At 45.0% G+C, this 139,942-nt stretch overlaps 4 protein-coding genes and 2 long non-coding RNA genes across 44 annotated transcripts in view; 3 read left to right on the forward strand and 3 right to left on the reverse strand.

Annotated features, from left to right (window-relative positions):
* The first annotated feature begins 1,023 nt into the window (after positions 1-1,023).
* MAPK8IP3 (mitogen-activated protein kinase 8 interacting protein 3) lies at positions 1,024-80,091 on the forward strand. 30 transcript variants are annotated; one of them, XM_030001339.2, is made up of 33 exons: positions 1,024-1,434; positions 26,392-26,512; positions 27,290-27,360; positions 28,110-28,201; positions 32,074-32,097; positions 35,702-35,846; positions 41,155-41,401; positions 44,112-44,214; positions 46,603-46,721; positions 50,941-50,952; positions 52,359-52,376; positions 54,751-54,808; positions 55,815-55,967; positions 57,534-57,615; positions 59,385-59,536; positions 60,156-60,212; positions 60,691-60,861; positions 62,514-62,640; positions 63,472-63,567; positions 65,100-65,261; positions 66,168-66,333; positions 66,797-66,982; positions 67,600-67,786; positions 68,584-68,706; positions 68,980-69,060; positions 69,607-69,674; positions 71,114-71,262; positions 72,114-72,285; positions 72,411-72,524; positions 73,950-73,988; positions 75,869-76,048; positions 76,364-76,507; positions 77,082-80,091. In XM_030001339.2, exons 1-33 carry the CDS (start codon positions 1,117-1,119, stop codon positions 77,201-77,203), a joined length of 4,059 nt encoding a protein of 1,352 aa, XP_029857199.1. In that variant the 5' UTR covers positions 1,024-1,116; the 3' UTR covers positions 77,204-80,091. The 30 variants fall into 30 exon arrangements, with proteins under 30 accessions (XP_029857199.1, XP_029857201.1, XP_029857205.1 ...); XM_030001341.2 differs by having other exon boundaries at positions 59,388-59,536; XM_030001345.2 differs by having other exon boundaries at positions 59,406-59,536.
* LOC121232622 lies at positions 4,736-6,756 on the reverse strand. Its single transcript, XR_005931453.1, has 3 exons — positions 6,747-6,756; positions 6,365-6,368; positions 4,736-4,854 (listed from the first exon to the last, which is right to left on the reverse strand). It is a non-coding gene; the product is annotated as an uncharacterized LOC121232622 (long non-coding RNA).
* Positions 80,092-82,692: 2,601 nt separating the features above from the next.
* On the reverse strand, positions 82,693-86,647 carry MRPS34 (mitochondrial ribosomal protein S34). 2 transcript variants are annotated; one of them, XM_041120268.1, is made up of 5 exons: positions 86,566-86,647; positions 84,949-85,508; positions 84,383-84,842; positions 84,240-84,282; positions 83,851-84,053 (listed from the first exon to the last, which is right to left on the reverse strand). In XM_041120268.1, exons 2-5 carry the CDS (start codon positions 85,476-85,478, stop codon positions 84,016-84,018), a joined length of 1,071 nt encoding a protein of 356 aa, XP_040976202.1. In that variant the 5' UTR covers positions 85,479-85,508; positions 86,566-86,647; the 3' UTR covers positions 83,851-84,015. The 2 variants fall into 2 exon arrangements, with proteins under 2 accessions (XP_029858152.1, XP_040976202.1); XM_030002292.2 differs by lacking the exons at positions 83,851-84,053; positions 84,949-85,508; positions 86,566-86,647 and adding an exon at positions 82,693-83,412.
* Positions 86,648-86,834: 187 nt separating this feature from the next.
* On the forward strand, positions 86,835-114,565 carry GLYR1 (glyoxylate reductase 1 homolog). Of its 7 annotated transcripts, XM_030001694.2 has the most exons (17): positions 86,865-86,948; positions 87,898-87,990; positions 89,140-89,176; positions 90,384-90,463; positions 98,095-98,233; positions 98,820-99,062; positions 102,068-102,154; positions 103,092-103,148; positions 104,239-104,289; positions 104,418-104,491; positions 106,346-106,445; positions 107,655-107,765; positions 108,070-108,171; positions 109,254-109,416; positions 109,841-110,020; positions 110,512-110,636; positions 110,995-114,565. In XM_030001694.2, exons 5-17 carry the CDS (start codon positions 98,147-98,149, stop codon positions 111,067-111,069), a joined length of 1,455 nt encoding a protein of 484 aa, XP_029857554.1. In that variant the 5' UTR covers positions 86,865-86,948; positions 87,898-87,990; positions 89,140-89,176; positions 90,384-90,463; positions 98,095-98,146; the 3' UTR covers positions 111,070-114,565. The 7 variants fall into 7 exon arrangements, with proteins under 7 accessions (XP_029857556.1, XP_029857553.1, XP_029857555.1 ...); XM_030001693.2 differs by lacking the exon at positions 87,898-87,990 and having other exon boundaries at positions 86,836-86,948; positions 107,673-107,765; positions 108,073-108,171; XM_030001689.2 differs by lacking the exon at positions 87,898-87,990 and having other exon boundaries at positions 86,837-86,948.
* A 1,164-nt stretch (positions 114,566-115,729) lies between these two features.
* Positions 115,730-129,205, forward strand: ROGDI (rogdi atypical leucine zipper). 3 transcript variants are annotated; one of them, XM_030001697.2, is made up of 11 exons: positions 115,733-115,850; positions 118,229-118,300; positions 119,676-119,758; positions 121,065-121,119; positions 121,628-121,708; positions 124,143-124,238; positions 125,539-125,637; positions 126,126-126,239; positions 126,991-127,040; positions 127,582-127,708; positions 128,270-129,205. In XM_030001697.2, the coding sequence occupies exons 1-11, from the start codon at positions 115,809-115,811 to the stop codon at positions 128,309-128,311; spliced, it is 861 nt and encodes a 286-aa protein (XP_029857557.1). In that variant the 5' UTR covers positions 115,733-115,808; the 3' UTR covers positions 128,312-129,205. The 3 variants fall into 3 exon arrangements, with proteins under 3 accessions (XP_040976134.1, XP_029857558.1, XP_029857557.1); XM_041120200.1 differs by lacking the exon at positions 124,143-124,238 and having other exon boundaries at positions 115,730-115,850; XM_030001698.2 differs by lacking the exon at positions 126,126-126,239 and having other exon boundaries at positions 115,731-115,850.
* A 6,644-nt stretch (positions 129,206-135,849) lies between these two features.
* LOC121232612 overlaps positions 135,850-139,942 on the reverse strand; it is a 19,266-nt gene continuing 15,173 nt past the window's right edge. Inside the window, exon 3 of the long non-coding RNA XR_005931433.1 lies at positions 135,850-136,042. This is a non-coding gene — a long non-coding RNA (uncharacterized LOC121232612). The remainder of the gene's footprint in view (positions 136,043-139,942) is intronic.

Below are 139,942 nucleotides of genomic sequence, written 5' to 3' on the forward strand. Positions count from 1 at the left end.
GGCCAGTTTTGACCTCTGGTTTTATCTGTCAGTTCATCCCTGCCTGAATAGGTCCTTGTCTCCTTCCACTGTAGTAACTACAGCTACCTTATCTTGGAAATATAATTGAGTAACTAAAGTGAAACAACTAACATGGACGGAGCAAAGGAGTGCCCTGATTTTTGCAGATACTAGAAAGAGACTTGCAAGTCTGAAGGTGTTTGGAAGTTTTGCATTAATAATTGGGTTGCAAAATTAGGTTCCAACGCTCTTCTGGCTGGAAGTTGTCCCCCTCCCTCAGAAAAGAGTCCTTCTGGATCAGGCCTCAGATGGAACAACATCCCATTTAGATAACGCTTCCTACGTTTTTGTTAGATGATGGAGAATTTGAGGGCGTGAATAGGAAAGAATCGACTCGTTTGTGACCTTCGGACCATTTACTTTGAAAGCCTCTCCATTTTGTAGCTTGTTAACATGCCCAGGCCTGGCACAACTTATTTTCCCTGAATCCTTTGGTTTTGGGGTCCAGATCAGGACGCGGAGGCTGGGGTTTGGCTTTCGGTCGGGACGAACCGAACGGACCAAAGTCTCTGCGGTGGGTCCCACAGAAGATGGCTTTCCAGCACGTAGCGCGACTCGCAGCTTGCGTCAAGGCGCTGGACTTTGCCCGTGCTCTCGGTGCCTCTGCTGCAGCGCTGGGGTGTCACGCGTGAAGACCTCCCGCGTTGCAGGGATCCCCTACGCGCAGCCGACGCCTTCACCGCCGTCCTTTCGTCCGGCCGTAGCTCGCGGGGGAAGAAACTGGCCGCGGGTGGGCTCGGCCTCAGAGCGGCCCCGCAGCCGGGCGGGGGATGGCCCGGACCGGCCGGTGCCGTTCGTGGAGGGGCCGGCGTCTCCCCGGCGGGAGGAGGGCTGACGTGAAGGGAGAGGAAGAAACGGAGGAGAAGGAGCTCAGACGCGCGGGGGGGGGGGGGAATCCGGGATAAAGGGGGGCGGCAGCCGCGCTCCGCCCCAGCCGGTCCGCGCGGCCCGTGACGCGGCGGGCGGGGCGGGGGCGGGGCAGAGCCCGGCGGCGGCGGCGGCCTCGGCGGCGGCGGAGCGGAGCGGAGCGGCACGGGTGGCTGTCGGGCCGGCAGGATGCTGGAGATCCAGCTGGACGATGGCGGCGTGGGGGGGTACCCGGGCGACGATTACTGCTCGGGGTCGGTGATGTCGGAGCGGGTCTCGGGCCTCGCCAACAGCATCTACCGCGAGTTCGAGCGGCTGATCCACTGCTACGACGAGGAGGTGGTGAAGGAGCTGATGCCGCTGGTGGTGACGGTGCTGGAGAACCTGGACTCGGTGCTCACCGACAACCAGGAGCACGAGGTGGAGCTGGAGCTGCTGCGGGAGGACAACGAGCAGCTCCTCACCCAGTACGAGCGGGAGAAGGCGCTGCGCAAGCAGGCCGAGGAGGTGAGCGACGCCGCCCCGCGACCATCTTGGCCGCCCGCCGGGCGGGGGCACCGCGCCGCGGCCCCGCTGCGGCTGACGGGCGGGCAGGGCCCGCGGGGTGTGTGGGGGGGGTGTGCGGCGGGGCCGGCGGGGCGAGGCCGCGGGGGCGGCTCGGGCCTGCGGCGGGACCGCCCACCCGCAGGCCTCGGCTCCGTCTCCTCGATCGGCCGCCGCCGGCGGGTCCCCTCCTCCCCGGGCCCTCGCGGCGGGCCCGGCCTGGCCCGGCGCCGGGCGGGGCGGCGGGGGAGCCCCGGGGCAGCGGCCGCCGGTACCTTCTAGAAGGGGCGGGCGGGCGGCGCGGGTGCGGGCCCGGGCCCTGCGGGACGTGTCCCCTCCTGCGGGGGGCGCGGGGCTGACACCCCCACACCCCCCCGGCCCGGCCCGGCCCCTCCCGCAGCAGCGGGCGGGCAGGTGCCTCTGCGGCTGATCCGCCCCTTGTGAAAGCTGGAAAGGAAAAAAACTAAAGACAAATAGCTGCAGCCCTGTGGATTTGCAGAATTCACTTTGGAATGCCAGCAACACACAGAGGACCTGGCATGTGTGCTAATTTGTGGCTTAAAAAATACTTTCTAAAACTGAGAATTTCTGTGCAGCCTTACAGCTTGCTTAATGTCGGCAGTAGGCTATTCGGTGGGAGCAAGAAATTACCTTTAGAGTGTAGCAGCTGATGTTTGAAACTTGTTTTTACCAAAACTACACCTTGAACCTCAATAAAATAGTTCCCCAAGTTAGCACCTGCCGTTTCCTGGAGTGTGGATTTGCTCCCATGAGAGCCATGTCAGAGCTGCTCAGCTGGGAGGGGGGATTTGAAAGTGGATCATGAGAAGAGCAAACCCCTCTGATGGAAAGGAAGGAAAATCCTTGGGTTACAAAGACTCAGATGTAGACAAAACAGGGAGGGGAGGTGACTTGCACTCTGTCTTCTCCCTGCATCTGCGCCTGTCCCTGCTGAGATCAAGAGCACCTCTTCAGCCATAAGTGAGGACTGTGAAACATCAGGTTTGCTGTTTAGTCTCTGGGAGTGGTAGTCTGTGAACTGGGATAAAGCATTGGTGGTGGAAAAAGTCCATCACCACCGCATCATCCTCGTTTCACTACACTTCTTAAAAGTGGCGTTTTTTCCATCTTTTAGACTAAGAAAGAGCAGAAGATTGAAGATTCAGTAGTCTTACTAGGAGTCAGGTTCTGAGTTGATAAAGGGTAATTAATGAAACAGCATTTGAACTGGAGAACAATGTAAAGCACCATGCAGTATTTTCACAGAGGTGTTCTTGTTGCTTAATAATCATGTGCAAGAATCTTGCTAACTTGATGAGGAGGACACGTGCAGTCCATTACTAATACTGAAGGCAAGAGCCAGTCAATTAAAGTTTTAGTCCTGAGTTTTAATTACGTATCAATGGACAAATAAATAATCTTTTAAAATTCTTTTGAATGCATGTAGGGATTGAAAAATGATTCTGAGTACATGAGACTTTACTTTTTAAACGTTTCATAGAGTTTTGCAGATTCTGAGAAATTAAATTTTTTAAAAGTGCACTACTTATGGGGGAAAAAATGAGACTACAAATGGGGAATGGAATGGTCCATTTGGAATGATCTTGCATCTTTGGACTCGGGTGGATTTCTGTTCTTGACTTGCTAGATACAGGATATGTTTTCTGGAAGCAAATGTAGTGACAACAGTTACATTCCCTGCAAGGAAACTCAGGAACCATAGCAGGATACTGTTTGCTGAGATTTAAAAAGCACCAATGATGATGATGCTCTGTCATCCTTACTCAGAGCTCAATGTAAGTGGGGAAAAAAAAGTGTCTGCAAGGAGACTTGTTACCAAAAAGGAATAGGTAATGTGCTTTTAATGAGAACACATGAGTATTCTGGCTCTACATAATCCCTGTTACAAGATCATATATGGAATATATGGCTGTTATTTCCCTCTGCATGTAGCAAAAAGTACATTATTTATCTGCATCTGTTTCCCATATGCCACTTACTATGCAGTAAATTACATGTTATGGAGATGAAAATCTATGTATTACAGAGAATTCTGCTGTCCACCAGATAATTGTAAACAATCAAAAAATAGAAGAATGTTTTTCCCACCAGAATGTGGGTTGCTGTTCTGTAGCAGTGCCCATAGTAACCAGGGAAGGTCCGTCCCACTTCTCGAGCACTTTTTCACTTTTAAGTGGGAGGATCCTCCTCTGGGAACAGGATTTGAACCCAGTCTTGATTCCTCTCTGCGTATGAGTGCCAATTACAACAATTAAAGTTGGGAGTTGGAGATGAAAAACTGATCTGTTCTTCTCTTGCAATACTGTGTCAAAAGACTCTGAGTTATAATTACTTTATATTGGTTTATTAATTTCAAAGTAACTGAAACCACAAGTGAGCATTGTTCTCTGGCATAAAAATGTGTGTTGTATTATCTTGTTACCAGTGCTGTGGAACCATCAAATCTTGCTGTTTCATCTTTATGCATAAATTGTGCACAAACAGACTCTATAGGTATGTTTTGATAAATTAGGGCTGTTTCTAACAACTTACATTTCACTTCTGCGAAATGCCGTAAAGGCAGGTTCTCCTTCTCAATACTCTTCTGTCTCTTTCTCTAAGATGATTCTATATATTATTTTTTAAGACGGTCTTTGCCAAAAGCAAATTATTGCTTTATTTTTCTGAACTCTTGGGCTGCAGAGTGACTCTGTATTTTCCACTTGTCCTAAAATAGGACAGCAGAAGCACCTAGGCAAGTGGATTGAAAATAGAAGTTCCTTGAAATGAGGCGGTGCTGTCAGTCTCTGTGATTACGGGGCTTAGTACACAACGTTTCAGTTTTCCGTGACCTCCAAGCTACTGAAGATGTGGGATTGCACCAGATTTTAGGTGGTTTTGTTTTCTGCCACCTGTTTCGTATTACATATAAACATAGGGTAATTATCTCTTGCACGGTATGGTGTTTCGCAGAATCACAGCATTGTTTAGTTTGGTGGTGACCTCCTGAGATCACCTAGTCCAACACCCCCTGCTCAAGCAGGGTCAGCAGGAGCAGGTTGTCCAGGACCATGTCTGGTCAGAGTTTGAGCATCTCCACAGGTGGAGACTCCACAACCTCTCTGGGCAACCTGTCCCAGTGTTTGACCGCCCTCACGGTAAAAAAGTGCGTCCTTGTGTTCAGATGGAATTCTGTGTCGTTTTATTTGTGCCCATTGCCTCTTGTCCAGAGAAGAGTCTGGCTCCCTTGTCCTCGCTCCCTCCCAGCAGGTACACACTGGTAAGATCCCCCTGAGTCATCTCTTCTCCAGGCTGAAGAGCCCCAGCTCTCTCAGCCTGTCCTCCTGTGAAAGATGCTCCAGTCCATTTCCCACCTTTGTGGCCCTAGTATCTGTGGTGGTGTACACTAACACACGGTATTTATTTATTTTTACTGGCTAAGTATTGTTTTTAGCTTGATTTCTTAAGGAAATGAAGCTTATGTGGTTGCTCTGTTAGGCGGTCACCCCCAATAACTTAGGAAGCTGGTGACTGCTTTCAGCCATATTTGTAAAAAAAGGGCTAGGGATTTTTGGGTCGGGGTTTTTTGGTTTTTTTTTTTTTTTTTTGGTGAAAAGTGAAAGAGAGAAAGGCCAAGTGAAGGTGCTGTCTAGAGGAGAGACAGGCAGAGCTTGCCAGCATGCAGGTCAGTAGCAGGCAGCAGGACAGTCGGCATGTGGGTCTGGGGCAGGTGGGTCCAGCGTGCAAACGCCATCTCTTCCTGGTGTCTGCTCAGAAGACACATGGGGGTAGAGTTGGGATGGGAAAAGGGCTAGGGGACACCAGCAGAAATCCCCAGGGAAAACAAGCTTTATTGAGTCCACTCTTAATGAGACATTTTGTTTTATGTAAGCTGTTTTTCTAATGTTCTGGATTTTTCTTCTCTTGAAGAAAACCACCACCGTGTGCCCTAAATGCTGGTTTCTGCAGAGATTGTTGGTCACGTTTGGGCACTAATTCCAAGATGAGCGTGCGTGTGTAAATGCATGTAAAAGCTTTCACAGACGGGAAGCACAGAAGCATGGAGATGGTTGGTGTATGTTAGCATTGCTTCTTGGAGGTCAGAAAATCTAGGTGGATCTCTGCCAGGCATAGAGGTGGCCTTCCAACCTCTTGTTGCGTGAAAACTGCTTCCAGTGAAATTTCATACATCGCAAGGGAATGGTGGTGGCTGTCCAAGGAAACAAAAAGTACATTAATAGCAAAGTAAGATCTTGGTCAATTGATTTGCAACATCAGTTAATGCTCATTAGAACTTTTAAAATGGATGCTCATTTAACATGCATATAGGTATGGTATAGAGATAAGTACCTAGTGCTGGTGAGGAGGTCTGCCCCCCTCGTGAAAGGCTTTTGTAGTTTTTACTGTGCTATGGCAGTCTAGCACTTGAAAGCTAGCTCTGTCTCACTCATTAAATGTGGCTGTTGTTTCTAAACGCCAGCTTTTCTGCTGGTGGTGGTAGGTGTGTTTCCAGGCTGCAGGCCTTGGAGAGCAGGTGATGCTGCCCGTATCAGCGTGGCTGGGCCTTTGCTCAGCTGTGGGAGCAAGGAGCTGGCATGCGACCGTGTGGCAGAGCCTTCCAGGCTGTGGTGCTCAAAGACTTCTTGTCTTGCTGTTGGGCCCAACCGAGAAGTGGGCAGTGCTGCTCCGAGCTGCCCGGTGATGTGACATGAGTTTTGGCAGCGCAGGGAGCCCCTGAAGCGGTGCGCGCTGCTGTGTGTGACGTTCCCAGTGGGCTGTCTTTTGAGATGTCATCTTCTGGGCTTCCCCATGGGTGTACCTGTGCTCTGGGTACTTTCACAGAATCACAGGCTGGTTGAGGTTGGAAGGGATCTCTGGAGGTCATTGGTCCAACCATCCTGCTCAAGCAGGGTCACCTGGAGCAGGTTGCCCAGGACTGGGTCCAAGCAGTATTTGAATATCTCCAAGGATAGAGACTCCACCACCTGCCTGGGCAACCTGTGCCAGTGCTTAGTCACCCTCACAGTGAAAAAGGGTTTCCTGATGTTCAGAGGGAGCCTCCTGTGTTCCTCTTTGTGCCCATTGCCTCTGGTCCTGTCACTGGGCACCACTGAAAAGAGCCTGGCTCCATCCTCTCTGCACCTTCCCTTCAGGTATTTATACGCATTGATGAGATGCCCCTGAGCCTTCTCTTCTCCAGGTGCTCCAGCCCTTTCATCATCCTTGTGGCCCTTCACTGGACTCTCTCTGTGGTACTGGAGAGCCCAGCACTGGACACGGCACCCCAGGGGTGGCCTCACCAGTGCTGAGTAAAGGGGAAGGATCACCTACTCGTCCTGCTGGTGGTAGCCGAGGACACCGTTCGCCTTCTTTGCTGCAAGGGCACACTGCTGGCTCATATTCAACTTGGTGTCCACTAGGACCCCCAGTTTTCTGCCAAGCTGCTTTCCAGATGGGTGGCCCCAGCATATACTGGTGCCTGGAGTTGTGCTTCTCCAGGTGCAGGACCCAAAAATGATGTGAACTGTAAAAGCCCTTTGCTGGCATTGCCATTGTGGAACTCATGTTTGAGAGACACCTGGATGTCATCTTTCCCACTTGCAAAAAAAATCAGCATCTCCATCTTCTGATGGCATGTTGCCGTGGCCATCGCTTCCTCATCATGGCTTGCTATTTGCGTTGTTATTTTAACACAATAAGCATGTTCACTTACAGGTATTTTATTTTTATGTAATAAGATGCCTCCTGTGTTTTGTTTGAAACTCAATGGGCACTGTTTTGGGAAGAGATGGTCCTTTGTGAGAGGCACGGACTGTAGTCACTGCAGGATTCTGTGTGGCTTGAGGTACTTAAAGAGCTCTCCGACTGGGTGCCAATATTGCAAGTTCACTAGCTCCTGTCTGCATCTCAAACAACAGAAAGGCTTTTGAAATCCCCCCAGCCCCCTTTTGTTAGGGGATACTTTAAATACTGTCCCTCCCTCGTACTCTAATTCTCTTTAAGAAGATGGTGAGGAAGGGCGATAAAAGTGATGCTCTGTGCTCCAGGCTCCGGTGTTCTCCACTGTGAGCACTTTTTCCCTTTCTGCCTCGTATTTTCTTTCTCTGTGAAATGAACCACAGCCTGGGAAGGCACTTTCTCTTTCCCCACCCTGAAACCTGACCTCACAAATAGCTGATTAATGGGAGTTTCTGCAGCTTGATGGTGACCTCATAGCATTGAAGGAGGAAAGCATTTGGGAATAGCAGTTACCAGATAAAGAAAGGCTTTGCTTATCACGTGAATCCTTTCCACTATATGCAGTTGAAAGGAACTGGCAAGCTTGAAATGCAGACTTACTGCACAGCCGTCTACGTACAAGATCTGTCTCTATATTCTTCAGACCCCTCTTCATCCATTCCTGGAGCCTGGGGGCACTGTCAGATTTCACTAACAGAATGAGCAGCAGAATCTCTGTTGTTATTAGAGGGTTCTTCCAATTTACCTTGAGTCCTCTTTTGCAATTGTCTTGATTTACAAAAGCTGTTGGTCCTGGAGAAACTAGGTTCTTCATTCTCATGAAAAGTACTGTGATATTTGTAATGATTTTTTTCTACTAAGCATGCAAATGTTAGATTTCATATTTATGATACTTTCCTCTTTGCTTGTTGTAAGGTTCCAAAATATATCCATTTAATTGTTCAGAAGTAAAAATAGAGGTGTGAGCATCTGTAAAGTGATCCCATGTCTTCTGGGTGAGACAAACCTTAAATCATGGGGATATTATGTCATCTTTTCTCATTTTTCTCCTATGTCTTTTGTCAGTGATAGCACTTGAACATGATTCAGAATTGATCACAATATTGCAGATTATGATTAAAACTCAGCAACTGAAGATAATAAAATTAACACCATATATTTAAAAAGTAAGCAACAGCAAAAATGTTTCTGGAGACCCCTATGTTTCAAATTCATATCTAAGTAGGCAGTGTTAGTTATAACGATTCTCATTTTCTCCTTTCCTTCTTAAATGGTAAAATAAACTTACTAGCCATCCTTACCAAGAGTGACAACATCGTTGTTGCTTTGGCCTATGATCAGCACGTCCACTGTGTGAAGGATGATAAACTTTAGATTCTAAGCATGCCTTTCCTTACAAAGAATTGTAGCAATAAAACTAAATAGGATTGTAAGCTGAAGATTTAACATCCCATTGCCTGTCTCCTGATGCAGGACTAGGATCGATGTTAATGCAAATAACAGTGAAAGTGATAATTTTTTCCTTCCCCTGAAGGTGAACTAGGGGCATTTGCTGGGAAATAATTGAATGATGCCTTCTCTTTACTCAGATGTGAGGGTCGAGAGCTGCCTCTGCAAGCGGAAGGAGGGTCTGTTGCAGTTCTAGGTTGGTTCCTGTCCTGCCCCTACCCCTGCCAATGTGACACCAGGGAAGAGACCGTCTGCAGAGGTTTAAGAGCAGCAGCCACTCTCTTCCCTCTCCACAGTATGATTTTAGTATTATGGCAGTCTGCCCTTTTTTATTTGCTTCTTTTTTTGTGCGTCACTCCATCAGGAGTAAGGCAAGTCGGCACGTGATAGGGTGCAGACTGGGGGTGACAGTGCGGATGAAAACCAGGCTGGCAGCAGTGCGGTGTCCTGAAAGATGCAGAATGTGCCAGTCTGTTCCCGGGACCTCGTCTCCCACAGGATCTATCTTGGTGGCGGAGTAGTCAGCGCTGGTTTTGAGATGCAGGAGAGAGATGTGTCCTTCTGCTGGTGAGAAGCCAAGCTGGTCTGAGGGAAGGGTACCAAATGCAGACTAAGAACTGAAATACAAGATGCAATGCTTTGGGGTTAGGCAGATGGAAAAATGCTCTTAGAAATGCAGAAGCAGCTTGTCCTTCTCTCTACTTTTTTGATCCATCTCCCCACAAAAAGTTTGTGTGCAGATGCTTTCTTTTAATGCGAAAACTATAGATTTTTTTAGCATATTATAGGTGGTGGTGTAGGACAAAGAGTTGTTGGAAAGCCACTTGCTAAAAACGCTTGATTGGTTATTCTAAATTTTTCTAATAAATGGTATGAAGTCTACACTGATTAGATGAAATGAGTTTGGAGACTCTTCAGTTTACAAGTTTTATTAATTTAAAGAAAGCTAACAAAATCGATTTATGACAGGCTATAGAAACTGACCATATGATAGGTGTTTCTAAATCACTTCTCTATGAGGAATCAGGCTTTCCAAATGTAATGCCCATCAGTCCTTGCCATCTGGTAACCTTACTTTATTCTCACTAATTTTGGAGGAAAAAAATGTATATCCAAACACAGATCCTTCATACAAATCCTTTTTATGTCACTCAAGCTTATGGCACTTATTAATATGCATAAATACCAGTGTGTGTTATTAAAGATTACCTTTAAAGTAAAATTAATCTAGGCGAGCACTATGAGCTGTTACTTTATTTAAAGAGCAATTCAGGATAATGTTCTGGATGTTGGTTGATGATGATGATCTAGGGTGAAGGCCAGGTTTCCCCTCAACAGGGTTACCCACATAAGTCAAATAGTAATCCTCAAGCAGGCTTTGATGTGAACCTTTTTTCTTTCTCTTGATGAAATGGAGCAGGCTTCTTCGTGGTCACTTTCTGTTCATGGCTCTGCAGGTGGATTTTTCAAGGATGTTGTTGGGACGTGCTAGGTATATGAAGGCAGAACTTAGTATTGGGGTTTCAGGGGGTAGAATTGTAAGAAAAAAGCCAAGAAGGTCTGGGAAGATTTGGACTTACTACCATTGCAGATGACTTCAAATAACTGTGATGGCTGAAGTTTCAAGAAAAATTCCTAGCCAGTCTTCACTTTTCTGAGAATGATGCAATCTTTCATCTAGCAGAGGCACCCTGGCACCTTTGTTCTTCCTCTTGCCTGCTGAGGAGGATGAAGGTGGCACACATCTCCATCATCATCGGTTGTCATGGTGCCTCTGACAAGTCGTAGCAGGCTAGATCCTTTCATGCTGCTGAGGAGGAAGCGTGGGGTGTCCCAGGTGGGAGGAGGTGCTCCATTCCTCTTCTTATCTCCTCCTGCATAGTCTTCCTGCACAGCTCACATGTGGAGTGCTGGCCAGGCGGTGGCTGCTCTGCATTGACTTCAGGTGGTGAAGTGATGTCTGAGCAGCTGGCTGGACCCTCTGCTGTCTTTTCTAGTGGGAACTTGCTTGGCATTTCCAGGAGACTGCATCATGGTACTCAAATACTTACATGACGTTGTGTGTGCGAGCCTCACAGGCTCAGCCTGTGTCACACTGCTGTGCAAGGACCAGCAGATGAGTGCAGGGCTGCCATTTCATCTGTCCGTTTCTCAATCAACAGCAATTTCAGTTTTAGTCCAGTCTTTCAAATAGATAGACCATCAGTCTGAGGTTGCACACTGATATCGGGAAGATTGACAGCTGATCTGCATGTCCAGGGATGCCACACATGGTCCATGTCAAACACTGCAATTCTTCTGTATTTTGTGGTAGAAAATCCCTTCTTTCTTCAAGGAGGTGTCAGCCTTCAAAATTGATGCATCAGGTGTGGTATTCTGTTTGTCCACAGTTCACTTCGCAGTCTGTTGGGCTGCAAGGTGTCCAGAATGATATCGTTGGAGCTGTGCCTTGCTTTGCAGGACAGATTGCTTTAGTTCAGGTATCAGTGGGAAGCATTGGACCTTTTGCTCCTGAGCTGCATGGTGATGTGGTCTCCACTGGTTGTGGACAGCTGGTAGTGTCTGCCTTCTCTCCCAGTGCCCTGATTTGAAGGGACCTGCTCAAGGCAGGATGCGATGCTCAACAGGGTCTGACAAAAACAGTTTCAGACTCATTTTTCTTCCCCATTCTACCTGGGGCTTGGCCATCCCAAGCTCAGCCACTCGGTTTTGTGGCATGAACGCTAGCTGCCTCTCAGTGCTAGAGCAGACCTGCTCATCCCCCTGGAGAGGGGAAGCAATGTAGCAGCATCAAAACAGACTTGCATGCCCTTCCATCTGCAGTGTTTTATGGAAAGGTTTTTCTGTCAGACACATGCCGAGTTTCTCCCAAAAGATAATCGTACATAGTAATTATAAATCCTGATTTAAGACAGGAAAATTATCTAATCTGTTAATGATTGGATATTTTCAAGGTGTATGGCCCAGAAGCACATTAGCTTTTTGCCCTCTTTTTCAGAGTCTGTCTGAAATTTTTAGTTCTGGGATTCTGTGCTTGCAAAAGGACCGAAAGGGCTCATTTGCAAGCTCCTTTGCAGCACATTTGTGAACAGCACATTCAGAAAAAGTATACAACATGATGTACAACACATTTAGAAGAACTCGGTTATGGAGAAGTACTTTCCCCTTCCCACTATGGAGAGAGATGTCATTTCAGGATATTTTACAGTTTTCTTTCACCAATTGATGACAGCTTTCGAAAATAGTCCAAATACATGTTTTTGTTGAGCTAAAACAGAATCCTCTTTTTCATTTAGCTGTTAATCATTGTAAAATACATTGTGTCTTGCAGAAAGTGGGACACTAGGACGTGTTTAAAGAGTGAGCAATCTAAATTCAGCGTGTCACAGCAAATGGAGATGGGGAGTAAGGCAAGAGGTGTGCGTTGTGTGCAGACGCACGTGTCTGCGTGTGCAGGACTAGAAGACAGTGAAAATTGCTGGTTACTCACGTGACACATCTCGTATACTGAATTCTGGGTGTCTGTCTGCTTTAGAGCTGCAGTTGAGAAGGCAGGTGTCTGTTTTCAGGAGAAACCTCCCTAGATTGAGGAGTGGGTAGGCAGAGTTGGTGGTATTCGTTGTAAAGCTGCCCGCGGTGGTAAAATTAAGGGGAATCTGGTGCTCTCAGGATTTAATTTAGTGTATATGTTCTCCTCCAGTGTTACGTAAGGAAACTGTATAGACTGTGTTTCAGAGTATCAGAGTGAGTGGTTTCAGAGCTAAGAGATTTTTCAAGTAACTGATATATTAAGTAGCATTTTTCTTACTAAATCATAAGGAGTTGTATATTTCATGGTGATGATGGCAGTAATTGACTGCCTCTGTCTGGGTCTGCCTTCCCATTTCACTACATACATTGTTGCTAAGTTTCAGTATTCTCCCCAGAAGCCCATGGAATGGATTTTTTTTTTCTTAGTGAAAGATCCACTGATTTATATTGGGTATAATGGAGCATTTCTGATGTCTTTCTCTACATGGTCTAAATTTGACCTTCCAAAATCTAGTTATAAAGCTCATCTGAAGCTCCACTAGAAAAGAAATTAGCCCTACCTCCAATAGGAGGGTTAAATTCCAACCCCAAACCCCTGCTGTGGAAGCAGAAATGTTCCATTATGTAAGACATTATAACAGACGTGGATACTATGTCTGCTGAGTATTTCAGAAAGGTATTGCTAGATTGGTGAAAGTTCTTTACGGCTTTGAGACACCTCGGGGTTTTTTCCTGTGAAGATCTAAGCAGCTATCAATACATTTATTTTTTTCTTTCAGATCGTGAAGGTGTGGTACCATACGGTATGACATATATCTGCTAGAAATATCCTTTCCTTTAAGATGAAAGGGAGGTTCATGGAATAAGAATGAAAAAAAAGTATTGAGAGAAATGCAGAAGGATGGCCATGGCAGCTGGCCTCTTCCCTTTTGCGTAACACTTAATAGGCTCTTCTTGCACAAGGAATTTGCCTTCTCCAGTGTTACAGCTACATGAAGAGTGTGTGGCTTGGTAGCTTTGCACACAAAAAGCTTTGGTTTTAGGGTGTGTTGGGTGTACTAGATTTGATTTAGTATCAGTTTTATCCTTAGCACACCAGAGTGAAAATAAGCTCCAGTAACTGATTTTAATTATTTATGTAGAGATTTTCCACTCTAAATGTCTATTTTGTTTTGTTTATCACTTTGTGCTTTTCTGTAGTCTTTGAAGGACAAGTTGTTTCTCACTGGTTCGATGCAATTCGGCTCTATGTATATATAAAATAAGGAGATACAGTATTTACATACATATGCTTAAGAAATTATATTAGTCATATTTCTTACTGCATTTTCATTTTATTAGAACATGGTGAAAGACTTTGTTAGAGAAATAATACTTCTTCATTTGTGATTTGAACATAGTAGTGTTCAACGAATAGTACCATACTTTCACATTCAATCTCTGGGCATTTATGTTAAGAGCACATTCAATTTAAACTAAAATGTTTTTTTTATCCATTGATTTGTATATACCTTGTACTAGGTGCCTTCTGCCTCCAGAAATCTCCTCTACTTACTAGCATAACTGGAGAAGTCTGCTTTGAAGGGGCTTCCCAGCGCGGTGCCTTGGCAGAGTCCTGCGGTGCCTCCGGCTCTGCGCGGGCGAGATAGAGCTTGTGGTGGGCCTGGCTGCGGGCGCCTGCCAACACTGCGCGGGGTCTCCCGTTTAACCAGTTGTCCTCTCTCTGGAGGTCCCAGTCCAGCAGAACACGTACCACGCGTTCAGCTTCAGGGATGTCACAGGCTGCATCGACTGCCACGCTGATCATGGCCACGGTGTTGAGGTTGTCCATCTGGCGATGGCTATCAGCTTCATTCCTTCCTTGGTGGCTGTGGCTCCAGCGGGGGCCGTACCCCTGTTCTAGGGCCCGGCAGGCAGAGACCTTTCCCTTCCCCCTAGCCTCCTACCCCGGTCTGCTGGAGTCTTGATGGCTGCTCTGCTGCTCACTTGCACAGTGGTCTTTGGCAAATCCTCTACTCACTTTCTTACAATTTTTCAAATCTGTAAAATAATGATTTAAGCACTTCTTAGGATAGTTATGTGGACTAACACATTTTTCATCACAGCCACCTTTTGTAGCAGCATTAAAAGCAATTGCAGCATCTTTGTAATTCCAGTTATTTGAAACACTGCCTACGTTTTACCAGCCCCACCTTAGTCTCACCTCCCTTTCCTTTTTGTTCCTTTAGCTGGCTGGTTTCTTTCCTTTTCATTCCTTTAGCTGGCTGGTTTTTGTAGTGTGTAGTCTGAGTTGGATCAAAATTGCTACATAATTTGCACGGTAATTCCAGATACAAAAATACATACAAATACATTTTAGTCCTCACAAAGGAAGAAAACTTTACAGTAGTAGCTTGCATAATTTTGATTTTTTTCCTTTAAAAAATGTTTGTTCCATTAGTGTTTGTTTCATTATCCATTGTTACTCATGCTCTATTTCTGTTCAACATTTAAAAACAGTGCATCAGTATCTTTTATCTCCCTGAATGGAGGCTCGTGCTAAGCTATGCAGGAAGCGGAAAACCGTGACTTCAATAATGCAATGTCATACATGAAAAAATCTAGAAGGAAAGAAAAAACAGGGAGGCAAGAGTTTGGGTAGTGGTTGGTGGGTGCTCTCCACTTGCTGCACTTGTGGTATGATGATCTCTCTGATTTGGGAGAAAATTAACATCTACGCTCTTGAAATAATGAAAGTTATCTTAAGCTAGTATTTACCATGTGATTTTAGTGAGAATGCCTCTGTGCAAGTGTCCAGCTTCATAGTACAGCTGGTTGTAGAAGCAGTGTGTGAAGCAGGAGGTCTGTGCATATCACAACATGGTGAGCATCCAGCATCCACTCAACCTACTGAGTGGGTAGCTATAGTATGTATATTTAGAGTGGTGGGGACTATCTTGGTTTAAGTTGAGTTACTCCAGACTTGATCCCTATGGACTTCTTACTGCATGGTAGTTTTTGCACCAAATCTGTAACTGTTTTGCCTCTAGCATTCTTAGAAAGACACCCACGCTTAATTAAAACTTAGGACGATAACACTGGAAGGGACTTCCTGAGTCAGCACGTCCAGTCCCTTGGTATTGCAGGCAATTGAGTTATATAATCCATTTCATAAATATATCAAGCTTTGTCTTAAAACCACTAGTTGAATCTCCTGTCTTTACTCTTACCTTCTTCTAAATTGCAGTGGAGTTGGTTTTGGTTTTTTTTTATTCATGGCTTGGTTTTACTGGTTTGTTCTTGTGCCAGCATTGACCTTCACTATTAGTAAGTTTTCGCTCTATCAAATATTTATGTCTTTGCTGGGCTAATGGAAACTGGTCCTGTCCTATCTTGGTCTCCATTTGCTAGGTGTTGGAGCCAAGCTCCCTGTTCCCTCACCAAAGAAGATGGGTGCGCTGGCCTGTGCTGTGCGTCCTGCTAGCATGGAGGTGCCCATGTGTCACCTGTCCAGGCTAGTCTTGTTTTACAGATTGCCTCACCCCGCTCTTCCTCGAGTAACACTTAGCCACATCTGGTGCTTGGGTTGATCCTCCCTGAGAGGTAGGAGGAATAACGGGTTGTTTTCCAGGCACATCTTACCAGTGCTTCATCCTGTGGCATGAACGCACTCCCAGGAGTGTCCCAGTGTCACATTGCCTTTTTCAGAGTCCTAGTAATAAGGTTTATCTGAGGGCTGTCACCTTTGTTAGCATGGTCCAGTGCAGTCTGCGTGACATGGAGTGGCAGGAAGCGGCAGCATGTCCTTCTCCTCTCTGCCCTCCTCACGCTGCAGTTGCACCTGGCCCAGAGCATGTCACTGTGGGGCCTGATGAACTAAACGTTCTGCTATCAGCTCCTTCCTCTCGACCCTCCTCATCACAGCAGAAGTGGCTGCCCCTGTGTGTGTGCCCTTGCACTCGTGTGCTGTTCAGTCCCAGTATCGCTCTGGTCTTCAGCATCATCCAGTTCTTCCCCTGTGACAGTTTGGTTCTCTTTAGTGCTGACGGCACCTCCTGGTCTTGTGTCGTCTGCAAGACTTCAGAGTCGTACCTCCTTTCTTGTTGGCCATGCTTACTGATGGAAATATGGGACAAGGCTGTTCTCAAGGCAGTTTTGAGAAGAACTCCACTAGCAGCCCATCCCTTCTTTGTGCACCCCTTTCCTCCGCTGCATCTTCTGTCCCAAGTAAGCACGTTGTTAGTCCCACCGGGAGATGTGGGCGGCAGGACGGGCGAACTCTGTGTCTGTGGCAGAGCTGGAGCAGAGTCGATGGTCTGGGAGGGTCCCCTCTGCCTCTCCTGGCTGTGCTGTAGGACCAGGCCTACTTCACAGGGAGCATCTTAAGAGAAAAGTGATCTTCCTTTGAAAAAAGACTCAGATCCCTTGGAATATAGGAGATGGTAATCTTTGCATTAGCCAACAAAAAAGACATTTATTTCACAGAAGGCATTCAAAGACCAATCTGTGACTATAGAGTATCTAGCAGATAAAAGATGTCTTTTTGACTTTTTGGAGTTAGCAACAGGAACAAAAATCTTTATCTCCAAGCTCTGCAGATGTAAAGGGAATGTTCACTAGAAGGTTGTATGCTTTTATGGAGATGGAAATGCTCCTTCAGGAGTGCATTTGTCTTTGAAGAGCACAGCAAAGATTCAGACACCGGGCATAGCTCAGAGCATCTTTCCATCATGAAACTGTGTACTATGTGTCCTTCTGGACTAATAAATTCTAAAAACTAAGTTAAAAATACAGTTAAAATGGCATTATAATGTGTCAGGAAAAAATAGGAAGGTGAAGGAAAGGGTTGTTATCTTTTACGATGTTTTGGCCATTCTACTAATAAATGGCCTTGTTCACTGTCAGCTTTATTTGAGACCTCAGCCAAGGAAGGCTGATACTTATTTTTCCATATTAAGTGCATATTTATGTGTAAGCATCTTCATGTGAATCAGTGTTATGTATCTTAAGTATTCAATGTAGAATTATTAATATAATCATGCATTTCTAATATAAAACACCTCCTGGTCCCAAGGCTGATGTGTAACACATGTTGTACTGTGAATATGGTTTGAACTTCAGGCCAAGCTCTGCAATGAAAATGTAAGAGATTTTATATCACGGCTATCACAACTGTGATAGCATAATTGCCGAATATACCAGAAATGGGGAACCCACACAGCGTAGAACAAGAGGCGTTGGAAAACACAGTTATAATTTGCTGAGTTTTGTGGTAAGTGCAGGACAAGATTTTGAACAAGCATGAAATCTGAGATGGTAAATTAATTGTCTGAGAGTTTTAAAAGTGTGGTGTAGTCAGGGGTTTTAAGTTGTTGATTGCTTCATTTCACAACTGCGGCTGAACTTTACAGCTCGTGGACTGTCTCCTGTTTGTCAGTGCTCTTGTGGGAGTGTTATAGTTCGGTCTTTTGAACTATGTCTCATAAAACTAACATTTGAGATAGCATCTTCTTGTTTGCGGTAACTAAGATCCCTTGGATGGAGAAGGTATGGGCTGTTATTAGATTTTACGCATACTGATTGCATATTTCCTTGTGGCACAGTTGCTGTTTGGGGTCTCTTTTAACAGATGTGTTGCAGTTTCACTGCATGTCGATACCACTGGGGAGCATCCAGGCTGCAGGGGGATCCAGGGTTCCGCTCTTCAGGTGCCGTGGCTGGGATTGACCTGGGTCACCTGGAGAAGGGTCTTCTGAAGGCAAGGGCCTTCCAGGAGAAAGGGTGAGCATTGCTTGGAGCACCCTCAAACCCATGGGTCTGTTACCTTGGGGCACTGAAGAGTGAGAGGAGTAGTTATCAGGTAAAATGCCAGGAGTCCTATATTGGCTTTGTGTGGCAATGTTTTAGTAGCGGGGGGGGGTTACAGGGGTGGCTTCTGTAAGAAGCTGCTGGAAGCTTCCCCTATGTCCAACAGAGCCAATACCAGCCGGCTCTAAGACGGACCCGCCGCTGGCCAAGGCCGAGCCCATCAGCGATAGTGGTAACGCCTCTGTGATAACATTTTTAAGAAGGGAAAAAAAGTTGGGACAGATGGAAAATGGCAGCCAGAGAGAGGAGTGAGACCATGTAAGAGAAACAACCCTGCAGACAGCAAGGTCAGTGAAGAAGGAGGGGGAGGAGATGCTCCAGGCGCCAGAGCAGAGATTCGCCTGCGGCCCGTGGTGAAGACCATGGTGAGGCAGGTTGTCCCCCTGCAGCCCATGGAGGTCCACGGTGGAGCAGATATCCACCTGCAGCCCATGGAGGACCCCACGTCGGAGCAGGTGGGTTCCCGAAGGAGGCTGTGACCCTGTGGGAAGCCCGCGCTGGAGCAGGCTCCTGGCAGGACCTGTGGATCTGTGGAGAGAGGAGCCCACGGAGCAGGTTTTCTGGCAGGACTTGTGACCCCGTGGGGGACCCACGCTGGAGCAGTGTGCTCCTGAAGGACTGCAGCCCGTGGAAGGGACCCATGCTGGAGCAGTTTGTGAAGAACTGCAGCCCGTGGGAAGGATTCACACTGGAGAAGTTCGTGGAGGACTGTCTCCCGTGGGCGGGACCCCACGCTGGAGCAGGGGAAGAGTGTGATGAGTTCTGCCCCTGAGGAGGATGAGGCAGCAGAAATAACATGTGGTGAACTGACCGTAAACCCTATTCCCCGTCCCCCTGTGCTGCTGTGGGGCGTTGGTAGAGAATCTGGGAGTGAAGTTGTGCCTGGGAAGAAGGGAGGGGTGAAGGGAAGGTGTTCTGAGATTTGGTTTTATTTCTCATTACCCTACTCTGGTTGATTGGTAATAAATTGAGTTAATTTTCCCTACGCTGAGTCGTTTTGCCCGTGACAGTAATTGGTGAGTGATCTCTCCTGTCCTTATTTCAACCCACAAGCCCTTCCTTATATTTTCTCTCCCCTGTCCAGCTGAGGAGGGGGAGTGATAGAACGGCTTTGGTGGGCACCTGGCATCCAGCCAGGGTCAACCCACCACAAGTCCCTTTTTATATATTAGTGAAACTGTGCTCTCGGCGACCCAAAACATTTCTAAAATTCATGTCATGTTAGATAAAAGACATTGGAAATTCAGGTATGCTTTTATCACTGTGTGTGGGCTGATGGCTATATTTTTCTATTTGTGTGAGGGTACATTTCAGCTGTTGAGACCAGCGAGGGAGAGCAGCTTTAAATATTTGCAAAACCTTTGTTTTCACAAGGGAAACACTAAATATGTCTGTACTTTTCTTGGTAGAAACTAGGAATGTTTTCATGCAGTGGAGTCAAGTTAACTTTGATGTAAGGTAGACAAGACTCAATTCCTTAATCTTCTACTTCAGCTTTGCTAAATGAATGACTTGACTTCATATAAAATGCCTGTAGGGATAAAAATCTGAATATCTATTCATAGTCTGAGATTTTTAACTATTTGTTGATTTTACACAGCGCTCTAATGCTCTTCTTAAAAGTAGCTGCATCAATGTAGGCTGGCTCATAAAGTGAGAAGCAGAATTCCCTTGATAGCAACTATTGAAATGCAAGTTATTTCCCGAGGGAGCGTTTGCTGATGACCACCGTAATTCTGAGAATTGGCTTAATTTAAGGATCCTTTTTCTGATTGTCCAAGTGAAAAGATTTAATACTCTGTTCCTGAAGCTCTGGCATTGTTGGTATCCGACTGTGGCCATTGCCTGTACAGGAGCTACAATAAGAAAGTGCGACTTGCTGATTTGAGTGTCAAATACGTTGTGGTAGACATCTGCTTCGTAATGAAGTCATCTCTCTTCCTGAAATTGCTGTTGAGTGAAACGGCTCCTGTTAAGAGAGCAGAACAAAGTCTTCACCTTGAGTAGCGTGTAAAACTCATCAGCACCAGGCCTGGTAATGGGACTGGAGACTTCGTTTTGAACAGGTCAGACTTAAATAGGCAGCAGTTGGCCTCTTCCTTTGTCGTGGCTTTCTAAGACAAAATACTGTCAACACAACTCCTGAAATTGCCAACCTAATTAGGTGCTGCCAAGAAGCTGTGAGGTGGACAACACAACCAGCGTTGCCTCCCTCGTTTGTGGGCTTCCTGCAGGTAAGGTGACCTCCCCCAGGAAGCTGTGCAAGCCCTTCACCAACAGACCCCAACAGTTTCCTAGCGGAGGTCTCTGCCACGTGCGTATTCTTCGTTTCTTCATGCAGCGCTGCTTTTGCACCCGCAGCACTGCCATCTCCTGCCAGCAAAGGGACGACAGGATGGGTCTGAGGCTGAACCCCCCCCCCCCGCGACGCTCCCTTTGGTGCGCAGTACCATTGCGCACACTACCAGCCACCACAGATTAAGGCCACGTAATGAGATTTCTGCATATATGTGCATCTCTGGCTCTGCTTGATTTCTGATGTGATGATTTCTGATTATATGCTACTATTTTTAGTCATTTTCTTCCTTTGCAAAAGGCAGTAAAGCAGGAAGCCAAGCGATCTGCATTGTACCACTGCTTTTCAGAAGAATACACATTCTTTCATCTTAAGATGATTTTATGCTAGATATTTTCCCTGTAAAGACTAGTGTGTGAGCCATTGTTGTTTGTCATAATCCTGGGTTATTAGAGACCAGTTATCCTGCTTGAAATCTGGGGATAGAGGCTAGCAGAAAAATATCCATGTGACTAATTTTTATATATAGTAGTTTCATACTCCCATTTTTTTAGATCACTGAGGTGATTAGCTGTTCATATTCAGAAATCATTCTTTGAAAGCAAGCATAGAGGCTCTGGAAAAAATAGTAAAAATATTAATGCTGTGGTCGGCCTTGCTATTGAGAAGTACTGGGAGTGTGGGCTGTTTCTTCTTCCAGTGCACCCATCTACTTTGTCGTAGTGAGATCCGCAAAAAAACCCCACCAAACCAAAAAGCAAACCAAAAGCTTTTTCTTAACCATTGGTGGAATTATCTGGTCCTTTTTATTTCTGTTTTCTAATTTCTTTACTGCATCTCCATAAAGATGGAGCTGGGAGCTGTGAAATCACCGGGGTGTGGGTCTGAACTGAGCTCTGTGTACTGAAACCATCAGAGAAAATCAGTTGCAGCACCTGGCTCTGCAAATGAGAAACCCCTTGAAATCAAGGGCAACTCACAGCAGCAAGTTAAGCCTGGGATTCTTCACCAGCACCATTTTTTGTTTTGGTTTGCTTTTTTGCCTCTTGGCAGCATTAAAGTGAAAGAATGCAGTCAGCAAATTTGCATTTCAGTTTTTAAACTTATTACCCTGGGCATTTTAATTCGTGGCAGAGTTTTTTGTAAATAATGTATCTCAGTTATTTTAAGATGTCTTTAAAAAGACTATAAGGCTATGCTGTTTAGTTTGGGGTTTGGTTTTTTTTGGCCCACTCTTATCCTGTTAAATATTTAAGTTTATAATGAAGCAAGAGTAATATCTGCAGTATTTGCTTTCAGTAAGTCATTGGAATTTGTACTATTTCTGAGGCCAGAAGTATGAATCTGATTAATGTGAATATTCTTTTCCTTTATGAAGGCTTGCTGATTTTAGTTAGCACCCACAGAGACATAGAGCCTCATCTTTGTGCATCGAACATTTGTGCAGCATTTAGATAGGATTGGCTGTGCACAAACTTAGATGAAAACACAAGAAACGAGTAAACCAGCAGGATTCTTTTTCTGTTATAACTGGTTTTGGTGCTTTTTGTAAATATTACAGACAGAAAATGTTCAGATGGGAAGGCGACTTTCAAGTTAGTGTCCCCTCTGCCTGTTTATTTTTAGGAGGTTTAAAAGGTTGGGGTGAAATCTGGGTCCTCTTCAAATTACTGAGAACATTCCCACAGCTTCAGTATGGCTAGTATTGTAGCCTGCCCCCACCTGCAAGAAATGCAAAATGTGAAATGCCTATGGATGTTTATTTACTGAGCTGCATTCACACAATAATATGTGCTTGGTTTTAAAGCATAACTGCCTCTGTGAGTTTGGTTAATAAAAAAAAAATTAAAATACTTTATTCGGTTTGTGTTCTCTGTTTCTCCTGCCCTGGTATGAGTTTCTAGCAACACGGGAAGGCAAGGGTTGTTGAAGAGAGCACCTTGTGGTAGAGGGATTTGCTGTGTGCTAGCGGATGTGCCTGGCAGGTTGAGTTAGGGCAGGAGAGAGACCGTAGCCAGCTCAGGCAGTGCTGCTTGCCTGGGCCATCTGCAGCTATCGAGCGTGGTCCACGAGCCGCAGCTTGAGGACCATGGCGCAGCATCATGCTGCAGATGAAGCGCTGCCTCTGCTGTCTCTGTCCCTGGATGCTGTTGTTCACAAGAGTAATACAAATGTACCTGAAGTGCCTGTTTTCCCCAAACTTCTGGCACTGCTTAGTTGTGCTTGTGGATGTGCTCATATTCCTGAGCAAGGTCATTTCAATCTCTGCTGCTTTTAGTGGCTAGTAAGGCTCTTCCCTGGATGCTATATGAAATGTCTGCTGCTGGCTTACTGAAAAAAAAAATAAAGCCTGCCTGAATACCCTGATGAGAGCTCACTTGTACCATGAAGGATGGGCAGCAGTGACTGTGTGCTAAGCCGTCTCCTCAATCAGGAGCGCGCTTTCCTCGGAGACGGCCCTGGCAGTGAAACCTCTCCTCCTCATCCCGCTGGTGTGGCCGTTCAGTCCTCTCTGGATTTGGGACTTTTCCTGCTGTTGGCCCTTCAGACCTTCTGATGCGCAGGGAGAACCTCAGGTGAGATGGCTTCTGATGCAGGAGCAGCTAAAAGGTGCTTCAGAGACAGGGAGAGTAAAGAGCCCTTGGGTCCCTGTCTCTTCAGCAGACAGGACTGGATATACTGCAATACATTTATCTGAAATGCTGTTCTGCCCTGAGGATACTGAGGGTAATATTAATTTTTAATATTGTTGTCTCCGTGTCTCTTTCTTCTCCAAACAGTTAATTGATTTCTAGTTTTCTGTTTCTTTCATTACTTTTAGCTTGCAAAATAGACAGGACTGACTAAGAAGACTGAGCCATATTTGTAGAAGACTTAATCTTTCAATCACTTTCCTCTGAATTAAACCAAAAACAGCAGTAGCAAATCCAGGAATCCTATTAAAGATGACCTACATAGTGGGAATAAAATTGGGCTTGTACCTTCTTCTGCTTCCTAATTTACTGCCGAGAAATTTGCGAATGTTTTCCTTAAAGTCCATTCATTTTTATTGCTGCTATAAACCTCATTCCTGCCTGGCCTGGGTGGCATGCTGTTGAATGGAGAACTAGGAGCAGGAGGGCATCTCCAGCCAAGGGGGTAGTGAAAGCTGAGCCAGTGCGATGTGATGGGGATTATCCCTTGGCTGTAATTAAAAGGGTTCATCAACAGAGCTTTAGTGCAGAGTGGTTCCAGCAAAACCGTGCGAGGAGATGGAGATTACACCAGGAAAATAGCTCTTTTGTTGGTGTAGCTTCGATCAGTCCTCCAAATGGAGCAAGTTAAACTGCTGCTTCTCTAGGTCTGTTGCTCGGTGTAGCTGTGTGGGTTAGGATTTTTTTTTTTTTTTAACTCATTCTGAAATTATATTGTTATTCTGGAAAATGTTTAAAGAATAAATCTGAAAATTTACAAAGCAGATTGCTTTTTAAATTTCTCAAAATCCATAAAACAGATGGCTGGATATTTGTAACTAAGGGATTTCAATGTTTAATTGACATCTCAGAGGAAAAAATGCTTACTTAAAAATCTAAAACCTTGTACAGTCTTAAAATTTAATTAAAAAGTAAATGTTTAGCCTCTGAGATGACTCCTTTATAATAGAAGAAAGGTATTGGCATTTCTGGTATTTCTAGAAAATACTGCTGGAAAACAACCATAAGAGGGGAAAAAACCCCCACCCTTATTGCAATAAATTTGGGCAGGAAGGAAAAGAAAGTTGAAAGCCCAGTTAAAGATTAAAGGCACTGCAGAACACCAAGTGCAGGAAAATGAGACATGGCTAAAATGCGTTTGATCGTTTCTATAAATACAGGTATGTAGGAATGAAAACTGACTCATTGTTCAGATGAATTTACTGAACAGATTTAAAAGTCTGCAAGAATAATAAATGATGTAGCCTTTCAGTCGTCCACAGAGAGAAGATCCAGTTCATGAACATAATGATGGCTCCAGTGTCACTGCTAATTATTCCAGTAAAAGTAACAGGAAATATGCACAAGGCTTATCCTGAGAATGCGGTCAAATACTGTGCATATTGTTTCATGTGCAGAATTTAACAAAATAATCTTACTGTGCATTTAAATGCATTCATTTCCCTGGGAATCTTATCCAAAAATTATTTTCAGCAGAGTCTCTCTCTTTTAGAGTTTGTTAAATTAAAATTACCATGCCCTCTTGAGTGGCATTATTGGGGGAGAGCAATACTTTCCCCTGTGCAGAGTACAGAGGAGGGTGAGAGAAGGCTTTTCTTGCCCAGTATTCATACTTTTAGAAAGAGGAGATTTCAGCCAGCCGATGTGCACGTGCTGGTGAATCTGTTAGAGCAAACAGACAGAGAGGAAGAGAGGCAGGGCCAGGAGCAGAGCACCCTTGTGAGCTCCTCATAGCCCCGAGTTACCTCCGGCGGACTCCTCTTGTTCTGTAAACTTTTTAAAGGTAGATTAAAGCCGTTTCCGCTTTATTTCCTGCTCTCTCTCTTCCTCTGCAGCTCTGCAGCCAGGGCTGTTCCCAGCCCCAGTTCTGCTCCTGCCGCTCAGCTGACATGTTGGTGCAGACAACTCCGTAGTTTTAGCTTCTATAGCTGTTTAGGACTAATGTAACAAGACTCAAATTTTTGGGTTTGTAAGGCCAGTGTAGGACTTGCTAGTGAGATAGCTTTAGTATCCTATGCCATTGTAAGCATGGTGGTAACCGTGCTTCAGATTTGGTTTGCTGTGGAGAGGATGTGTGTGGTTAATAGAGCAAATGTTTTCTGAGCCTTATGGATTTTTCCACAAGTTTGTGTCGGGGCTGTTACTAGAACCAGCTCAATTTCTGAGTCCAGAAGTATGGATTATGGGTCATTATTGTGTATGGGTGTGTATTAGTGTTTTGTGCAGAAAAACTCTCATTACCACATATAGCACAAGAACCAGGCTTGTTTAAATATACTCAGAGATTTGAAGGTGCTGTTCACTTTCCAGGGACCCTGTTTCATTTAAATATTTCATGAAAGCAACTGTGACTACAGCTCTTATCAAGACTAATGTGTAATATCAATTCACTACAGTGGAGCTAAATTGAATGTTTCACATGTTTTATTTGCTGTGCATGCTAGTATCCAATGCAGAGAATGACTAAAGCTCCCAGGTCAAAAGTGACATTTTACAGAAATAATAACCTGAAATTAGATATTTTTCTGTTGTGTTTTCATCGTGAAATGAGTATATCTGTAAAAAACTTTCCTTCAGCCCAATGTTCTGTGCAGGAGTCCACACTGCTATATGCACAGCTGCCACTTTGTTGTTGCTAATGAGACTTAGCAGCAATGTTCTCTTCCCTCCCTTCTTTGCCAAGAGCAGCTAGCCAACCTTTTTCTTCCTAGGTATAAATTTGTTAAATTCTGCTGTGACAATCTCCTCCACCTCTTTCCCTCCTCCTTTCCTCGGCTCCTGCATACCACTGAGCCCTTCTGGAGTTTGCTGCTGGGGCAGGTCACTATGTCTGGGTGCAGAGGTTGCTCTCAGCTGCCCAGAGCTGTGGATAAGTTTTCCAAAAGACTTGCACGTTTCTGCAAAACTTACCCACCATGTGAATTATAGGTGAAACTTTCTAAAACTGCACAAATAGAAGAATTGGTTTGAAGGTTTCTGACATACAGATTTGTAAATATATGACCATAGAAATAGAATTTGGCTTCTCTGACATCAAATTAACAGGAATCAAAATTTAGCCTGGCATGAGGAAGAACAATGTTGCTGAAGATGATAGAGTTGCACTGGTTTACATAACTCATGTTGGACCATAGTTTATATATTAATTATACATTAAAGATAGCTAATACTTTCTCATATAAAATAGTCTCTTCAGCTTGATTAAATGCTATTGTACTAATTACAGTACTTAAAAATTCTTATTTCCTATTTTGTAATTTATATTCTCTCAGGTTTTTTTGTGGGGAGAGGAAGAGTCATATAGGGCAAACACATTTTACATTTATTCCTCATCTGTGCTTCCTTCTCTGCTTCTTCCCTATTCAGAAGTTTATAGAGTTTGAAGATGCACTGGAACAGGAGAAGAAAGAACTACAAATCCAAGTGGAACACCTTGAATTTCAGACTCGACAGCTGGAGCTGAAGACCAAAAACTATGCAGATCAGAGTAAGCAAAGTTGTACACCAGACATGATTATACACTTTGCCTTCTACACAGATATACTGCCACTTTGAAAATATTTTTCATACTTTTTGTTTGTTTAATGTCGTTTATGCAAAGCCTGAAATGCCTGGGCATCCTTTACTTTGGTATAAAATTCTGATCCTTCTAAAGAATGGGATATATCCACACTAATTTAGTAGCAGCTTCACTGCTTCTCGTGTGGAGCATGCTCAGTCTCTCCAGATGCAAGATTTGGGCCACTGGTGAAGCTTTGGAACCTGGTTTACAGTTTCTCCTTGTCCCTGAATAGAACCTCCCATTTTTTTTCTCATAGAAACTATTACATTTATTTGTTTGTTAGTTTATTTTTACAATTTCTTCCTTAACATGTGCAGCCATGCTTTGTTGGCTGAGGTTTCCCTCAGAATTCATTGGTGTTTTGTCCGGTACTCCTGCTCCTCAAATAGCCAGAGGCGCCCATCCCAGAGGGTAATTTAAGTTGTTGTCAAACTAGAACGCTTACAGGGCACCAGGCTATTGCTGAAGAACTCTGCTTCTGTGATCTTACTGCACTATCTGGTCTGCTCGTTTTGGGAACATGCAGGTACCCGTGAATTGAGTTTGTAATGATGACCAGATCCCATAGTGTGCATTATTCTGTACCGGCTTGTTTTGTTCAGTAGGTACAAACTAATTTCTAACAAAATATGCTTTGCGACTTCTAGTTTCTTTTGAGAGCCTGATGTGTGTTAGCTGATGGTTGTAATCTTCTCTTGATAGTTTCACGACTGGAGGAACGTGAATCAGAAATGAAGAAAGAGTATAATGCTCTACATCAGCGTCACACAGAGGTAGGATGTCTTCTCATTATTTCTAAATAAATAAACTCTTAGCTTATATGTAAAGTCATGTCAAAGAATTCAGCTTTACAATACTAGTGATGACTAGAGTTTCTGAACTTTGGGAATATCAGAAATATCTGAATGGAGGGTGTAAAGAGGATGGAGCAAGGCTCTTTTCAGTGGTGCCCACTGACAAGACCGGAGGCAACTGGCACAAACTGGAACACAGAAGGCTCTCTCTGAACATAAGTAAAAACTTTACTGGGAAGATGATGAGCGCTGGCCCAAGTTGCCCAGAGACGTGGTGGAGTCTCCATCCTTGGAGCTATTCAGAAGCCATGTGGACATGGTCCTGGGCAACCTACTCTAGGTGGCTGTGTTTGAGCAGAGACGTCAGACCTGTTGGACCCCAGGAGGTTCCTTCCAACCTCACTGGTTCTGTGATTCTGTGAACAGTGCTGCACTACCTCACCTCCAGTGAGCCTCCAGGACACGTCTTACATTACTTCTGGGTATGCTCTGTCATGGCTCTTCCGTTATAAGATTAAGTTTAAGTCATTTCCGACACTATTTGCTGTCAGATCTTCTGTCAGATTAGTCCACTCACTTACATCATAAGCTTAGAAGACAAGAGTAAAGTCAAGGAGATGTGCAAAAAAAAAAAGGGAATTGGAAATGGGTGCTGGAGAATATCAAACAAAAGCAGAAAATGAGTCTTTTCTTCTCTGTTTGGCTCACGGATTTTTCTCTCCTCACAGATGATCCAGACCTATGTGGAACACATTGAGCGATCCAAGATGCAGCAAGTTGGGGGAAATAATCAAACTGAGGGCAGTCTACCTGGGAGAAGGTAGGACCATAACCTCTCCATGTAATGTATGCCATCCGGGAACTTACAAACAGTGCACGTATTTGAGAGAGAGAAACCAGAAGCAGGATCCTTCCCTGTGAGCATGGATTGTAGTTGAAGCTTTTTTGTAATGGGTTGTGGGTACGCTTGACGACAAAGAGCTTTATGTCTTCTTAGGCTTAGGCTTTGTCACGCTGCTATTGATGGGGGGCCTCTGGAAAAATACATTTGTGTTCTTAGGTAGCATGTAAAAGGTTTATCTCTAAAATGGATGGAGGTGTCAAGTAAAGTATTTGTGTGTGTGTGTGTGTGTGTGTGCACGCGTCTTTGTATGTGTGATAGCCAGCAAAACCATAGCAATTAAATGCGTTAGCCGTTATAGGATTTTTTTTTCCCTGTTCCTTCAAGGGAAGCTTTCTGTGAGTCAGTCACCCAATAGACCTATTTATGCCCAAGAAATTGATTCTTTCCTCCCTCCCAACCCTGTTTTCAGAGCACCAAACCGGTAAGAACCAGCCTTTCTTTAAAGAAGGTAGTGGTAGGAAAGGAGTTCAGTATATAGAAGAACTAGTCTTTTGTAGTCTTAGAACAAATTTAAAGCATAGAAGTCGCGGTTACATTGATTTCAGTACAGATACATCTGGTTTTAACTGATATGTGAGGGAACCAAATGATTTCTCTCTGCTGATACTGTATACCAGTAACATTGCCCACAGGGTGAGAAGTAGAAATGATGTTCCATAAATACTGGTTAGAGAAGCAATAGATCACATAACACATAATCTACTCAGATTAAGCATAATATGTTAAATCACTCAGCCATAAGAAAGATGTTTTCAGTGGAAATTTTTATACATCGCAGCTTACTATTTGTGTTAATCATCACATGCTAATAAGATGATTAACGCTATAGTGACACTGTCTAACCCAGGAAGTTTTAAACTAAAACAGTGTTTTCCAGGGAAACAATATTGATGAAGTGACATGCTGCAGGAGATTAAATCTTTTTGTTGTCTTTGCCTGTCTTTTTTTAACTTTTAAATTTCTTCTGGCCTTGAGGAATGTTAAAAGGTTTTGCACACATGCTGACCACAAGCCATGGGAGCTGTTGGTCTGAAAAATAGATAGAGACAGTACCAGCTGCACAGGAATACTTCGAAAAGAGTGCTTGCTAGGTGCATGCTCCCGCATCTCTTACAAAATATGTCTGACTGATCTTGGTTAATATCTGTGAACCTCAGCTGGTTAATATCACTGAACTTTACTCAAAAACCAAATCTTTGGGAAGCATTAGGCTAAGAAAAGGAGTGGGGATGGCATGTCAGGCTGTACACAAAGGGCAGCATGGGCAAAGGCATGGAGATTAAAGTACTGAGAAGACAGGTAAATGGAAAGCCATGAAGGTTTGTGAAGTATCATCTGGTATGGATGATGAAATGCAAAAGAAGAGCATTGAACAAAATTTGGAGATGAAGAAAGAGAAAAATTATTTGAAATTAAGAATAAAATATATTAAGAATAAAGGAAGAATACGTGAGGATATTTTAGTAACTTGTATTTAGGTCTGTAACACTTAAATACCAGAATGTCAGTTGGTTTTGGGGTAATGTGGAATGGAAATTTCAGGTCTTGGCATAGGACATGTAAATACCCTCTGTCTGCTATGGCTCCCTGTAGCTGGATTGGACTGCTCTGGAAAAGGTGGAATTCAAATTGCCAAAGTTTTGACTGTGTATTGTAAGAAAGAAGAAGGGAGAGAAAAAGAGATCCAACCCCACCTTGTCAATGAAAATGGCTTGAAGGATGGAAAGGGAGTAGTAAAAGACATGAATCTTCAGAAACTTTGGTAACTAGCCTGGGACTCCTGCCAGGTTCCCTGCAGCCTTGGAGTCACACAATATCCTGAGCTGGAAGGGACCCACAAGGATCATTGAGTCCAACTCCAGGCTCCACACAGGGCAACCTAAAGGTTAAGCCATGTATCTAAGAGCGTTGTCCAAACACTTCTTGAACACCGACAGGCTTGGAGGCATGACCGGTTCTCTGGGGAGCTTGTTCCAGTGCTTGACCTCCCTCTCAGTGAAGAATTTTTTTCAATGCTGTCTACTTGCTATTTCATTACCTCCCATAATAATTAAAGATACTTCTGTAGCCTTGGCTACAAGAATAGCTTGCAGCTGGAAGATACTGGCATCTCAAAGAAAGATCCTTTATTTATTCTGAATCAGTTGATAAGATTTCTGTACTCATTTATAAGGCTACCAAAGCCTTACATAAAGGAAGGAAAGACACAGTTATATGTGAATCAAGGGGGACTATTTACCCTTCCTCTTATGACAGTCGAATAGTCCTTTTGGAAAAGAATATCTTACAGTATTTCTTCTAGAGAGGAAGAACTAAAGGCTGTTGTAGTTGTTGAGTGGGCTGTATAGCGAGTTATCTCTGTGCTCTATTTTCCGCAAAACAGTAAATGAGTCTCGCAACAGAGAGTGGTTTAGGAGAGCAGAAATAATTGCAGAATACAGTGTTTGGCGTCTGGCTAAATTGTCTAAAATATAAAAATCTATTGGGGGAAAAAAATAATCAAAAGATAGATAGCAGCCTTCCTAGGCAAAAGAGACAGGCATGAGGGGTGTAGAAAGCAAGAGAAGACATGGTGGAAAAAGAATCAGTAGTTTGCAGGCGTTCTTCTGTTCATAAAATCTCCCTTATCAGACTTATTTTTCTTCCTTCTCCTCTCCCCCTTGCAGTCTGGAAGTCCACAGTGAGCTCCCAGAACATGGTCTGATCCTAGCGTTAGAGCTGAAATGGGATAAGTGTGGTAGGCTTGTTTCCCTTCCCACTTACCCTTCTGTAAATAAGAATGTATCTGTGGAAGTACTTACACAGTAAAATTATAAAAGTACCATAGGGAAAAGCATACTTAGGGCTTCTCTCTTTTAAAGGGTGGTTCATATACGCACCTGCCAAATTTGGGTTGGACTGCATCATAGAAATTGATTTTAATGAGATTTTCCTTCCCTAACTTTCAAATAAGCTAATATTAATTGTGGCTTTATGTTATCATTCCATGAAAGAGATGCACAGTGAAAAATGTTACTGGTTATATCTGGAAGACTCCTGTTCTCTGGGATGAAGGGCAAAATTTTCATCAAGAATTGCCTCTTCACATTAGAGAAATAGTCTTTCACCCTTTTAAGTGTGGCATATATTGCTAGTCTCCTTGGAGAGAAAAAAACGAGAAACACTGTATGCCTATGAAAGCCCCTGTGATCCGAGTTTGTAGGAACCACCAGTGGGAAATGGGACTTTTTCCTTCATTTCAAGCTTCGCACTGTTCGTGTGTGTGTGTGTGTGTGTGTGTGTGTAGCTCTGTGTTTGTATATGCTTGTGCACAAGCACTTGGGTCCGATGTGTTTTTGTGTCACTGCACAGCTGGGTGGGGGTGAATGCCAGCATTTGTCTATCTTGGTGCACTGATGCGCACTGCAGAGGACACGGGCACAATTTCTCATGGTCTGTAACACAAATTTGAGTGCATTTATTTATTTTCATCTGTGGATGTGCTTGGGTGTGTTAGACTGCATAGGGGTGCATATTTGCATAAGACCGTAAGTACACCGAGTATGTTTGCCTGTCACTTGGGAGAAGTTTGTGCAAGAACTGTTGGGGGGTATGTGTATCAACCGCCATCCAAGAGTGGTAATGAGTACAGTGCACACTTCCACATGGTGTGGATTACAGTGCATGCGTATCCCGTGTCTGTTGTAGGGCTGCATGTTTGCATGACCTTTGCTCTCTAATGGTTGTTTTTTTGTCTCGCTTTTTGTGCGATTGCTGCTCTGTTTTGGCTGTTATGTTTGTCACTGCAGTCATCGCCAGTCATGGAGGAAAAGGTAAATCCTATTGCTGCATCTTAACTTTGTTAATCCTAGTTTTGGAGGTTGCTGTTGAGTGGCAACAGTGTGATGCTGGGAATGTACTGTACCAGCACGTTTGCCCTCTTTGTCTACTGGCACCTGTGTTAGACTTGCTCATTCGGTTGAGGCAGAGGGAGCCATCGAGCTGCTGGGATAACACATCAGGAAGAAGCTTGTGTACTCAAATGCAGAAGACACAGAAGTTCGGTCCCAAAACAGGATCAGTCCTCTGTGGTTGGACATTTACACTTCACGTCCCAGAATGTTTTAAAAAGTCATCTTTTGTCCCTTATTTTACTGTAGAGTACAAGGCATGGATATTTTCTGAGTGGGGCAGAAAACGCGTGTCACGGTTAGTAGCTCTCTGAAGGCACTGCTGACTTTGGGCTGGGCAGTGAGTTCTATGCCCAGAGCCTGCAAAGAGAGCAGTTCTTGTCTTTAAATGCTGGCAAACAAACCATTGTTTTGTTATGTTTTATAAGCTTTAGGATGTTACTTGTAGAGCATCCTGATCCCAGGTTTTGGCTACTGCAAACCTTTATTGAGGAGTTTGCAGTTTACCTTGTAATGCCAGGTGGAACTAGCCAAGTGTTAAGAGTCACCCTGTACTGGAAAGAATTGGGTGTATGAAGGTTACTTCAGCACTCAAAAGACCAGCCCTGAGGATACTCTAAATTTCTTTGAAGACTGGCAGTCAACCCCACGACTGCAAAGCTGAAGTTAGCTCTTCTGTGGTGTTTGTTCTTTCCCCTTCCCTGGGAGGTTCAGAAGAGGCTGGAAGGTGTTTCCAAAGAAACTCAGCAAGGAAATTTCCTAACAATCTACGTTAAAATCCTTTCCTGAAGATCCTACAGCTTCTGATGCTATGGAGACTTTGTACCTCTGTTTCTGTTTAGCAGGGACTGTGAAGTTTATACGTTCCCTGTACATTCAGTGGGGTGCTGTATCTTCTTGCATGTTGAATGTACATGTGTTTGTATATGAACATAGAAATAAGCTACTGGTTCCCAGAAGAAATCTGACAGAGATTACCTAAAGAGGAAGTGTAATTTAGTGCTTCTTGTAGCACACATTTGGGATAGCTCATATTTCTCAGTGCTGTCAGTGAGTTACGTCAGGCCATCCCAGCATAGTCACAAAAGTGTTTATATTATAGCATGTTGTTAGATACTCTGACTGCACCATTTATTTTGCAAGGAATGTTTTGCAGTTAGAGGAAATTTTCTCCGGCTATGGACACCTGTGAAGCATGACTCTCTTAAGACCATCATTCTAACCTGGAGAAGAGGAAAGATATGAAACTAATGGTTAAAGCAGCTCAAAAGATGGCCTATTTTTTTTTCCCCTCCCTGAAAAGAATGATTCTTTTGAAGTAGACTCTTTGGGACCCTTGAGTTATTTCTTTAACTGTAAAACTAGGAATTTTCTGTCTTTGTGGCAATTTTCCAATTTCTAGTTTTGAATCTCTTAATAATCTCTTATACATAACTGACTGTACTTTTTGTGGCTTTTAGATCAGTAAAGTGCCAGGGGTGAAGATTTCATATTAGGGGAAAAATTTCCCTAGTATGTTATTTAGAAACTTAAAACGCAGCTGTTTGTTAGAGACTTTCAGGGTCTTGGAATGATAGCAGTAGGATAAAGAGAAGTAAATGCAGGCAGACAGACAGAAGTAAATGTACTTCGGCATCATGACCTATTAGGAGCAGGCATAGATGGCAGGGGATATGTCATAAATCAGTATTTAGGCAAACAGCAGTGAAATGTTTTCTATAAACCTTCAGCGATTTTTAATATTTAAAAGTAACAAGCACCAAGATGCATTTTGAGTGGAAAGGCTACAAGGAAACTGTTAATTCCTACCACATATGAATCTGGTTTTGAATCTGTTGAAAGATGACTGCATCTTCTCTATAAAAGAAAGTGAGGTTAATCAGGTTGTGTCAATGATCTGTGTTCTTCTAAAATCCAGTTATGTGCTGCCTTTGTAAGATGGTTTGTGTATGAAACTTCCATGTATGAGTCTTTAGGATCTTCAGGAGAGAATTTAATGTGGATTCTTAGGAAAAGCGCATTCCAAATCTCCTTGCTGGGCCACACTGGAAACACCTTTCTGCCCCTTCTGCCTGTCCAAGATAGGCCACAGCAAGCAATTATTCCTCAGCACAAGCAACACTGACACAGCGGTGCAGCACACTGTGTTGGCCGGGCAGTGCTAAGCATGGGAAGGTTTTCCTTCCCATGGGCATTTTGGTTTTCTCCACAAACATTGTCTCCTCTGCTAGACGCTCCACCTCCTTCCTTCATAAATGAGCTGGTTCATGCACCATCTCCTGTGTTAGTGTGTTTGCATACGTCCTGGGGGGCCTTAGGTCCTGCTGCGTTTGTTTCGCCCATGGTCATGGGTGAGGAGGTTGTGATGGTTGCCTAGCCTGGTCATCAGACCAGTGCTGATGATCATTAAAGAAAGGCACATGAAGGTCTACTGTTACTAATATTGGTGTACAGAAGGGCAGATTTAATCACCTTGCACCAATAAGCAGAAGCCCCATATAGGTGTAGGTGAAGTACCATCATTGAACCCCTTTGTGGGTGCATGTCACCCAGAGGATCAGCTTAGTTCACCTCTGCAGGGCCACTGGAGTCCAGCTAGTGGAGGCTGCTGGGGGTATCCCCTAAATGGATGTGTACTCTGTCCCTGCAGGCCTGCTTCTCTGGCACAAAACCAGTTGCCGGTTTCGGCATGCCTGCTGCAGCCTTTTCCACCTCCACTGCTTGCTCTAGATTTTCTCCCACTGGAACTTGGTCTTAAAACCTGTGCCAGCTTTTATATTCAGAATCAAACCCGCAGCTAGCTAGTCACCTGCAATTGCCAGAAAGAAGAGGATGAAGAAAATGTAATTACAGACATCTGGCAATGTGAATGATGCATTCATTTATACCTTCGTTTGATTTCTGAATTTTGAGTGCATGGAGAGGGGGTCAGAGAGTACAAATATTATTTTTCTTGCTTAATATTGGAAGTGGTCCAAAAACCTCTGATTTCTGCTGTTGGAGCTAACCAGATTTGGGGTGGAATGTACAGAAGTGCCATGCAGATGACACTTAGTTAAAAGCCTCCTTCCTGACCTGGTGATGACATCTCTAGGATCTATGGGAGTTTTGTTTTTTTTTTCTGTGAGAGTTGCTTGCTGTGGCTTCTTTTCCCACAGTACCTTTGTTTCTCAGAAGATACACTGACTTAAATTGGCTGATGGTTCCCTGCATTTTTGCATTCCCCCAAAATCTTTCGTACTGATGGAGAAGTCAGTCATGCCTGTTGTGGTCACTTGACGCCCTCCCTCTTAGAGTCTCCCCAGAAAAAGGTATAGCTCTAGCAGTGGACACTATAGGTCTTAGTAGACAACACCATGGAAGTATGGGAGTTGGGAGTTCATACAGCTGCTATGTGAGGGGAAGAAGTGCAATTCAATTTCTAGTGAATTAATATTTCACATAAGCTAGCGTGCTGTTTCTTTTCTATAGGAACCTTGTAAACGGCTAACAGATTGATTTCCCCTCTCTCTGTTTCTCTGTTTAGCAGGAAGGAACGTCCTAACTCTCTGAATGTCTTCCCCCTCGCGGATGGCATGGTACGTGGGCAGATAGGGGCCAAGATCGTCCCAACACTGGACCACTGGCACCTGAGTGACCTCGGCCAGCTGCAGTCCAACTCCAGCTACAAGGTTTTATAGACCATCACGGAGCAAGGGTTTCCCACTCTCCCACTGTCAATAGCATCCCACGTTTTCATTAAGATGGAGACCGATCTGTGTCCATAACCCTTTGCAGCCTCTCCCTGCTGTGCGTCTGCTCCCTTGGTAGCTGTGCTGTGGGAGGATATTCTTTTGCAGATCTGGCATATGGTGCGGGAGGGATTTGACACAGCTCCTCATGCTTCTTGTCTCAGTGATAATCTCCTTTACTTGGCTGGCCCCAAGTTGAGAGGAATCTGCGGGGAGGCAGTTAGAGATTTAGGGAAGATAAATCCTTCACTTTTTTATAGCTTATCTGGGAGAGGAAGTGGTGGAACCTGTCCCCTCTCTCCCCCTCGATAAGAGCAGTGCTTTTGCACCTCAGCTGGACTAGGCATTGGATTGCGCTTGCTTTCCAGTGTTTGTCCTTTCCGACTAATTGCTGTTCTGCCCTTCCTATCTTCATCAAAAGGTCTCCTAATCCTCTCTGGATGCCCAAGTCTTGCACTGTGCTTAGAAGTCTTAAGTTGCTCATATATCTTGTCATTGCTCTAGACTTGCATTGTCTACCTTCAATACACTTGTCACCTTCAATGCACTGCCTTCTGCACTGGGGCTTGCCAAAAAACTCACAGCACTGCAACTGCACTGAAGCAGCTGCATGGTTCTGCCTGTTGCCTGTGGTGCTCTGCTCTGCCATTTGGAGACTGCTCTGAGCACAAAGACCCAGATGTTGTACTCTTAGCTGACAGGTTACTGCAGTTGTTTACAGTTTAGACTGTACATGGTGACCCACATTTTCCATGAGCTGTACCTGTAGACTTCTCAAAGTCTTTGTGCTCAGGATCCCACCAAATTCCTCTCTTTGAATAATGTTCCACAAATGCCTGGTAACAGGCCTGAGAGCCAGTGGTGCATCTACCCAGCACAGCTTACAGTATGTCCATCACTATCTCACAGAACTTCTGGTCGGCTTTAAAAGTGTTTGATAAAATTTACTTTCTCTCTGCCTGGAATTTGTAGAACATCAGGTGTTTTATATGTCACATGTAAGGACTGGTGTCCTTTTGAGAAGTTGTAAATCACTAATCCTGTAAAATACATTGAGGTAGTAAAGGCAAAGAGGAGGAGAAAAAAAACGAAGAAAAAACGCAACTTGTTGTGCCCATTCTGCATGTCTCCAGATTACATTAATGGTACTTTGGCCTGAGGGACTCTGCGGGAGTGGCGTCCTTGATGCATAGCACAAGAAATTTAGACAAATTCAAAATTTATGCAGAAAACAAAGCAGCAACTTCCCTTTTTTTAACACTACCTTTGTAAAGTAGCCAGGCCTAGCACAACACAAACCTTTGTGCTTCGTCAGCTCTCTGCCATCATGGCAGTTGGAAATCCAAAAGCGAGATCTTTGGATAGGGTGGAGACTGTTCTTGGAACCCAACCCTTGCTGTAGTATTAGAGACACAGAAATTTGGGAAACGTAGCAACTTGCAGAATGCCAGTTGGGTCCTACAGTCATTTCTGGAGAGTTTTGCCTGGAATTAGGGAATAGCAATGCCACAGTGCAATAACATAATTAAGGATGGTAGAGATGAAGGTAAAGCGTGAATGTGTTTCTTCAGACTTACGCTGTGCCAACACAACACTGCTGCAAGGACACGGACAGCAATCAAAATGCACAGAGACCAACCTACTTCTGGTTCTGGAACCAGTTTATTCCTTGGGATCTCCAGGCAGTGCTGCACACTGTGGTGTGAACATGCCCTCGAGCTCTTCTAGTGATCAGGGATGTGTGGCAGGTGTTAGTTTTTAGAGAAGGGCTGGGAGGACACTGGGGCTAGATCCATCTTCCACAGACTTGCGAAGGCGTAATTCTTTAAGCAGTACCATTGCAGAACTTCTGAAAGAAGTTGAGTGGATCTTGCTGATAACCCAGCGTCTGCATTGCAGGAGAATGCAGCAGGAACCCAGATAAATTGGAATCTTTGATGTTCCAAGTTCAGGTAATGGAGAGGTACTGACTGGATCTCTTAGTCATTGGTGGTGGTGTCTGGCAAAAAAAAACCATTTCTGGTTACAAGAAAGCTTTGTGCAGAAGTAGTAGTGTGCTGGTCCAAAAGTATCTGACGGATAGTGCTGGGATTCGCGTTGGTGCTCATTAGGGAGACTCAGAAGTGGGATGGTGGGTTTAATGAGGCTAGCCGGTAGGGTAGAGTTAGAGAGCTTGGGCTGTGGAAGACTTGGATGGGGTAGTGTGTTACAGAGGATTTCCTAAGAGTATGGAGCAAACCTGTGAGTAATTAAAGGATGTGATTGACTGGCTGACTAGATTTGCAATTTGGAATGGAGATTTTCCTCCTGCAAGCTTTTTGCACACTCTCTGACTGGAATGCTATTTCTTAAATATTTTGCATGACTGAAATCTCACCAGTACTGCTCATGCACTCCTCGCCTCTTCTTCAGCAGCTCTGACATTTCGCTGACATCAACTGCACACACGTGACTCACCTTCCCAGTATGTAGATCCTGACTCTTCTGACTAGTTTTCCTTCTTCATGGGGCCATACTATAGTTATATTTTAAGTGTCCTTGTATACTTTTTATTACTATTTTCTGTTTTAGTTGCTGTCATTATTTTATTTTTAAATTCAGTTGTACATTTATTTTATACAATGTTTTGGAGATGAAAGTCCTTAACGTTTTTGTTTTTATGTACTATGCTTTCAGTGTTATAACCATACAATTGTGGCTTCTCATGGTGACATATGACTGCTATGAATGTTGGGCCTTTGCAATGCATTTTGGAGGTCACTACTACACATTTGATGTTTAGGAGGTTGACAGGTATGGCTGTAGGTAAGTGGCGGTTGTGGAGAGTATTCTTTGGGTGAGCTATGGGTTATGGAGAATGCCTCCTACGCTGTAGAGGAGAGCTGTACGCTTAGTGGACTATTTAGCATTAATGGAGCACTCAGGACAATAGAAGGAAGATACCAGCAAAGATTGATAGAGCTTCTGGACTGTGAAGAGAAGTGCCTTGGTAGTATTTACATTTGGGAGTAATTTCTCCAATGCAGGCTGGTAGGTTGATAAAGTACGTTTCCTAGGTAAATACAGGATGTATAACCAAAGAGTAAGTGAAAGACCAAGGTAATTACTGACTGGTGTGTTCTGGGTGAGGGGCAGATTATGTCAATAAGCAAGAAGTTACAGGATATCTCTCATACAAATATCACCCTATAGACACTGACGATACAGGGTTTCTGAATGACATCTAGTTCCTAAGAACAAGAAATGACATGTGAACCCACCTGGGTGTCTCTTTTACAGTGCTAAGATGCTCATGGACTTTGGTTATGCTTATAGACTTACAGTGAGTACAAGAACATCTCTGAATCCTTTCATCCAACAGAAGTTTTGTTTGGGGAAAGAGGTTTTATGGTTGCCCTTTACACATGATACTCTTCGTCCCTTTGTACATTAGAAAGCACAGCAGGCATACTGCAGTTGAAGTAGTACAAGGCTTACTGGATCGTATTTTTTCTCAAAAGCCTGGTTTGATTTTTTTTTTTCTTTACATATAAGGAAAGTAGCTCCTGAAAGACGAATATGAAGTAGAGGTGGAAAGTGTGGTTTTCACATGTAGCAGCCTAAGTGGAAAGTCCCTATCTCAGTCTTGATGCTAAAATCAGCAAATGTGCAGGGAGATGATTTGAATGTCCATGTGGGAATGTGGGTGCTGTTTGGACTGACAATGCAGAAGCTATATACTAAATGTGGATCACATTTAATGGTAATGCAGTTTTAAAAAATCTTAATTTCCAATATAAATGCACAGATGCAATATAAAACCTTTGACTTCCACAGTGCAGTGTACAGGAGGAATTTTAAGATAAGCATACAGAGGCCAGTCTAATTAAAGGAAGATCTTAATAAGATTCCAGATTTAAAAAAAAAATATGGCTGCAAAGGGTTAAGTCACCATTTTTTTTCAGTCTTGTCTCTCATCCCATTTTGAATTTTTTTTGTCATGTTGTGAAGTTATTATTAGAACAAGAGAACGAGACTTCCAAATTAGTGAAGTGAAACAGCGTCACAGCTCCAAGGTTGGGAGGCTCAGAGCAGCCTCTGAGCAGAATCATGATCTTTCTAGTACTTGCACAGGAGGGGAGAGGCAAGTAGTAAAGTTTGAAGCTGGGTCTGGATGTGCAGATGCTGAATGTCACTGCACCCAATTGCAACTCATTATCACATATAACTCAACATTAATTTTGTCATATCCCTGCAGGCAGTAATTAGAGTGGGCTGCCGTGAAGAATGGGGAAATCTCATTTGGGTCCGGGAGTGATCACAGCATTGGTCAGGACGTTAATTGGTTGACAGTGAAGCAGTGCTGCTTTAATTGACAAACAAGGGTCACAGTGTAAAATCCTGACAGAGCCTTTAAAGCCTCCCATGTTTTTCAAGAGGTGGTATTACAAGAAATGGGGCTGTAATGTCTGTAAAACTGAGAGCCATTTGTGTGCATTTCACACTGGGAATCCATCTCCTATTTTAATTTGTCAGCTTCTGATTTTTGAGTTCTTGAGTCTTGTCCTGTCATTTGGAAGTGGGGAGACCACACCTGTTTCTACTGTGTTGTCAAGCTAGACCAATGCCTGGCTAGCTTCTGCATAAGGTGATATGGGGACGTAGGTCTCCTGTGCTAGCAAAGTCAAACCATCCCAGCTTGGTATCCGCTTTGCTTCTGCAGTTTAGTGTCAAAACCACTTTGCTGTTCTCTCATCTAGGTTGTGTTGATGGCTTACAGTAATGACATCATCCAAGACCTCTTAAGAGGCCACTTCAGATCCTTCCCAAGCAGTAACCATGTTGCCTTCCAGTCTTGGGAAACACTGGCCTGGCTTACCGCAAGTGCCACAGCCCTTCAGCTTCCACTGAAGTGTGAGCTGCAGGTGCTTTTTACTTACGATAAGGCCACCTTTCCTGAGATGCGTGATGAAGAGATGACATACTGATGTGACTTGTGAAAAACAGTGTTTAGTAGTAAAGGAGGAAGGCTATCAGTCCTTTCACAGGTGGGACTTGCTTGCTGAGTTCAGCATGAGAACTTACTGCTTCATTGTGGTTGCAGTGCCTAGTGTCACCCTCAAGCGCTGGACATGTAACTGGTACAGCAAGCAAGACTCATTCTCCATAATGCTTTAAGGCAGCCATACACCAACAAATGGGAGATTAATGGAAATGTATAGCTGTGCTTTTCCCTTTTTGTTCTTCCCCCACCCTGGAATTGGTATAGTGCCCCCAAGATGAAATGTCTGAATCCGGGCAGTCCTCAGCAGCTGCCACACCGAGCACCACTGGAACCAAGTCCAACACTCCCACGTCATCTGTGCCGTCTGCTGCTGTCACACCGTTGAATGAGAGCATCCAGCCCATCAGCGAATACAATGGCACGACCAAGAGCAATAAGAGGGCACGAGAAAAGCGGAACAGCCGGAACATGGAAGTTCAAGTCACGCAGGAGATGAGGAATGTCAGCATAGGTATGGAAGCTGGAGCTTGGGTACTTGGTCATTAAAGTAATTGGCTTCCCAGTGCTTGTGTCCCTCTGTTACAGGAAGAGGCTGGGAGACTCTAGCGGTAATCAGCTTCATAAGTATAGAATTTGAAGTAGCCTTACTTAGAAAGATAGATGAGTGAGACAGGGCTGATTGGATATTAGGAGGTTTCTGGGTAGCAAGTTTTTAAAACGCTGGTAATATGAATAGTTTCACAAGTATACAGGATGGGAGTAGGTTATTGAGTTCAGTCCCCTGCAGTTGCATTCATCCGTGTCATAGAGCCTCTTTCATGAACAGTCAAGTCCCCCAAAACCTAACTGAACTTTTGGAAAGCTGTTTCTGGACCTTGTCAATATGATAGTTAAAAGCTTCCATTTAGTTTTCTCTCTGGATTTATTCATAAGTGTTTTATATCCAGTTGTTTATATGCCAAATTTGTCAGTCAGGTTAAATAATTTTCCCTTCTGTGTGTTTATCCCACACCCTGATGTGTTTAAAAATAGCAATTATATCCAGCTGTTTTTCTCAGCTAAATAAGCTGTTTTCTTTTAGTCTATTTCTTATATAAGAACCCCCCCAAATCTTTGGAAGTTAGAGTTGTTTTCTCTCCACTTCTGAAGTTGTTTAGTAATTTGAATTAATGATTTCTTGTCAGGAAAGCCATCACTTAAGCCTTTAGCACCAGGCTGTTTAAACAAAGAAAATGGTGTAATAACATGATAAAAGCCCCTTTCTGTTCTTTTTAATATAGCTGTGCCAATGTAGTGTCTGAGCAACTCCCAGCCTGTATTGTGTTTAGACTTGCAGCAGCCTTCAGAAATGAGAAGTGGTCTGTTTTACAAGTCATGAACTTATATACAAAAGGACTGTAAAACCAGCTGAAGATCGTAAGGAAAGTCTGTGCAGGAGCACAGGGGTGAGCATAGGTCTCCAAGGTTAGCATATGAATCAGATAATCATCTTTTTTCCTGAGTGATACAGATGATATTCCTCTGCTAACATTCACAAGCTGGTTCCTAACAAATTAAGACTATAAAGTAACATCTTTTGTTGTAGCATTTGAATGAGAATTGTCATGGCTGAGTCCCATTCTGTATTTTATTAGCTGCTGAGGAGGTCCCAGGGTCACAGAATTCAATCTGCCAGAAACTAATGTAGTTCTCCATAAAAGCGTATGGCTTCTGCATAGCCAGCTGTTAAATTGTGATCTGTTTGGTGAGCCTGGCCAAGGCAAGTCAGTATAAGCATTGGTATCAGAGAAATTGAGCACAGATATCAGTAGTTTGGATGCCCTATAAATACTTACCCTTATTTTTACATTTGCTGCTTTACAAGCTCGTTTACCATCAATAGCTTTCTTGGATCAAAGTCTGCTCTTTTCTATACGTGTGCAACTATGAAGTCACTGTGCATCTGAAAGCTTCTTTTTTCTTGGTGGAAGTATCATGTTGTGGAATCTGCTCAAGGCAGATAGTTCTGTCTTTCCTATGTGCTCTGCATATTCAGCCTTTCAGCTATTTCTCACACATAATGCCAAATCGGATCTCCATGCTGAGGAGAAACGGAGATACTTGAATTTTAATTGTGTATTTTACGCATCTATAATTAAAATGTCTGTCCATGATGTACATGCCTTAGAGCTGAACTACCAAAAAAAGGTGCTCGAAGGTATTTGCAGAAAAGCTTCCCAGCTTGAAAAAATAAAGAAAAGGAATCCTCTGTTTCTGTGAGCTTGAGAACCATTCGTGTATGGATGCCTACTTTGGCAACAGATACACATCACACTTTGTCTTCAAACATGGCATTTGTTGCCAGCTGGTGCACAATGCCAGCCTAAAAGAATAAAATCAACACTCAAGTTGTCATGGGCTTTGTATATTTGGCTACTGAGGCCGTTTGAAAAGGTCAAAAATTCCACATCTAACATTGTTGAGGGACTAACATAGTTTACAAATTAGGTCTTTAATCCTTCAAGAATTTTTTGTGTGAACAGACACTGTGTTTATATTGCTTGTTTAGAGTAGGTGCAGGTCTGAGCTTTTGAACAGTTTGGTATCCAATAAATGTGACTTGTCAAGAGGAGGAAATTCCTTATCCTTTAAATACTGGCTTCAGGCTGTAGATTATACAGAAACCAGAGCAGATTTCATGTATCGGTTTTTAAGTGAAATTTCACTGTAATGGGTATCTAAACCAGCTGTAGACTTGAGAATTTGTATTGAAAAATTATTTCTATTAAAACTAAATAGTGCCAATTCATAACTACAGTAACCTCTGTGAAGCTATACAGAAAATCACTTTGTTGTCTTCAGTCTCAGCTAAAGTTGTGTGGTGATTAGAGAGTTTTTACTGACAGATAAAATGTTTATTTGGAATTTATTTTAATGGATGAAGTATTTCTGGTTATCACATTTTAATGAGGATTCAGGCCAATGACCTTGTTGACACTCTGGTATGGTGGGGGGAAGGGGATGCTTAGGGTCTTCCTGCTCTGGAATTTTGACAGCATTTTCCCAGCACTGGTGCATTTGTGACTCTAGATGATCAGCCGCTTTCTGTTCCTATTTTAAGACTTTGAACATGACACCATGAAATTTTAAAACCTTGATATTCAAAGCTGCAAAAGTCCCTTCAAGGAACACCGTCCTGTGAAAGTCCTGATCCTATAGATCATATGTATTGTCTTACCTAGGAATGGGCAGCAGTGATGAGTGGTCTGATGTTCAGGACATCATAGACTCTACTCCAGAGCTGGATATGTGTCAAGACCCCCGCCTGGAACGGACTGGTAACAGGTATTGATCGTGACTTTTCACTGTGTGCTCTTTTGCTTGGTTTTAGGAGGAGTGAGAAATGGATGCTGTGGCTCACACTGAGTTCAAGGTGCAGCTGTTTGAGAAAGTCTATGTATTCTGCCTAGTGTGAATATGAGGGGTCCTGACCTTCTTTGAGTTCTCCAGAGAAGTCAAATGTCTGCTGGTAGTCTGCAGAAGGATCTGTCCAGCTGACCAACAACTGGGCTTGTTTGCCTTGCTGGTTCAGGGAGGACGGAGAGATGGAGCAACAGAAGGTTTAAGACAGGCAAAGAGGACGTGGGCTTAAGCTATCAGGAGGAGGGAGAAGATGCATTTGTCTAACAAGAGATCAGTTCTGAATTCAGTTTGTTAAAACCCAAGCTTTTTTCAGTGTTAATTTTTGAAGTGTTTGAAGGGCTCTTCCTAGGTGAGGCTGGTCAAAGCAGTTTTGACCCATCAGTGCACTCGGGACCTCGACAAGAGTTCTCTGAACTAGCAGACTTTACTGAACTACTCTGCTGCTCTGGTTCCTATCCATCACCCGTTTTGTGCTAAATAGGAGGCTCCCTAAAGGCTATTAATTTTGGCACTGTATTTCTGTGAGGCATGTATTAGTCTAGAATTATTAGTCTAGGTACCTTGATTCATTTTTACTAAGGTCAGGTGGTTAATTTTACAGGATTCATTAATTTTTACCCTCATCCAGTGGGTAATTTGGCACTACACCAGCAAAAATAACCCCCTAGCTCTTACAGGTATGCAGAAGATAGTACCCTGACAAAGTGAAGGCAAGATTTTCTCACAGTCCAAATCCGGACTGGATTTGCCCTGTTAAGCACTCTCATTGAGAAGGGTATGAGCAGCAATAACAGATGCATTTCTCAACTGTGAAACCACATACAGTTAGAGCTTCCCTCAGAATATGTAGGATGCATGGACAATTTTTAGGGTCAGATGCAGGAGGAATCTAGGTAGCTGAAACAGCTCTGTGTGGGGAAGGCAAAAGTGACGATGAGATCAGATCGAAAATTGGTCAAACCCAAGGAAAAGAAGGGAATGGAGAGGATTGCTGCACTGGGAGCTCTTCAGGCAGTGGTCTCTGATCCAGGTAGCGAGACTGAAAGCTACAGGAGACACAAGCTAACTCGAGCTGCTGAACAGTGTGCTTGCTGCTTTAAAAGCAGAATGCTTTTGAAATATATACAGCTTCTGAAAGTTGAGTGCTGAAGAGGTAGGTTCAAGCTGAATTAGGTCTTCAGGTCAGACACTGAGTGCTGGTTGCTTCTTGTCACTTGTGCTGCCCATTAGACTGCATGAACTGATTAATTCTGGTGCAGTCAGGGCACCCATTTGTAACTCCTCAGTGCTCTCAGATATCTGGGTACCTGTAATTTTTCTGTAATTGAAAAAACCACTATCTTTTTTTTTTTCTCTGCAATGTGCTGTAACTCTGCAATATCAGAGGCAGCTACCGCACCCCATTTGTAACCTCCTGGCTTTATCACTAAGACTTGATCTATCTAAGTATGAAGCCACGCAGCTTGAGATAATCTCCAGTGGTACTGACCTTTCTGGTAGACTGCTGGAAAAATTGCACAGCCTCTCTTCATGCTGGCTGATTCCCTTCATACAAGGCAGGGCACTTAAAAGTTTTTATACCCACATTAAGACCATTTTTTAGAGTAGGCAATGGCAATCCGAGAGGTTGCCTCACCCTCACCTCCTCTAACAGCTGTTTTCTGTTTGAGCCATGAGACTGTCAAGAAATGCAAGAAGATTCTTGGTGGTAGCAAAGTCACTAAGAGGCAGAAATGTGCTCCTGTGTGATATGATTAGAAAACATTAACTTTGATTTACCTTTAATGAAATACATTTTGCTGACATGTGAAGAAGCGTTTTGGTGCATAGACTCACCCAAAGAAGAAACTAACCCTTCAGGCTGATTTCACTTACTCATTGGCGAAGAAAAAAAGACCATTGCTGTTTTCAACATTTGAGTCCTTATCTGATCTTACTGCTATCTAAGGTTGCTATCTAAATTGATAGGAGTGTGGGAATCCTTGCAGTCTGAAAAGTCAGAGGTGAGAGCTTCTGTGAGTTGAAATTTTTCTATCAAATATTGAATAGTCATTAACTATTATGATTTAAAAGGAAGTCACCTGGGGTCGAGCTTTGAGGTTGTGCATGATGGGTACTTGGCCTTGATATGGGGAATAAAACGTGCTTTTTTCTTTACTCAATACGTTCCCTGAAACAGCCCATGGTGAACAGGTGGAATGTGCTCTCAGGGTTTTGATTGCTGGGACGCTCAGTATTTCAGAGAGAAATGTTCTAGCTTAAGTGTTGCCAAGTAACAAAAGTCCTTGGTTTTTTTTCTTCCAACAACAGCCCAACACAGGGGATTGTGAACAAAGCATTTGGCATCAACACAGACTCTCTGTATCATGAACTTTCCACAGCAGGGTCCGAGGTTATCGGAGATGTTGATGAAGGAGCAGATCTGCTAGGTAAAAACTTGTTTAGAACCATTCTGTTTTTTCTGGTACAATGACAACTATATCAAGCTTGTAGAAGAACTTAAATTCTCTTTGTATTTCAGAACTTGGATGTTTAGCTTTTAAAAAAATGGCATGGAAATTGAGACATTATGTGACTGAAATATGTACCTGCAGTACAGTAATGCTTACTTAGAAAATAACTTAAACTGTTGCGTAACTTTTATTTGGATTGTCTTTATGTGCATAAGTTATTTTTCTAGAGGATTCTCCCACACAAACAGTTTGAAGACAAAGTTTGCTCCTTCTGCTTCCTCCCCCAAATACCCCTTCCACCCACCCCCGTAATTTTACACACTAGCAATTTCACTTGGAATAAAGAGTTTGTTTGAAATTTGCAAGAAAGTAACTCCTTTAGTTAAGTTTTTGAAGTTTTAATTATATGGAAATATTATGGTCTGTATTGCAGTTTTTACCCTTTTATAGTCAGTCTGAGAGATGTAGCAATGTACTTTTTAGGCTGATTTTGAAGGAGCTTGTAGTACCTGAAGTCTGGTTGTATTCCATATTCCTGATTAGGACTTTGAAGCAGTCAGAGGAGCAGCTTTGCCTCAGGTAGCAGTCTGAGCCCCTGCCATAGTTTTTGGTGTTGGACTCTTGAGTATCTAGACCTAATTCATGACGGAATTTAAGTGTGTTCTTAAGTCCTGCTGACTGTTTTCCTGAATCAGGACAATATGAGAGGTCTTTGAATACTCAGACAACACAGGCAGCTGACAAAATTTATAACTGTGTAGCTCAGTTTCCATTTTACTGCTTGATATAAGGAGCCTTAGGAGACATGAGAACTCCAACAATATGCCTTTTATGCGTTTAGTAGCAAGAGATCTGATCTGAAAGTGTACATTTCCTTTCTGGTGATTACTGATGTAAGAGCTGCTCAAGGATAATCTTCTAAGTTTGGTTACATATATATGTCCAGAACAGGATGAGCTGAATGATGTCACAGATTTGCAGCAGTTTACCTTTCCAGAAACTAAATTAGGAAGGTACTTGCATCAACTTTGAATATGAGTCTTGTATCGGGACCCTCTAAAAGGGTATGTTTCTGCAGAGAGGATAGATTTTGCCCTATTCACCAAAGACTTAACCATGGAGATACGGACTGAAGACTAGAAAGAGGTTAATACAATGCTTCTTGCTTTATCCAAGACAAAATTATCTGTGAAGTTGTTACTATTATAGGCAATAGTGTGACTGGAATGTAAGAACAAGATCTAGACTATCATCAGAATGCTTGCAATACCTTTTTGATATGGATAGATTTGGGGTTTTTTTAGAAGCATGATGCTAGCCCTGCAACATGCAAAAGAGCTCTCGTGCGTGGATTGATGACCATTGCCTGAAGTGTTAAAACATTCATTGTTTCACCTCCAACTCAAGACTGCTGGAAGAAAAAAAATCTACAGAAGATTCAGGATGAATGCACAGGCTTTCTCTATCTGCAGTTGCAGCCAACGTGTGCAGATACTTAAAAAATTAAGAATTCAGAAGGAAAAGCAAGATTCCCAGGTTTGAGAATCAGCTGGATGTTAGCAGTCATTGCAGAAGGGCTGGGACTCCTGCTTAAAGTGAAGATGACAGTAGGAACTACTTGTGATGCTTAAAGCTTCATCTACCTGCTGTGGAATGAATTTTGGTTAGCCAGCCCCCATACGTTATTGGGAACTCTCTTACTAGCAGAATCAAAGCATTAAAAACACTGACAATCTTGCCATTGCCCATGTACTTTATCTTGGTCCTCAGGTGCTTCCTTATCTGGGAGAGCATGTGGTTGATTATATGGCTGTCTTTCACTAATCACTGTGCCAACTGCTGCTTTCCTTCTCTCCCCAAAATGGCTGGGGCATCAGGGATTGTCAGCTTCCGAGAGTTACTATTCAAGAAGATGATTTGCTTGGTGTATGAACTGCTTTGGACAACCTGTTTCCCACTGCTGGAAGCCTGCCTTCCAGGAATCCACTTCGCCTTTGGATTACCCTGTAGTCTGACCCAGTGATTAGTGAGAAATTCAGACTGTTGTTTTCAAAGGGCCAAAGATTTTAGTTGCCCAAACCTTGCAAGGTTGATCACCACAGTTTCAGTTAAAGTCAAAGGTGCTTCACCTCTTCCAGTAATAAGGCTGCGCAAAGACCAGTGATTGATTTTGGGTTGCAAGACTTCTGTTGTTTGGCAGTTACCACTTGTAATAAAAAAGTACAGAGACTTTGTTGAACAGTGCCCATGTAAGTGTGGCTTATGAAGACCACATAGTGTGGCTTATGAAGAGTACATTTCTGTGCTGGGACAATTTTCTTGTTTGAGCAGAGCAGCAAAACTCTTGCAGGTGATTGCACAACAGGCTAGCAGAATAGGAAGGCTTCTCCTGGTTCTTTTCAAACCTGGGAGTTAGGCTGTGATGAAATCAGGTAGTCCTGTGAGAAATGTTAATCTAATTAATCCTTTTCTTGAGTTCTGGCTACTGACTCTGTCAACATAAAAGTGTTCTTTTAAATGAACACGCATGTTGCCAGGATTGTACAAAGGGAGGAAGGCAGAGAGAGATGTTGGAGGTCATGTTTCTGACCAAGAAATGAGATTTGTACTTTTTTTTTTTTTTTTTTGGCTTTGTGCAATAGAAGGCACTAAGAAAGTCTGGTAAAGGTGGAAGCAAAAGGCTAGATCTTAGTACTGACAAATCTGTCAACATTATTCAAAATTTTGCCATTTTTGTGAGGTAAATTGTTCTCTCTTCCTGCTGTACCTTTGAGTCTGAAGAGCCACAGAGGAAATTGTGCTTTATGGACGTGATGTAAGAAATAAGATCCACAAGCCAAAAGAGCTCTTTCTCTTTCTGGGTCATATTTGGAGCTCACTTCTCTCTGTAAATCAAAAGAATTAATGAAGTTTACCCCACCTAAGTGAAATTTGAATACTTCCTCAAGTCTCTCTCAAAACTTGGCAATCAGTCTTCAAAGAATATTCTCTCGTTTTGGACTCAGTTTCTTAAAGAAAGAGAAATCTCATTAAAGAGGACTTTAAAATAGAAGGATCTTACAGAAATTACCCTTGAGCAGTAGCTGGCAGGCAAGTCTCTTTCTTGAACGGAAAAATCTCTCTCATTCCTTCTGGATATCTGCAAAGCGGACAACATCTCTTGGTACAAAATTGGCACTCTTCATTGCAATTTTTGAATATAAAATAGTAAATAAAATATGTGGGTCTCCCCCCCGCCTCTAATACTGCTTTACATACATGAGTTTGTATAGGAAGTATTCTGGAAACAAGTGTGGAGTGAGAACAATTATTTACTAGTGGTAATTGTAGACCAAATTCCCTTCTTTCTCACTACAGCCTTAGGAACACTAGTTGGCTGTTTTCCTGCATATTCACTTGTTAATCGCAGGTTCTTACCTCCCGACCCTGGGTAGGCTCCCCCTTCTCCCATTTCCCCCTTCCTGCTTTTCCCTATCCCAAGAGTTTCTGAACGTGAAGGAGCGCTAGCAGTTTGGTTGTGCGCCATGGCAGGTCCTTCCTTTCAGTTTTAGGATGCCCAACTGTGTTTGCTTTGGAGATTAAAACTTCCCTTCAAATAACAGGGGTTTTGTGGTGAAGACAGAAATTCAGCCATATTAGTGGTAAGTTTATGTATAGTTTTTTTGTACAGAAGTTGAAATGAGATTAGAAAAAAAAAGTTTTTAAATGCAACTAATTGTCTTTTGCAAGCTGAAGTATCACTGAAGAGCACGTTTATTATCAGACTATCTACTTGCTAAAATCACAAGGGGAGGGGAAATGAGAACATAGTGGGAGCTAGCTGTTCTCCATTTAGCAATACATGACTAAATAAAGAGAAGATAAACAGAAAACAAAGGTTTATCCAGTCCAGGAAGATGTGATTGCCTGAGATTCATGTCTGGAAATCTGGGGGTAGCTGAGGCATGTGGTTGCAGTTGTACCACAGGTTACCTTCCCTTAATTTTTTTTATGTCCTGTATGTAGAGTCATGCCATCTACAGTCATGGCAGGTCCTGTCCTTACTATTTCATGCCTTTTGACATTGAAATGGCTGAATCATTGTTAATTTTTTTTGAACAAAATTTTTATTTTGTTGGTTTCAGTCACTGATTGATCCTTTTTTCACTTCCTTTTTTCCCTTGTCTCTCTGTGCTTCGCTGGACATGGCCCATAGGGGAGTTCTCAGGTGTGTATCTCCTCTGCTCAGTTTCCTTTCTTGTTTCTTTTTTCCTTGTTGAGGTCGAACGACGTGGTATACACGTGTGATACTCCCCTGCTCTTGTCCAAACACGGTTGGCTTTGCAGACTTCTCCCACCTTCGCCTCGCTTGGTTGCCTTGCACCGGTGGGTCCCTGGGCAGCAGAACGTCCCCGCTCTGTGCTCACACACCTGCTGCATTTCAATAAGCTTTCTTGTGTGGCTTTCTGCAGGTTTGCTCCACTGTGTTACACTGGCCTGTCACTTAAGCTCTTGGGGCTCAAAGTGGTTTTTTTTCTGTCAGGACAGGTGCTGTGCTTGGAGCAGAGCTCGGGTGGGCACAGGACTGAGTTAGTGTCCCACCGTCCTCTCAGTGAACCGCGCTGTGAGGAATCCCTCCATGTGCATGATGGCTGCTGTGGGTTAGTTGATGCATACTGGCCCTCTTCTGGCATAGCTATAGTGACATTAAAGACACTTTCTCAATCGATTAGAGTGGCAAAGCCTCTCATTCGTGGAAGCTTTGCCTTTCTGGCAGGAGTTCAAGTGATAGGTCTCTCTTTTGTTTTGGTGAAGGAGACTCACTGCCTTAGGGCCATGCTCTGTCATCAGAAGGTTTGCACCTTTCTATAAAATGCACTTGGGCCCTGATGCAATTTCAGATGAAGTCAAGGGGATCTCTCTTGATTTCAGTGCAAATTGGATGAAGTTTTCCCTGTAGTAAAGGCAGGTGACTTAGGCAGACCTGATAGCGTAATGCTGTGTGGCGATGAGCTCTTTCACATTCCTTTGCTCAGCCACTCTTGGTGTTGGCTCTGTGAGGTTACAAAAGAAAGGGATGGCATCATCCTTTCCTTTGGTTCAAACTGTTTTTACTGTAAGCCACTTTTTCATGGTCCTTTGTCAGAAAACCTCCTGCTGAAGTTGAGTTGGAGTTCGTCACAGTGTGGAGGTGAATTTGGGCCTGTGCAAGAAGGCCATATGGGAGCTTTGATATCCACCCCCATACCCTTTTGTTTTTCCTCCTGCCCCTGTCCTTCCCTCACTCTGTTCATAATGTCTGTTGAACTACCTCTGTTGTGGGGATGAGAAACCCAAAGACGTGTAGTCCAGGGGAGATGGTGAAGGTGGAAGAAACAGACGAGCTCATCTCAAGCTCGTCCTGACATCTCAGGTGTAAATCCTGTTAGGCCGGGCTGCAGCAGAACAAGGTGTAGATTAGTTACTACTGAGCATCACATATACTGGCACCACACACAGATGTACACATGCTGATGAGCTGCTCTGTTTGCTATTTACAGACTGGTACTTAATGGCTGCTTTTTTTCTCTTCCTTTCTTCCCCTTTGTCCCCATCTCTTTCTGTTCCCTTTCTCGTATGGGATGGCTCTCATAGTACGGGATGATTTCTTTGGTAAGGCGAAGGCCTTTTTTATTTTTTTTTTGCTTTCTTTTTTTTTTTTTTTTAATGTGCATTTTTTTCTAAATTTCTTCCATTCACTCAACATCCCTCCATATGTCTTACATTACCTTGGTTTGGTTTTTTGTGATGGTGGTATCACCTCTCCAAGAAGCAGGACGCAGCTGGTCAGTAGCAGTGGTTTGGAGATTCTCCTCTGTTTCTTGTAGTTGATTATCCACTTTGATGCTTCACACTATTTGCCTGGCTATGGGAGATTGGACAGTGTAGGATGGGCTCTGTTAGACAGGGCTCTTTCCAGACCTCTCTTCCTTTTGCTCCATACTACAAAGGGGTGAAGACATCTCCTTTTAGTAACTCCACAGTGGTTTTTTTTCCTTTGAGCAGGGCTTTCCCATTACAGCCTGCATAAGGTTATCTCATAGTGTCCATTCTATGGCTCTGGGAGGCTTCATCCATTTCTTTATTGCAAGGCTAGCCCTTCAGACCTCTCACTGGCTGAAGCATTGGGCTGTCACTATGTCACACACAAATAAGGTAGAAGCTGTGGTGAGGATACTGATGGTTGGGACACTGCATGGCTTTTAGTTTTGGCATGATAGCTCACCCTCTTTACCAGAGTTCCTTTCTCTCCCCAAAACAGCCACAGAGAGGGATAGATGACTCAAGGATGGGAAAGAAAAGGATTTAGTCCAGAAAAACTGGGGATGAACTCTTTCCATTGATGTCCCTCAGCACCTGTAATGTCCTTGTGACATTTTCATGTCTTATGGGCTAAATATTTATTTGATAATTTGTAGAATCACTAAAAAGGAACAAGAAAATCATTTAATAAACAGGTGACTTCTTGGTCTTCCGATCAACATATGGCATGCCACAGAAGAAAGGGCTATAGGTCATTCACCTTACCACACCAAAAACACACTTCAGTTCACACTGCAGTTAGTGTCTCTCACTTTTTTGCTGTTTGCAATATTCTTTGACACAGGATCCAAAGAACACATTGCCTGAAACATCAAAGTGATTAATTATCTGTCTACTAATGTTTCAAAAGTTATTTGAAAATGCTGCTTCTTACTCATTCTTGCTGGGAATTTGCTTTTGCCATCATAAATTCATCCCATTTAACTGTGGGAAGAGGATCTGTATGTTGGAGTGTTGTGATGTGTTCTCACTTCTTGTACGCTACCATGTTTCTCTAACTTCCATTTACTTAAGTTTGTGTTGTTTTATTTTATCGCAAATATTAATTAATCAGCAAATAATGGATCATGAAAACTGTTGATGTCTTTGCTGCAAAGGAAGAGGTAGTTCAGAGGGCAGGACAAGGAGCACTTCAGCACAAACACTGATGGTTGTGAGACTTCTTCATGCTCTGGGACCTGTGGTGAGAAATGAGCTGCAACCCTCAGCACTGTCCCCCGACAGGGAGAGGCCTCTTTGCCTTTAGTTCTCAGGTGGCCTCTATTCCCACCTGTAAGACAGAAGCTCACCGTGGAAGCAAGCAAGTCCCTGGCAGCAGGAAACAATCCAGATGTGCTTTTGGTCCCTAAATTCCTTTCCGTTTGGTTTTATGAAATACTGAATTCGACCTTGACTCTTAGCCCCAGTTTTCAAAGTGCTTGCAACCCAGTCTGCATATTGCAGTCGTACGTTGATGCCCAAGTGCAAGTGCAGTGTGTCTGATGTAGATGTTTTCTTGACTATGGGTCTTAAGTGATGGGACTGAGGCTTCAGATTGTAAACATCTATGAGAAAACTGTTAAAGGCAGATAGCGCAATGGACAATCTAAAGTCCTATTAAAATTGCTCTAGTGGAAGGCTGATAATGGGAAGCCTTTCATGTGCATGAAACTGGTCGCAACCATTATCCCAAATCTGTACTGAGAAACAGAAAATTTGGCTTATACTAAGAAAGAAAGAAAATCACTGATGTGCAGATCTGGCTAGCAATTTGGACAGTGTTCTGCTGTCCTCTGTGGAAACCCCATGAACTTCCACCTTTTTTCTGTATGTGTGATGATAAAAAATGGTTGCAATAGCTCACGGCTGAACTGGGAGTTACTGACTTGACTTCCCCTAATTGGCATTAGTGAAGCTCTCCTTTCTGTCCCTCTCAAGGGAGTCTGTGAAAGTTGGGGTAAAAAGCTAGGTCTGCATTTGGGCTCTTTACAAAAGGACACATGGGTGTCTTTGCTTGTGCTGCATGATCTTTCAGCAAGAGGCACTCTACTCTCCACAGCAGGCACAGAAGCCTAGGGAAGCCTAACAAAAGTGATTTCTCTTCCTCAAGCATGAGTCAGGCAGTGCCACACAAGCTTCATATTTCTAGGAGAGCAGGTGAAAACTGCGTGGCCTTTCTTTTCAGGAATGGGCAAAGAAGTGGGGAATCTGCTGTTGGAGAACTCGCAGCTACTGGAGACCAAGTAAGGAACTGTTGTGTGCTCTGAACTGCCTGCCTAGTTATAAATGAGATGTCATCTTGAAAGTAGGTCTTGGCCAGAACTTCTGCCTCACAGGGGCTTGCTCGTTCATCTAACAGGTTCTCTTGAATACTTGTTGTTCCTTCAGTTGTAGAAGAGGAATTGCTTTTCTAAGCAACTTCCCTAACTGTTTTTCTGCAGGCACTTGGGTGAGGTCTCTGGGCACGTGCTTGTAGGGTCTGATCCCAACTGAAATCAATGGCAAGCTTTTCATTAACTTCAGTGGGAATCTAGATGTGGGTCTGAACCTCTGTGAGGATATTGCTGTTTATAAGTTTTTATTTGCAAGGTTTGCTATTTGAAAAGAAAATTTTCTTACTATTGAGAAGTTTTCAACAATTTAATAGTTGATAAAGGAGAAGCAGACAGTGTAATGGACTTACTTTTTGAGAAAGGCTGGCAAACCGGATACTAAAGCTAAGCAGCTAGGAAGAGGAAGGCAAAGTACTCCCAGGGGAGAGTTGGACAACTTACTGTGATAGGAAGCTGCTGATTTGAAAGATTTTAAGATATTTCAGAGCTGATTGGAAGCGCTTATTTATGTCACCATCATCCACAATTACCCACATCTGCAGATAACAGCAGTTCTGAAAGGTGTATTTCAGATCTTCATTCTGTTAAAAATAGATTTGAACCTTATGCGGGTGATAAGTTACCCTACACCTGCTTTCTGCAGTATTCTGCCATCTTCTTAAGGAGGTGTTGGTCTGTCAGTCAGGATACAGGACTGGACAAACTTCATCCTGACCAATTATGGTGATTTCTGTGTTTTTCTGCAGCTCCTTCTTGCCAAAACCTACTTTTCCATGAGTTAGAGCTGGACTGAATTGTTTTAAGTACACTCATTTCAGCTCTCCTTGTAGTGCCTGTGACTTTAGTTTCAGGTCTGTCTTACGGACAGCTGCTTGGTTTGGGCATTTTTGCTTATTGTCCCTTTCACACCTTTAAGAAATGCTTTGAACGTTGTGAAGAATGATTTGATTGCCAAGGTGGACCAGCTGTCTGGAGAGCAAGAAGTGCTGAAGGGAGAGCTTGAAGCAACAAAGCAGGCCAAAGCCAAAATGGAAACCAGAGTCAAGGAGCTGGAGGAGGAGCTGAAAAGGTGAGTGATTCACACCCTGCCCCAGGGAGCTGGGAGGACATGAGTGATAAACCCACCTCCTCTGTAGTTTTACTGTTTCCCTTATGGAGGTTAGCACTGGAATTCAAAGGTACCTTACAGAGCACTTCAAGGCTGATTGTAGGTGGCTGAGATACTGTTAGTGTTGTGTTATTTTTATTGGATTGAAATGGATTATTGAACCTTAGAAAACCCACAGAATTTTACTCCCCAGGCCTAGGGTTCTGCAGAAGCAACTGCAAATCCAGGCTCCCTGGAGTGAAGCGTTCAGAGTTTCAATTTGAAAAAAAAAAAAAAAAATTAAAAAATTTTAAAAAAGGAATGTTTTGAAGGAAACTGTCAAGAGCTTGATCCTTGCAGCAGCCAAGACAGCTCTGAGAAGAATGAATGCCCATTCACTTAATGAAAGAGCTAATACAGATTCCCAGAAACAATATTTAAATGCCAGTATTGTTAATTGTTTCATTGGTCAAGTTAAGAATGAGAAGAAGAGGCAGAAGAGATTTTAAAGTCTTATGCACAGTTGGAGAGATCCCATTTCTTATTTTTCACTCATACTAGAGAAACCGAAGGCTGAATGCCTAGCAAAGCCTGTGATGATTTCACATCCATAAAACTAAAGATGCCCTATGGGGCTCAAAGCAACATAATTACATTTTTGACTAGCTGTACATTGCACTGTGGTTTCTCAATTCAGACAACAGTGTTTATTTTGCAGCTGGAATCTGGGAGGTTGCCTCTCTAATCTGAGCACAGAATCACCAAGAATAACACAGACTGGTCTCTGTTGTTCAAAATGTCTGAAATGAAAGTAGTCTCACAAGCAGCGGAAATAGGTCTGATTTTTTAAAATGCCTTTTTGAGTCTCTCATGATATACATAATATATATAATACATTATGCAGTAGGGACATGGACTTTTAACTGGCAAGCATGCCTTTCTCGGAGTTGGAGACCATTTTTTTTCCGCAGTGTCTTTGCTGTTAATAAAAGTGCTTGTAATTCAAATGGAACTGCACAACTGCATCTTGGTATGGAGTTTAAAAAAATTAAAAGCACTCAGATAAATACTTTAAGTGTTTTATTAACACGGATTTGGTGTTCTCTTCTTTACCATTATGGCAAACTGTCCTTCATGTTAGAGGTTTTTTTCACTGCATTGAAGACAGAAGCAGCCCAGAAGAAGAACTTAAGCCAACATTTTCACTGCTGATAATGGCTCAGTTTTTCCGTGGTTAAGATCTCATCAAACATTTGAAATAGATCATGGCTGTGAAATAGAAATTGGCTGGTCCATTCCAGTGGTCAGTATTTTGGTGCTCACATAAAATATTCCAAAGAAATGGGGTGATCAGAGTAACATGCTGCAAGAGAGAAGAAAACATATCAGAGAAGCATCTCATAATTTGTACACTTAGCTTGCAGTTTGAAAACATTTCCTTGTGATGCATGCAAACAGACCTTCCCATAGATGGTTCTCTTTCCGAAACACCTCACGGCCAGCCATGGTATCACTTGCTGGTTTGATGCCTTTCTTCCTGTTTCCTAGAGTGAAATCTGAAGCGATTGTTGCCCGACGAGAACCCAAAGAGGAGGTGGAGGATGTAAGCAGCTATCTCTGTACAGAATTGGTATATTACATTACTAAAATGCCTGCGGGGAAAGGGGGTTTATATACTTACTCTATATTACTTCATTTGTATGAGTCCTGAGATGCAGATTGACCTGCCCTCATTAATGATGAGGGCAAAGCTGGTGAACTGCGGGTTGTTGGTGATGAGCATTGCTAATAGACAGGTGTCATGACATTACCTCTTCATATGACTTTCAAACCATAGTTTGACAAAGATGAGCAGCCAACACAGTGGCAATACTGTGTACAATGTGGCTTCTGCAGAGTGGTGCTAGAGCAGTGCCCTGCTCAGCACGTTTGCATTTTATCTGGTTCTCCCTAATTTTGAATTACAGTCTAGTGTACAGTGTGGTTTCTTTTGGGGTCTTGCGATAGTCAGGCTTCTCCAGAAGAGCTTTTCTCCCCATTGACAGTGAAGCTGTAAGCTGTGAGGACATTGTGCAGTGAAATCCAGGTTATGCAGACAGCTTTGCAGCAGTAACTGCCTTCTTTTATTAGTTCTGTAATCTAATCTTGCAGCATTGTTTTCCTCATTATTTCTTTTACATAAGCCAGTACTGCCTGTTACAGGATACAGGCAGAGAAGGCTCATGGACTGTTCTTCTATGACAGCTCTTCAGACTGTTTTGGCTGAGGTAGAGGCTTTTCAACAAAGACCAACTGTAGCCAAAAAAAAAGGCAAACCAAAGTGGTAACAGAGATTTTCCTTGCAAATGTCACTCTGCTAGAACAGGGAATTAGATACACTTCTTTTCAATACTACTGTGTTCTTACTTTGTAAAAGGTATTGGAGCAGGTTCAATTCTAGCTAATTCTCTTGGCTTAACTGAGGTGAACTTGGTCTGTTGAGAATTTAGGTAGTTGGGAACATTTTCAAGTTGTGCTTGTGAGATGCTGAAGAGGACTGGATTTCTTCTAAGCTGAACTGACAGGAGGTGTTTTTTTTAAATTAAAAAAAAAAGTTTGTGAAATTCCTTTTAATTTATACAGGTCTTGTTCTGACTGGTCATACAGGTTTATTCCAAGTCCAGGGAGGCTGGAGAGGGACTTGGTTAATTTGTGCTATTCCAGCTCTCAGCAGTACTCACCAGCCAGGCTGAGCTTGGGAATTGCCACAGTCTAGGCACAACGCAGTGCTGCTTCCTAGTAACGAGTTCCCAAAATCCTTACAAATTCTTTTTGGGCAAATAGTCCCCCCAACTTAGCCATGTTGCTCTCGTTTTCCACTCCTCAAAAGAGACAAACAGAATCTCATTCCTATTGCCACCTCACCCAAAGCTGCATGTGCCCTCCTTGGAAAGCCAAGTTGTGTCACCAAAGAGGAAAAGGCCTTTCTTTAGTTTCTAGTGCCCTGCACCTTTATCAGTGTGTACTAACAGAATGCCTCCTTCCTAGTCCTCTTGAGGGGATGGATGGCATTACATGGTGCTCCCTGCTGTTAGTGACTGAATTTACTAATGAACTAAAACTTTGGTTTCCAAACTTTCTGGACCAATGGACCACTGTCAACTCTCATAATTCCTTGCAGACTATCAAAGCACCTTGCTGGCAGTAGTCTCTGGGTGGGCTTTTCAGTTTCCACGGGTTTGCAGAACACCCCAGAGGTCCACGGGCCATAGTTTGGAGCTCACTCGTCTAGAATTAACGCCTCCTATGGGGAGATCAGGGGGTGATCAAACAGAACAGGAGAACTAACAAATGTGTCTTTCTGTCTCCTGACTTGCCCTGTACTAACATCAATCCCCCTCCATCTTTTGTTGGCTGAAGCAGTGCTCCTCCCCCCTGCAGGACAACATTCCCATAGCTCAGCGCCGCCGCTTCACCCGCGTGGAAATGGCCCGGGTTCTGATGGAGCGCAATCAATACAAAGAGAGGTTGATGGAGCTCCAGGAGGCTGTCCGGTGGACAGAGATGATCAGGTGAGACTGGGTGTTAGTGAACATTCCCATTTAGGACAGAACCTGGCCATGTTTGACTTTGTGGTCAATGGAACCCCTACTAAGATATGGGTCAAGAAGTGCTGAAAGTTTTCCAAATTGTAGATGCTTCTCTCCTAATACCTAATGCTTTCTCTCTTATTCCTGAACCTGGGCTGCAAATCTCGAGTTGCCATCCTTATTTGGAGACACTGGGCCGTTGTTTGTCTTGCTTGTTTCTTGTATGCTAATTAAGCTAGGATGAGCTGTAGGGAAGAGGGTTGCTTCTAATTAATGAATTCTAAAGGCTATGGCTTGAAGTGAATATAATGCTGGAGTTTGTAATTACCAGACTAGTCCTGTGACAATAATAATGCTGCAGGGAGTTGATAAAACTTCTAATTGAACACACTTGCACTTCATGTCAACATTGAAACATAAAATGGTTGGGTGTGCTTACCTTAAAGACTGGTGCATGTCACTTCCTCTGTTGTGTTTTGTAACATGTTAGAATGAATTCTGAATTTTGACATGGCTTCCTTGACGGAAATGACCTGCTGGTTGGCAGAAGCTTGGGTATGAGATGCTGAAATTAACTTGCTTCTGCTGTGTTTGTCCTTAGAGCTTCCCGTGAGCACCCGTCCGTCCAGGAGAAGAAGAAATCCACCATTTGGCAGTTGTAAGTTCTTTGGTGGTTTGTGTAAGATTAAGAAAAGGGGAAGCATTGCCATTTCTACTTTAGGCAGCAATGTAATAGACTCTGATGTTAATGAAATGTCAACTTAAGGTGTTGTTAGCTGAACCTTTTTGCCTTCAAGGGCTTCCTTTGTCCTTAGTGAAATTAAAATCAGATCTGAACATCCACATTGGTTTTGTTTTACAAGCTGAAAAAGATCTTGAGTACCCTGGAATGGAAACATACATAGACTCACAATCAGTTTTAATAAAGGGCTGTTTTCAGATGGTATCTGTTTCTGGAAGCTAAAAGCACCATATGTCAATCAAACTGCAGGCTTAGCTCTGTGTTTGAAGTAGGGCAGTTTTCATGAAGGGCTTACAGCCCCTGATTGCATACTTCTTGCTTCCCCTGTTGTGAATCCTATGGTGTGGTGTCTCCCCAGGCACCTTTTCTCATATTGGCCTTTTTCTGTCCCTAGCTTTAGCCGTCTGTTCAGCTCTTCCTCGAGTCCCCCACCAGCAAAGAGGACCTACCCATCTGTGAACATCCACTACAAGTCTCCAACAACAGCAGGGTTCAGCCAGCGTCGCAGTCACACCATGTGCCAGATCTCCTCTGGCAGCCGCACCCTAGAGTTCTTCCCTGAAGAGTGAGTTGCCTGCTGTGTGCCAAGCCAGGTCCCCCTGCAGCTCTCCCAAATAGCTGTTTTATTTTAATTTTAATTTTCTTAAAATAAGCTGTTTTCCGCTTTTAAAAAAGTCTGTGTGGTGTTAATATGTTTCTGTCTCTTGTGGTTTATCTCCCTGACCTTTCGCTCATCAGTTACCACATGGATGGGCTCAGCAAACTTTGTCCTCCCAAACATATCGCTGCCGTGGCTTTCTAGGCCATGGTGGTTCATCTCGGCAGGGACTACTGTAGGCTTGAGTTGGCCTTAACCCTTGTTCTGCACTTGTATTTGCAGACTGCGTTATAGAATGAAGTAAGCCTTTTGTAGTAGAGTGTGATGGCAGCATTGGGACAGCGGGATGGAGTGTCTTGCCCAACCCTGTTGACAAGGAATTTAGGTGAAGACAAAAGTTCTCTCAACAGCACATTAGGTTATATTTGGTTTTAATCTTAACTATGCTAAAAAAGAGCCTCTAAGTGTTGCTACTGCAGAGTCTTCTCCCTGCCTTTTATGTCTCTGACATGAAGGAATAAAACTCTGCTGTGCTTTACTTGACTTCAGAAGCCTGTGTTCTACCATTATGAGGCTGTAGTTTCATACATAGTATGTTTTTGTGGAAGGACTTTGGAGAATGCGATGGTAAAGTATTATAATTTCTGCAGTAAGAAGGATGTGTTGGAAAGGTGATGGATCAGGAGAAGAGAGATTGTCTTTAGAAGGGTAACTTTGTATAGATACCCACTGCCTTTATTCTATTCCTTTTATCTGATTACAATATCGTAGTCATTGTGTGGTGTCAGAGTGCTTGTCAGCAGTGCATTAAACGATGTGACTAAGCACTGTCAGAAGCTGTTTGTTCTCTCATCCTCTCCACAGGGGAGGAAGCATGTGCAGGGAAGTGTTCTGTTCTAGCAGGGGGTTGTTTTTGTTTTAAGTATATATGTCATTATGTGTGTGTGTGTGTGTGTAGGGGTTTTTGTTTTGGGTTGGATTTTTTTGCTGATGTTGTTCTTACCTTGGAATGATACTTAAAAACCTATTGAGAGCTGGAACTGATATTCAAACAGCCTTTGTTTATATTAAAACATATCTTAAGAGCTCACAGATGAATTTTTGTTTTAACCTTTGCCAGTGCAAAGCTGGAGTTGTTCTGTTGAAACCAGCAGTTTCAACAGCATTTAGTGCATATTTTCCTTGTCGTCAGAGAAAGCTTTAAAATGGACAGAAAAACAAACAGTTGACTATAATGAAGAAGGGAAGAACTCAAAATGCCTTCCTGATGCAGACATTAGATCAGTAAATTGTAACAGCTAAGCAAAAATTGGTGTAATTTCATGGATTCATAGGTCTTATGGAAGGTTGATTCCCTGTTTCTGAAGGGCTTTTGGGGCACTGAAGTTGGGATGACAATGATTTGGCCTGCCACATCACTCAGGTAACAGGGAGTTACAGATTAGGGATGCCTATGTCTGCTTCTTAACTTGGTTTTTCTCTCTCTGGTTTCCTGCATCTGTTTTCAAAGATGAATTTGATTTGCTTTGTGTTTCCCCTGCTTTGACAACACTCCCTTAACCTTCAGCTTCTGTTTTTAACTATAGATTGAGAAGTAACGCTGTTGCTTCTCTCCTCAGTGACTGTACGTCCTCAGCACGTCGTGAGCAGAAACGTGAGCAATACCGCCAGGTCCGGGAGCATGTGCGGAACGATGATGGGCGATTGCAGGCCTGTGGCTGGAGCCTCCCTGCCAAGTACAAGCAGGTAGGGACCACTCTGGACAGGCTGAGGGGACATCATTCGCCACAGTGAGACCAGTGAAGATCTAACTCTCCCACTGGCAACCTTAGCCTTAATCCTTAAATATTTAATTTAGAGGTGTCATATGCATATTTTATTTGTATGATAATTGTAGGCACAGATTAAATTAATCTTTTCTGTGTCTCCACCAAAGTCAGTGGAGGGGGCGTTCCTCTGCATGAACATGCTGAAAGAACCTACCCTAAACCGAAAGTAATCAATCTTCTTTGTCCAGAGCCCAGTACTTGTCTTTGTGATTGTAATTGGGCTTGAATATTAGATATTTCATTTATACTCTGAGAACTTTACTAATCATTTAGTATAAAAACCAAATGCAGTCCAGTTTGCTCCCACTTCTCCCCAGCAGTAACATAAAATCATGTCATCAGCCTCATTTATTGTCCTATGACTCATTTAACTGGTCAAAGACCACCTGAAAGGAAGGAGTCTAGCAGTGTGGCTTGAGAGTGGATGAGTTTCAGGCCATGGTGGAAGGGAATGCCAGTGTTCTGACTTCTTCGCAGGGAGCATCCGTTAACAACCCTTTCTCCATCAGCAGTGCAGCGTATAGCCTCTGTTGACCATAACTGGGGCCCTGTATCATGGTGAGAGGTGCAGTCTCTTGGGTAGGCTGCTCCCATCCCTGTAGGGACTCTGTTTCACACGAGATGTGAGATGAAGCCTCAGCAGCACCCACCTTGTGAGCTCGGTTCTGCCATATTGCTTACATCTCTCTTACTATATCCTGGTGTTTACAGCTTTGTACTGCCTTTTTCGTCTTCTCTTCCCCCACAGCTGAGTCCCAACGGTGGTCAAGAAGACACTCGCATGAAAAACGTCCCCGTGCCTGTATATTGTCGCCCACTAGTAGAGAAGGACCCAACCATGAAGGTACGTTGTCTCTGCATACCATTCCAGTCCAGAAAGGGGACATGGAATAAGCAAAGAATTTTGGTTGCTAAATGTACAATTTTTACAACAATCTGTATTTTTTTTACATTATATATTCCAAATTCTATGTTCCGCTTTCTTTTTTTGAATGGTAGTTTCTAGTGTATGTAGGGCAAAGTACCTCCCTCTGTAAGCACATAATTCTCAGCTGATTCAGGTTGCCAGGTCTCATGCTTCTGTCTTACATCTTATGCTTTTATGAGACAACTCTTACATAATATCGGCAACATTTTATGCTTCTAAGGCTTTTGTTAAGAATCCTTAGGGTATAATGCAAACCAATATAAAAATTAAAGAGAATGAGCAGGTGAAAGTGAAAATGCATTTCATCACTCTTTATTAGATTCCACTGTTGACCGGGATACACTGGTAACAGTCCAAAATTATCTAGAGCAGATTTTTGTGAAGCTGTGTCTGTCAATACTAGAATATTTTGAGTAGCATTGTGGTTGAGAATAGATGGTCATCTCTCTGCAGGCAGCACATTTATCTGCTATAACTAGTTGTTTTGGAATAGTCAGTTTGTCATTAACTTCGTTCAGAGCTGATTTTTAGATGTCATCCTGATGTTTAAGTTGTAAGAAAATTCTTATGCTGTTAGTTGTTTCTAGAAGGTTGGTGTGATCTTGGAATAATATTCTGTTCAGCATCTTTCCTTTATGATTTTGGATAAATCCGGTATTTGTTTCTGTAGTCCTGTTCCCAGCATTCTCCTATAAAACTACCTGGAAATAGCTCATAAGAGGTTATCTAGATTTGATTTCAGAAAACATGCAGTGTGCTTCTTTCACTCTGCATTTGTTACATAGGAGCTAAACCAGCAGATTCTGGGTCGTCTCCCCCTCTGCCTTTTTTTTTTTTTTTTGTGACTTCATTTTTTGCTGTCTTAGTTCTTAAAATAGCCCTATGTTGTGGTTTAACCCCAGCCAGCAATATATATTTAAGTGAGATCAGGCAAGCACTGATTTTTGGGCAAAGGAGTGTGTGAGGAAGCAGAAGAGCGCAAGGGGTGGGAGGGGGACTAAGGAACAGGAATGCACTGAATGTATATCCTGAGCCAAGGAGCCACTGTCAGTTTTGGCTGAGCAGTCATGCTTAGTGTACCCCAAGCTGGTAACATCTGCCATATCCCACTTGCTTTGCTACAATGACTTAGGAACCCCAGAGTCAGAAAAACCTGAGGACATTTCAGAAGCCCGTTTTCGGTTATGCAACTGATTTATTATCTTAATTTTCTTTAAATCTGTTAGTCACATCTGTTAAAAAAACAGTGATTTTCGCTAGGTTACAGAGAACCTTTATCTTACCTCCATCAAATCTGATTATGTCTTCTGGTAGACATCAACAATATCTGTTATTTCCAACTAAAGGTTTTAGGTATTTGACATGTGTCCACAGTTCTCTACAAAGGTGCCTGAATTTCAAGAGACCCTGGAGCCTCCAGAATTCTTAATTCTGTTTCTTTTACTTAGCTGTGGTGTGCAGCTGGAGTCAATCTCACGGGGTGGAGACCTTTGGAGCAGGAGTCTGGGAATGGGCAGAAACTGGATCCTGGACGTGATCCCCTCACCTGTGATAGGGAAGTGGAAGGCGAGAACAACAAAAGTAACCATACATCTCCTGAAAAGAAAAAGGTCAGAAAAGAAAATGGATTCCCCCCCCCCCCCCGGTGTTTTTTCTCATTCCATCCCTGACATGCCCCCTGTCTCAATGCCTTTGTACTATGCTATATTATGCACTAATTTGTACTTCTGAGGCATCATCTTGTGGGGCAGGGCTGTGGTGTTCTGGCTCTTCAGTAACTTTCTGTGTGATTTGGAATAAGTAATCCAGGATAAAATTTTCCAACTTCTGCTTTTGAAACACTTAATAATAAGTGCAATTAAGTGCTTGATGAGGTTGCTAGGAAGATTATGGAGTCTTCATCACTATAAATTAAAAAAATAATAAACTCAGGCAAAGCTTTGTTAAAAAGAACATAGACATAGCAGAGTCCATGAGTCCATTTGGTTCAGAAGTTGAAGCTCTTGAGATTTATTCCAGCTCTGTTTTTTAATAGTCTTAAGTGGTTTATTTTTTTTTTAAGAGCCAAGCTGTAATTTGGAGATAATAATGCAACGTTTTAGCGTTTCTGGTTTGTGGATTTTTTTCCCACAGCTGTCTTACACTGCTGCCCTATAGCCTTCTGAGATCAGTTTGCTTAAGCTGGTAGGTTGAGTGCATCCCATCTCCATGGTATTCTGTCTAAAGTGAATGTTCAGTGATACATTAGTCAGACATCTCAGAAGAGCAACTAGTGGCCAAACTCCTCTTGCCCTAAGGAGCCAGATAGGCTCTTTGTCCAGTGTTCCAGATACTAGCGCAGCAATGTAAATGAAATTTGCATAGCTCATATTGTTTATTTGCATCAGCTAGGAAGAGTCTTGGCTCTTTGAAGCCAGCATTGTGGTATTTGCATGTGTCAGTGTTGCCAAGCACTAATATGCTCAATCTGATCTCAGAGGAGCACTGATTCCACCCATGTGTTTGCTCTCCTGAAGGCAAAGGAGCTCCATGAAATGGATGCCACGTCCAGTCGTGTCTGGATCCTCACTAGTACCCTGTCAACAAGTAAAGTTGTAATTATTGATGCCAATCAGCCTGGCACAGTGGTGGACCAGTTCACTGTCTGCAATGCTCATGTGCTTTGCATCTCCAGCATCCCTGGTAAGTGGGGCCCAGGCACTGGCTGTGATCTGCACAGGGTCACCTGCTCCACTGAGGAGGGACAAATGTAGTGTCCTCATTTCAGAACTAACCCTTAGACCCTGCCGCATTCTGTAATTGTCCCTCAAAACCATAACTCAGATCTTGCCTTCTTGTAGGACCTTTCTGTGGAGATCCCTCACTGTTGAACATTTAGTAAGTCGTTCCTTTGGCACATAAGGATGGTTCTTGGGAGCAAGAGTGAGCCTTGCCCAGGTTTGGGAGGGCTCTGTAGCTGGCCTGGATGTTGATTCTAGGGATGAGGGGATTTGCCATGATGTTGACTGATGCTGTGGTGCCTCCCCAGGGTAGTGAACCCTGAGGGTCAGCGTCTTCCATCCATATGGTCACCTCAGGAGTACTGCTACATTTAAATTAGCAGTGACAGCTAGATTTATGGGAGAATCTGTTCTTTGCCCTTCAGCGGCCAGTGAGAGTGATTATCCTCCAGGCGAGATCTTTCTGGAGGGAGATGTAAATCCTGAAGAGTCGTCTGGAACAGATGGTGTCTTGGCAGGAATCACTCTGGTGGGCTGTGCGACCCGCTGCAATGTGCCACGAAGCAACTGTTCCTCGCGTGGTGACACACCTGTGCTGGACAAGGGACAGAGTGAGTTCTGGGACATGAACGTTAATGGCAGTCCAATTACAGCTAGTGCCATACAAGCTTATGGTCTTACAGCTGCATCCTCCTGTCCCTGAGTTAAGTACTTCAGAGGCCTCAAGAAGTTTCTTAATGTGGTACAGGAAAACAAAAGGCCCTTTTGGTACGTTTCTCTTTAGAGCCCTCCTTTTCTCTCTGAGTGATCCACATCCTGCAGCCTGGTTGCAGGGGTCATATAGCAGAGTATTTTGGACAGGTGATACATTTGTCCTGCTACAGTTGCTTCTGTTCTCATTGTTTTCTCCTCTGAACCATGTCTTCTTGTGAAGTCAGTTAAGCCCATATGAAAACTATAACGATGCCCTTGCTGACTCTGTGTGGCAGTAGGCAGCCCTAGAGAACTTCTGATGTTTTGCTAGTCACAGATTGTGCCTCACTGTAGAATAGCCTCTGTTCCCCATCTGAGCAGAAAACACTGGATGAGCTGCTGTCTGTGGTGCAGGCTCAGGGCTTGACTGAATTTGGCAAGGAGGGATAAATTAAAAAATTAACAGCCTGATTTCTATATAGCTAACTTACCAGCTCATTCTCCAGTATGTCTCACACTGTTCTTTGTCTTTTAGGTGAGGTGGCTGCTGTCTGCAATGGGAAGATCAACCAGTCCCAGTCTACTGAGGAGGCAACAGAAGCTACGGAGGTACCAGAGAACGGTACAAGCGAGGCAGATCCTGCTCAGGCTCGGCCTGGGCCCCTCACGGAGCATGTGTTTACAGATCCAGTCCCTGCACAGGCACCTCTTAGGCAGAACGGGTAGGCAGTCTGGGGCCAAAGTGCCAGCTTAGTTATTTATCAGCTCTGTTTTCATAAGCTTTTTGATATGAGAACCAGCCTGATCTTCTGATAAAGTGTCAAACTTTTGTCAGTTTTGTGCCCAAATAGTATTACAAATGGGATGATAGGGAGAGAAAGAAAGGAAAAGAAAATAAACATGGTTCAGCCTGCAGCAGACTGTCAGCTGTCTAAGTGCAAATATTTGATCTCTCAGTATGAATTTAGACCTGCTGTTAAGACAGATCTTCCAAAGTACGTGTACACTTAATGTTCTTACTGAAGGAACTTATTGATTCATGTGTAAAAATTATGATTGATGTATTCTAGTAGTACCTCTAACATGCTGTAAAGACAATGAAGAAAGCATATTCACCACCCAAAAATTTTTAAGATAAATGAGTCTGATGTGATGGCCTGAGGAGCAAGGTGGAAGTCTTGGATAGAAATTGTTCCTACATGACCAAGTTGTTCTAAGTTGTTTCTGTTAAAGTTGGAAGTGAACTGAGAAAATACTGTTTATGCAATAGTACTGCCAAACACTAAGTTAAGTTCTATAGATTTGAAGTACTTGCTATTTGTATTGGTGGGGAAAAAAGGAAGTTTTGCAAATTGCAGATTCGGGAGTCAAGCAATTAAAAAAACACTGAAGAGAAGGAAGCGATTTGTATATACAAGGGCCCTTGTCTGCTTGTGAATGCCAGATTGTGAGCGTAGATGGGTATTCTGTGTGCGTTGCTGCTACTAAAGCCTCTAACAGTGTTCTTTTGTCTCTTCAGGGAGAACGGACAGCTGAAGACAGAGTCAAGCACAACACTGCCAGATCAGGAGTTGAATGGGGATGCTGCTGGGACTTGCACCAGTGCTGCCCCCACCATGTGGCTGGGAGCACAGAACGGCTGGTAGGTTCCCTTTGGGCTGGCAGATCTCTGTCACCTCCATTGTCTGGGCTCCACTTTTCATGTCTGCACACCTTTAGTTCATGTCTTGATTCTGCAGTAGGTTTTCATTGCTCATTGTTGTTCTGAGCCCTCAGCTCATCATAGGCACAGGGATTTAACCTCGATTTCTTACCTAACCTCCACCTTTCCTACCAGCAGAAAAGACTCAAGCCTAGTCAGGCTGAAGGTGTGGGGCCTTGCTGCTAACCCTCCCTGATTTGTCCTTTCTCACAGGCTTTATGTGCACTCGGCTGTATCCAACTGGAAGAAGTGTCTGCACTCAATAAAGCTGAAGGACTCTGTACTGAGTCTAGTGTAAGTGTGCATGCCATGGGACACTGAAGGAGAAGGTTCAGTGCCTAAGCAATATTTTAGATGGGGGTAGCAGCTCTTTGTCAGTCATCTTTTTCTTTGCTCTTCTAAGTGCATGGGTTTGTGAGGAAAGTTTCCCAGGGTTTTTGTTACTGGAAAGCCTCATACTGAGCCATTTTCCTGCTCAACTGCAGACTTGACCCAGTTCAGTGAATAAGGTACTAAATGAGATTAGCAGTATCAGGAAGAAATAAGTGGGAAGGAGAAAGGCAAAACTTCACTGGGGTGTAAATTAGGTGGAATTTGTTGAAATTGATGGAGTTTGTAGTGCGAAGGAGAAGTTAACCTCAACAGGAAGTTTATGAATGATCTTACTACAATGAAGGTAAGAGGTATGACCCTCGGCCCTTGCATGATTTTCCTGCAAGTGCTAAACTGAATGGGAATTGTAGAAAGAACATAAAGATGGTGCGCATGGATGTCAAAAAGGATTTGTTAGTCCCTTACTTTTACAGGTTTTTGTAAGTATTTACTTTTCTGTGATTTCAGGCATGTGAAAGGGAGGGTTCTTGTTGCTCTGGCAGATGGAACACTAGCCATATTCCACCGGGGAGAAGGTAAGAATCAACGTAGTAAGAGAAAACCAAACTTGGCCGGAAGTATAGCAATGGATGAAATGCTGTTCTGAATCGAGAAGGAAAGGTGCTGGCTTGCCAGAGTACAAACATGATTAAAATGCATAGCTACTATACACATGTAATCCTTATCCTAAAACATCTAAGGCATACTTTAACACCATTTCCTGAGCTTTTCTAAACAAAACCATGCGTGTGTGTTCTGTATAGCACATGCAGGGTAAATGCAACACTTTTGGGAGTGCATATGCTGTGCAGTTATTTGAGGCATGCTTGGTAAGTTTAATGCATTTGGGCCATGTCGGTGTTACTCTGCCTTCACAAATCAACTGTAACAGGGCATGCACAGGGAGCTCCACACAGCTTAGGCTGTACCCGAGCAGATCATCTGTGCAGTTGCAAATAGGCCTGCTACTTCCCACAGACATTGGACTCTGTATAAGTAGTGGAATTGATCACTGCATACACAGGAGGCAGAGCTGGGATTCTCTGGAAGTCTGGAAATCCCAAATAAATGGAGTCTTTGCATTACACTTGGTCAGTTTTTTTGTGTTGCAAAAAAGAGATGTCTGAGTAATCTGACCTGCCTTAATCTTGTCACTTCAAGATATTTTTTGAATTCTATATTTCTTGTCCTCTTTACTGTTGTAGGCTTTGTTTCCCTATGGCTTGAGCAGTTCCTGAGCTGTGTTCATACCTGAAAACACAGAGGAATTTGCTAACTTTGACTACTGTTTGTATATTAAGAATTTAGTTATTCATTGAGTAGCAGTTTATCCATCAAGCTGAAATACAGAGATTTCTGGTTTTGTGCAATCTAAATTTTGATTCAGCCTTTGACATGAGTTCAAGCCTGACCATTGACACATAAAAATTGTTCCCATCAGAAACAGGATAAAGCTTCGTGACATAGAGGCCACCTGTCTGTGAAGGACACAGTATCTGCTAGGTTAGTTAGAAAATAAGCATGAGAGAAGGGAGATTGATTCCTTATCCTGGATTTGACACCTTGGCAAAATTATGTTGTCCGTCTGATATGAGGAAGCCTCACCACAAGGTCCATTTCCTTTTAATTTTCCTCATAGTCTTGTTAGGCTGTCTTTCTTCTTCCCCTGCTGTTTTTGTTGTACTTATTAGAGAAGCCTGTTCACTTCATTACAGTAAAAGGATGTTTAAAATAGCCTGATTTGGAGAGCTTTCAGCCCACCAAACTAAACTTTATTGTCATGTGTTTCCTAAGTATAAGGCTCTGCCCATATAGTATTACGGGTTCATAGGAAGTTCAGAGACATAAGCAAAATGAGCATTTGAGTACTAGCTAAGCTTGTATACTTAGTTATACATGGAAAGGTAGATGATTCTATTGTATGCTGACATGTCATGAAGGAGATGCGTCTTTCCGCACTTGTTTTTCACCTTAGACGGTCAGTGGGATCTCAGTAATTACCACCTAATGGACCTCGGTCACACTCACCATTCCATCCGCTGCATGGCTGTTGTGTATGATAGAGTCTGGTGTGGCTACAAGAACAAAATCCATGTTATCCAACCTAAGACAATGCAGATTGAGGTAAGAGAGCAAATGTGTGTGTATGCATGCACATGCTTGTGTTGTATTTATTCTTATAGCTGTTTTCTGCTGCAGTGCATGGAAATGCAGAACCTTTGTATTGTCATTGCTGACTGTAGAACCCAAACAGTCAATCTAGGTCAAGTTATGACCCAATCTGCCAGGGGAGTATTTATTCCTTCCTCCCTTTGCAGAGCTTAAATCCTTAGATAAGTCTAAACTGAGCACTTTCTCTGCCTTTACTAGTGAATCTATGAGGCCACGTACTGTACAGAAGTACATGCGTGCTTTACAGCTGCCCTTCATATATGATCTAAGACTTCTCCATCTGTGGGCATTGTGGCACAAAGGAAGAGTACAGTTAGCAAGCCCTAGTGATCCCACTTGCCTAAGAAAAAAATGATGTTTAGAGCCTTTTGTTTGAAATTCAATACAGTGGTGTTGGTACAAACATATTTGACAGTGCTTGGAATAATTCTAGTAACAGGAGAAGTGCTGAATCTGAAGTTCATGTCAGTGAGCCAAGGCAGTTTGATCTTTGGAATTTATACTGGAGTTGTGTGTTTTCCTTTTCTACCAAGCATATTGAAAACTCTTGGTTTCTAAATGTTCTAGCTCATGAGTTGGTTTGCAAAGACCATAATCTCTGCAGAGCTGTTATAAAAAATCATTTCAAGCGAGGGAATTTTTGTATACTGTAGTGAACTTCTGAGGTCAGCTGGCATTAACACATTTTCTCCAGGAGCTTTGAAACCCAAACAAGTGATCTCAGTTGAGGAAAATGGAGTATAAGTGTAGATAATTGCAGACCTTTTGTGAACTCACATTGGTCCACCTATTTGGCATTTCAGAAATCCTTTGATGCCCACCCTCGGCGGGAGAGTCAGGTGCGACAGCTGGCATGGATTGGAGATGGAGTATGGGTTTCTATCCGCCTGGACTCCACTCTGAGGCTTTACCATGCCCACAGCCATCAACATCTGCAAGATGTCGACATTGAGCCTTACGTCAGCAAGATGCTAGGTGAGGCAGTAGGGACTGTCAGTAAATGGTCTGCTGCTTACTGAGATCAGAGAAAAATCAGAATTCATTAGCAGACCTTGCCCAAAGTCGTAACTGACTCTTCAATTCTTATGCACGCTTACTAGGCACTGGAAAGCTGGGCTTCTCGTTCGTGCGGATTACAGCCCTGCTCATTGCTGGCAACCGCCTCTGGGTAGGGACAGGGAACGGTGTCGTCATCTCCATTCCATTGACTGAGAGTAAGTGACATTTATTGGAGATACTTCTGCATCCCCCCCTAAAAAAAGAAAGCTTTTGTGTGTTATTTGTGCAGCATGGTGGATGGCTTTGGCAGGCTAATGCTTTCTGGATATTTTTACTCTGAACCTGACACACCTTTGATCATAGCAGCGTTCAGAGAGAAGAGGCCTGAGTATGAACAACCCTGAACTTGGTTTAACTCTTCCTTATTAAGGAATTAAGTGTTCAGTTGAGTGGATTTAATCTGTTTAAAACCAAATAGGTATTTGTTACTGTCCCTTTCAGTTCAGTTGAAGGCATTTCCTTCTTGGAGGACCAATGACATCTCTACTATCTATACAGTCTTCTTTTTTGAGTGTGACCTTGACAGAGCAGGCTGATGGGAACTGATTCTGTAGCTACTGGAAACCAGGAGAAACAAAGCTTTGGGAATTGTAGTAAGTCTTCAAAAGGAGGCCATGGGTTGAGAAGTCACCAGGAAGAGCTCCCTGGAAATTTTGTTTTGGCACAGACATCTAAAAGTCTCCATAACAGTGTTTTCCAGAAACTGACCTTAGAAAAGCTTCATTTACTCAAATTAGGGCTCAGCTTTATCAGTCAAGTAGAAATCAGTATCCTACACCAAATCCAACCTGGTGAGCAGACCCAGCAGTAGTAGTTAATAGGTGCATCTCTGGAGCTGGAAGTTTAGTTGAAGCTCTTAGTAATCCTGTTCTGTACCTGCCAGTCAGCATCTAACTTTGCAGGTCTGTTCCAGATTATAATGAGGGAGTAGGATTTGAAGCTGATTGCAGTTGCTTTCAACAGAAGGCAGCCAAATTAACATTTTCTTACCACTGCTAGCAGGAAATCTGAGAAGCAGGAAATGGCTCTTGTATAAGAGCAGCAAACCTGTTGTAATCCTCCTGGAAGTCAGGGCTGAGATGGTCTCCTCTAAGGCTAGTGGAGCTGGATATGCCCAGGGCTGACACCAGGAAGCCAGTGACACAGTCGTCTTTGCGCATTGCAATCTTGGTCTCATTTCTGAATCCCTGTTTTAAAACCCATTCTTTCTTGGGGCTGATGTCCTAATTCCAAGTTAAGCTTGTTCCCTGCTGTAAACCAGTTGCATTATCTTTCAGTGTTTCTGTAAAAATGTGGTAAGCAGTAAGGCCTTACTAGAAACTTTAGCAATGGATCCTCGTGACCATGGTCCCTCTCCCACCTCAGATACTACATTTGTCCTTGTAAGATAAGAGCAAAGTGAGCAAGAACAGTGTTGGTATAAACTGATCAGAGCCTGTAGCTCCTGTTGCGGTTTCTCTAGGTTTTATACATTTTTGTTGTTCCCTGAATTTTCTCCCAGTAATCACCTTTTTCTTCTCTCCCGTCCTGCCTGTCTCTTCCCTTGCCCCTCTGTGTTCCCACTCCTTGCCTGTGCCTAGCTGTAGTCCTCCACCGAGGCCAACTCCTTGGGCTCCGGGGTAAGTCCATTGCCTCCTTCCTTCAGCTTTCACTCCTTTTGTGCCCATTCACCTTTGCAGTCACTTTCCCACCCTTCCATCCTGCCATTCAGCTCTCTCCATCCATTTTTCCTCATTAGGCTTTCATTTTAAGTTGCATCTGAGAAAAGTGACCAGAGACAGTAGTATAAATATCCTCATTTCCCATGGCTAAAAACATTTTCATCCATCTCATCAGCCATCCCTCTGGTTTTTTGTGTCAAGAGTACTTTATTCTTCATCAGTAGTTCCCTTATTGTGGTAGGCCAGGTTTGAGATAGGGACTGTAAAGGTTCATTCAGTCATAGAGTTCCAGGAAGCAAGAGTAGACTGTTCTTCCAAGGTCTTCCTTGGTCATCCTTGGTTTTCCAAGGATACTTCTGTCATCAGTTCCAGGCCAATGGCAGTAGGTGCTGTGGCACCTGCCAGCTGCAAGTAATCAATCAACACTTTTAACCAGAGGGGACTTTGGTAAACATTAAGAATTGTTTGAGTTTGTGCCAGTTAAGGCAGGGCCTGAGTTCAAATTTACGCTTACCTTAGCCCTTCCAGGGTCAGAAAGGAGTATTTTTTTTGTCATTGTAAGGCATTTCTGTGGCCATCCAGAAGCATTATCAACATATGTCTCCTCCTTTTAAAGCATCTGATACTGGTTGCAGTAAGAAGCCAGATACTGAGTGAGAAGAAGTGCTAGTACCAGCCCCATCTGTCGATCAGATGAGCTCAGCCAGTTGTAGCTGCTCACAGCAAACCAAAGCACAGAGGTGCAGAGAGCCTTCATCTTGAGGATCTTCCCCCTGCACACACTGATTCTCATTCTTCCATCAAAATATTTGTACTTGTCTCGCCATCCTGGCTTGAGTCTGATAGGTAAAAGTCTCCTTTGTCCAAGTCACTTAACTGAAATCCAGCCCAAGCCAAAATACAGAATTACAGATAATTAAGCAAGCAATTCAGTTCTCTCACAGTAAGTGAAAGCCTTCTGATTTTAGTACTGTTTCTGTTTTACTGATGTGGGTGCATATGGAAGGAAAGCATCTCCTATGCTGAGCTCTGAGCACTGGTCTCTGTTCCTTGGTGGGTGGAAGCATTCACATTCTCAGAGCCTGGACATGAAGGATGCTGGCCCCTGAGCCCACCCTGAAATCCTTGGAAGCTGTGGATGGTGGGCATCTTTCAGATGTTCATGGCTTGAGTAGCTGATCTTCTGGTGTCATGGCTAAATCAAGGACTAAGGAAGGACCTCACTCCACTGCTGTGACATTTACTGGGCTGAGAGGCCTTCACTATACCCAGAGACTGTTTTCAGCAGCCTGTGTGCTCACGGCTTGGCATGAGCAAAAGACTTAACTTGGAAACTGAGCAACTTCACCAATCCAGAAAATAGCAATAATTCTCCTCCAGGTGCCCTTAAGGTCTCATGGGTACAGTGGACACCTTTGGATACCCTGCCAGGTACAAAAGACCAAGGTTGATCCTAGGGCTGTAGGTCATTTCTGAAGGCTGGACAGGATTGCTACTGGTGAAGAGGCCTTCACTGGACACCGCAGAGATCTTGTCTAGCTTGCCCTAGGGTCACTCTTGCCTAGCACGTCCAGGGATGTGTGCCTCACTAGTAGCCAAATACTAGATTTGATGAGAAAATGTAGTTTGTTACCATGAGTGGATTGTTACCAGCCTAAGAGAGGGACAGTACAGTTTTGTGTGGTCTTCTCCATCACATCCTTTACACGAGACCTTTAAAGAGACCTGCACCCTTAAAGGTTTTCCTTCATGGCTCATGAGTTTTCTCTTTGATTGAGTCCCTTCTGTAAACGGGAGTCAAAGCCATTGCTGACAATATTCCTCCTCCATGTCCCCAGCCAACAAGACCTCACCAACCTCTGGAGAGGGCAGCCGCTCTGGTGGGGTCATCCATGTGTATGGTGATGACAACAGTGACAAATCTGCCAGCAGTTTCATTCCCTACTGCTCCATGGCTCAAGCACAGCTCTGTTTCCATGGGCACCGTGATGCTGTCAAGTTCTTCGTCTCTGTGCCTGGTAAGGATGAGCACAGCCTTTCCTTGTTGAGGATCTTGTCTCACTGTCCATTCTGTAGCAGGAGCTTCAGCTGGTCTGCAGCAGATGGCTGTCTGTGGCATTTCTAGTGCTTGCAGATCACTGTGGCTCAGACATCAATAGTTTAAACTGCAGTGACTTCCAGATTTCACAGCAGAAGGAATTGGCCTGCCCAATTGTGTGTGTGTGTCTCTGTGCATGTGTGTGTGTCTGTGTATGTGTGTGTTTGTGTGTGCGTGTGTGTTAACTGCATGGGGGCTGAGCAGAGGCACTGACAGCACCTCTGTCCTCTCCCAGGCAATGTCCTAGCAACCCTGAATGGGAGTGTGTTGGACAGCCCTTCGGAGAACCCCAGCACAGCGGCCACAGAGACTGAGGGGCAGAAGCTGAAGAATGTCCTGGTGCTGAGCGGAGGAGAAGGATACATCGATTTCCGGATCGGTGAGTGCCTGTGGTGGGAGGCATCTGGAACAGGAAGGGGTGCGGGGCTGTGGTCATGGAGAGAGGGATCACTGCTGTGGGAGTGAAATCTGAAAAGCACTACTCTCTGTTTCTCCTGCCTCTGGCTGTCAGGGCAGATAGCAAGCATTTTCCTTGCACAACACAAGACTGCCAAACCCTGCCCCTGCCTGTGCCTGCAGTGCCACGCAGTCTACATTAATGGCCCTGGAGAGAATAAAGTTATCTGTGCCACTGGCTCCAAACATTGCTGCCCTACTGTGGTCACCTGTGCTGCTCCAGGGCGCTCTGTGTTGTAAACATTGGCTTCCCCGAAAGGAAGGGTGGTTTTCCCTACTGCTGGAGGTGGTTTGTTCCATCCATACAGTCCTGCTTCAGAAAAGCTCCATGTGGCTATAAATGTTCTCCAGGCATAAAGGAAGGTCTCAGCTCATGCTCTCTGTTGTCAGACTGCCGAGACTGTAACAGGGGTATTAGCCTCTTTGGAAGTATTCCAGAGCAGTGCAATTTGGGATTTTCTTTCATGCCTTTTTTACTCTCTGTTTTCTCTCTTCAGGGGATGGAGAAGATGATGAGACAGAGGAGAATGCAGGAGATGCCACCCAGGTGAAGCCAGTACTTTCCAAGGCTGAAAGGAGCCACATTATTGTGTGGCAGGTATCATACATCCCTGAGTGAGAATTTCTCCTTTCCCACCAATGTAAGTGTCCCTCCTCCCGCCTGAATGCCAAGATGTACATACAGAACGCCTGCATTATACCTACTGCTGGAAACCGACCCCAGACAACTGCAACGGCTCCTGCCTTGGACTGTGACCCCCTTCTAACCTCTGAACTTGCAGCTTTTATCTTGGGCCCGTGCGCTTTCTGCGTGGTTGGATTATTGTTCTGCTCTGGAGCTGGCATCTACAAGGAGAGAAATGGCAGTGCATCGATGAAGTGAAGCTTGGAGCTAGAACTGTGCAAAGCCTTTGCCCAGCGCTCGGGAGCTGGCAGCTGGATGGGTGGTGGCTCAGGTTCTCTGGCAGGTTGCCTCACTCCTACCTGCATGAGAAAGAAGTATGTCCCCCTGGCGTCCCCTGCCAAAGCAGTGATGGTGAATCACAACTTCTACAGCACCCTAGCAGAAATCCTTTCTCGTTCACCAGTGGATTCTTCACCTTATCCACCCTTAAGCACAGAATAATGTGCTATGGACTGAGAGCAGCCAAGTCCAAGGAACCCTTAATAGAAAGGAGTGTCAGGGTTTGGGCAGCATTTCTGCTCTTTGGCTGGAGAAGGCAGCAGTGCCATTACTGTGGGGAATACATCCTCCATACTTGCAGATGGAAAGTCTCCCTCCTCTGCTGCTGTTGTTGTCTCAGCAGTCGTGTGCTGGGTGACTCTGTGTGTCTGGAGAGGATTGTTTGGTAGCCTCAGATGGGAGAAAGGTGTTTGATCATGAAGGCCACAGGGCCTTTGGGAACTGTGGTAGCAAAGGGGTACTGGAACCTTGCTATTTTAAGAGCAGAAAAGGCAGCAATACTTGTTAACTCCCCTTTCCAAAAATGCCAGGCAGAAAAGAACTCGAGTTCATTGTGAAAGGTTCAGGAGAAAGCTGTCTTTGCATAGCATTTGTTGGCTTTTAAAATACAGGCAAGGGCAGATGACATTGGTCTGCTTGGTCTGCTGTGAATTCTGCATTAACACATTGAGATTACCCTGACTCATAAGGCTGTGTCCCCATCCCAGGAACTGCTGGAAGGAGGTGTCTGTTTTCCTTTACACTTTGGCTGTTGGTTAGGAAAGACTGTAGGTGCAGTCAAGGTATAGAAAGGCTGTGTCTCATCTGAGGTCACACAGAAAAAGGAATTGAGGCCAGATCTCCTGACCTCTTACCCAACATTGCAAGCACTGACTTTGTTACTAAGTAGTTTGAAAAGCTGGAAGTTTCCGACTCCTGCAAAGAATTGACAACCCCTGAGAAAAATTGACAGCCGTCCTTGTCTAAGGAGCGCTGGGGGATTGCAAAGGTGCATCCTGCTTCAAGGGAAGCAGCAAAATTGGGGCCAGGGAGAGTGGTTTTGAGCTCCAGGTGCAGAACATGGCAGTTCCAGATGTAGAGGCAGTGGTTTGTCCTCCCTTTCTGACAGCGGAAACAGTCCTGTCTCCACAAGGACAAGTTCCATTTCCTTTGAACCTCCCTCCTGGATGTGCAGGACTAGAGCGAGTAGCAGTTGTTAGCGTTGAATTTGGAAGCTCCTGGTGGTCATCTTGTTTCTTCCCTGAGCTGTGCAGCACTCCGGGGCTCACAGGGATGTCCTTGTGCCAGTGTGGTGGTATGGAGACAGCTGTGGGAAGCCTCCATCTCCTGGGAAGCTCCCAGCTGTGTCCTGCGCTTCTCACCATGGACCACGCTGCCCCTAAGGCTTGTGGTCTAAAGCTATTTGTGTGCTGCAGGGATGCAGTATTCCCAGGGGAAGCTCCAACATGTGGCATCTGTCCTGATGCAGCAGCACTGAAATGATTTTTGGATCTGCAGTTCAGAAAAGGCTGGGGCATACCGTTCCCCTGCAAGGAGGCAAGAGGACATCCCTGGAGAACAGAGGCCTCAGCCACCAACGTACAGAGCCACAGTGGTGCCCACGCTGCCTGTGAGTGGTGCTGGTGACACGGGCACCCACACCACTCTTCACTGAGGTAGGAAGCCAGCTGGACGGTGTCCTCCAGCCATTGGCACACCAGGCTCTGCAGTTGGCTTTGCCTAAGGGATGCTTGGAGCCACCACCTGCATGCGGGGGGACCTTTCACCAGGGACATTTCACCAGGGCACTGCTGACCGTGCCAGGCTTCTTGTTCACTTTCCAAAAAACACTTTCTGCTAGGAAGAGCTCATTGGATCACAACACAGAATGCATTAAAATTAACAAGAACAACATTTAGACCACAGATTCCACAGACATGTAACAGTTCATCAGTTAAGGCCAGGTAAACTTTGTAATTTGGGCTAATTGAAGGGGGCGGGGGGGGGGAAGCCCTAGTAGGCCCAGTTCCTTAGCTCTATCGACTCTTCCATAGGAAAATACAGAATTGCAACGTTCTTACCTCTTACTGTTTGTTCTGTATCTGGTTTTAGCAGTCAAAGTGACAGTACTCAGTCTCCTGTCACCTACTGGGCCCTGGCAACATCAGGAAACAGTCTCGGGCCTCTACCAACAGGTTTCTTTCCAGCTCAGTGCATGTTTTCCTCCAAGAAAAGCACATGTCCAAGAGGGGCAGCTACAGCTAAGTAGAACCAGCCTCTTCTGTCAGCTCCTGTGAGCATTTGGTGGCTGCTGGGCAGCAAGGTGAGAACTGACTGGCTTCAACACACTTCCCTGTCATATCTCCACTGTGATGTATGTAAAGTATCTTGTATGTTAAAAAAGGATTTTAAAAAGTGTCTTAAGGCCTGTAAACTCCGCTATTTGGTCTGAAGATGGCATTCTGTAAAGAGACTGCTGTATGAATATGTTCCCATGCTTTGTCCCCTATGCTATCAAACAACGAACCATATCTGTTCTGTATGTAATAAATGTGTTAACATCACCAAGTGCAGGGCGTCTTGTTCCTATAAAGGCACTGGGATTTCTGCTCAGTCATTAATAGCAGCAAGACACTTAAAAGGGTGGGAATGGCAGCTTTAGTGGCAAGAAATGAGATGTGGATTGCTCACTGGGTCAGAGCAGAGGGGGCTGGCCCTGCAAGCCACAGTGCAATCTGTAGCTTCTCCCAGCATCAGAAATAGAAGGTGGAAAAGACAAGTGTTCAGCTGCCGGCTAGCTGCAGCTGTCCTTGTGGTGTCCCCTTCAGGTGAGCTGCCAGGGTTAACACATCAGGCTCAGCTTTCAACAAGCAATTTGCCAATGATGTCCCTGTCAATACAGGGTGGTACTTCACAAAGTCCCGTAGGAATCCATGACATTCAGCACTGCGGAAGCGAGTTCCTCTTAGTCCCAGCAGCGCTTGGACACAGTCGTATTTATTTTGTAGAACTGCATTAATCCAAGGGCTGTACATAGCAATAATAGACAAGAAAGTTCACCTCCTTACGCCAGGAGCAGCTCCAGCCCTGAGCAGGGGTCCCTAAGGTGACTCAACTTTATGACTAACCCCTGCACTGCAGTCCTGGGCAGGCCAGGGAGAAGTACAACCTCCTGGGTTAACAGAAGCACCTCAGCAATGAAGTTTGGAAAGAGGGCCTGGGATCCGTCCCGCACCCCTGGGGCTGCACCCTTCAGTACGGCCAGGAGCAGTCTGAGCAAGGTACGGAATGAAGTGCAGCCATGCCTGGCACCCACCTGGTTGGCTGAGGAAGGGGCTCGCTCCCGTCATCCTTCAGACCACCACCCCCATGCTGTTAAACGACCCAGGAGGTTAACGCACAGGTTTGAGAGTCCAGCAGAGGTCCCAGTGTGTTCTAGGCATTGAATCCAATATGGGGCAAACCGGGGCTGTGCAGCTTTCTGGAAGGGGACCTTCACAGTTGGACAAGGTGCTCAGGCTGCCCAGGGCTCTGTGTGAAGACACCCCCCCACCCAAGTGTTAAGGCCCTGAGATCACCAGCAGGCCACAAGCCTCATTTAAGCACCAGCTGGGGCCTTCAGTCTATGCCTGAGCTGTGCTGTAGCTGTGCTTTTCTCCAGCTGCTCCCAGGTGGACCCCTGGGACTTGGGGGTTTGGACTAGATGATCTTCAAAGGTCCCTTCCCACCCAAGCCATTGTTTGATTCTATGCCTTACAGTGTATTATCTCCATCTGCTTTTGCTCTTGGCTGGGCTTCCTGGATGGACCCTGATTATGGGTCATTTCTTGCCTTGTCTGGGGCTGCTGGTGGACCCTGTTGCCAGCACTTGGCTCTGCCTACTGTGGTCCAGACTCTGGGCCTCTGCCCTGTCAGGGAGGGCACTGCCTGTGCTGGGGGCTGTGTTCAGCTCCTGGCTGTGCAGGACGGAGGACTAGATTGTTCTGCTTGTCCCATCTAACTCGCATCTACACCTCCCTTCCCACCTCACCCATCCTCAGTTTGTGTGCTGGTTCAGTAGCACCTCAGTCACGGAAACCACAATGAGGCACCAGGTCAGCCCAGCACCTGGCAGCGGAGGCTATAGAAACTAGAGAAGCTGTTTTTCCATCAGCTGCAGTGGGAAGTCTCACAGCTCAAAGTGTTTGTGCCTTTAGCAACACTCCCAATGCTCCCTCCCCTGGACTCTCCCATTGCTGCTGAAGCCAGTGAACCAGCCCTGGCACGTGCCCCACAGTGCTCCTGCCACCACAGAGGAGGAACAAGAGCTCAGCTCTTCCCAGCCTTTGTGCCTTGTCATAGGACCAGCTTTTAACTCATGAGAAAAACCTTCCCTCTTATCCCATAGGAGCCTCTGGTGAGGAACCCCATGGAAGTCCAGGTAGCTGATGTTGATCTGTTTGCTCCTGCCTGATGACAGCCTTTTTCCTGGTGGCTGAGGCCACATGTTCCCTGTCTCATCCAGGCCTGCCAACACACTGGGCAGGGCAGAGCCCAGTTTTTGCTTTCCCTCAGTAAATCCCTTCAGGCTACTTGTGATTTCAGGATGCTGCAGCAAATGGAACAGCACCTCTTGACTACCTACTACAGCAGACAAAGAACTAAATAGCTGCTTCTGCAGGGAGCTGTCCTGTACATAGGGTACAGACCAGCACAGCTCTTGTGCCCCCTCCACCCGCACCCAGACTAGACCCTCCAGCAGTCCCCAACACAGCAGCAGAATCCACAGCCACCGCAAGAGAAAATGAAATGCCAAGAACTGCACTAAGGAGCTGCATTTCTGTAATGTTCACCGCACCGTGCTGCACTGAACAGGTGCTAATTTGCAATTGGCTTCAAATAGTAAGAGCCAATCCTCTATACTTTGCATCACCACAATTAAAATTATTTCTCCTGACAGCCGTCTCTGGGAATAAGAGATGGATAGGTTTGGATAAGCTTAGTATCCAAAGCCATGTTCCTCCTATGATGTTGTTCACTGCCATCCTATGTAAGTAACCCAAATGATTTTGCGGCGGTTAAGAGGAATCCAATGCTGTGCCTGTATTGGGTAAGCTAATGGCTCTGCATTTGGACCTCACGATGATCTCCACGCACTGAAAAACCAAGTTTCCTTAGAACACTGCTGCAGAAATAAGAAAACATTTATTTTTGTTAGTAGATACATTTGTACACAGCTCTGTGTAATAACGTGATATTCTCAGTAGTTTTTATGTGATTTACGTAGGATCCAAATTATCTGAAAAATGTTCTTAAAAACCTAATTTTCAGGCTGTAAAGGCAATTGTGCTCCAAGGAATTGTAGCTGGATGATGGGAGCTACGCGTTCAGAGACTATGCAGGGAACCAAGAAGGTTCCTCTGCTGACTGAGACCAAAGTTATGAAAAAAAATATGAACATATCTGCAGCTTTCCTTTCAGATGAGGTGACTGTACAGGGCTGGGGAGAAAGCTAGGAAACCTGGATACACCATACCACAGTGGACAAGGGGGTTTTCTGAATGATGACATGCTTCTAACACACAGGGAGAGCATGTGGGGAGCTCAGGACATAGAACAAGTCTTTCTTTATACTGGTGTCCCTGCAGCTTTTTTCTTTGCACCCCGAAGGGGAGAGGCCATGATCTTTGCCAGATCAATCATTGGCTCCTCGGTGATTGGCTTTCCCTCTTTCTGCCACTGTGCTAGGATCATGGCTCGGAGCAGAGGTGGGTACGGAAGGTACCGAATGGTCTCCTCTGGCACTGGGGTGAATTTCTTGAAGGCCTCCTCCTCATGCTTGGGCACCATACGCCAGTCATGGTACATGACTTTGTCAATCTCTCTCACTTCTTCTTCGGTTTTGCCTGAGAAAAGATGATGAACACCAGTGGACAATGCTATTGACAACAAACTCCCTCTGGGAAATGTAGCAAGTGTCAACTCTCCAGTATCAAAAGCGCTACATCAGGCAACAGTAAAGGAATAGTAAAGGTTTGGACAGTATCCTCCCTGCTATGCTATGGGATCCCACTTCTGTCCTTAAAAATCAAAACAGAAACAGGCTGAAAGGCCTACAGGCAAGTCGTTGATTTAAAATGTCACTTTGTGTCTCTCTGGTTCAGCCTCCATGGCTAAGGAACCTGAGTAATTTCTCTCTACACTGATGAAAGTTCCCTGGGAAATTTATTGTTAACAATACCCAACAACTTTATAACCTCTGAATGAGAAATGTTTCAGAAACTCGAGTAAGAGACAATTGTATGCCTAATACTAAGCAGCTTTAAAAAGGGAAAGTCACTCAACTCAAAGCGTTAATTTAAAATCCCAGTAATGTAAGTTTACATGCCATCGCTCCTGTTTTACTGACGATTTTACCTGGAACACTAGCATGGGTTCATTCTGTGTCTTGCTTTTGAACTCTCAAAACAGTCTGTTGCCTCACCTAACCTGCTGTTAGCTCCCCACGGTCAGCCTCCGCTGGCTCTCCCCCAGTGTTCTGTGAGGGCTAAATCCCAGCGTTTGAAAGTAAAAAAGGGAGAAGTTCCCTTCTGATTTAGCAAATCCGAGAAAAACCAATCTCCCAAGCAGGAAGGCTGCGGTTTTCCTGCAGCTCCCCCCACCCATTACTCTCCGGTCCTGCCTACAGACGCTCTCTCCCCACCTCGTGTGTGGGAAAACACGCCGGTTTTACCTCTGAAGGTCAGGTAGCCCCAAGCTCTTCCGTGATCCATGTTCTGCAAAGAAAACAAGACCCTGTTGAGGGCAGCAAGGGGTGAGGCGGCGGCAGGGAGCGGCTCCGGGGGCTCACGGAGGCGGGCGGGGGACGGCGGTTACCTCGGCCGTGTAGTCCGCCTTCACCTTGGTGATGACCCAGTAGCAGGGCTCGTCGTGCTCCCACAGCCAGGACTTGCGGGTGACGGTGCGGCCCACGCCGAAGCGCGGGAGGCGGCAGAGCAGCGCGAAGAGCCGGTTCTCGTTCCGCGCGTCCTCCCAGGCCCGCACCGGCAGCCGCTTCTGCGTCAGCGGCCGCCGCATCGTCTCGTAGTCCAGGGCGAAGCGCTGCGAGTCCCGCGGCCGGTTCTTCAGCGCCCGGTACTCGCGGATCTTCTTGGCCATGGCGGCGATGGGCCGGTGCAGCTTCTTGCGGGCCATGGCGGCTGCCGGCGGGGCCGAGCGCTGCGCCGGGAGCCCGCCGCGCCGCCCGCCGCTTCCCGTGCCGCCCGGAAGCCGCCCCGCTCCGGGGCCGGGGCCGCGGCGGAACGCTTGTGCCGCGGCGGAACGCTTGTGCCGCGGCGGAACGCTTGTGCCGCGGCGGAACGCTTGTGCCGCGGCGGAACGCTTGTGCCGGGGCCCAGCCGCCCGGCCACTCCCCCCGCCCCCCCCGCCGCGGGGAGCCGAAGCGGCTCCTCGCTCCGGCCCAGTCGCCCTCGGAACCGCTCCGACAGGCAGCAGCCCCAGGCGGCCCTGCACGTTGCTGCCGGCTCTGGCCCGCCCGGAGGTGCCGGCAGACCTCTCGGGGTCGGCTGTGGGCCTGAGCCACGGCTGGAGCCGCCGGGCTCTCGGCAGGCCAGGCCCGGCCCGGCGCTTCAAGGTGCCGGGCAGCCCCTCCGGGACAGCGCGCTTCGGTGGCTGAGGGGGATCTCAAGAACTGAAAGCCTGGGACAGGACAATCTCCTTGACCAGATTCACCCGTTTCAGGCGCTGGAGAAGGGAACTGGCAGCGGGAGAGGAGTTCACTCGTGCAGGTCTGCGGAAGGCAAAGGCACGCAGAGGGTCTGCCCGCGATCACAGTCGGAAGCTGAGCGGAGAGCAGAAGCCGGGTCTCGTAACTCCGTTCCCCAGAACCGGCCGCCCTCCTCCTGCACGAATGGCTCCGGCAGTGTGGGCAGGAACCGCTGCCTGCAGTGCAGATTGGAGTAGAAAACCGCATAGGTCTGGCTCTATTAGCCCTGGATTTGGGCTACAGAGTGGTAAATTAAATCCATCAGGAGAAAGGTTTTTTTTTTCTTTTTAAACCCGTATCTTATATTGAAGGAAACATGTCTATTCCAGTACCGCTGTAGAGTCTTTACTGAAGGCATTTGGGCATACAGAGACTGGTTGTTGTCAGCAGCCAAGATCAATGTGTGGAGGAAGTGTGGGGTGGGAGGGTGTGTTACACAACAAAACAAGCAAAACACCCATTTTTAAGGCTGTTAATGCTCTTAGAATAGGACATTTTGTCCTAATATGGTGCATCTCTCTTGAAAAAGGACAGGGGAGTTGTAACAAGGAGGACATACCTGATTAAGCTGACAAACACTGATTTAGAATAAGAAACTCGACCTCAATCCACCCATATTTGGGAGAAAAAGCAGAGCAATTAAACCACTTGTTACAGGGTACAGAGCAGATAGCTTGCATCTAGGGCTATGCAGCACAGGTATTAAGCTCGTGCCCTTTAAGGCAGCTACATGCAGGTTTCTGTGGGGGCACAGAGCAGAAGAAGACACAAGAATGCTTGAAAAATTGTGAAATTGGCTCAGTCGGACGCAGAGAAAGGAAGGACAACACCAAACACAGCAAGTCATCAGCAAAAACTGATGCTACTCCACGACAGTTGGCTAGAGACAGCACCTCCTGCTTGCTACGCAGGAGAGGGAGCACAAACCATGTTTTAAAACCCACCGCCTCCTAATTTGGCGTAACGGGGGTCACTGGGAGATACCAGTGCAGGTCACAAATGTCTGCCGGTACTCAGACACCCTCAAGAGCCGGCGTCCTGACAGCAGCTCGTCTTGGGTAGCAACGGGGTCCTTTGTTTCTTTTTCCTCACGGCGAAATCTCCTGTTAAAGAAAAGCCCTTCACCCTGGGGGTGCTGTAGGGACTTCGCCGCAGACGCTCGAAGAACAGCGACCTTGGCTACAGAGGGAAGCCCCCGGCACAAACACAGGCACTGCCGGCAGCGGGGCCGGCAGCCCCCACCGGCGCGGCCTGGCAGAGCAGCAGCGACCCACTGACCGCCACGACCACTTACCCCGATGTGCTCAGCACAAAGTTCTCCTGCTTGACAGCTCCTCCTGAGCTGCTGGTGGGCAGGGTGAACCGCTGAGAGGCCGAGGCCACGGCCGAGCCGCTCCGCTCCGCCGCCCCGGGCCGGCCCCCACCCCGCCCCGCGCGAGCCTAACGTCATCAAGATATCGGGCGTCCAATCGGCGCCGCAGCCGCAGTCACGCCTCGGGGGAGCGGTCGGTGACAGCCCGCCCACCCACGTGACGGGGGCTGCCCAATCCCCGTTGCCCCCCCCACAACCCCCCCGGCGGCGGGTGCCGTCCTGTCCCGGCAGGCCTTGCGCGGTGCGGCTGGTGGCTGTGTCGGTAAGATGGCGGCCGTGAGTCTGAGGCTCGGAGATCTGGTGTGGTGAGTGGCGGTGCAGGCCGGGCGGTGGCGAGGCAGAGCGGGGCGGCGGCGAGGCAGAGCGGGGCGGCGGCGGCGGCCGCCGCGCGGGTGGGTGGGCGGGCGGCGGGGCAGACACCTCTCGCGGAACGAGGCGGAGTCTCCGCCTGTGGCAGCGGAGGCGCAGGCGGGGCGGCGGCGGGGTTGTGCCCGGCCCGGGGGAGCGCGGCGCGGCGGGAGCCCAGACGGGCCGGGCCGAGCGCTGTCACCCCGTAGCCGCGGGGGATTCCAAGGTGCGGCTGCGGGTAGGGAGGGGCCCGGCGGGGCAAGCGGTGGCGGGGCCGCGGCCCGGGCGGCGGGTCTCGCCGGTGCCGTCCCTCGGGGGCGGTGTGAGGAGGGGCGGGGAGAGGCGATCTGGGGCCACGGGACTGGGCTGGAGCGGGCTGAGGGGAGGCAGGCTCGGCTCTTAGCCGGGCCGACACCGGAGGCTAGCGGGAGGCGGCGCAGAAAAGAACCTGTGTAAGATGGAGGGGGTGAGGGGAGCGGGACGGAGGGGCGATCCTTGCGAGGCTTGGTTGGAAATACGGTCTCCTCCTAAAGGAGGTGAGACGGGACGTAAATAAGTTAGTAGGTGTTTAGGGAGAGCAACGATACCATTTCTTGCCAGTGCTTTAATGAAGCAACACAACAGTCCGGGAAAAGAGCGTTTTTTTTGCAGGTTAGGATGTCCCTGTTGAAGCTCACAGAAGCCATTTCCCTTTGTCACTCCAGTTTTACCCACAAATAGTCAGAGAGCTGTGGTTTTTTATTTCCTCATCAGGAAGACTGAGGGGATTCCATCAAGCCCTGTCAGCGCTGATTTTTTAAGTGCATAGGCTCTACTGTACTTGACAGGCTAGGGTGTCCTGCTAGGGCTTGCAAGAAATAGCTAATCCCCAACACGCAAGTGCATGCATTTATATTTATATCCCAGATAAAAAGAAGCGTGTGCTCCAGGCTGTGACAACTGCAGTTTCTCATCCGAAAAATTGACAGTGCTGTGAAGTTGTCTAATTTATATAGCAAAGTAAGTAAAGATCGGTTCCTTTTAGCAAATTCTTTTTTTCAGACGAGGATTTGGGGAGTGCACTGCTCTCAGTGTTGGAATGCAGATTATCCTGCTTTAGTTTTGTACATGACAACCTAGACAGGTACTATCCCTAGAGCCGTTGCAGAAGAACCATAACAGTAAGACAGTGACATGGGAAAGGCTTTGATGAATGTCTTGTTCAGTACAAGAACGGAAGCATCAAATACAAGACATGGTCACGGTTACAGCTCTTGGCAGTGTTCCTGCCTGACCATTGCTACTGAGTTGTCTGTGTAGCATTGCCATCTCAGGAGAGGCTGCAGTGCCACTTGCTGAGAATTTTTGGTTGAGGAGCTGGTGGGCTCCACAGGTTCTTTGCCAGTCTCTTGCAAGACAATGACTGATAAGGTTTTGTGAGTGCTGCAGCCCGAGTAAGTGACAAGGGTAAGATAATGGTAAAGCCACCATGCTGAGAGCTAAGACTAATGTCTCTTCCTCCTCTGTGAAGAAGGGGTTTTGTGTAGTTTTTGTAATGGAAACATTTGCAAGTGTAGGAAATAAACTTTTCTGCCTTTCTTATGGCTCTTTTGTATCTTTAGCACGTCTTACTGTGGTGGCGAGCACCTGAAGAAAGTGATAATGGAACACCTGTTCAGGGGATCCTGCCATTAGTGCTTTCCTGTGAGAACTTCTAAGAATCTCAGCTCTCTGAGCTGGAAATCGGTGGCTGCTGTGCTCACTAGACTGTTCTGTCCAGATGGATATAAGTTACCAACCTGAACATTGGTTCGATTGCCTGCATCAATACTTTTTTCAGTTCCTTGTGAGGGAATATCCAGTCTTACAAGAGTAATAAGCACTATAGCACTGTATCTTCCAGGCAGAAGCTATGCTGCTGCTGTTCTGTTCACTTAAATTCTGATAGTCCAGCGAGTTCATGCAGACTCTTTAGAGGCTTAGTTTAGGTGAAGGTATCTAACAATATAATGCTTGTGTGTCAACTGCGGGTCTTCCCTTTCATGGTAGATTTTGACTTTAAGTTGTAACTGTCTTAATATGAAAAATATGACATAATGCAAAAAGTTAGTTGTGGGATAGTTGTTTTTTTCTCTGGTTCTAGTGCCTAATACTTTCTTTTTTCTGTAGGGGGAAGCTGGGCCGGTATCCTCCATGGCCAGGAAAGGTGAGGTTTGGTTTGGTTGTTTGATTTTCTTATTTATTGTTGCTTTCTTAGTTTTTGTTTGTGTTGGGGGGGGGTGGTGGTGGTTTGGTGGTTGGTTTTTTTTTTTTTCTTTTTCCTTCTGCACAGAGAAAGCTTTGCCTGAAAGCGTTTTGGTTGAAGATTAATATTGGGGGTTTTGTTTATTTTTTTTGTTTAAATACATAGCCCACAAATCTAAACTGTGAACCAGTTTTTAGGGCTTTGTTTGATCTAGAAGTTCAGCCTGTCACTAACAGCTGTTAGTTCAGATGGAATGAAAAGCAACAGAGAGCGGTTCATCCAGCTCTGGAACTGACTGTGTTTCCCAGTTTTAGCTATTTAATCCGTATCACTTTCTGCAAGACAGGTTTCTTTCCTCCCATAGTAAATACGTTAAATGCACTGTGTTAAAGAATAGAAATAGAGTCTGGCTTCTCAAGATGTTTTTTGAGTAATAATTCTGGGGGTAGGGAGTAGTTAAACTTTCTCTTCTGGTTTGGTTGGTTTTTTTCTGATGAAAGGCCAAAAAGATTAAAAAAAAACCAAAACAAAACTATATTGCCATTTTTATTATTTCTTCTTCTCTGAAGGAACTTTGCTTTTATTTCTGGTGTAGGTATGAGGACTAAGCATGCTGAGTTAACAGCATGCGGCAGGGAAAAGTGTTGTCAGTGTGGCTGACAGCCATAAATGTATGGTTATTGGATCAAGTTAAGTCCAGGCTCCCCTACAGCCTTTCACCTGTGTAACTGAAAGACAGCTTTTCTTTTTACTAATATTTTAAACTTTATAAGCAATCTATTCTGAGAGTAAAGACAAAGCTTTAAATGTAAATTTTAAAAGTTACCCAAGTGGAACAAACTTTTATTAATGCCATTTGGCTTTCTAAACTTTAAAAAAAGATTGCTAGCTTATCTATTGGAGATAGGGAGAAGAAAACCTCACTAAGAATGTAGTGATGTATCAGTGGAGTTTGGGTACTTTTTCACTCTGCTGCAGCCTACCATATCTAAGGAAAGACATGGATTAAATATTTATTTGAAAGACTTACAACAGGTTCAAGTTCTCTTCCTAGTCAGATATAAAAAAAAAAAATTAAATCTAAAATAACTTTAACACATGACAGTAAAATCACAGGGTATAAATTTTCATTATGTGCTTTTTAACTTTCACTTCTAATCGCCTTCAGATTGTTAATCCACCTAAAGATCTGAAGAAACCTCGTGGAAAAAAGTGCTTCTTTGTGAAGTTTTTTGGAACAGAAGATCAGTATGTACCTGCTTGTTTTCATCTGGTGAAAATACCGTGCCATAAAATATGGATCTTTCGTGGAAGAAATATTTACTAACACAGTGCAGTGTAGCTTTGCCAAGGATTGTCTTTGATCTATGTGCAAAAAAAATTCAACTATTATTGCATGCTATAGCCGCTCATGTGGGTGTATGAAGACTGTAAAGACTTACGTACTCAGTCACGTTAGGATTTTAGTTGCTGCTGTGAAGGGGAGTTTTTTGGTAGCTTGCCATTTTTAGGGGAGTAGGTGCGATGTGACTGGGTTAGATTTTAGCATGTAACCATGTATGAGAAAGGTACAGCTAAGAGTATGCATTTGTTTTTCTGCCAGAAGAATAAAACAGCTATATACCTGCCGTTTGTAAAAGAACATACTGTCATACCTGGTGACTGAAAACATTCTTGCTGTGCTTTGGGAAGACTTTACAGTATAGGAAAGCCAAAACTGTTGTAGACTACCTTTTTGCAAGGCAGAATTTATTGATTCCAAACATGCATACAAAATCATAGTTGTCTTAGATACCTACAAACAGGAAAAAAACCCAGAAACCTGAGAACTTGGGTTTTGTGAAACTGAAAATTATTTTGCTAATTTTTCAGTTTTTCCCTTTATTTTCTGCTATATTGCATTAAGTCATGCAGTAAGGGAGAAAGTTACAAATATTTGCGGAAGACTGGAAAACCCTTTAGGTTTTGGAAAAAAAGGTAACAATTGAGACAATTTAATGGGTGTTTCTTAAGGAAATTAGTTTTGACTGCTAAATTATTTTTACTCAGTATTTAAAAATCATTTTCCATTAAGAATTGAGGTCTAAACTTGATGGAGTAGAAGTGAATGCTGCATACCAATAGGAATGTTTGTTGGATCTCTAGTAATGTAAGGCAGGTGAAGTTTTATTTTAGGGCAGAGAGTGTTTTGTGGTGGTGATGTTGTTGAACATGGTTATTTGAGCTAATCAAGTTCTAAAAGTTGAGGAGATTGAGTCTTTCTATCCTGATTGTTCTCAATTCTTGTATTTCACATTATTGAATCAAATACAGAGATGTTTTATATCAAGACAAGTTTGGAAAAAGTGGTCATGTCTACGATACTGTAGCTGAGATTAGCGCATCATTGCAAATGAAGAGTTCAGCGCTGCAAAATAACTGGGATCTATTACATGATTCTAGAGCTCTGACTAGGGAAAATCCAGTCATCTGGCACAGTAAGGTAGTGTGGTCGTTGTCATGTCTCCCCTTCCCCCCCATCTCCATCTTGTGCAATTTAATCATTTCCTGCTAGATAATCGTGACTTAGAAATTTGCTCGCTTTGACTGGCTTACCCTGCCTGAAAATTAAATGGAAATAAATACTGCTCCCTTTGTTCTTCTTTTAAAATAATATTGATAGACAGAAGAGAAGCTTGTGTGCCTGTTTTGTCCTGACTTGGACCTTTAAAAGAGTGTGCTGGTTAGAACTGTGCTATTCTAACCAGTGTGCCGCTTGAGAAAATCCTTCTCTTTGAGCATAATCAACGAACCACATCAGGAAAAAATTAAATTATTTCACTTAAAATGTGAGCATGAAGAGAAAATTCCTTTACTTATTTTGTGCAAGTAAACTACTGTGTTTTGCAAATACTTTTTTCTAGGTGAGTATAAACAGTAAGTGGAAATACGTAACTGGCAAAATGTCGCTACTCTACATAATGAACAGCATGATGAATAGGAGGATGCAAAGCTCCATCACTGATTGTAGTCTGTGGTGTGATGAGTATACTTACTCATACTGATATTCTAGCACACGTTGCTTCTGTTTTCTAGCACTTTGCTCTTTCTGCCACTTTCACGTTTGTAAGGTGACATTACTATACCACTGATCCATTTTTACAGCTCTTCTATTATTGCCTTACCCTGTCAAGGTTTAACAGGCAAAGATCTGGGTATAAGCTATTTGCCTATTGTCCAGTGTGTGTGAGGTGAAGGTGATGCTAGTTGCTGGGTAGAATCCCTCTCACAAACTTCTGAGGGTGGTTACCTACCCATTGACAAACTGGCTGGCAATCTCAGACTTGATAGTCTTATTTTCTTGTGAGGATTCCCAGGTGACTGCCTTGGCCAGAAATGCCACAGTTTCAGGCTAGGTAAAAATTGTTTCCTCCTGACTTACGTGGCTCCAGTTTGCCATACCAAAGATTAAGGAGAAGGCTGCTTAGAAGTAAGAACTGGTGTGCATGCATCTGAGCTGAGTGGAGGGGTGAATAAAAACCTAATGATGAATTTGGAAGTGGTTTTGGTGTAGTGTATAGATAGGTTTTGGTTATTTGTGAAATCCTGAATAGCTTAGGATATAGCACAGAAGAAAATGCATTTTTCTTTACCTGTGAACTGAATACTAATACTTACTGGCCCAGTGTGATGCTGCAGTGACTAGGGAAATACGTTAACTGGAAGACTGTAAGTAGTTTTGGCCAAAGACGTAAACGTGAGAGCATGAGTGCATCCAGACTGTGCTCTAAGACCTGGCTTTTGATAAAGTTTCTGCTGAGCTCCATGCTCCTTATGTTTCTTGTGTTGGTGTAGTTAGTTGCTTCTGTCACTTTTGAAGTAATAGGTTTTCTGGAAGATAAGGATTCTGTACCCATGGAAGAAGAATTTGCTTATTTGTTTAAACTGTGAAGTACACCTATGCTTTACCACAGTGAAAGCCACCTTGATGTTTATAGTAGTAATATAATATCCATGTCCTATTCTAAGTGATTGCCTCAGTTGTGATGCGCATACTCATCTAATGTCTCTTATTAACTTGCTCTCCAAATTGATACAGAGATTCTTCTAGTCTGCCTAGGAGTTCTTTTTCTGAATGTCTTTTCTCAAAGTAAGTCACATTAAGAGGATTCTTCATTTAAAATCAGAAGAGATGGTGTTTCCTGCCCGTAGACCTGGCAAGCATGTAACAACATCCAATTATGGGAGTATAAACAACAATTTTAATTTAGTCTTTCTAAATGGAAGTGGAACTTTGACCCCCTATCTGTGTTTCTAGCTGTGCTTTTCAGATAGTTTTTAAGATCCCCTTTTATTTCCCAAGCTACAGTCTTGTCCTAGGAAATCTTCGTAGATCATTCCAGTAGTCAAGTACTGCAATGTAAGAACTACACATTGCTATATACGTGCATTTATTGCTTTTAGTAGTTAGAACTAATAGATTAGTAGGCCCATAGCCTACAAGTCTTTCTTGGTGTGCTTCATCCGGTTCAAAACATTCTTACATTTCATGGCCTGCTTGGGAATTCATTATGACATAGTCAAAAAATCATTGCTTTGAAGGTGTCATTCTACGATGTTTCGTAGAAATACTAGGGAGAATCCCGTAGTCGAGATGTGTGTACCCACACGTTCATGTCCCATGCCACCCTCTTCCCCCTTTAGATATTCTGTAATAGCCAAATCATCTTGCAAGTCATGTATATCGAAGTCTTAATAGGAAGCTGGAACAGTCCATTCTTACTCATAGCACCTTTTTGAAGCGTCAGTACAAAACTAATTAGTCTCATTAAATGTGGTGGGGTCAAGGGGCACTTCCTGACTTGATATATTGAGGAAAAATTGGAGGAAGCTTGCAGTCCAAGGTAAGTATAATAATCTGCAGCCTATTTCCATCAGGCACAGTGATTTTAGCACAGCACTCATTACCTTCCCATCCTCCATATCCTGTTGGGATGCAAACACCTACCCTCTTCTTCTGCCACTGTTCTTACTGGTTTTCAAGGAGATGGAAATTTCTGGATGTCGTCTTTCTAAAATGTTCTTTCAGGTCCTGACATCAGAAAACACTTGCTTAAAGTTTGCCAGCTGTTGGATGTGGTGCCCTTTGGCAATCTGAGGAGCCAGAGGGTATAGGCTAAGCTGACAGAGGGGGTTAGCTTACATTGCTGTTGTTTCTCAGTTAGGCAAATTATCCCATGCAGAGCTCTATGTTGCTGTAACCAGACTGCTGTGTAGCAGAGCCAGCTGGAATGTTGTTAGACATCTCTACAGGCAGAGTGCTGTAGCTGAAAACTACTATAGTCAAAACGTTTCCACCTCTTACTGTTATCTTTGGATGTGTAAGTACTCTGCAAATTTTTTTTTATTGCACAAATTTGAAAAATTTAATACTTAAGATTTCTTTCAGTATTGCCCTGCTGCTTGTTTTCTTTTGCTAAGTATCCCTTCCTTTTAGCTGCATGGACGTTTCTTCTAATTTAGTGTAGTCATTTTTGTATTTTTTTTTCCATTAAGAAGTTTACATATCAAATTCCAGAGTTCAGGCATTTGAGTTGTTTTACTGATGAAAACTGGGGCATTCCCTTTCAACAGCAGGAAACCTATCCTGATTTCTCTGTTGAGTGCTCACACACACTGGGCTTGTAAATAACTGAGCAATTTTCTTTTGACTTTCAAAATTGGTTGTGTTAGCATTTAGTGTGGGCATTTAAACTGCTGCAGTCTAAAACTTTATGAATTTTTCCCAGACTGTAGTAGGTAATAGAACTTTGGAGATACAGCGCCACCGTTTTCCATCTCTTAACTGTAAGGCTTGCAAAAAGTGAGTATTTGTGGATATTTCTCCACTTCCATTTCTCCAATTTATCATTAGGAATTGATATCTTTAGACTTTAAGAGAGTGGCTAGAACATTGGGGGTTTTAAGGTTGCCTTGCCTGTGCTAAGCTCATATCATGGATTTGAATCTGGTATCTCTGGTTGCATCTCTTCTGTACCATTGTTTTCCATGCAGCTCCAGGTCACATTTGTACTTGCCTCTGCTTTACAAGCATTCTAAGTTTTGATTATTGTTCATGAATATAACATGGATTTTACATGAGTAGTGATTTTATAAGAATGATGTTTTGGAGGGGATGAGGAAGGGTATGGAGAAATGAGCAGAGGAACCCATTACTAACAAGTATCTTTTTTACATCTTTTCACTTTCCATTTAGCCCATTCTTTACAGATACCAGATGACTGTGCAGTCATGAATACAATTTCAGCTTAAATATGACATCTTCAGTAATGCCACTAATGCTTTTCTACGGCATTAATTCATTGCTGAGTCAGGAGAGAAATAGTAGTTCCTTTTATATGTTGTATCATAGAGACCTGTAATCTAAATATTGGCCTTCATTGGCTTTGTGGCTATTGCTTAACAGAGAGAGATCCTGTGTATAAACATGAATTATTTTGTTTGGTGGAAAGTTCTTTTCAAGTGTTTGAAACATTGCATGCCAATGCTTTATGGATATCTGGTGTCAAAAGACATGTTCATATCTTATAGAAAGTTGTCCAGGTAAGTGACACACAAAGAATAAACTAGAAAGGAAAAGACCGGTTTAAAAAATTTATTTACTTACTTATTTATTTATTTTTAACCCTGAGGCAGCATTTAAGATTGTTTCTCACTTATTAGTTTGTCTCTGAGATCTCTAGCTCTTTGTCCTGGGGGATCACAAGTGCCACGATGCGCCTTCAAAGCCAGGAGCCAGAAAGCTTTGTGCTTCAGACTTTCTCCATACCAAAGGAAAAGTAATGAGAAAGGAAACTAATGAACTTGTGCAGTGAGGAGGGATAGGATGTGCAGAAACCTAAGAGAATGCCTTGATAGAAGAAAAGTTTGGTTGTTGGTTTTTTTTTTTTTTTTTATTTAGAAATTAAAATCTGGCAACAACATTTAACGTGCTTTATTATAATGTACTCCAACATTTTGTTTCCTTTGTATACATAATGGAAAGGCTTCTCATGAGCTGATGTTATCTAGTACCTAGGGATGCTTTGTCACTGAGTGCCACACAGAAGAGCTTTACAGTATAAGAGCATTTTAAGATATGTTTCGCTATTATGTCCAGGCAGCTGGGAGGGATTCTCTGAATAGCTGCTGGACAGCAGGCTCTAGTCTGAAAGTAATGATTTGACTTGTTATATTATGTTAAGTCAGTTATTATGAAGAAGATGTAAACTAAGCAAAAGGATTCAGCTTTGCATGCAAAAGAGTACAGAGTTCTGCTTCCAGGCTATGGTGGAATCATGGTGTAGGCTATACTGGCAATGTGGAAAGGATGCTAGCATTTTTTTGCAGTTGGTTCTAGCAGGAGGCCTCATCTCTCCAAATGTGACCCAGAAAGTTTCAGTCTACTTTAAGCAAGTTGATTCCTGACTACAAACAATGGCTAATGCCAGTGAGGAGAAAGATCTCCATGAAGTTTTAAAAGAGTTTACTGGGCTTTACTACTTCATGAAGAGAGGACAAGCAAGATCCAGCAAAGCATTATTATTATTATTATTATTATTATTATTATTATTATTATTACCTTTATGTTCAGTTTAGCTGTATGACATGATGCTTACAGTGTCTGAAAAGGCAGCTATTAAACCACTTCACCTGCTTGCAGAAGTCAGACCGCACTGGAGAATATTTAAAGCCTATAATCATGGCTAGTCAATGTTTGTACCTTAGAGATGCTTTGGGACCAGGGAAAATCAGTTTGACCGGTTTTTACTGTGTGCTGGGCTGCTGTATGTGAAGAAGCACTGTTGGCCATCCTAGCTCAGGAAAAGCTTTTCGGAAACTTATGCAGGTCTGTTTTCAGTAGGATGGAAATAGCTTTGTAACGGTGTGGCTGATAAGCCTGGGCTTGAATTTGGGGAGAGAGGAAAGTATTCTAATCTCTGCGAGAGCCACAAGGAATGTTGAAAGCAAAGGCATTCCCCTAAGCCACAGTGAAAGAGTGGTAGAAGAGCTTGTCAACCATAAGGAAAGTGGAGTTGTCACCCTGTACTTGACCACTTAACCATTTGGTAAATGTTAAGAAGTCCTACTTAGCAGCAGTGGAAACAGGGGAGTCATTTGAGTTTCCTCACAGGACTGCAGTCAGGTTAATACTCTGCTACTGTACCAGTTTATCTTAAAATATCAACAGTGAAGAAAATGGTTCTTTTTCCTCAAAAGCGAAAATGTTTTCATGCAGAATATCAAGGTACATCAGAAATATGTTCATCAATGAGCTGGCGTTTGCACTCACTTAATTTGTGGTGGGCTCTATTGTAAGATACATAATTTGGGTTTTTTCTCCAGTTATTGCAGACACTTGTGTGTGCACAGTATGTTTGAACAAGGGATTGATGGCTTAGAATTGTTATGCGGCCTCTGCTTTCAACAACCTCTTGAGCAGATTCATATTATTGGCTACCTTATGTGGAGGCATGTGATTGTGGGTGTTCCTTCTGGTGATACAAGAGCAGTCACTGGACTGCCTTTGTTCTAAACAAGTATCTAAGATCCCATCCAAAAGCTGTCTTGCTGATAGAGAATATGAATAACACTTAGAGCAGAGCACTGCTAGCATGAGGGGATATAAAACTTGAGAGAGAAACCAAGTAAAAGTGTCAGAATAAAGTTCTTGGTGAATGCAGAAATCACAGCCCTTCAGGTTGTAGAAAGCAAGTTTGGGCTGCTATCATCTGTTTCTCTGGAGAAAAAAAGTATATCTGTGTGTTTCTAAAAGTGGGATGGTTGAGAAAGTTGCTGTTTGGAGAATATAATTTAATTTTTTGTTGTTGTTGTTTGGTTGGTTTTTTTGTTGTTTCTAGTGCTTGGATCAAAGTGGAGCAGCTGAAGCCTTATCACCCTCACAAAGAGGAAATGATAAAGATTAACAAGGGTAAGCGCTTCCAGCAAGCTGTGGATGCTGTAGAGGAGTTTCTTAGAAAAACCAAAGGCAAGGACCAGGTGAGTGAGTTCTTTTTTACTGTGTGCATCAAAGCAAGTCTTGGCATGAATGATGGTCAGATGCATTTTTATGTGAAAGAAGTTTGTTGCCTCTGGCAAGTTGAGGAGGGATTCGTTTACATTCCTTTGTTTTTTGCTTTTTTTCCCCTATTCTCTCTTCTTCCCTATTCAGTCTTGTTTGGTGGGAAAAAAGTGTTGTTAAACTGATGGAGAAACTGAAGAGGCTAATTGATCTGCTTATGATGATTTGATAAATCAGTCTTAAGTCTTGGGCTAGAATTTGATATCTACTAATCTTGTCTTTAGTGTATTGGAAGTGCACATATGTGCACACACTCCCAGCAAGTCTTCAAGTGGCCTGTTCTGTTACTCGCTTACTTAAACTGATGTGTTTTTGCAGGAGAACTAACCAGGAACTTCACTCACCGACTTCAAAGGGCTAACAAATAGCTAGTTTTCAAGTTACTGCGCTGTTGTTTTGCTTGGTAGTAATCAGCACAGGGTCCCTCACATCCTTGGTTTTGCATGAAAATCATTCCAGCTCTTCTCTTCTTTCCTTACCATCTTCTGTTCTGTAATCTCTCAGGCGTCTTCCCATAACTCCAATGAAGAGAAGAATCGGCGTAATTCCAGTGAAGAAAGAAGCAAGCAATCTGCTGGTGAAGAGAAACGCAAGGCCAGTTTGTCTGAAGGAAAGTTGAAGAAGGGCACAGGGGAAGGAAAAAAGAGGGTCTCTTCTGTATCGTCAGAGAGAGGATCAAAATCACCTTTGAAAAGAGCCCAGGATCAGAGCCCCCGAAAGCGGGGGCGTCCACCCAAGGATGAGAAGGTTTGTGTTGTGCATGTCCGCCAGTGCCCTGTGGACTTTGCAGATGGACTCTAGGGTTGACTGGCACCTTGACTAACAGGCCAGCAGGAAGAGTCAGTTCAGTATCAGGTTTTTTTAAGCTGTTCCATGTTGCTACTTCTAGACCATTTGGCTGCCTGATACCTTTGGCAAGCATATTGTTGGTTCTTCCTGTAATTTTTACCAGTTAGTTATTTTGAGTAGCTTTATTCGTATCTTTGAGAGGGCTTTGAGAGCTGTGTCATGAGACTCCACCTTTCATCTTGCCATCCCTCAAGTTCAGTTTGTGTGGGAAGGATTAGTGAAGAGGTACGGGTCTTCATCTGATTCCTGACTTCTCCCATCTCATCTACTTTGTATGATTAAGTGATCAGCAGTCACTCAACTTCACCCTCAGTACTTACAGAGGGTGGGGTATTCTTAAGGGCTAGGGCTTAAAGAAGAAACTCTTGTAGCCTGGGGAATCCACCAGAAGAATTGCTTGTATTCATTCAGCTTCTCTGCTCTAGGATATATTTCCATCCTCCATTATAAAGGTCCAACCTTGGAGCATTATTATTTTATCCCCATTACTTCCCTGTTATTTCTGGATGTTGTGGCAGCCACAATAGCCACCAGTACTTTGTCTACCCTCATCTAGAGTTCCAGCCTTTTTATTTATTGTGGAACTCACTGTTGTGGTCCAGATCTTCCTTTTCCAATTGGATAATTATTTCAGTGGATTATTACAATGCACATGCTCCATCGGAGACTACACCTGGAGACCATTGGGAGACTTCAGCTGATACACCATGTGGCAGCCTGCTTGCTCACCTGTGCTTCAAATGGATCACGTTATGCTGTGCTTCACAATCTTTGCTTTCAGTGCACTTCAGGACACAAGCCAAGATGCTAGTCTTTGATCTCCAAAGTTGTGAATGGATTGGCCTTCACTGGTTGAACAGCAAACTCTTTCTTGATATAGTAAAATGAAGCTGATCACCTCAGATATTAGCTATGAAGGAAATACTGGCTTTTTTTTTTAGAGCCAGCTTCTGTTAAATCAGGCTGTACGACAGAGCCCATCAGTTTCTCCTTTTGGGGGGAGTTGGAAGAGGGGAGGAATGATGCATATTTGTGAATCCTTACTAATCATTACAGAACTTGTGACTTGACTGATGCAGGAAAACGCTTAACCGGCAACATACTTTCACCTGTCAAAAGTGTCTTGCTATAAGTGTGTTGTATCTTCACATATTTCAGTTACAATAAGCCATGGGGCCTTTTTTTCCACTTGCAAAATGTTTTTGTGTCTTTAAGCTAGATTCATTCCAAAATTGATCAAAACTAATAGCTGGGAGAGTTCTGATTGTGCTGACGTGTTGCATGCTCAGGTTCTACTGTGTTAGCTACCTCAGGGCATCAGAGCACTTTGAGTGAGTTAATTGTAGTGGTAGAAATTATTTTACTTGCAAATTGCTGGCGAAGTCATTTTGAACAGCTTATCACAAAGAGGTGGCCAGCTATGTGATAAATGTCTGGCTGCAGACCATGAAAATAAGCAGGCTGATGTAGGAAAGTAGCCTTATAGCTTCTGGAAAGTGATGTACTGACAATTAAAGAAATTGCCATGAAAATATAACAGTACTGCCTTAACACTATTTTTCAGCGTGGGAAAGAATTTTAAAATCTTGTCGTCTTCTTGCCTGGTTCTCATAATTTCCCCAAATTCTTAGCCTTAGGGTAGAAAACATTTGTTGCTGTCCTGAATTACTGCAGTGTTGGGATTTGGGGATTTTTGCCCCGTCACAGTCCAAATTTTGGCTTTCCAAGTAATAAGGATGCACAAAATTCAAGAATCCAGTTGTTGTCAAGGTGTGCTCTATCTAGAAATGCTCTGTAGGCATTGATGATCATTCAAATATTCTTGTTTTTAAGTTTATATGAATATTTTCAAAGGACCAACGTGACTTGATAGGTATCAGAGCAGGTTTCATCCACGCTTTACGAGTTGAAACAGCAGTGTGGTCTCTAAGGAGAGAATTTTAGTGTGCAAGGCTCTCCCTAGACACTTTAAGGTTGGAGACTGATGTCTAAATTGTCCCTGCTGACAGATGAAACAGTTGCATCAATCTGGGTTACCTTCAGGAGTCTTGCTCTTACCTTTTTTGCAAACAGTGCTCTTCTGTTCTGGTTCTGCGTGGACACTAAGGTATATTGTGCATTTTCAGGAAGTAATTTTGGAGGGGAGATAATGTGATTCCATTTCTGAACCTTCATTTCAGGAAGATAATACATACTGTGCAGAAGTCCTGCACATTTTCTTCATATAGCATATGTCTATGACCTATAGCATAAAGACCTATTTTAACCTATGTATCTCGGGGAAATAAGAAAGATAAACTTTAATCTGCTCAACAGTAAAAACCCTGATGCGTTAAGTGTTATTGTGACATGACAAATCAGGGCCTGTTGAGTGAATGGGGCAGTCCAAGTACCAGTTTCTGTTTCATGGATTCTGCAAACTTGAGCAGATATGACTATCAGCCTCACACTTCGAAGGTTCTCCTGTTAACAGGTGGGCTACTTTTTTATGACGGGAGGATTAGAAGAGTTCAGACCTCTGACTGTGGTCATGTTCTTCACCCATTTGTCTAGCTTTTTGCATCCACCAGAGGAAAATGCTGGATCAAGTGTGCTCGTTTGCTTCTCTGCTTATTGCATGATTACACAAGTGCAGTGATTCCTCTTACATATGAAGAATGGATTCTCCAGAAGCCACAACTGTGTGGTTGAATTCCTTTGTTGGCAGTTCATGTTTTCTTCACCTCACCTGTGTTGATAATACACTCTGTTAAAATATGAACACTTCATGGAAAGGCATGTGAGACGGAAGGCATTTGTAGTGCTTTTCAGAACTCTGTATGTGTGCTCATATGATCAACGTGCTGTGGTCAGCCACTGAGCCAGGTTGTAAACTCTTTCTGATCCACCTTCTGTCTCCTCAGGACCTCACAATTCCAGAGTCAAGTACAGTGAAGAGAGTGATGACTGGAACAGTGGCTGGATTTAAATGGCCACCAAGCGTCAGTGAGGTGAGAAACTTTACAACATATGTGATCTAGGAACTGAGTTTGTGGAAGCAAATCTAGAATCTTTTGTCTGGGCTGTAATATAGTGAGATTTTTCTCTGCCTCCTGTTGGAACAAAGTAAGACACTCTCATTCTGTCATTCTGTAGTGTAACAAAGCTAAACAAGATCTTGGGCAATTAAGAAGTATGCTGGGAAGTGAGATTTCAGTCTTTGTGGAACCATTTGCAGATTCACACTTGCTCTACTCATTTTTGCACTTCTTGTTTTAAAAGTATTACTGAGACTGGCTTCCCAGAACTGGAGGAGGTGATGTGGATAGTCTCTCCCTGTCTGGATACTATTGTATGGGGTGGTTTAATTTGATTTCCCTCATAAGAAGCTTTTGGAAACCTTTCATTTTTGTGCATAAATAAATAAGTGATCAGTAAAGCAGAATAAGAGCAGTGTGACCTTAGGCTAGTGCATATGATGCTCATTGGGGAGGTGAGATACCTGGGCCTACAGTCCTTGTTGCTGTTAATATGGGTTTGCCTGGCATGTGACAATGCTAGGTGTAATCTCTAGCCTATTCCCAGAATGCTGTTTTAAGGAGTTCCTTGGAAGCTGGAAAATAAGCGTTTTCATTCCCTTGGGAAGAAGCAGCAGCAGGATATGAGATCTCTTCCTCCCATGTTAATCTTGCTCATAACCTTTGTTGGTTTTCCTACATATGTCCAAAAATGAGGAATTAGGAATTAGACTTGAATGGCTTTGGTTTTGAGAATGAAACAAATGTAAACAGCTTAATTGAAACAGGCTGCTTGATAAAGTTGATACATTTTATATTTTCCAGCTTAAGCTATTGTTCTCATGCAGCTTGGGAGAAAAAGGGAATTGTGCTGTGGTTGCTCAGTGACTCTCTGGGAATGTTTCTGAGCCTGTACTTTCTTTCTTTGTAGCCTGTGAAGGACAGTGATCCACACTTTCATCACTTCCTGCTGAGCCAGACAGAGAAGGTGAGGATTTGGCAGGCAGGATCATTCTGCTGGTCTGTCTGGCTTGGCATCCTGCCCTTTGCTGGGTCTAAGTACAAGGAGTATGTGTAAAGAGCTCTGAAATTCTCTTCTTTGGGGTCTAGTGGCAATTAGATTCTCACGTACAATCTTGCAGTTCAGTTACTTCCTAACCTTAAGGTTAGAGTGATTTAGCATTGAGTACAGTGAATAGTTTAAGTAATTAAAGATTATCTAGCACCAGGATTTGACAGATCAGTTGTAATAAATTCTTTAGATTGAACATTGAGGGGTAGGAAAAGCTGTTTTTCTGTTTAAAAACCCTGTTTGATTGTCTTTAGTTGTCCTACCAGTTGCTTCATCTGGATGAGCTTGTCTATTAACTGAATATGGCAGGAGAATTTCCAGGGCCAGAAAATCTCCATGTGAAATATAGCCAGTTTATCTCCTGGCAGTCAGAAGCCTTGCAGGATTTTATCTTCAGCAGTGAAGATCAGGACAAAAAGGAGAGATCAAATTAAATGAAAAAGGATTTATATCTAGCTGAGGATCTGGGCAGAGCCAGAAGGATTAAGAGTAGCTAACACCTTTAATCTAGACAAGCTCACAATAAGCAGCATGGGAAGGACCAGCCTTCGCCTTAATGTTAGTTGGAAGCCACGTGCCTTCTCATATTAACAAGAAGGTTTTTCTTGCACAGCTGCATTGACATACTGAGCATAGATATGAGGCAAGGCACTTCATGGCAGGCTTTAGACATCTCTGTTTCCTTTGGGCCAAATGCAAGAGTAGGGATGCCCTGGATCCTTGCCTCTAGAGGAGCCTGTCATATGAACTACAGGAAGGAGTTTGCAGTACCTGTATCGGAAGACAGGCTGAATTGCTGGGGCAGGGTGGGAAGGAAGAGCTTAGTATGTCGCAACAGGTTTTTGTTTTTATTTTCTCCCATTGAGGGAAGCCTGGGATGGCAGGCTTTGCAGATGGTGGTGGGTGGGTGAGCTGCCTGTTTCTATCTAACAAGGATATGGTACGTTTGCTCAGCAGAGCAAATCAGCACTGTCCTTCCCCTGAATGCTTTGTCTTCTCCATACAGCCAGCTGTCTGCTATCAAGCCATCACAAAGAAGCTGAAGGTTTGTGAAGAGGTAAGGCAAATATTGGTTTTGATAGATTTTCCTTATTGTCCTGAGAACTTGCAGTTCCTCCAGAGCTGTGCATTCTATTTTTTTTTTTTTTTTTTTTTTTTTCCCCCGCCCTCTTCCCACCTCCCCAGGAAACAGGATCCACCTCCATCCAGGCAGCAGACAGCACAGCAGTCAATGGCAGTATCACACCTACAGACAAAAAGTAAGATCTCCAACGCGCTTCAACCATTTCCCTTACTTTTTCTCCTTCCCAGCTCATACATGCAGCCATTATCCAGCTTGTCACTGAGAATAAATAAACCTAACGTTTCCCTCTAACTACAGATCTCCTCTGTCCTTGTGTGAAACTCTGATTTGGGGGGGAAGGGGGAGGGAGGCAGCTGAAAAACAAACAGGGGCTGTACAGTAGAAGAATTCAGAATAGGATTTGGCCTGGATACATTTGCAATTCAGGGCTTTTCTGCAGTTGCCCTTTTCCTGTAGGGCATATTGCAGAACATTAAGCAGCAGTACTTCTGAATTCTGTATGAGGCAGAAAGATAAAAGGGTATCTTTCTCCAGTAGTGCCTGGCAGTTGACTGGGGTTATTTAATCGCTCTTCTGAGCATGTAGAAGACAAGAGGAAGAGGGAGGCGTGCTCTCTCAGCACAAGAGCTTTGCTGTGTAGCACGTGAGCTTTCTGGTGTCTTCTAACGTCCCCCTTCTCCTTTCTAGAGTGAGAGAAGCCTAATTTGAGCTTCCTGTTTCACTCTGTAACTTCCGCTCTGTTCAAATTGAGTTCAGGCCACAACTTGCTGTTTGCCGTTGGGGTCGTTCTCATGGGATGTCAGTTCTCAACTGTACTCCAGGGGAACCAAAATAACAATGAAGCTGTTCAGGTAAAACAGTCTCTCAGGAAAGTGTGGCTCAGAGGTGGGTTGGGAGAGAAAGTATATCTCCTCTGTTTTAGAGGCTTGAAAATAGGTGGACCTTGTTTGGGCTGTTTAAGGAGCCTATAGTGACTTGCTCTGACCTGTCTAAATTAGTTTGCTCTAAAAAAAGGCAGCATGGCTAGCTGGGAGAGTGCAGCTGGCTTGCGAAAGCCACAGCGCATCTGTAGTGTGGCTAATTCTGAAGATAGCTGGGGAATTGCCAGGCAGATTTCATCTCAAAGTTACATCAGACCTGTAACTGAACACTTCAAAATTTCCTACTAGAATTGTGGTTTTGGTATGAAGCTAGCTGCATGATGTATGGAAGGATCTTTGCAGCAATGACTGCAAAGGAATTCCTGTTGTGCAGGTAACTGTAGGGATGGAAATTGTTTTAGCGCATTGTCGTCGTCTTGAAGGGGGGGAACAAAACTCTTGCCAGCTTTGTGGGGGGAGGCATGGGGGAAAGCAGCTGGTATCTGGGACTATTGTATTGTTGCTCATAGTGACCTGTACTGACCTATTACTTCCTTTCTAGGTCTGTCCAAAATCGCAGCTGTAGAGCAGGGACTAGGTCTATGGTCTGTGCATGATGCCCAGTAGTCTTTGCTGGGCTTCATTAAAATAAAGGTTGTAATGTATCATTCAAAGTATAAGCAAGTCATTGTACATGTTACTTAGTTTAAAAATCAGAAGATTAATTAGAGAAGCACTTGCTGATCTCTAAATGTTCTTTTCATCTTCAGTAAGGCAATGGCTGGCAACAGAAAGCACAAGAGCAGCAATTTTAATAAAACAAACCAAACAAAAAAACCTACGAACTAACCCCCCCCCCAAACAAACAAACAAACAAACAAAAAACCCCAGACCACCAAAACCTTTAAGTAGTCTTCTGAAGCAGACTAAAGACTTTCTTCAGGAAATTGTTAGGGTTGCTTGGTAAGCAAAATAAATACCAGTTTGCTTTTAAAGCTCAGTATCTGCCCATTCTAGCTGTGGCCACAGTGGAACAGGTTTGGTTTTGTTGTGGTTTTGGGAGTTTTTTGCTGGTGATGCTCCAGGGTTTGGTCTTCATCATTCCCAAGACCATGAGAGGCTGACACCAATTGCTTTCTGTTGCATTAATGTTTATCTCTTCCCCTCAGGATAGGATTTCTGGGACTTGGCCTGATGGGAAGTGGCATTGTCTCCAACTTACTGAAGATGGGTCACACTGTCACTGTCTGGAACCGGACTGCTGAGAAGGTAGGCATGTGCTTAAGATACAGATGATACTGAACCTTTTCTAAACATGTAGTTACCACCTCTAGCTCAGGGAGGCCTGGAGTCACCAATCAGTGGTGCCTAGGAGAGGATGCCAAAGAAACACAAGTATATGCTTGCCACCTTTTTCTATTATTATTTCCTAGGTGCTTGTTGGTGGCCACTTTTGACTAGAAGCTGTAGTCTGTCCTAGTATGGTCACTCTTATGTGAACAGTCTCCATCCCATTCCCATTTTGTATGAGATGGGAGAGTTGCCAGAAAAATTACAACCTTGTATATGTGTTGAGGGATGCAGTGTAAAGTGCCTCTGGAAATACTCCTGATGTAAATAGCCAAGTCATTGTGTCATGGAGCTGGACAAAAAGACCAAGTGCTGGGGAATTGGTTCTAGGAGTGGTGTCGTAAGATGCACTGTTTGACCACAGCTTCGTCTACACATCCATTGTGCTGTTCATGTTGCGGTAACAAAGGTTCTGTTGAAAACCTGCTGTGTCATAAGACCAGGATGAGAAGGGTTTAGAGGTGTATTCAAAGTGAAAATGAAGCTTATATTACACTTATATTCTGGCCAGTGTTATGCTTTGTAGTGGAGGAGGAAAAGTAGGTAACTGGGGGAGATGTGGTACTGCAATGATATTGTGAAATATCAAAGGCAAGAAGGGCACTGTGGTTACTTTGTTACTTTGTTCAAAGGGATTAAAAGTTGTTTGTTTTTTTTTTTTTTTTTAACTGCAAAACATGGATGGTATGAGGGGATAGGGTAAGAAGGAGCTGAGATTTTGAAGCAGCAGCCCACTAAAACACATTAGTCTCAGCTGTGCATATTCCTGTTTACTATGCAGTAACACCTTTTGCTCTCTCTGTCTACCAATTTTTTTTCCCCTCATCTCTCCTCCAAAACCCACAACATTCAATCTCTTGTCATTTCACCTAAGTGTTCTCTTTTCCTGTGTCTTTCTTTTGAAGTTCTTCACTTGGAGTTTCAGAAAAGCTGCAAAAGAGCCCCTTGTGGGCGGGGGGGGCGGGGGCGGACGACAAACCAACAGAAGACAACCCAGTCGCCATGTAATTAATATGCCTGACTGCTTTTGAGTTGGGTCCAGCAGCAGAGTTTGTTTCGGCAAAATGCTAGAGAACCCATTTGCTCTATACTTAATTTTTCTTACGTTTGGATTTGTGACTTTTGCAGTGTGATTTGTTCATCCAGGAGGGGGCACGGCTGGGAAGAACCCCCGCTGAAGTTGTCTCCACCTGTGACATCACCTTTGCCTGTGTATCAGATCCAAAAGCAGCAAAGGATGTAAGGATTAGCTCTTATTTTTCCTCCACCAGCTAGATTACAAGATACAGTCACTGAATGCCACTCCTTATTCCTACTAACCATGGTAGCCTGGGTCACTAGATGCTGGGCAGTGCAGCTATGTAAAAATAAATGTCCCCCCCCAAAAAATCACACTTTTAAAAAAATCATCCCTGGGGGTACTTTTTGATATCCCTTTAGGAGTCTATCAGTGCAGTGCCAGGCTCGCTTGAATTGCTGTTCTGCAGGATTGGAGTTTCTCTGCAGACACCCTATTGCTTTACCGCTCTTCTGTTCCCCACAGCTGGTACTTGGTCCGAGTGGAGTGTTGCAGGGGATTCGTCCAGGGAAGTGTTATGTGGATATGTCCACTGTGGATGCAGATACAGTCACAGAGTTGGCCCAGGTAATCACACTGAACTGAACTGCTAACATCTGTGATTCAGCAGCAGTACTGCAGTTCTTGTTGCTTCAGGTGGTAAGCTGTTGATAATAAAGATGCTTCTGAAGATTTTGGGGCTTCTTTTAGGAGACACTCAAGTCCCAGGCAAATAAGACAAAATAAACTGTCAAATCTTGACCAGCAAAGAAAGTTGGATGAGATGTTCCCTGGTGATAACAGCAAAGCCTGTAGATTTGGCAGGACTGTTAGCTGGCACCAATGCAAACAGCCAGCCAGATTCTGATCCCTTAAGAAGTATTTATAGCCAGATTGGTATTCTGTAGCAAACTGGAAGAGAAAGCACTGTCTGGATTAATAACTGTCCTTAAATAATAAAATGCATAATCTGCTTATTTTAAATGTTCTGGTTGGGGAAAAAAAAATGCCTTCATGTTTCATTCTCTAGAAATACTATTATAGAAAGGATTTCTGTAGAAGTGTTCTGATTATTTCTGATGTGGCATCTTTGATTTCCTCTTTGGCTTCTGGATTGTTATCCTCTGCCTTAAAGGTAGTGTGTGGTGTTGCACGAGGAAGGGGAGTTAATTTCGGTAAAGTTTTAAGCAGACATATTGATGACACAGTAGTGTGTAACATGAATTTGGAGAATGAAGGGTCATACATATTAATAAACCTCTGGCTGAAGAGATCTGTCAAAGGCCTTTCCTCTTTGGGCAAAAGGGGGAAAATATCGTAACAGTCAATCTTCTGAGATTCCTACACCCACATGTACAACTTCAGCACTCGTTCCTTTGGCCGTTACAGGGTGCCATGGCAAAAGCACATAAGTTCAGCTGCTTAAAACATGCACAGTAGTGATGGGTGCAAGAAAGTGCTGCTGGAGTGTCAGGGCAACTTTTGGTCTCAAGTACCCTTTGCAGCGTATCACTTTCCTCTTCTGTTTATAAGTCTGAGCTATTTGTTCTGCTTTAAAATTCTGTTCTCAGGGACAGGAATGCCCTAAACAATGTTCTTGCTGTGCTGCCTACTCAGCATCAATGTGTGCTGTTCATGCACAGCTAACCAGAGATGCTCTTTTTTTCTAGGTGATAGTGTCCCGGGGTGGTCGCTTTTTGGAAGCACCGGTCTCAGGAAATCAGCAGCTATCTAACGATGGGATGCTAGTGATCCTGGCAGCTGGTGACAGGGGTTTATATGAGGACTGCAGTAGCTGTTTCCAAGCGATGGGGAAGACCTCTTTTTTTCTAGGTAATTGAAACGCGAAGGGCCTGATAGCAGTTTCTTACTCAGTGCAAGGACTGGGAAATCCAGCAAAGAGTCTTAGAGGCGTATGTGTCATCTGTTTCTTGTCTCCTTGGGCAGTATGGGAAACTGCCCTGCTCTTTGGGAACTTGGCCAATTTCAGAGCGTCTAGCCCAAGTTTTCTTTTTTGAATACTGGCTCATTTTGGAGGATCCATGATGCTTTTATTTTAAATCATACTTTGTTATGATTTCTCCCTTCCTTTGAGTGCTTGGAAAATGGATAAGGTTTCTTAAGTCTTTCAGGGGAGGGGAGAGCTGCCAAGTGCTTGGATGTGAATAGTCTGGTAGTGTTAATACTGTGTGGGATGGGGGAGCAAGGCTGCTGTATCTCTTCTGGAGGAATGCCCAATGGTATGTCTCGCTCCCAGGTGAAGTAGGCAATGCTGCCAAGATGATGCTGATTGTGAACATGGTCCAAGGCAGCTTCATGGCAACGATAGCAGAAGGACTGACTTTGGCTCAAGTGACTGGCCAGTCCCAACAGACCCTTCTGGATATCCTCAATCAGGGACAACTTGCCAGCATCTTCCTGGACCAGAAGTGCCAAAGTAAAGTTCTCTTATATTGTTTTATTATAGGACATTTGCCACAACCTAGCAGCATTTCAGATAATGGCAGAAGGGAGAAAATAACCATCCCATCTTCATCAGCCTGGGATTCTGGGTATTTTAAGCATTCTGGAAATGAAGAGCTGAGTTCCATTCCTTCCCCTTCATAGCCAGGGCTTCTGAGAATCCACCCCAAGCTCTGCATTGTCTACAGCCTGCTTAGAACTTGAGTTCACAGTGAGGATTTCATTGGGGCAGGGTAATAAGTGAAATGGAGGGCAAGCTTAGAAATCTGAGCTCACTTTGTCAGTGAGCAATAGTGACGTTATCTGCTGTGGTCAGATGGAGAGCAGAGAAACAGAAGAGCTAAAAGCAGTGTTCCTGCTGATCAGCATGGGAAAGGGAAGTTTGTTGTTGAATTACATGCCCTTGCAGCGTGGGCTTGATTTACTTTTGTCGTGCTTATTTTTTGCACCCATTCCTCTCGACAGATATTTTGCAAGGAAACTTTAAACCTGATTTCTACCTGAAATACATACAGAAGGATCTTAGATTAGCTATTGCACTGGGCGATTCTGTCAACCACCCAACTCCCATGGCAGCTGCTGCCAACGAGGTAAGAGTTGTTCAGTGTTCAGATATGTGTTATTCAGCATTTCTTCAATAGAGCCCTTTGTCAACAAGAGTCAAAAATCTAGGAATTATGTCATCTCTAAGACAAGGGAACAGCGATTGAAATATATTTTGACTAGGATGGAATTGGATTTGTTTTGATTGTAGAAGCCCTTAAAATATCACATCAGTAAACACAGATGGCCTCAACAAGACCTGGTGTGTTCTGATCTGCGCTGCTCTAATTACTTGACATACTATGCAGTTCTCTGGTTTGCAATGGTCAGCAAAGCAATTTTTCTGCTGAGGAAAGGCTTCGCACAAGAGCAGGCACTGATCCTTTTCTAATTTCTCTTCTCTAGGTCTATAAACGAGCAAAAGCATTGGACCAATCAGACAACGACATGTCTGCAGTGTACAGGGCCTACATCCACTAGGCTGCACCGTTCTTACTGTTAATACTATGATTATTGATTAATATTATTATGATACTGGGTTTTAACTCTGGACCAGTCCATCTCTGTCTCTCCATTTCCTTTTATACACAGACTTTGAGATCTGCCACGGAGGCAGCTGCTGCAGTGAGCCTTCCCCTGGTGGCAGAAAGGGGGGAGGAGGGGGCTCGGATTGTTGCAGTCTAATTAGAAAAATCCATGCCATGCACTGACAGTCATGGAACAGAACAGTGGCGGCTTGTTCAGAAGCTCTGAGGCAACTCTGCCAGAAATCTGCTGCTTGGCTGCTTTTATTTTCCAATTTGTATGCTTGTCCAAGATGCTGTTTCTAACGATCCCTTTTCTCCTTTGCTGTGAAATAATGCGTGTGTTGGACTCTCTGCATCAAGGGGACAGGTGACACACATCCCATCTACCTGTGAATATCGCTAAAGTCCTTGGTCCCAAGTAAGGTGAGGAGCATTTCCTGTTAATCGGCCACTGTTAGAGAACAAAGCACCTCCCATGGAGGAGAATGGCAGTTCCAGAAGGTAATGGGGTTGCATGCAACACTGTCTTGATTCTGCTTCTTTTTAAACTTCCACCTCCCCAGCACCTTGATGGAGGAATTCCTTGTACTGTTAAGAAAAACAGATTGCATCCATGTCTTCCCCTGTACAGACAACTGTAGCTTAGGGAACACAAACCTTACTGAAAATTAGAGAATGCCAGTGTAAACAAGCCTCCTAAAAGGCTAATCACAGCTGCCCATCTCACAAACAGCATTGGAGATCAACACCTTTGCATAGAAAACTGCAAGAGAAACATACAGCCTAAAACTGGGCCAGAGATATTTTATTTGGGGAAGGAACAAACCTTAGGGTTGCTCCTGGCCTTAGCTTATGTTGCTTTACTACTTGCTTTTTTTTTTTTTTTTTTTTTTAAAACCCTTGTAGTCAATAATTACAAAGGTGTCTTGAATTGTAGCAGTGTCACAAGCAGAGTGATGAGTCTGAAAGAGGCAAGAAGAATGATCGTAGAGCCAAGAGACTGAGAATCCTGAGCTCCTTTCCACGCTCTCTCTCTGGCCTTTGTATGGTCATTATATCTCTTAGCCTGTTTGCCCATCTTTAAAGGTGGGTGATGATTACCTACCTCACAGGGATATTTTTGTGTACTGATTAGTGATCTTTATACATGTCAGATTTTCCATACATGTTCTTAGTCTTACTACTCTGGGTACACTAGCACAGCATGAGACTTTTCCCTGTACCTGTGACTCTGCTTATAGCCAGATACCAACTTCTAGAAAGACTAGTAAATAAAATGGGAGGCTAAGACCACTGCTGAGCTTTAGTCTAAGAATGTGGGACTTAAACTGCAGATGCCAAGGCTAGAGAGTAGAGATGCTCTCAGTGTTGATAGCAGAGCAACCCAGAGTCCAAAGGATGCCTGTCTCTCTAAAAATGCACAGAGCATGTTTTTGGGTGTGGTTTGTTTTTGTTTTTTTTTTTTAATTGTTCTCAGTATTAGCCTTTTAGGAGGGTTCTTGCATTTTGGATTTGAGAGTTAGTAAAATGCCAGTAAGAAACTTTATTGGCCAAAATCGCTTTTCAGTGGCACAATCTCCTCCCTTGGTTTGGGATTCTGAAAGGAAAGAAAGCAAATTCAAATTAGACCATGTTCCTTTAAATCCATGAGGTCTGCCCCTCCCGCCATCTTATTTTTCTAGGAACTTAATGGCTGTGTCAGGAAATTTTCCTGTGGGTTAGGATTTCCGACCAATCCTGCTGTGTGCAGCATGTGCATATGGTTCAGGGGCACCTTATTAAGAAACAGAGAAAGTATCAGATACTCATTACGAATCATGACATCTAACGCCTAATGCTGTAAATGTTACTTTGTTGAATATTTCACCTCCTGTGATCACTTATTATTTGTGGGCTAATATTGTGTTAATGCATTATGTCCTGTGGTGAACATCTCCTAGTAATAGATCTGTTAGGTATCACTTTGCCCGTTTGTCAGTGGTATATGTGAACAATACTAGTTACACATACATGTTTCTTTGGCAGTGCAACTGTCATCCTGCATGTAGATATTCATATTAAAGGCACATATAACTACCCAGGATAACCAGCCATTAGCCTGCTTTTGACACACTTGTGCTTCCCCCATCCAGAAGAACTCCGCTATTAGCATCAGAAGTCCTTGGTTAAACATGCCGCAGTTACGAAATCATTTACATGAACGGTGTATTGAGGGCATCTGGGGGAAATTGTGTTTTGGGGGCAGGAGATAAGACCACAGGTTTTATAGTGTAAGAAATCTTTTGGGAGGAAGAGGGAGGTACTGTCTCGGGTCCAGTTGAGAGTGAACTGTGCTGAGCCAGTGCAGCAGTGTCCCCAGCCTGTCCCTGCGGAGATCTCTTGGGCCAGGGTAAAAGTGAATGGGTCTGAGCAAAGGTAATGGAGGATCTCCCTCTTTTCTACTTTGTGGTGCCTCTGGATAGAGTGAGAATACAAAAGGAGCTCTCAAGTCCTGTGATGTGTGTTTCATAGTGAATTCAAAGAACCATATTTGTGAGAGAGGAGAACCACTCCCATGGCAACTCACTGCTGCAGGTTTTGTTTTCCAGAAATACTGTAGTTCTCGAAATGGAGATTGTTATTTATGAGGGAGTGGCAGGTGCAGACTAGTTAAACACTGTAATTTATCCTGGGAAAGTCTGACTGCAGCTTTCTGGGGAGGTAGGTGGATGTAGAGTGGCTGGAAGGTGCGGTGCTGACCAGCCAGTTGTACAATCACAGATATGCCAGGGAGGAGCAGGAGACCGAGAGCTCTGAAGTGTGGGTGTGAAGTGAGGAGGAGGGATGGAAATGGTGAAAACTGGACTGTTTCAGATGCCATTTCAGATTGACTTGTGTCAGTCTCACTCAGATTCTTGTATTTATGTCTGTAGCCTCTGAACATGGATCTTAATCTGTTCCTAGGCCTGAGATTTGGGGGAGGGAAGGGGGGGAAGCTGTGGATTGAGAGATGCTCTAATAAAACTGGCTAGTCAATGTTGTCTTAATATTGTTGACAATTCTGTAAAGTTCCTTTTTATGAGGATTTCTGTTTTAGAAATTTGCTTTTTTTGACTCCCTCCTTTTTAAAGAGAAAATGTGACACTTGTGAAAAAGCTTGTAAGAAAAGCAGTTTCTTTCTTCCTCAATGATAGATCCTATAGTTAATTAAGGTTGTGAATTTTTATTTTTTTGCCTTGTTTTTAATTAACGTTTGTCATTCAGAATAGGATGTGTGAAAATGTTTAAATGGCAAAACAAAAAGATTTTTTTTGTGCAATTAACAAAGCTACTGGCAAAAAGAATAAAACCCTTCTTGGTAACATGATGTTCTTGTGGCATTTTCTAAAGCCTATCAAACCTGTATTGTGGCATTAAAGAAATATGTACGTTTCTCAAAACATTAAAAAAATCAGAGTTGCTGAAAAACAGCAGTATGCCTGAGAGCATTTTGGTCATTGCAGAAGCCTGATCTTGTCAGTGTGGCACTACAGTGGATGAACCTGGATAAATTCCAGCCTCTGCATGCAGAGGGCTGTGTGCATCCAGACTGAGAGGAGGATGAAGGCTTAATTTTAAAGCGAAGAATGCTGAGAGATGGAGGTGCAGGAACTTTCTGGTGTCAATGACTACTTGTGTTGTCTAAGTGTTGGAGCCTGGTAGCCCAACTGCTCTGTCTGGAGCATCCTTCCTTCTAGCGTCTGGGGTTTTTTGAGCACTAACTCAACAGTGAGTGGGGTTTTCCAAGATGAGATCCCTTAACGGAAATGTTTGCAAACTCCAGAATATTGCCTTTTGATGATCTAGGCAGTGTTTGCTGTCAAATAGCAGTAGATGTTTATGTACTGAGGCATAAGGGGCTAGTACTGATTAATGGTGGGCTTCAGTTAAGATGAATTACAGGTGCTAAAGTAAGGAAAAACTCAGTTTTAGCACTGATTAAAAGCAATGCAGAAAGTGATGGAGCAAGGCCACCCAGTCAGAGTTGTGCTCCCAGCAAAAACTGGCAGTTATCGGAAGCTTTACCTGCTCTGTGCATGAATAATGCACCTTGCTGACATGGTGAAGAAAATGATGCTGTTTGCTCCCACCCGCAGTACATCCAGTGTGAAAAGGAACCCACCACCTTCACTGCAAAGACTTCACTACCACGATGCGTTGATTTCGATTCCAAAATTTTGAGAAGAAACTGATGAGACTTCCACCTCTTTTCCCATTCTTGAGGATTCTTACCTGTTGCTTGGTTTTATCTGAACGGGTATGCGGTCAGCTATGGCTGTGAATCAAAACGGCAGATCAAAAGAAATCGATATTGCAGTACTACCGTGAGCACCTCCGCTGCACACGTGAGCCAGCGCCGTCAGCAGCGGCCGTGCGACGCGGGGTGTTTGAACGAGGCCCGGGCAGTGCTCGAGCCCCCGGCCGCCACCGAGCGCTCTCCCCGCGCCGCCCGCTCCCGCCCGCCGCCAGCTCCCGCCCTTCCGGCGCCGCCCTCGCCACGCCTCGATCGCGAAGGGAGGGCGGTGCTGCCCAATCGGACGCTGTCTCGGCCGCGTTGCCGGGCAGAGGCCGTGCCGGCGCGGGGCGGTGGCGGCGGGCTGAAGGAGGCGCCGGTAAGCCAATTGCGGCGGCCGAGGCAGCCGCGAAGGGGCGGCGCCGGCGGCGGGTGGCGGGATGGCGGCGGCGATGGCGAGCGCGGCGGAGCGGGCGGTGCTGGTGAGTCGGGAGAGGGCGAGTCGGGCGGAGGGCCCGCCGTTGCCGTGGGCTAGTCCGGCGAGCGGCGGCGGCGGCCCGGCCGGGCCCCCCCCGCGGGCCCTGTTCCGGCCGGGCCCGGGCGGGGAGCCGCACCCCCCCCCCCCCCGAGGCTGGCACCTGGGCGGCGGCGCAGGCCGTTCCCTGCCGCCGGCTCCCCGCGCCCGGGCTGAGGCGCCCAGCGAGGGGCCGCCCGGTCACCGCTGCGTGGGCCGTGGGGCAGCTGCTGCGGCGGGCCCCGCGGGGCGGCGCCCGGCCGTGCGGCCGGGACAGCCTTCGGGGCGGGCCCCGGGCTCCGTTGCCGTGCTGCCCGCGGGCCCGCGGCCGCCCAGCAGGCCGAGGTGTCCCCCAGCCTCCCCCTTGGGCTGCTTCGACGGCCTCCGCTTCGGCGTTCCTCCCCTGGGCAGCACGAGGGCTGGCTGCCATGGACGCCGCTCCTCGCGCTGTCGCCGGTGAGGCCGGAGGCAGGTCAGTGCCGGCGGCGGTCCTGCTTACGGTAAACAGTGAAATGTGTTAGGTGACCTTGAGTTTTTCATAGTCAGTCCGACACGCTGCTTGATGGAAGAGCAGACCTAGCAAATGGCAGGCGGGCACGGCAAAGCAGCCTTGTTGACTTGATAAAGGTGGGAAGGACGTAGACCAGCTGACACTGCAGACATCTCCGGGCACACGAGCTGCAGGAGGTAGTGAAAACTTCCTATCCAGGGAGGGAATTTTAGAGATGCATCCAGGCTGGGTGGAGAGCCACATGTGGAAACCAGATTTTTCTAAAGGTCATGCGATTTGGAGTGATATGACTAGCATTCCTCAAAAATACAGATGCGTAGTGCGCAGACATGGTGAACGCACTTGTCTTAGTGTGAAATTAATACAGGGTGGGGGGAGATCTTTTGCTGTCGCTAGGGGGATGAAAGACACCAGTGATGATTTGAAGTAGAAACATCTGCGTGGCAACAGTGGGGTGGTGGAGGCACTAAAGGCATCTGCTGTACCTACGTGATTTCTGTTCCTTTGGGAACCTGGAGGGGAGCGAGTGTTACAGAGAACAAAAGAGCAAGGAATCCAGTACGTCAGTATGATGCCCAGAAACCCAAAACAGAATTAAATGGTGAAAGTCAGTGGTCCTGTACCCACATTGGTACAGATAACAGACTCCTACCTAGGTTTGCTGTGTGTACCTGCTTTGCGTGAACGTTTGTTGAAACAAAACTGTCCTTGTCCTACTCTTTGTTGAGATAACTCTTGCATAAGGCGATGACACATCAGTGAGTAGTTATTTTGTGTTTCTCGCAGTGATCAAGAACTGTCTAGCAGAGAAACCACAGGCATAAATTTCTGAGTTGACCACACCTTTCCAATTTTTCTGTGGGTAACCTGCTCAATTCATTCCCTTCCAGTACTTTCCACATGGAAAATTTCTCCTTTCTTACAAGGTAGCAAGTGTCAATCTCTTCTTTGTCCCTTGCTTGCTTCTGTCCCCACTTCTCTGATGATCCTCTGCTTGGGGTCTTGTGATTTGACAGAAATGCTTGGCTGTAGTTTGAGGATCTGCTTTGTACAGGCTTCTCTGTAGCAGACAACTGATTGAGGCCTGAGGCAGTGTGTCATCAGATCTGAACTTGCTTGTTACTGAATTTGCCCAAGTGACTGGGGGTCCTCAGCCTTTCTTTCCCCGCACCCACTTCTCAGTTTAGCTTTGTTTTTAGGCTGCTGTTGCTTGGTAAAATGCCACTGGGGGGGGAGGAGGAGGATTTTAGGTTTTGTCTTTGTTTCTCACCATCTAATTGGCAACAAATTTGTCCACAAGTTGAGTCTGTTTTGCCCCTGATGGTAAATGGTAAGGGATCTCCCTGTGTTTATCTCCACCCACGAGCTTTTCATCTTATTTCCTCCCCCGATCCTGTTGAGGAGGGGTAGTGGGAGAGGCTGGGTGGGTGTCTGGCAGCCAGCCAGCCAGCCAAGGTCAGCCCACCCCAGCAGCTTAAAAAGATGCCCCAGAATTTGAAGCAGCAGGATCTGTACTTTGCTCCAAAATTCACATCCCGTGCTGCCTGTTCTTTCCTAATTCTCTGATTATTGATACAGTGACTTGTATGAATGCTGCTTTGTTAAACAAAGTCAAAACAAGTATGAGGAAATTCATTTGGCTGGGGCGGAGAAGTGGAGAGTAAGGCCTTTCAACAAATCAGGAAGAAATCTTTTTCTTCTCCTACTAGCATGTGATTTAAACAGAATGGACATAGCAGTATACTTAGAACTTAAATAATTTTCATATGTGCCTGACAGATTTATTTCTAGTGTTTGACTTCTAATGATTCCACTGCTATCTTTCCACAACGTAGGAAGAAGAATTTAAATGGCTTTTACAAGAAGAGGTCCATGCTGTTTTGAAACAGCTGCAGGATATTTTGAAGGTAAGGTTAATTTGCTTCATCTGTTTTTTGTGCTGTGGGTTTGTTTGCTTTCCCACATGAGGAATGGCGGTAGATTTCCCCTGGAGGAAAAAATTCTTGGTAGAGGTTGCACAGAAAGGTCCATCATGCATGTCCAGTGCTGTCCCAAGTGTTTGCTCTGGTCTCGAGGACTCACAGTAAAGCTGATTTCCCCTAGATTGCTCTGTTCTTGACCCTCTTTGCTGAGAGAGCTGCTTTGAAATGGCACATGGAGGCAGCCACACCTGTCTGCCAGGGATTTGCCCGAGATGTGAATATTTTCTGGAACAGAGAATCTGTATCTGCCTGTAACTCTGTCATGTGATGGTGGAAACGAGCACCATAGCCTTTAGCTGACAAGCTGCTACTTACGCAGTAATTAGTAGCATGCACTCTCCTCATTCAAAAGCATCCTTCCCTCGATATACCCACTTCTCTGCTGGTACCTGCCCTTCTCAGAGGCATGAAGTGTTCAGCTGAAGCAGGCCTGCAGAACCTTTCGCCAGCCTGAGTGTGGGCTGCCGGGTTCAGCTCTTTCCAGGCAGCCAGGTGGTGAACTGGCCAAAGGGGACTGTGTGCATGAGAGTTGACTGCTCTCCTGCTAGGTTAGTTTTCAACAGGCCCAGCCCCTTAACGCTCTGAGGTTTCGGTGGGGGTTAGTGGGTGATGCAAGAGCAGGGGCAAAAATGTGGAGGTGAGGGGTGGGTGCCAGAGGAGGTAGGAGTGCCGTAGTGCTGACCCAGGACGTGACTCAGAAGCAGGTGACAATAACCTGCAGTATCTGTATAAATAGTATCTGTTTTGAGGAATTTGTTATAGTTTTAAGGGTGAAGTGTGATTAAAGGACAGTCTCCAGCCAGTGTAACCAGTCAGGAGGGCTGATTTTTCACTCCAGACTTCCCACATGGGTAAGGGACCAGTGGCACTTGCGCTGTGCAGCCCGGGGCAGTAAGAGCATGCTGAGAAAGGGGCAGTGCCAGGGCACCCAAGGGTATGCAGGGCTGGGCTGCACAGAGTGTCGCTCCTGCTGCAGATGCCTTGGCGACCCTGGCCAGCTGGGCACTGGCCGCCTTGCCTGGCTCTGGGGCACGGAGCTGGAGTGCGGGATTTCCAACGCCTTTTGCCATGAGCTGCACACACTGAGCCTTCTCCTGGGCTGTGTCTGTCCTGCAGGAGGGTGAAGGAAAATCCATGTCCTCTGCTAGGCGGGTTGTGGGAGGCTTGCAAACGTGACCGCTCCACATTCAGCCACTTGCTGGAGTCTGCGTTTCTGCTCTTGCCTTGTCTTTGTTCCTGGCTTGCGATGGGCTGGGCCCAGGTGGACGCTCCAGCACTCACTATGTCCTCTCTTGGGCAGGAGGCCTCTCAGCGGTTCACCCTGCCCACCAGCAGCTCAGGAGGAGCTGTCAAGCAGGAGAACTTTGTGCTGAGCACATCGGGGTAAGTGGTCGTGGCGGTCAGTGGGTCGCTGCTGCTCTGCCAGGCCGCGCCGGTGGGGGCTGCCGGCCCCGCTGCCGGCAGTGCCTGTGTTTGTGCCGGGGGCTTCCCTCTGTAGCCAAGGTCGCTGTTCCTCGAGCGTCTGCGGCGAAGTCCCTACAGCACCCCCAGGGTGAAGGGCTTTTCTTTAACAGGAGATTTCGCCGTGAGGAAAACAAACAGACAAACTCTCACGGCAGGTTAACATAACGGTCTGTAGCCATGTTCCAGGGGCTGCCTTAGCCAGACTTGTGCTGTTCCCTACTGATACCGATAATATAGTCATTGATTCCCAACCACATGCTGGTGTGTTGCATCAGTGTGCTGCTGTCAGCAGTTTTGCCAAGGGGCATTTTTCTAATTCTGGGTGCAGGGAGTTGCAGTTACAAGTCCTGAATTCTGCTCTTGGCTCAGTTTCTAGAGCAAACTGAGACCTGTGCAGAAGGTGCTATTGAAGTGCAGTTCTGAAATAGCTGTCCGTTTTTTGATCTTCAACATAGGCCTTGGTCTGAATAGCTGCGCTCTGGCGGAGATCACAAGCTTGTTGCAAAGTAGTAGACCTTAGTAACAGCATGGTGAGCATTGTATAGAATGGTGCGATGATTCAGTATTGGGTTTGAAGGTTGCATTGATTCTGGTTTTCATTCATTGTTGTTGCAAGGTGGGTCTTAAAAAGTGTTGATCTAAAGAGTCTCTGCCTAGTGTATTAAAATGTAAGGTATGGCTAAACTGAGTTCTTGAAGGCCTAGGTGCTTCAGTCTTCCCCCACTGTTGGTGTGAGCCATCTTGCAGGACCTTTTAAAGGGTTTGGGGGGGGGGGTTTTTTGTTTATTTAGGGTTTTTTTCTTGAGCGGGGGGGACAGGATGGGGGGGGGGCGTAGCTTTCAACTCCCATATAAACCACCTAGCATTCCAATGTCAGTAATTAATCTAGTATCTTGCGTTTGTGCCTGCTAGAGCTGTTTGTAACAGCAACCAAATTGTTGATAAGTAATACGTGAAATAAGCATGGGATCAGAAATGAAAGTAACGTTTTAGTCAGGGCAGTTAGGGTGAGGTGGCTCATGAAGAATATGACAGCAGCTGGCTGCAGGCCAGGAGCTGAGGACTTGAAAGTATGTGTTCATCTGCATCCCCCAGCTGACCCCTGGAAGGAAGGAAACTTGGTTAGCTTCATGGGCCAGGGAGGGGTGGTGTTGGGTTAGCAGTTTCAGTAGGTGTCTCTTGCCTCCTGTGACTTGTGTTGCCCAGCTCTTTCTTCTCATTCCAGCACAGACCAGGTGAAAGGTGTGTTGACGCTGCAGGGAGATGCCCTGTGTCAAGCTGTGAGTACTTGCCGTGCTGCTGCTTCTTGCTTTGTACTACCATCAAGGGGTGGGAGTCATCCTTATTACACTTTGATGACCTCAAGGGAGAGGTCATCCTTATTATGCTTTATCAGTCTTCCTTAGTAGGCCTTAAATCCTTAATGTTTCAGCAACTGTTGAAATTTGTCAACATCCAGCATCTAACACCCGCCCCCCCCCCACTCTCTGTGGTGAGTGGTGGAGTCGATTTTCATGGGGATTCCTTGCCTTTAATGCCTTTGTTGTGCAAGATCAAATTTCCTTGGGGGCCTTCTGAGATGAGGTCATGTGTCCTGCCTGGATCTCAACTCACTAAATGCCTTTCAATTTATCCTTTGTATTAACACTTTCCTTTAGGAGGACTGAAGTTCTCGCCACGCCAGGACTGCTGAAAGCAGCTTGCCAAGATGGTCTGGGAGACAGAATGGAGTGGGACTGGCAGTCTCCATGTTCTGCTTGCTCTCATGTGTTTGTTTCTTTCTTCAAGGACGTTAATCTGAAAATGCCCAGAAATAATCAGCTCCTGCACTTCGCATTTCGGGAAGACAAGCAGTGGAAATTGCAGCAGGTACTTTAGATGCCTGCCCCTCTGTAGCATCTGCGCCCTCCAAGCAGTAGCTGTAGCCGCTCGCTTTCTGAGAGAGAAGGTTATGTCCATCCCACATTAGCTCCACTGGTAAAAGCTAAGGGAGGAAACAGATGCAGTTAAATTCAGTTATGGTGTTAGGAGAGAGAGGTGGGTTCTGCTTGTTCCTGAAACACCAGCGAGCTGAAGGCTGTCTGCATAGCAGTCATAATCCTTTAAAAGGAGTGCCTAGGGTGCCTGTGCAGTACTGGCCTTGTGTCTGCTTGTAAAACCCAGGCTAGCAGGGCAAAGAGCAACTTCAGAGGCTTTGAGTAGCTTGCTTTCATTCTCTTATGGAAGCATTTCTTTATGTTGAGAACAAATCCCACCACATTGTGCTCTTGTAGCATAGCCAAGTTCCCTCAGTTAAGGAGTTAAAGGGATGTGGCTGTCCAGAACGTTCAATCTCTTTCCCAACATTTTGCTCTGAGATACCTAGTTTCAGGACCTGATCTAGTGCCTCATCTTGAAGACACAGTTTCTCACAGTTACTTTGTTATAGCTGAGTAGGTTGGAGAAAGATGTATTCCATGTGCTTCACTATGCCATGGCTCAGCTTTTTCTAGGTGATCAGTGCATTTGGTATTGAGTGCAGTTTCCAACGGCTGCTTTGGCAGCGGAGTGAAAGCTCTCCCCAGTAACTTTGTAGAAATCTAGAAAATTGTGTACTTGAGATGTTAACCCCAAACTTGACTGAGTTTGTTTATGCCTCGCAACAAGGCAAGGAAGTTTTTGTGTTAACACTCAGCAGTGCATCCTATTTTGTGGCTGTTTTCTACTGCTGCCTGGTTGATAGGCTTTTACCAGCTTTTATGGAAAACACCTTTATTTACTTGTGAGAGATTTGTGTTCTAATGTTGTTCAGATGTGGAATGTGAGTGCCTAAAGGACCCTGTGCAGAAGCATTTACAGTGATTATGTGGAGATCTTTGTCCTGTCTGAATTAAAAATTAGTATCTCGAAGTATTGTGAGTTTCTTCCCTTAGTGAGTGGTGCCAGCTGGAGTTTTGTTTCTCTATGCAAAGTCAAGTCATCGGTAAGAAATTGTACTATAGGCACGTTTTTGAGGAACACAAGTGCAGGCACACAAGTTTCAAGGAACTTGATTAGAAAACAGAGCAAAATCAAGGGGGAATAGGAATGAAGCAAGTCCTTATAATAACAGGATTGGCATTGTGGGACTGGGTAACACTGCCAGGGTAACTTAGCTTGCTTGAAAGCATCTGGGAGATGTAAAGGCTGGAAGTGGTGACGTTTGGAGATGCCATAGCCCAAGTACCTGCAGAATCTCTCTGCAGTCTGACAATGGACTTTATCATATCTCTCTTCTCTCTGTAGCCTCCAGTGCCTTGTGTTTTCTAAGAGCAGGGCTATTCTGTGATCCCTGAGCTCTGGATGAGAAGGAACCAGTGTCCAGATCTATGCCAGGGAGGCCTCTACAAGGCTGAGCTGGGATTTGAGACTGCTGGGGAGCAGTGTAGATGTATTGGAACTACAAATATCCCAAGCTGTGTTATCCATCTCCCAGCAGCCACCTCTCATACAGGCTTCCCTGCTTACCTTTTCCGTTTATTGCACCTTCTGATTTACCCCTTTGCTTTTTTACAATTTTCCTGCTGCTGCCTGGAACTGAACACAAGTCAGTTTCTCCAAGGGCCATTTTCTTCTTCCTCTGCTTTGTCCTTGCTACCATGAAAACACTGGGATACACCTATTGACCTTGCTTTGATAGTTGTCTCCTGGCTGCAAGCGGTCTTGCTTGAGAGGGACTTGAGCCAGCTGTGTCCTGAGTCTGGTCAAGTTCCACACAAGCAGCACAATGGCAGCTTCTTGGTGATGGAGATAACTGTCAACCCCAACAATTATAGTTTAGAAGGACTCTGGAATATTGCCAGAGACACTATATTAGAAATCAATGTTTGCTGCTCACTGCTGCTATTGATGTAATTTATGTCATTGGTTTTAGCTCTAATAGTTCCTAAGGAAGAAATCATTATTCATGTTGCTAGACCTGACTGCCGTATACCATCAACAGTGAGGATTCCTACCTGAACAGTCATGATCAGCGCCCTCCCAGCATGAGAGTGCCTGATGTCACTCTTCCTTCACGGCAGCAGCAATATTTTTATTGACAATCCAGGTTGTAGCTATCAGACTGTTCTGCATCTCCAGTCCTTGAGTGAAGAACCCAATAACGCATCTGGGCAGCAGTGGTAGATTTGTGTTAGCGAGTGTCTGGTACTCAGAGAGAAATGGCCTTAACATTTGAGAAGTCACCATTTTCTTAGGGCCAATGAGATAATCAGGGAAACCTCTACTTCCTAGTATGTATTATAGAGAGTGTTTCTTTAATAGGGCTGCATTTGTACCTTTGCAGATCCAGGATGCTAGAAACCATGTTAACCAAGCCATTTACCTGCTTATGAACAGAGACGTAAACTACCAGTTCAAAACAGGCTCGGAAGTTCTCAAGGTGAGGAGAAAGCCCTCTCTATTTAGGTAGGAAAATGCATTTTTCTTCCCTCCATTTGTTGTTTTGAACACAGTTAATGCACATTACAGCCTTGAGTGTCTTACTGGAAATGGATTCTCCAGTTGTACCCGTATATACCTCTGTCAAGGAGTATCCATGTGACCTCATATTTGATATGAATCTATACCAGTTTAGCATCAGTAACAGGGTTGTACGTCATGGTGAATGGTAATCTGAGCAGTCAGTGCCCTGTTGCACAGCAGTGATTTTCTGGGAGCATCTCCCTTGATCTTTTTTGGTTGATGTGGTTACTCAGCTCATGCTCTTCCCTGTCAGTGCTTTTGGCAAGAGAAGAAATGAGGCAGTCATCAGCAAACAAAAGATTACAGTTAGTAGTCATGATTTACTGACGATTTGAAAGTGACTTCTCACTTGCTAGCAGTAGTTGATGCAGTCTGATACAGACCAGCTGCTGCGTGACAATAACGCCCAGCCCTCTGCTTGGAAACGCTCTCTGAAGCTACTGTTGTTTCAACTTACTCATTAGAATCCATCACAATATCAAACATGAGAAAGCTAAACCTTTTAAGTCTCCACATTGGCAAGGGCTGCTAATAGGAAGAAGCTAGGTAATAAAACTATTTCCTTTTTACTTTCAGGTGGAAGTAGGGGGGAGAAATTAGTCATAATAGAAAATGCCTTCACATTAGCAGTCATGGGCTCTATAACAGACATATGTTGCTTCCCAGTTTTTTTCTGGAAAAGGAAGTCTGCCCAAATAGAGCCTCTGAACTGTGGTTTCTGGCAGGATTGGACTCAATGAGCTAGTTCTTTTCTCTAGTGCCCTAGCTCATAGATGGTTATGAACAGGGGGTCTCATTCACCAGTTGTTGTACCTGTGATGTGGGAATGGGGAGAACTAGAAAACAGCTTGTTGTTTTTCCTTAATGCCTGCTCTTCAGCAGAGCTGATGATGAGTTTGTCGATACTTCTGGGGCATCAGTAATTGATCTCATGTTCTCTTCTTATTCCTCTAATGAATAGCTGTTCTCTCTTCAGTCCCTGGTATTAAAAACTCCTGGCCTGTCTCACGAGTGTCTATGATGGTGGTAACAGTTAAACTGCATTTATGTGGGAGCCACCCCTTCCCAATAAGTCCCTGAATCCCTGGAAGGGCAAGGGAGGGGTGGTGGGGGTTGGAGTGTTGTAACACTTGCAAAAGGCTGTAGGATGCTGCAGCACACTATCCAGAGCTCTCCAGGGATTGCCACTCAGCAGTGTACTGTATGTTATCTTGTAGCTTATGGATGCTGTGATGTTACAGCTCTCAAGAGCCCGAAATCGGCTTACCACTCCAGCCACTCTGACTCTACCAGAGATTGCCTCCAGTGGTCTCACTGTAAGTATGTGGTAGTCTAGATCTCCATACAGTCTGGCAGCATGCAACAGTTAGGATATTGTGCTACATCCTGGTGGAAGTGGATTTCTGAAGTGTCTCCCGAGGCCGAAAGAGACAGCTGAAGTAGGTACAAACCCTGAGCATTTTGGGGTGCTCTGTATCTTCCTGTGGGAAAGCAGATGACTTGGGCATGAAGACTCTGGTTCTCAGAGGGTAAGTTCTGTTCTCTGCCCAGGAATCTTGTCCAGGGATGATTTGCCCTTGTGAACACTGCTCCATCCTCTTTTGTCACCATCGTGCGTGCACCATTTGATCAAGTGCAGCAAGAGGAACAACCATTGCCTGCAAGCTGCTCAGTCTTTGTTTCTTTTCTAATGTCCCTCTCGCTATGGGGTAACTGCAGTATGGCTTAGAAAAATGTAGTGATTTGCCAGCATTAGAAATAATGGTTCTTTCACTGACAAAGAAACTGCTTATTTTCTCACCAGAAAATGTTCACCCCTGCTCTGCCTCCAGACATCCTTGTGAATTTCTATATTAACCTGAATAAGCTGTGCCTGACTGTCTACCAGCTCCATGTGCTGCAGCCCAGCACAACCAAGGTGACACCTACTATCTCTTGAGCCTTGTTTATTTACCTCTCCCTGCCTCGCACTGTGAGGAGGAGATCACGCTGCTATGTAGTGCAATGTTATATGCATAAGATAATGCAGAAATGACTGTAGCTGGTGTTAAGTGTCTGTGTTTAGTCTGCTGCAGATGGAACACGGGCTCTAACTCTAGTTTGGGGCATGGCCACATAGCACAGAAGAAAATACCAGTGCTCTCGAGAAAGCCATTAACTATTTTTTGCCAAGTAATGCTTTATCATACATATAGTTTGATAATTTTGGAAGGGCATAATTGTATTAATCCAGTTTACATCGAAGTAGCTATCTTGGGTTTTCTGGTTGGAGTTTTGATGGATATGTTTCTGCTTCACCTGTTGCATTTGGGTCAGCTTGATATCCTTTAAAAACAGAATTAAACTCTTACACTTTATGAAATGCAGTCCTTCCACAAGGATATTTTTCCTAAAATCTATTTTTTGTTTTTCTTCTGGATCTTCTCATCTTATTTTTGTGGTGCTAAAATTTGGAGCTAAGTTGGACTGAGCTGCTGTGTAGAATTTTTTTCATGAAGGAGCAGGAAGGGATCAAATTACACAGATTCCATATAAATGGAGTATTCAGGCAGATACAGGATAGGCATTTCTTGATGTCAGGCTATTAAAAGTGCAAACCTTAAACATCCTCCTTCTAAGTAGTTTGTTTACTGTGTCAAAATCCTAATGGCTTTTTCTTTCTCCTCTAGAACTTCAAGCCTGCTGGAGGATCCATTTTACACAACCCTGGAGCCATGTTGTAAGTACAGTCACTACAAGGGCTGCGTAACAGGTGTAGGTGTATGCTGAGGATGAGATCCAAATGGCTGTACACATTTTGATTGTAGCATCTGTTAAGTGGAGAAGCTGGATTGAGCCACTTAACTGTGGCTGTGGCTGTGAATGCACAGGTGCCCATAATAGTGTTTCTTTAATGACTTGGTCATAAAGGCCCAAAGATGTGACTTTTCAGGATACAGCCCACCCATACAGTGCCATGAGTTTGTCTAGAGATGAGAGTTGTCAGCCAAAATGAACATTAGGTTATTGGCATTGCCATCTGCATGTGCTGCCTTTGTGCCTCTCTGAAAAGTGGTAAAGTTTCTAGTTATTAGATTTAGCTTAACTCTGAAGATGATCAGAGGTAGACTAAGAGTTTGCATTGTATAACTTTACCAGGTACTGTTTTAAATGTAGTAGAAATCATAGTGATCTCTTCTGTGAGAATGGAGGACAGTTGAGTTTTGTATTCTGTGCTGTTGTGTGTGAAGCTGTGCTCTTATTTTTTTCCCCCACTCCAGTGAGTTTGGCAACCAGCGGTATGAAGTCAGCCATGTCCATAAAGTGGAATGTGTTGTACCATGGTTAAATGATGCCCTTGTCTTCTTCACAGTTTCACTGCAGCTTTGCCAGCAACTGAAGGACAAGGTAATGGCCTTAGAGAAGGGCCTTTGTTTTTAACTCTGGATTTTGAGAGGACATCAGATCTCCTAAAAATCTGATGTGGTGTTATTCTGTACAACTTACGTATAAACTGAAAACAAGTGATGAGTCAATGTTTTGGAGCAAGGGAGCTGGCTGCACTGCCAGCAGGCAGCCATCTGGGATAAGTGTAGTAGTGTGGCAGATGTCTTTGCTGAACTAGTGACCTGATGGAGAGGAGCAGGTAGACACTTTTGTGCTCTCAGTCACGAGCTGGATGTGAGGAAATGCCAGGGTACTGGAGAGGAGGTATGGAGACCTCAGCGAAATAGGTTGCAGTAGACCAGCATTCAGTTCCAGCTCTGCAGCTGACCTGGCTGCCGCCTTGAGCGAGTAACTTTGTGCTCCAAGCCTCTTCAGTGACAACAGCAGCAAATCTGCCCTTGTGCAATGCAGTGGTGGAGTGTGTAATGCTGTACAGCTCAATCTTCATGCACACATTATATGCTCTTTCTTCTGTGGCCCAAGGGATACAGGAACTTACCTTCTTTTCTTCTTGCTTTCCAGATATCTGTTTTCTCCAGTTACTGGAACTACAGGCCGTATTAATTCTCCGTGCAGTGTCCAAGACCTTACAGTACTTCCAGTGTCTCTCTTTTTGTTTTCAACATGCCAGCTGAGTCCAGGTCAGCCTGAGGAGTGCTGTGGTTCGCTACCATGTGGCCCTCCGTAGGGTAGGGTCAGTGTATTCAGAGACACAATTTCAGTAGGCTTGTCTGGGACTGCTGCATAAGCAGGGCACCAAGCAATGCTGTGTGGTCGGTGAAAGCTTCCACCTGTCTTTGTTCTCGTGTGCTTTGTGTGGCTTACACTTTCCAAGCCTGTTATGAATTACACTAGTCCATTACAAGGCATGCGGAGTTGAGGACTACTCTCACTAACTGTATTTGCACACAGTGCTGTAACTAACTGCTGGACTGTGAGCTGGCTGGGAAGGGATGAAGACAGACTAATTTAACACACCACAAAAAGTGTAGGGCATGTTGCTCCATGTAGTGAAATATGTTGTGATCTGGTCCAGCTGTGCTTATAACTAGCCCTGAGCTTCTCCCTTTCCTATCTGTTCTGTCCATGCCCACGTTATTGATTCCCCTTTGGGGATATTCTTACTTGCTGCTGTTTGAACTCTTTTTTCCCTGGCATCAATGTGATAATACATTTTTTTTTTCTGAAGCCCTAGTTGGGCCAATTGGTTTTTTCCAGGTTTAGTATCTTGTTTTCACTGCCAGCCTTTGGAGCTGCCTCGGTACCTTGAGCACAACTGTGCAGTCTCACATCCTGTCATTAAATCCAAAGTGAGTACCATGTTGTTACTTTGATTTGCTGCCTACCTATGGATGCTACAGTATGTAACTCGTCCCTCTAGCCATTGATAACTGTGAAATAAAGATCCTCAGACCTGCCATGCTCCTATGGGCTGTCAGTGCTGAGAATGAAAGAGTATCAAAGATTATGTGCTCTCTTACAAGTGAGTGGCTGTTCTTAGTTATGCACGCTGGATTACGATTTGCCTTACTGGGAGGACAGTAGCGGTCTCTGGGCAGTTCCTTGAAGGCTGGGCCTGGTTTGTATAGCCTCAGCTCAGTGCTGTCTGACACCCAAGTACTACCTGAAGCACTTTTCCAAATTTCCCTTGATGGTAATGTTTGGAAGAGGCTGTCGGTACTGAGGCTGGGTTGGGTTGCCTCATGGAGCTGGCTGTTAAGTTATGTGGAAGCATCACCTGTCTCCTGCTTGGCTCCAACTAGCCCTGTCCAGCCTGTGTTTCTGGTGCCTTTCCTCACTGGAGTACCTTACCCAGGAGCCTACACGTGTGCTGAAGTGAAGACTGCAGGCTCACCAAGGTCCCTACAAAACGTCAGGGCCATTGGAGCCTATCTTGACAGCATGGTTGGAAAACACCAGGATCCTGGTGTTTTCCAAGCGCTCTCCAGAGCGCTGTGCTCAAAAGGAAGAGATCACAGAATGGTTCATGTTGGAAGGGGACCTCTGGAGTCCATCTGGTCCAATTCCCCTGCTCAAGCAGGGCCACCCAAAGCTGGTCTCCCAGGACCACGTCCAGATGGCTTTTGAATAGCTCCAAGGATGGAGACTAGAGGTAGGTATGTTGCTCTGTTTTGTTTTGTTTTGTTTTTTCCCCTGCATAGACCTCTGCTCTGGGCATATGTGGACTACCTTGTCTGCGACCTCCCTTTCTGTCCCTTTGTGAGATCCCTGGGATCCTGAGTGGGTTAGTGCCAGCCTTGTTACTGCTGCAGCCTCCTTGTCTGAGGACTTGACACTTGGTGCTGTGCTTGGTCTAATGCATGCTAATAATACAGGTTGCAGGCAATAACTGAGCCTACAAATGAGTACCAGGCTGTGACTGATGAATGTGTTTGTTAGTAAGTAATGAAAGGTGGAAGGTAGAGAGGGCCGGATGGGCTGATGCAATAGCGGACCCATTACTGATTCCAGTTAGTTAGCCTTATGACTAGCTGCGGTCATGACCCTGGGTATGCATTTACCAACCCTTGCTCTGTTCCAGACTATTCTCTGCTTAGAAAGTGGTTGCGCATGTGTGGAACTGCTCACCATTAAAAGCTTCTCAGATGAGAGTATTTTTGTGGTTAATAACATCGCTGGAGCTGTCTGTGCTCTTTAACCCGCCCTGTGTGTGGAGGAGGCTCCTTTTTTAATTCACACTGCTGTGTGCAGTCCGATCAATGTTGCCACATCCTCTCCATCTCAGCTTCCTGCTGATAGGGATATAACATGCAACCCAGTGTGTGTTGTTTTCTTCTGATTAAAATAGTCATCTTTGGTTCTGAAGGGCAGTAGTTTGCAAAATGGAATACTTGTCCTGATTCCAGCTCTGATATACGGTGGCTGTGTCATGAGCACTGCTAGGTGGCAGTGGTAGCTGCTACAGGACGCTGCCTAGATTACTGTTACAGAAGAACAGGGTAACAGCAAGGTAGGTGGGTTTCAACAGGAGAGGCTGGCCCAAAGGCCTGGGCTGGTACCCTGTGATTTGAAATATAAAAGAAGGGTCCACCAATTAAAAGACTTAACAGTCTCTCTCTTTTCCCCACTAAACCTCTGAGCACAGAAGACAATTTACAAGGCCCTAAGGGCTCTGCTTTTCAGCCCAGTGAGGTTGGTGCTGGGATAGCTACGGGTAGCCCACCTCACCCTTTGCAAATGCAACTCAAATGTGCTGTGGGCCACAATCTTTGGTAAGTGCTTGGCAGCCCAAGGTGTGTGTGAAGTTTGGGCTGCTCTGCAATACTGCAAGGGCTCTTGATTGGTACATGCACTGATGAACGCTGCTGTGCAACTGGAGCAGAATGAAATAATCAGACTGTCTGCCTTTTCCTGGGCTGGGTTTTTATTCTCTTTTTCTAGCTTCCTTTGGGGAAGCTATAGTAATCATGAGCAAAACCTTTCCTGGTGGCACCTTTCTTTTTCCCTTTTGCCCAGGGAATCTATTTAGTCTTAAGGAGATAGAGGTCTGCTGCTTAGATGTGCTGGCTGCCTGCTTTTGATGGGTCTAGCAATTGAGTGGCTGCTGCTGCCTGGATGCTGCTGGTTCTGGAAGCACAGAAGACACTGATCCGTGGGCCTCTGCTGCTGAGCTTCTACAGGCCCTTTGAAAAGGAATTAGAGTTGCCTGAACTAAGTGGAGAAGACGTTTGCTGGGCAGCTTTCAACAACAGCACTGCAACAGGCTAATGACAGAGCAGAACCACAGACTAAGAGAGCAATGAAGAAAGTTTATTTTATGGCTGCCTCTAGTCTGTCCCAATCTGAGCAGCTATTTCTGCCATTGTCCACAGAGTAGTGACAGACAGTGAGCAGAATCCCATGCTACTCTTCCCAGCATCTCTGCACTGAGCAGACAAGACCGTCTCCTTGCTGAGCTCAGCTAAGGCTAAATGTTTGTAAAGATAGATCACTTTTTCCTGGAGTTGGAGTTGAAACTGCAGGTATGTGTGTGTGCTGATGCCAGTCTGCTCAAGTATTGCCACTGCCAGGACTTGCTTGGAATTGCACCTGACATCCCTGGCCTCATCCTGCCTTCAGGCTATGGTGGAAATATTGAAGGGCATGTACCACCACTCCCATTCATGAGTAGGTGCTTGGCTGCCTTTCAGGGTGCCGCCTTGTGGAGTCAGTGTTCTCAGGACAGAATCGGACGTTTCTTGTTCTGTATGTGCCCCAGCAAAAAGGGTCACCCTGCCCCATCATGGGATCACCTATGGGGACACAGAGTATCACCCTAAAGCAGAGGGACTATACCACTTGAAAATCTGGCTCCACCTGGGACTGTAAGGATGCTAGGTAAGGGGGTGATGCTTTTCAAATTGGAGGCATTGTTAATCTTCAGGATGAAGAACAAGCTTTCACTTTGGTGCCCCAAGCATCCTCTGCAAAGGCCATAGGGAGGAGGTAGCCACTGCTCCCTTGCACAGAGCAGTTTCATCTTCACGTGCTTTTGTGTCCCCTAGGAAGAGTGAGGCAAAGTGTTTCTAAAGTTGATGCAGCACATAAAGGAAGCTGGCTCACTAATAACATGCTCCAAATGTCTCTACAGGGACTAAAAACATTCCCAGAAGCTGTGGCTGTGCTTTGAAGCATCTTTAGAGCCTTGTGCTGCCTCTTTTAATGGATATTCACAGCCAGGGACAGTGCTATGCTTTGCTTTCAGTCCTGCCGGAAATTAAGCCTGTAATGGAAGGGCTGGAGCCCAAAACCCTGAAAAGCAGCATAGCTGGGCCTCTCATTCAGCCATCCCAGAAGGGATCTTAGTGTGAGGATGCTCCACAGCATGTTTTGGTGATCAGCAAGTGTGAGCTTGGAAGAGGATTCCAGCTTCTAGTTAGAGGTAAACAGTTTCTCCTGCTTTCTCCTTGCCCTCACTCCCTGGCGGTTCCCATGGCTGCTGGCTCTGCATGGGGGAGCACCTGTTCTCCACTTAGGCTGCAGTAGCTGAGGATGTTCACTGGCTTGTAGCTGAAAAGTCTGCGTTAAGATACTGTATCTTATGGGGATTGTGGGGTGGACTGACTCAAGTGGGTGTATTGGCCTAGGACGGCATCACAGGTACTGTGCAAGGGGTTCGCATTCATGCACCCACCTATAGAGAATAGGAAGGGCTGTCACTGAGGTTGTAGAGGATGGAAGTGGCTGGGCAGCTTTTGACAGTCAAGGTGAAGATAGAGTCTGATTTGTAGGTGCAGCCAAGGGAAGAAAGCAGGAAGAGTCGTTCTGTCCAACCATGAGGTAGAGGGGGGGGTTTAGGGCTGCATTGCCAGGTTGTCTATGCCTGCTTTCCTCCTGGGAATCTAGTTGTTTTGGAAAAAGATGTGTCATTATAAAGAGGAGAGGAAGGAGTTTGCACATGCATGAACACACAAATTAAAATAGTCTCTATGCTTTGTCCGTGCTCAAGCACAGGTACCACTTACCTTCCCCAGAACAGTGCAGAGGTCCTGGGCACGTCTCTGCCTGCTCAAGCATATCCAGGCTGTTTTCTCTTCCCTGTCACCTTCCCTGGGTGAACGTCCCCCCCTTGGTGGCTGGGCTGTATTTCTCCTAAGACATGAGTGTGTCTCTGCAGGGGAGAGCAGGGTCTGTCCAGTGCTCTGCCTGCTTTCCTCCCCTACCCCCTTCCCCCCCTGCCCATTTCAACAAGCAACACAGATACTGCCTTGGGAGCTCCTGTGTGTCCCAAGTCATTCTTGGGTGAGCGGGCTGGGTTTTATCACCTTGCGTTGTTCTGGGTAGTCACAGTTGCAGCAGCAGATAAGCACCAGGAGCCGCAGCAGAAGCACAGTCCCTGGAGAAAAGTGAGCAATTACAGCAGCATCAGCCTCTATGTTTCCCTGACAGCACCCTGTCTTTCAGCAAGTACCCTCTTGGTTGTCTGCCCCCCTTTTTCCCGTTAGCATCACAGCACTTTGCGTGAAGTGCTGTACATCACACAGGGCATGACAACCCCACAAACACCATCTGAGCCCAGGCTGGTCGAACTGTGCCAACGTTAGGCAAGGTGGTGGCATGGTTATGAAAGTGGTCTTGCAACTAGAGGAGGTTACGCAGGGAATGTTTCCTCCGAGCCTGCTGCTGTTGCTGCCCTTGTCTGCTGGATGTAAATGGAGTGGCTGCACTCTTGCCATTCTTCCTCCAGGGCTGTGCTGCTGGGGGGGCTGCATAAATTGCTGGGATTAGGGCAGCTGCCTGCCAAGCCCAGCACCAAGAGAAGCTGTCTAGTGCATGCCTCATGCTGAGCTATGCACTTACCCACAAAGATGAAGAAGATGGCAAAGGCAGCAACGTCCCACTCAGTCTCAAAGAACCTTTTTCTTGCCAGCCGGCTCAGGAAGTTGTGGATCTCATTTTCCAGGTCTGGGCTTTGGCTCGTTGTCTCCATTTCTGCTCAGAGTTTATCCAGGTGGCTGACCTGTGGACCTGCTGGGCAGCAAGACAGCCCCTGCTAGCAGGGGGGGACTGGAAGAGAAACGCAGCTGCATGCTGCTGGTCCCTCACCAGAGGACGCGGGCCATCGCTTGGGGACAGGGTGGTCCTTCTAACCCTGACTGAGCCTTGACTTAGGGCTGGCCTTGTAGGGTGGCGAACAGTGTGCCCAGGCTAGAGCAGGAGCATGGCAAGACTTCAGTCAGGAAAAAGCTGCCCTCATTTCATGCACCTGCTGTAGATGCAGGCTGTTCTGTCAATGTGACACCCTGCTCTCCTCTGCAGGCCTGGCTGGCAGGAGGGAGCAGTGGGACCCAGCCTGCAGAGCTGTGCAGGAGCACGGCAACGGGAAGGGCTTCCAGCTTTTCAGAAGCACGGGCTGCCCCTGCTGCAGGAGGAGTGGGTGGAGAAGGCAGCAAGCAGGTGCCGACCCCTGTCCCCGTGGCTGCCAGGGCAGTGGGGCCCTGCCTGCACCGAGGAGAGGGCAGGAGAGCTGTGCCTTGGCTTGCGTTTGCCTGGCCTGACGCTTCAGGGCGAGGGCTGGGCCGTGCCTGAGGCACTGGGGAGAAGGGAATGGCCCTGCCCTTGCTCCCTCCTTCCCTCCCAGAGTCGCGTTTCCCTGTCAGCTAGGTCTGGCCTTAGCGCTAGCTCTGCCCCACGTTCTCTTCCCGGGCGCCCGGGAAGAGCTGGCTGCCACGGCCCCGGCCCCCACCTCGTACCGCCGGCCAGGGAGGCACGGGCAGGCAGGGGAGAGGCAGGAGGAAACCTCCTCTGGCAGCCGTGTGGCGCTGGGGACAAAGGTGGCTCCAGGGCCCGGCGGTGCGGGTGCCGGTGCCATTCCGTGGGGAGGTGGGTCCCCAGCCCTCCCCCGGGGGCCAAAGGCTGCAGGGCCTGGAGGCCCGGCCCAGCTTCCCTCCTGGCTCAGCCCTGAGGAGAGAGGAGTCCGATGCCAGGCCTGCCTTGGCCCCGTGGTGGCACCCCAGAAGGCGGCCCTTTCCCTGGGGTCGAGGTGTCCATAACCAGCCTCTCGGCCACAGGCATGGTCAGGAGTGACAGGGCGAGCTGGGGGCCCGGCAGGGGATGATGGGGACACCTGGCTCTGCCGCAGTGCGGCCATGCTCCCCTGCAGCGGGTTACAGCGTGGCACAGGGAGGAACGGGAAGGCTTGCAGCTGTGCCGGGGGGCTGTGGGGTTGTGGCCCTGGAGAGCCGGTCACAGGCAGCACGTGGGGTTCCCCCATTGCTGACCATTGCACCACCCTTACGCGAGCACCCCGGGGCCGTCCCCGTGGGCTCCGGAGGAGCTGCTCTGGAAGAAAACCTCTCCAGCCCAGTGCTCGGCTTCCTCCACCAGTGGTGCCTGGGCTCCTTGTCGGTGTGGGTCCAGGCCCCTCTGCTCCACCTGGCCTCCAGACACTCCTGCCTTGCTTTCCTCTGCCCAGACTGTGGGACTGGAAGGGCTGAGACGTGACAGATCCACGCACAGAAGCAGAACGTATCATGTTAGTGAAAGGGAACCAGAAAGTGGAAAGTGATTGAACCATAAGGTACACTACTTTCATTGTCTCATCTGAGTGAAATGAAAGAAAAAGTGAAAGGAATGGAATACAGAAAATGTGTTTTCCACAAGTTGTTAATAACAACAGTTAAAAATGAACAGTAATATCAGCTTGAGGCAAATCATTTAACTACCATATTGTAGAATGAGACTATTTTTTTCTGAATTATGATAATTTTTTTAACTGGTAGTCCTGCGAGGAGCAGGGAGTCAGACTCGATGATCCTTAAGGGTCCCTTCCAGCTTTTGAGATACTCTATGATTCTATGTAGGTCAGGGGTGCATGGTGTGATCATGCCTGCTCTTCATCTTGCAGGCTGTGAAACAGCCTAGCCCTCCTGCCTAGGTCCTGCAAGGATCTCTCACCACTGGCCTGACTCAGTTTCCCTTTATGTGGTTACATCCTATTTGCTTTCCCTTTTTCTTGCTGAATTCACTTCTGCATAAAGGGATTGTAGCTGCACTCACACTCCTTATGTAAGGATTCTGTGTGTATATGCAAAGGGGCAGCAAATCCCTGATGACCTAAAAATGATCTTTCAGGTCCTTGTGATTATTGACCAGGCACATGGTTTTAAAGAAGAGTCTTTCAGAGGATGCTACAGTGGTTGATAACCCCTCTACTCAGGTCGGTGGGTGCGTGCCTGCCGGGGTCGGTCCCCGGGAGCCAGCCAAGGAAGGGGGCACCGACTGCAGAGCTCACCTTATCCCTCGCCCATCAGCAAACCAGCCTCTCTCCAGCTGTCCTCTGCCAGCACTGGCAAAGATTTTGTGAGGTGGGTCTGGGTGAGAGGGACAGGGCCTCTAGGACCCACCTAGTGTGGAGTGGAAGTTCTGTCCCCTCTGCTGGCCTGGTTGTGGGTAGCCCTTTCAAGGCATCCGAGCACCAGCTGCCTGCTGGCCCCAGGGCACAGGGAGTTCTGAGCCAGGCAGGGCATATGTCTCCTGAATTGCGATGGGCAACAAAGAGGATGAGGAGCCAGGAGGTGACATCCTGCAAAGGATTAGCCCAGCATGGAGGCTCAGGAGCCCTTGCAGACACTGTTCCTGCTGCTGTCACCTGTCTGTGGCATTAGCAGTGACCAGCAGCCCTCACTGGGAGCTGCTTGCACCTGCCTGGCTCAAAACCATGGCCTGAACGTGCTCTGTGGATGCAGAAATGCCCTTCCAGAGTCTAAGTGTCTTTATTAGAGCAGTTGGTGGGAGGACTGCATGGGGGCAACTGGGCACAGCCCAAAACCAGCCAGCAGGACAGAACTTCCTTTTGGCAGCTTATGGCCCTAGAGTGAGTGGTTAACACCACGCTTCACCAGTATAGTCCTCCAGCCTGGGGCACCAGGGACCAGGTCCAGCAGTGTGAGGATGGATTGCAATTGGCGGTGTCCCAAGAGGAAATAAAGGAGCCTGGGTGCATGGTAGGGGGAGAGCTCTGCATAGACCATGCCATCTTTTCTTCGTACCTCTGGAGGAAGGCAATTCAAGCCCAAGCAAACCCTGCTGCCAGCTCCTTTCTGCTACAGCCCTACGCTGCTGGAGCAGGGGTTACAGACCCTGGTTTCAGACATCAGCCCAGTGGGGGGGTCCTCGCCCTTTGTCAGCAGCTCCAGGCCCCATGGTCCTGCTATGATTGCTGGGATGGGCCTGGTCTGGGGACCAGCCAGGGCTAGCAGGCCAGGGGAGGCTGGCAGGGAGCCGCCAGGCAGCAGCAAGTGGTTGAGGAAGTTGCATTTTTCCCCTTGGGCTGTTGTTATCAGGAGCCTGGCTGCAGGCACCGCCATCAGTGGAAGCTGCCCAGCCACCCCAAAAGCTTGTGGAGGCCAGGGGCACCTCTCCGCAGTGTTCCCCACCTGCCTCTGCCACATGCAGTCACTTGCTTCCCACCGTGCTCCTGACATGATTTCCTTTTATGTAGTCCCCACTGTACTGGGGCTGAGGTACCTGGGCAGAGACTTTCTCCAGGCCCTGGCTCTCTGCTTTTGAAGCTCTCCTAAAGCAGCTTCCAAGGAGGGGCTTTTTCTAGTGCAGGTTGGGATTAGCAGCAGCATAATGCTGCTGACCAGGCTGGAGGTCTTGCTCCAGCTGGTTGGCCCCTGTACCCTCATGTCCCTTCTCTTGCAGGGTCAGAGAACAGCACCCACAGGACTTGCTGCAATTTTTGCAGTTTTCCCCTTTCTTGACAATGTTCTCTGCCTTTACTGCTGCTCCATGTTGTTTTCCATTAAAAGGTGCAAAACTAATTTTGAAATTCAGACCACAGTGCTCTTCACTGAGGCTATAAAAATCTATTCCTTATGAGAACCTTGTGCATATTACTGAGCAGTACAGTAGTTCTGAGGGAATGCTGCTCACAGACAGGAACATCTAATACTGAGAGTTGCTTTTCGGTTTTGCACAACAACAAAAAAATCACATAGCAAAAGTAGTTTGCTAGAATGAGCCATCCTGATGGAGCAAGGATAGGACTGGACGAGTAGCGTGAGGCGAAGCTGTGAGTTTAGAGCCAAGTCGAGCAGTCCTGAGATCTTGCAAGTTTAGCTGAAGCTTTGACTCCAGTTTATAAGAGCTAGATGTCATAGCCTTAGTTAACAGTGTTGAAAATGTTTTTCGTGTGATTTTTCCGGTTGTGTGTCCCAGGCAGCTGGAGATGGATGGCACACTCCTCAGGAAGGCAGCATGGGGTCAGAACAGCTCCGGTGCTGTGGAAGTGCAAGTGGGATGATACTTCCCAGCAGTGTGTGCTGGTCTGGTGCCAATGATGAGAGGCACCCAGGGGCTCTGCCTGCTTACAGCAGAGTCAAGTGCTGGCAGCTGCACTGCCTGGGCACAGTCTCCCATGGTGCCTGGGATGGAGTCTGCGCCTCCTCATAGAAAGCCTGGGGGCTGAGACAAGGATTTTGCTCACACACACACCAGGCTTGACAGTGCTTGTGTTATCTGAAATGGCAGCAGACAAGCTGATTTGACAGTTGGGGTTTTGCTCCATAGATTCATGGTGAAGTATAGTTTCACGCCTGTCTGGTCCCATCTCCCTGAGCCTCAGCAGGAGAGAGAAGGTGGTGCAGAGGCTGATGCATGGCCTCCTGCTTCTGAAGGTGACTCTCTTGGCAGAGCCAATGCCCAGGTCTCGAGGTGTTTGCTCTAGCAGACCTGCTACTCCTTCTAGTGTGTGTCCCCCATTTTCAGGACCTGGCTCGCATTCCTGGGGTGGGGCACTGGGGAGGGAAACCTCAGTTTGCCCTCGTTTCCAGGAGACTGTCCCTGCTTGCTTCTTGTGGAGCAGTCCAGTGGATGAAGGCATCATAGCAGGGCTGTGTAATCAGCTTTGGGATACAGGGGAGGGTGCATGTGGGTCCCTGGGACTGGAGCTAGGAAGAGCCCAGTATACACTGCTCCCAGGGAGCATCGATCAGCGATCAGCGACAGGCCTGTGCACGAGGCACCCTGCTGGCATCAAAGGAGGGAGGTGCAGTGCTGAGATGTGTGTTGGCTTTGTTCCTCTAAACATTCGATCCTGGCAGAATACAGGAATCCATAGGTGCTCAGCCTGAATATGTGACAGTGCTGGGCTGCATCCTCAATCTATGGCTGAGACAGGAGGGAGCTACTGGTGTTTCAGTAAGCCAAGAAGGCAGTGTTAAAGTAGTGGAAGAGTTGAGTCAAGAGGGAAAGCCCACTGCAAAGACTGCCAAGAGTGCTTGGGTGTCTGGAACTTTTTGGGGCAGCTGGTGAGAGGCAGTGTCTGTCTGGGTGGGGAATGCTCTGACAGAGCATGTGCTAGGTAAAGTATTAGGCATTGATTTTTTGCTTCTATGGTTTGAAAATTCCCAGCTGCCTTTTATTTTTAATAAAGTACATCTGTTTCCAGACTGAGCTCTAACTCAAGAAAATTATTAGTGTTCAAAAGGACTAGGGAATGTGAACAAGACCTTACAAGCCCCCATGTGAAGTGGGTAGGGGGACTATTATGGGTGCTATTTTGGTGATATTATTGCTGCTATTTTTTCATTAAGAGAGAAGCTGAAGAACAATGAAGATCCTTGGTGCATGCTTGGAGTGGGAGAGGCTCTGTTGGAGAGGCTCAGACCTCAGCATGGTTAAGATTTCTTTGCTGTCTAGTGATCTGGAAGGATTGCTGGCTGGTCCTGCTGCTGTGCTCAGGTTAAC

Source organism: Aquila chrysaetos, chromosome 25 (genome assembly GCF_900496995.4).
Source record: "Aquila chrysaetos chrysaetos chromosome 25, bAquChr1.4, whole genome shotgun sequence".
Lineage (NCBI taxonomy): Eukaryota > Metazoa > Chordata > Aves > Accipitriformes > Accipitridae > Aquila > Aquila chrysaetos.

Excerpts from the sequence above, each read along its gene's own strand:
- MAPK8IP3 (XM_030001339.2), top strand. The coding sequence starts at position 1,117 with ATGCTGGAGATCCAGCTGGACGATGGCGGCGTGGGGGGGTACCCGGGC. Across the intron at positions 27,361-28,109 it reads TACATCAGCGTCACACAGAG|ATGATCCAGACCTATGTGGA; the intron begins GTAGGATGTCTT and ends CTCTCCTCACAG. Across the intron at positions 73,989-75,868 it reads CCAACTCCTTGGGCTCCGGG|CCAACAAGACCTCACCAACC; the intron begins GTAAGTCCATTG and ends CCATGTCCCCAG.
- MRPS34 (XM_041120268.1), bottom strand. The coding sequence starts at position 85,478 with ATGCGGTTTTCTACTCCAATCTGCACTGCAGGCAGCGGTTCCTGCCCA. Across the intron at positions 84,843-84,948 it reads TGGGCCGGAGCGAGGAGCCG|GCCGCGGCACAAGCGTTCCG; the intron begins CTTCGGCTCCCC and ends CACAAGCGTTCC. Across the intron at positions 84,054-84,239 it reads GGGCTACCTGACCTTCAGAG|CCCTCACAGAACACTGGGGG; the intron begins GTAAAACCGGCG and ends GCTGGGATTTAG.
- GLYR1 (XM_030001689.2), top strand. The coding sequence starts at position 86,911 with ATGGCGGCCGTGAGTCTGAGGCTCGGAGATCTGGTGTG. Across the intron at positions 104,492-106,345 it reads ATCACACCTACAGACAAAAA|GATAGGATTTCTGGGACTTG; the intron begins GTAAGATCTCCA and ends TCTTCCCCTCAG. Across the intron at positions 106,446-107,654 it reads GGAACCGGACTGCTGAGAAG|TGTGATTTGTTCATCCAGGA; the intron begins GTAGGCATGTGC and ends TGACTTTTGCAG.
- ROGDI (XM_030001697.2), top strand. The coding sequence starts at position 115,809 with ATGGCGGCGGCGATGGCGAGCGCGGCGGAGCGGGCGGTGCTG. Across the intron at positions 121,709-124,142 it reads AGCAGTGGAAATTGCAGCAG|ATCCAGGATGCTAGAAACCA; the intron begins GTACTTTAGATG and ends GTACCTTTGCAG. Across the intron at positions 126,240-126,990 it reads TGCAGCCCAGCACAACCAAG|AACTTCAAGCCTGCTGGAGG; the intron begins GTGACACCTACT and ends TTTCTCCTCTAG.